At 46.3% G+C, this 144179-nt stretch overlaps 2 protein-coding genes across 6 annotated transcripts; one reads left to right on the top strand and one right to left on the bottom strand.

Moving 5' to 3' along the window:
- Positions 1-35012: 35012 nt before the first annotated feature.
- On the bottom strand, positions 35013-94640 carry FAM120B (family with sequence similarity 120 member B). 5 transcript variants are annotated; one of them, XM_075412005.1, is made up of 12 exons: positions 94616-94640; positions 91751-91925; positions 90221-91266; positions 86664-86844; positions 80361-80456; positions 74190-74362; positions 69104-69196; positions 49584-49790; positions 45552-45660; positions 44161-44274; positions 39466-39523; positions 35013-36933 (listed from the first exon to the last, which is right to left on the bottom strand). In XM_075412005.1, exons 3-12 carry the CDS (start codon positions 91238-91240, stop codon positions 36921-36923), a joined length of 2064 nt encoding a protein of 687 aa, XP_075268120.1. In that variant the 5' UTR covers positions 91241-91266; positions 91751-91925; positions 94616-94640; the 3' UTR covers positions 35013-36920. The 5 variants fall into 5 exon arrangements, with proteins under 5 accessions (XP_075268120.1, XP_075268121.1, XP_075268122.1 ...); XM_075412006.1 differs by lacking the exon at positions 94616-94640 and adding an exon at positions 93174-94269 and having other exon boundaries at positions 39432-39523; XM_075412007.1 differs by lacking the exon at positions 94616-94640 and adding an exon at positions 93174-94269 and having other exon boundaries at positions 39445-39523.
- An 8987-nt stretch (positions 94641-103627) lies between these two features.
- Positions 103628-112702, top strand: DLL1 (delta like canonical Notch ligand 1). The gene is made up of 11 exons (XM_075445425.1): positions 103628-103774; positions 103943-104254; positions 105327-105387; positions 105639-105896; positions 108385-108445; positions 108937-109067; positions 109215-109384; positions 109525-109741; positions 110739-111531; positions 111651-111765; positions 112136-112702. The coding sequence occupies exons 1-11, from the start codon at positions 103715-103717 to the stop codon at positions 112139-112141; spliced, it is 2184 nt and encodes a 727-aa protein (XP_075301540.1). The 5' UTR covers positions 103628-103714; the 3' UTR covers positions 112142-112702.
- The last annotated feature ends 31477 nt before the right edge of the window (positions 112703-144179 follow it).

The following is a 144179-nucleotide window of genomic DNA, read 5'->3' as shown; positions in this document are numbered from 1 at the left end:
AAAAGCTTTAAATGCTCAGCTCTGGCTTTTGCTGAAACAACAGCAAAATGGTCAGTGGAGTTTAGAATCATAGAATTGTAGAATCACAGAATCATTAAGGTTGGAAAAGACCTCTAAGATCATCAAGTCCAACCGTCAACCCAAGACCACTAGGCCTGCTAAACCATGTCCCCAAGTGCCACATCTACACGATTTTTGAACCCCTCCAGGGATGGGGACTCCCCCACTGCCCTGGGCAGCCTGGTCCAATGCTTCATAACTCTTTCAATAAAGAAATTTTTCCTAATATGCAAACCTCCCCTGATGAAGCTTGCGGCTATTGCCTCTCGTCCTACCGCTGGTTACTTGGGAGAAGATATCAACCCCCACCTCACTACACCCTCCTTTCAGGTAGCTGTAGAGAGTGATAAGGTCTCCCCTCAGCCTCCTCTTCTCCAGACTGAACAGCCCCAGCTCCCTCAGCCGCTCCCCATCAGCCTTGTTCTCCAGACCCTTCAAGAGCCTTGTTGCCCTTCTCTGGACATGCTCCAGCCCCTCAATGTCCTTCTTGGAGTTAGGGACCCAAAACCGAACACAGCACTCAAGGTGCACACAGTATCCGAGGTTTGAAGGACGCAGGCCCAAGCCCTTCAGCAGTGCCCTCACCCACCTACCAACCCTGCCTCCTCCATTTTCTTTGCAGCCCCTTGGCTGCACAAAGCTCTCCCCTCAACCGCTGGTACACTGAAGGTCATAATTTCCTAACCTGCCCTGTTGGCTTCGCGGTGGGATTTACAAGCTCGGCTCCTTCTGGTGATCTGATTTCCATGTGTATGAGATGAGGTGAGAGCAAGGCCATTTCAAAGCCTCGGAAGTGGACCTCCAGCCCTGGGATGCTGAAGGAGGGCAGAGGAATCAGCATGAGAATGTTATCCTAACACCTTGGCAAGAATGGGAGCCCTCACACAAATGTTTATTCAGAGGCAGAGGGATGGCCTGGCTGGGCGGCATTTTATTTTTCACTCCTAGGAGTGTGAAAGGAGGACACGTAAAGAAATTTATGACTTGTAATCCCACTCCTGAGACCTAAAAGGTGCTACAAGGTTGTAGCAAAGCAAAAGGCTTTTAAGATGAGGGAGGGAATTTGCTGCCCACAGTGAGCTTAAACCTGCAGCTTGTTCTTCCATGTTCAGACAAAATTCAAAGAAAAAGTTGATGTCAGTAGGAGATGTATCAGAAAAGAACAGTGGGATTTTACCCAGGCCGTGGCTTTCAAAATCAAACAGGATCCTTCTTGTTTGTGGCTGGCAAGGCTCGGCAGCCTGATGCAGTACGGCCACGGAGCTGTGCAACGGGTGAGACCTCTAACAGGAGATGAACAAATCTGGTCAAGTAATGAGAGTCACCATCTGCCTAGCAAAAGCTGTGAGTGCTTCTCTGGTGCTCTTGAAAGAGCGCGTGGCGTATTAATTAGTGTCAGCCGCTAATGAAAGGTGATCACTGCCCAACCAGAGCAGTGGCTGGTCCTGCTGCCGCTCAGCATGTGGTCCAGGAGAATGTGGAGATGGGTCTTGTGTTCAGGTCCAGCCTGACCTGGTCTTGGCTCTGCCCTGGGGAGCTGCCCATAGTTTCCAAGAGCCCCTCTCCCCAGTGTCTTCCCTCCATAAGAAGAGCAGGGCACATGGCTTTTCATGTTAACTTATCACACCTTTCTCCTGGATGAGTACGCATATGGGATAACTCTAAACATTTTGTGCAACTTTAGGAGAGTTTTTCAAAAAAGCAAACCTCTTCTGCCCCCACAACATCCCTTAGGAGACCATCCTGTAAATACATTTGGCATCTATAGAATGACAGCCAAATACAACCAGCACAAACGGCAGCTAGACGGGCGTATTTCAAACCCAGAAAGCACATTGGAGTTTTCTGACCTGTGTGTCCTGAGCGTCCTGGGCCGTAGAACTTCAGCCCATTCCTCTGTACTGAGCAGGGCTTTCGCTTTGGAAAGATGATAAATGGCTGTGTCCTGGTGGAGATTAAAAGCAGGTAAACAGACAGCATGGCCTTGACCTGTTTCTCATGCATTTCACACAGGTGAGTTCACCTAGCTTCTAAAGTTTGCCTACCTGTCAATGATAAGCAGTTTACATTAGTTTCCTGTTTTAACCACCAGCCTCTGGCTACCTTGTGTTACCGGGTCACGCTTCTCTGCTCCAGACCAGCAAGGCCATCCCACGAGTGTGCTTCTGGCCAAAGCTGGACCAGCTGAGGAGGAGCTGGAGTAACAGACCTAGCTCCGCAGCTTGATCTTCTTGCCCAACCTTTTAGGACAACTGAATAAGATGAACATATTCATCTGTACATCACAAGACAGTAGCACATACTTCTAACTTAGGTCAATGTGACTAGGACTAACACGAGCAAGGCCACTTTTATGGAGCAATGTGTTGGCAAGTGACAATTTATTATTATATTTAGTTTTCAAAATAAAAGCAGCTCACTTCGTTAAGTCTACAGGCATGAGTGTCCATATTCAGATGTCACAGCAGACTATTTTCCAATCAATATAGAATATATTTTCATTTAGTGAAGAAAACCAGTCTGGGAAGTCAAAAGCTTTTGGTAAAGCATTTGTGTCCCATAGATGGTAACGCTTACAGACTTCCTTATTCGGAAGAGCAACAGGTCCCAGAGAGAGATTTCCAGCGAACCGGCAGAGCTCTGGGGCTCTGCAACAAGTCCTCTCTCCCTCTCCTCCAGAAGAAGACTGCAGGAAGACAGTCCAGTTTCATCCTGACACTATCTGGGCTGCCCATTTCTGAGAGCTAAAGATAAAACAGCACTTCCCAAGGGCAGATTCGGGTCTGAAGTGAACGGAATAACCCTCTGAAGAGACTGTCTTTCCTCTACCTTGAGCAGAAGCGAAGGGAACAACGAAGCTAACTGGGGTAACACTCACCTCAGGTAGCCAAGCCACCCCAAATCAGGTTTCTAGCTGGTGTCAGCAGTTTCAGCTCCCTTTACAGTCAGAGGCAAACCAGGCACCTGCGGGAGACAATTTTCCCACCTATTTTCGGAGAGGCTGATCTGCCCTCTGGAAGTCCCCGTTGCGTCCTGATGGGCAAGAGAAGGAAGGCAGTCGGCGAGTCTGGAGCTGCAGCAGCCCGGCTTTCGGACAGCTGATGCTGGGCGCCCGCCCTTGGGCGTCGTAGGTTAGATGCCTCCGGTTAGTCGGCAGGAATCCGGGCCAAACACCTCTGCCAGCTTACAGAGGAGCTTCTCATTTTCAGTATCAAAACCTTTTTAAAAAGAATCAGAAAAAAAAAAATAGCTGAAGAGATTAGACCATATCACAAGGTATTTATCAGACACATTTTAAAATTGAATCACCTTCAGCTATGTGACGGCAAAACAAGGGCAATCAGAAACAGCTGCACTGATTTTAGCTGAAAGACTAAACCTTTCAGCCTGGGCTAAGGTCTTGCGTACACGCTGGTCACTGGCTAGAGCTACGCTCGCCGGCATCTTGGAAGATCAGACGATGAGCTTGCACATCCACATGGAATTTTCCGCAACAGCCACAGGCAAAACTTCTTTCAGTGATCCAACCTCAAACTTCCTATCAAGGCATTTCCATTCCCGTGCTACTGAAGACAGAGCACAGCCAGCTACTGCTTTTGGGGGCAGTAAAACTGCATGGAAAATTCAAGTTGTAGGTTTAAAATACTCAAACAATTACAATTAGAAGCCCCAAGACCCTCTGAGTTCCATGCCTGACTAGCAAGAATCAGGTGCAGACAACCGAGAGTGAACCCAAGAAGCGTTATATATTCTTCACAATGTTATAAGAAGCATTCCTGATTTCTTTATAAACTATCAAGGTATCTTTATAAACTATCAAGCTATAAACTATCTGAAGATAGTGTCAGGCAGCCTGAACTGATAGCCCGATCTGGCGCAGCAAATCCCGCTTTGTTTTGATTTCAGCCTCCTTTTTTCCACCACCAATGGTTAATGTTTGATATGCAGGGCACCGGGATAATTATCACTGCATCTGTTTTCTCTATTACAGACGGTGTTTTTAGCCATATAATCACTTACAATTGGATGGAGGATTCTCAGAGTATGTTTACAAAAGAAGCGCGTTGAGAGGCATCTGTTTCAGTTAGTCTGCAAGGAAAAAAATAAAAAGTCAAAATTGAATACTTACCCTTGAGCAATGCTGAAATGATGCTACATACTAAAGTCCAGGCTACTACTCTATTAAATCAATTTTTAATGCCTCCTCGTTAAATCTACTAACCTTGCCTGCACCAGACATGCCCAGATTTTGTAAGCATCCTTGCCAATACTAGCAAGCAACTGATGCTAACCAAGAAGAGATTGCAGCAAAATTTAATTCCCAGAGTAAAACCAGCTTGTATTTTGCACTGTTATAATAAGCAAACTCTAACTAAGTGTACTAAGCAGAGCCCTGGCTTGCAGAAGCTCTGCACAGACTGCAAAAGCTCTGAAGGGCAGGAGAAACTTTTATTTGACAGCTTCTGCTAAAGAAAATAAAAATAAATATGGAACATTCACATAACCCCTTGCTCATTTCAGAGTCTGTGGTTTGCAGATCACTGCAGAAGAACTAAAATTGCAGTACTCGGCTAAGTGAATTCCCACATATCTGTCTCGAAGTCTTGTTGTTCTTTGAAGATGGAGGAAGTTTCAACTATTAAAACCATCTTTAATGTCTTTATGAGACAGTGTGACAAGGTACTCTGCGCTTGTAGGGAGATGGAAATCCAAAGATCTGTAATTTTCTTCTGCTACTAGTAAGACATCCTTGCACATGGAGGTCCTCTCCTCCCCATCTACACTCCATTCAGCTCTCATCTCCCTCGCAGTTCCTGGCAGAGTAGCTGGTAGAGCAGGACCTTGGGCTGCCGAGCAGAGACATCCTCTGAGAGATGACACTTTGTGGGGCTTGGGCATGTCTCGGCTGTGCCCCACGCTATGCCGTTGAGCCTGCTTGTAGAGGGGTAGAACTCCTCAGATCCAAAACCTGAAGATCCAGAGGACTAAGTCAAAAATGTCTCTTCCACTGGGGACACTCAGCCCTTACATACATGCATGTGTCTTGTTGCACTTCTTTGATACTGTGATAAATGGCCTCGAGCTGCATCAGGGGAGGTTTAGATTGGATATTTGGAAAAATTTCTTTACTGCAAGAGTGATCAGACATCGGAACAGGCTGCCCAGGGAAGCGGTGGAGTCCCCATCCCTGGAGGGGTTCAAAAAACCGTGTAGATGTGGCACTTGGGGACATGGTTTAGCAGGGTTGGTGGTGTTGGGGTGACGGTTGGACTTGATGATCTTAGAGGTTTTTTCCACCCTTAATGATTCTATGATTCTATAAACTCATCTTTTCTAGAGCTGCCTCCCAGAAGCAAACTACCAAACAGGTTTCTGATTGCTAATGTTTAATTATACAGTCCAGAGGTTTCTTTGCACAGGTTTTGCATTTGCTCCAGAATGTATGGTGACTTTCTACAGGGTCTGGAACGATTTACCTGTCTGTCTGTCTGTCTAACTATCTGTCTATCCATCCAGCGCTACCAGTGTTAACTGGTGTTAATAAAGTACTGCGTAGTATTTCCGGCACAGCTTCGTTGCTCAGTTAATGCTATTCAGAAAACCCAACAGCACGAGGTGAGATTTAAATAAAAGCACATGTTTCAAAGTCACAGGAATGACCATCAAAGACTGACTTCTCGTTACTCTCTCCGCTGGCTGCTGTCAGTGCGAAGAACCAAGCAATTCCATTTTTTAATGCCATGGAAATTATAGCGCTGTGTTGGGATACATCAATTAAGTTCTTTGAATAAATTAATCAGAAAATTCTGTAAGGATGCTGCTTTGCTTTATAAAGGGAAAAAAATAATAAACCCAAACACAAACCCAGGCTTTGTGTTTATCTGGTGGTTTGTTTTCCTCTGGAGTTAATTCATGGGTTGAAATCTCCATGTGTATATATTCACACATGTAAATAAGGAATGAAAAGCTCCACATTCTGTGTGAAAGGCCTCAAAACACTTCTCATAATTTAACTTAATAGATGTTAGCAACATGCCAACGAAATAAAGTGCCTTCCACACATTTAGATGAAGCACCAGTTTTGCAGCTGACTGACTACTGCTCCATTATTTCTACTAATTACATATTTATCTGCCTTAAGGAGCAGTTTGACTATTGATTCAACCAGAAACAGCTTGCACAAAGCCAAAAATAAATCAGCATTATGAAGTCAGGCTTTTGCATGCAAATACAGGACCCAGTGAGCAGGGTGGGTCGTGTAACTTCGCTAAGAGTTAAGTTAGCAGCACGTCATGTAACTTCACTAAGAGCTGCACCACCTCACCACACATCCAAAATTGTATCACCTCAGGTTTTACCATGAAAGTGGACAAGCTGGTTAAAATCAGACGAACTTATGAATAATATGGGACACGTGAACATCCTCTGGTTAGTGCAAACACCTCAGCGCCGCACAGAAGAACAAGAGCCAGATTCACAAATGCTGAGTATCGTTGAAGCCCTCATCATGGCGTGAAGAGCTCAGGTCCTTTGCAAGGGAGTAATGCTGTGTTGCGACCAGAACCTAATTTCTCGAAAGCGAATAGACTCTTCTCTCTGCTTTAGCGCACGCAGAATGATCAAATCTTGGTTATGCCTGAGTTTTGCTGTAGCACGACCTGTGTTAAAACATTATAAGATTCAACAGCCTTCCTACCTAATCCTTGATTGCTGCATCAGAATTAGACCCTGATTTTTAATTTACATCGTGAATTTTATTTATTTAAATTACATCATGATTTGTAATGCTTACAGCCTCTCAGGAGTGGCTCTGGCTGTGTGAGGAAACGGAGCCCTGGAACAGGCTGCCCAGGGAGGTTGTGGAGTCTCCTTCTCTGGAGATATTCAAGACCCGCCTGGACAAGGTCCTCTACAACCTACTGTAGGTGACCCTGCTTTGGCAGGAGGGTTGCACTAGATGACCCACAGAGGTCCCTTCCAACCCCGAACATTCTGTGATTCTGTGTGCCGTGTTTCTCTGTGGCACAGAACCCACCGATGCTGGTTTTGCTCAACCTTCTCCAGGTACAATGTGCTTTCACTGACTAACAGAAGGTGCAGCTTATCCCTTCTCTCCCCCAAACCACCATACAGAGCAAAAAAAGTTGAAACATGGAAGCATCAGCAAATGTCATGGATCCAAATCCAAATCTCACCTGGCGTGGGCCAAAACGCTGATGCTGAAAGTCTCTGGAGTTGCGCTGATTTAGGCTAACGAAGAGCCTCGAAGCTGAGTAGCCGTCCCTCTAATGTTCTCCAGAACTCCAGGCCCATGAGGAAACATCGCAGTCAGGTCAGGCTGCCATAGTCGAGGTCTTGCCGGTGACGAGACAGTGGGAGGCTACCTTATAGTATGGTTTACTTTCTTCCCTTTTTTTTTTTTTAATTAATCTGTGCATTTAGAGATTTTGACCTGAAAGGTATGCATGTGATTACTATATGCAGAAACAGAAAAGTTATATATTGTACACTTCTAGTGTAGGTGCGGAAAGTATATGCATGCACGTGTGACTAAATGTATAATACACGTTATCTGTTTTTCAAGGGAACACACGAGTGTTTCTTTTGGAATAAAGACCTAGTTGGTGGGGGGAACTGAAAAATCCCCCCCACCCCTCTGCAAAACCAAGCGTCGTCTGTACCGCATTCTGGCAAATAATGAGCATTAATGCCCTGAAACAATGCGTGCTTGAAGAGAAAGGATGGATGGACTGAGGGAGGGGAGGTTTGTAAATATTGCCCACAAATCATTCAGTGCTTCTTTCACAGTGCAGTCTTCAAGCCAGACTAAATTAGCAGTCCACTTCCCCCGCTCTCCTTCCCACTCCAGTCATGTCTGTTTACCCTCAGTAATGACAAAATGTAGACAACTGTCTGCTGGGGCTGCGGTGACATTGGCACACACATACCAGACAAGCAGAATGTTGTGGGAAACAGAGATTGAAGCATCTTGATATACGAGAAACAATTATCATGGGAATTGTTGTTTCTCAATGCAACAGCTATAATAAATAGTTGCCATATGCTAAGCACAGATGCCTTCTTGAAAAGCAGCCCTGGGATGGCACAGCCCACGTTCTCCGGAGTCTGGGGCTTTGAGGAAATGATCGGCTTTTCGCGAGCAGAACTGCTGCCCCAAGGAAAGGGATCTCCACCCACCGAAGAGCTTAGGGGGGGCAAAAAGGCTCAGCAGCAGCTTTGTGTTTCGCTCATGGGTTTTGCAGGGGAACCTGAAGCCGAACTGGGACGCCTCTTGGCAACACGGATTTCACCTCTGCTTGCTTCTCAAACAACAGATAAATGGAGAGGCACAGAAAGGCTTTTTGGGGAAGAAGTACTGGTTGCCTGCTCTACACACATATCAGAACAGCACTGCAGGGGTTTCAGGCTTTGTTCGAGTTCGGGACTTACTGGTGGAATGGTTCATACACATCTTTAAGGTCCCTTCCAACCCTTACCATTCTACAATTCTATATATGCACGCACACATGCACATGCACATAAGCATTTATCTTCACCCACGTATCACGAGGTTGTTCTGTCCATTCATTCAGACAGGGAAAAGTTATTTTTGTAGCCAGGGAAGATAACGAAGCGAGTGGCAGACTGTGTGGTTTTTCCACCTATTTCTCTGGCACATCACGGGAGGCTTGTGCTGTTCAGCCCAGAAAGCAAAACAAAACCCAAAACCTCACAGGTCAGAAGGAAGCAGGCAAACCGACTCGCGCAGTATTGCGGCACTGACGCTATTGGATCACCACTCCGGGATTTGCCTCCGCCTAGATCCCAAGTTCTTTAAAATCCTGCCTTCTGTGCACGCACAACACCCCGCAAGCACATCGCCAGCCTTTCCCCCTGCACGGGGCAAAGGCTACACTGCCAAAGTTCAGCGCCTAAAAAGGCAGAGAGACCCCAGACTGTTAAATGTCTGAAGGCATCTAACTACCGGATTTCAGCAGGAGTTAGAAGGGGAGATGCTTATGGGGGGGGAAAAATAGTAGGAAAAAAAAATCTTGTCTGTATCATAGGCATTAAAACTTTAAAAAACCCCTGCCTGTCTATTCTTCAAGGTTTTACAGCCCTCAGCAGTCTCAACCCTTGCACTATGCTAGAAGCAACTATTAATATCTACTTCTTCGCTTGTACTAAAATGGGATTACAGTCTCCGTTGTGGGCATCTAGGTGTTGTTCTCCCAGAAACATCTGCTCAGCACTCCGGGCCTCCCAGCCCAGCGCACGCGAGAGCTGACGCTCTGGCGGACTCCGCTGAGCGAGAAAGCTGGATGAAAACCTGCACCCACCAGCGACCGAGCGCTGTGCGGGTGCGTGTCGCTGTCAGAAGGCGGCAGGGCGTGGGTTTGGACAGCCAGCTGTGAAGCCATCGAAGGGCTTTGGAGAAAGCCAAGCCATCACACACAGCAGATGCCAGCTTCAGAAACGTCGCAGAAGGCAATGATGTAACCTGCCGTACTCTTTGGCTGAGATCGTTTATGTGTGTTATCACACAGAGCCTTCATAGATTTTAAAATACATTTTTTTAGAAGTGTTGACCAAATTAATAAAACATGTGACACAAAAGTCTTGGCTGGCTTTTCATTTCTCGAATGATTAGCATATGACAGTAATTAACAACTAAGAGAAATTTCCAATGACTTTTCAAATTTTTCATCCATACAGTCCCTTTTCATTGGAAGCTTTCTTGTATCTGAATTCACTTGTATGCTTTGTTAAGAACTGTAACATCAACAACACCGGGAACTTCCTTATTATTATCCTATTTACGCCAAGGATTCTTATTGCTACCCCCCACTCCCACCCCAAATTTAAAGGAAAATGGAAAACTGTTCAGGAAAATTAAACCCTGCCGAGTGGTTGCTATGCACGTTGAATAGCCCTTTTGTGCGTGTATTATACATACATACACACCACATGAACCTTTTATTGGCTAAATTTGTATCTAGTATATGTTTATTAAACAGCCCCCCCCAAAAATGCCACTGTTGGGAGGCTGCCTGCTTTCAGCTCTCGCTGCGTCTGCAGCAACGCTCACAAGGCAGCTGAATAAAGGACAAATGCCCAAGTGTCAAAGATTCTTTTTTTAGCATAGGAAGACTTTACGGCTTCACACTTCGAGTTCTCAGAAGTTCCCGTTTCCAGGATCTCTTTGAGCTCTTACTGAAACCTTTGAAACTCTTTTTTTTTTTTATAAGCTGACCTATTGGTCATTAAAAAGAAAGCCGAAGGGATTTTTCTCACCAGCCTTGCTCTCAGCCTATTCAAGATATTGTACGATGATGGCAATAACAATATCCAAACTATTTTAACTCTGTGAATTCCCCAGCTCTGTTTTCTCCGAGGGCCGCAGAGCCCCAGACCCCGCTGCTGCACCCGGCTGCTGCCAGTGTCTGTTCAGCCTCTTGGTGCTGACGAGAAGGAATGAAATCCAACCCTGGCACCAGAGTCTGCTTTAATTCAGACCTCGGATTGGAGGCCAGTGGGACACAAGGAAGGAGTTCGGCCCACCAAGGGCTACCCAATGGCTCAGGTCAACACGTGCAGCAGAGAACTGAAACCCTACGAGGATGACAGAGCTGTGAAGCCCAGTTACTTCAAACTGGAATTTAGCTGCGATGCGCAAGCTGGCACTTGACAGCTGTGAAAAGTACCAGGAGACATTGAGTAAGAAGTCAGGACCCTCACTTTATGATTTATTTGAAGGAGAAGTTCAGGCGCATCAGACAGCACCTGTGATGGACCTGAACGGTGCTCGCAGAGGGCAGGAGGCTTTCCTGCTCTTCCAGCCCACGCCCATTAAGGAGGGTAATTTCCTTCTGCTTCCTCTGGATGAGAAGGCTGGTTCTGGAGATATTTGCAAGTGAAAAATCTGACACTCAGACAAAGGGAAGGGTTAGAAAACCAGTAGCTGGTGGAGTTAATGACAAGAGGTATATGCTCCTGGGTGTTAAATCATGGTGTTTCTTAGAGGAGTGACACAAAGCGCTCTGTGGAACAGATAAACTTGAACAGAATGGCATTAATCTCCTGAGTTACACATTTTGTCAACCCCTTCTACCAGGAACCCTGCCCTAGCCTCCTTGTGTAGATCCTCCCATGTGAACACGCCGCTGAACTACCAGCACATCACAGTAAGCTTCAGGAGCTAAGTTAAAGCTTTTAGAAAAAACGCAACTCCAAGCAATTTCCTCATTTTTTTCTTACAAGCTGAGGTTGAAGCGCTTTTACGAGCACTGTTTCGATACATTGCCCTCAAGGAGTTCTCCAGCAATCCCCTGAGCTTGGAGTCTAAACATCAGGCAGTGTCTCCAGCGTTCCCACCACCGGCAGTGACAGGCATGCTTGGAGAATGCCCTGCTCCACGCATCCTTCGAGCTGCGGAGCACGGAGGCAAGACAGCTTTTGCACCCATGTCTCACCAGCCCGCGGCTGCCGTGAAAGGGACAAGTATGTGTGACACCAACATGTCCCACTACGGTCTGAATGCCACCACAGTGGAAACACTGAGGGACCGAAGGGCCAAAAAAAGACAAGTGCAAAATTGCTAGGGGTGTTACTCTTCACTGTTGCCCCAGTGGTTCTTGACAGCCAAATAATTTGAATATTTATTTCCTCATCTGTAAGCACCTCAGTTTATTTCAGGTGTTACATTTGTGTTATCTCGTGGCAGGTAAGATCTTAAATATTGCTGCACACCTGATTGGCAGCAGTTATCTTACGTCTGGAGTGTCAAGAGTTCCCTTAGAGGGATCTTCATCTAATCTCCTCTGGGACAGTCTGAAGTCTTGTTTTCCCTTTCCCTCCTGCTTGGGCTTTGTCCCTTTTGGTTTGCACAGCAGCTGAATTCTCAAGCTGACAGCAGTTACTGGAAATCTGGAGGTAACTTCAAGTATCTTTTCCACAGGAAGAAGTTCCTCCTATTTACCCCAGCTCTGCTTTGCAGAGAGTGAGCAATTGCCTTGGCTAATGACCATAATTGCTCTGCTCAAAGACAGATACGGTGTCTGTGTTTGACTCTCAAGTTTTTCAAGGCACAAAAAAAAAAGGCGAGAATAACCAATGGTTTCAAGCATGTGGTGCATGTTTTCAACAGACAAAAACCTCACATGTGGAAAGCTACGTCCATGTTCCTCTGCAGTAGGATGGACACAGGAACATAGTATCTCACTACATTTTCAAAGAAGATGAGCCGTTACAAAAAGCGACCTTCACATCAGATTCCTAAATCATAGAATCACAGAATCACTAAGGCTGGAAAAGACTTCCAAGATCATCAAGTCCAACCGTCAACCCAACGCCCCCATGCCTGCTAAACCATGTCCTGAAGTGCCACATCCACATGTTTTTGGAACCCCTCCAGGGATGGGGACTCCACCAGTGCCCTGGGCAGCCTGGTCCAATGCCTGACCACTCTTGCAGTAAAGACATTTTTCCTGATATCCAATCTAAACCTCCCCTGATGCAACTCGAGGCCGTGCACACATAAGCAGATAAGGAAGTGCCCAAAGCATCAAGGATTCGTAACTGCAATACAGTCACTGCAAGCTGATGGATGGAATATTACCACACAGAGGTAACAGCCTGATGTTCAACAACACTTTTAAGCCAAGTTTACTGAAAAAAGAAGGTCTGATCAATAAATTCCTGCATGTTTGCCTATCTTGATGTATGCTCATCTCTTTTAATGGCCTTTGAGTTAAATAGCCAGGTTCCACCAAGTTTGATGGAGGTTGAAATTACACTCCAAGATGCTAAATTTCTACAAGTCTCATGATAAATGGACACCTGGTTGAAGAAGGCGGTTCTGACTGTGCCCTTATCAAGACGGAGTCTTCAGTAGAAGCTAAGGTTTACTAGGTGCAAGGAATCCATATGGGAGACATTATGAATGTCTCAGTCATGGGGAAAACCCCCGACTAGAGCCAACACTTTATTAAACACCAGAGCACACAAGCACAAAGCAGAAGTCCTGCAGAGATCACCCTCCTCTAGTTCCTCTGCCCTTGCCACAGAACTTCTCGTCTTAAATTTTTAACCGATTTTCTTAGGTGGATAGTTCTCAGGTTTCCCTGTCTTGGTCACTATGGGCCATTTAAAGCATCCCGAATCAAAGGAGAAATACAAAGTATTATACAGTCAGTCAATCTACCTTCTTCACAGATTATTTAGTCTGTTGCCACTTGTTTGCCTGCTGCTTCCACTTACCATCTAAACGCAGGTAATCAAAGAAAGATGGGTGGGAGAACTGTGCTGACAGTGTTCTGCACGGGCAATTGCTTTCTGAGGGTAGTATTATTTCATTTATGGCACTACCAAATGCTACTGGCCAGGGCTGATGGGGGCACTTGCAACCACATGAAATATAGCCAAATATATTGTTTTGCTAAGGATGAATCATAGAATCATAGGTTGGAAAAGACCTCAAAGATCATCAAGTCCAGTCGTCCCAGAAACACACCCATTTCAACAATGTGCTGGTCCAGATCCCTCTCGTCGTTTCTTATTACAGAGAGAGTGGAAAACAAACTGAAAGGTCTGAGTTTTCAAGGCTGTACCTGTGAAGACCCGGTAACAAAGGAGTTACTCATCTGATTCTGAAGGGCAGCCAGCAAAATGCTAGCAATATCAGAAATTTCTGTGAGTTGAATAACACAAAGCGCTGAATGAAAGCAATTTGTTCTGAAGGGAACCCATCTTTGCACTGTTTTGCTGTTGTATCTGACCCAGCTGTTGAATTCTGCCCTTTTGCTAAAATTTCACACCCTCTGCTTAGTGAAGGAAAGTCAGGGATAGCGTGAAGAATATCTGTCTTCCTCCTCCTACGACTGTTCAAGTGCTTGCTGAAGTGGAGATAACAGCACTTTCCCTCTTCATCAGTGACCCTGGGTAGTTAAGTGGTACCATCTGAAGGGGCAAATTTTGAGTTAGGTTGGATTTATCTGTATGAATCAGCAGTATTTTCATTATCTCTACGGTTTGGCTGTTGTTACAGAGCTTATCTATGTGGTTTAGCAGTGTGACGACAAATTCCAACTGTCAGTCTGGTGTTAGCTATTCCAAGATGGTCACCCATTGAAAACCGAATGCGACAATATCAGGTTTTGATACATATGCTCATTCTGTTTATGTCTGCATGATGATGAGCTTTGCTGCTGCCTCCAATCCATGCAGATTTGAAATATTAGTGTCACATCAATGAAAGTAAGCAGTAAAGAGAGGAGGAGTGAACATCTTTGAAGCAGCACAGAAAACGCACAAAATTCACACAATTTCAGAAGATCGAGCTCTAACCTAAAGCCACATCTGAGCATGCATTTGAAAATACTCTTCTGAAAGCTGCCTCAATCTGCAACCAGATTCTGTTTCAGGCCATTACCAAATGCTTGAACAAAAACCCAAAGCATCACATATTCAGGATTATGAGAACTGTGAATAACCATGGCCAAAACCAGGTCTTTTGGGATGTCGTTGGGTCAAAGGAGTAAGGCAACAATGGCTGAGAAGGGAGAAACTTCTAGGAAAACAAAGCAACAGGATCCAAGGAGTGCAAATGTGTCTTCCACCAGAAAAAAACCCCAAAACTTAAAAAACGCAGCCCCCCAGACAAACTCCTCCAAAGACAAAGGACTGGTAACCATCTGTAAAATGCAATACACCGCGCGCTGGTGTGCAAGTGAGGAAGATCGCGAAGAACCAGGAACCGTGCCATTTTCAACAACAGAAGCTGCGGCTGCAACAGTTTGTTAGTTACTGGTGGTGTTGCTATTTGTGCTTGAAAGCAAAGGCAGACAAAATAACAGCGCTGAAAAATAGCAGATGGATAACCCAAATTCTGATTATTTTGCAGGAAAAAGCCCTTTGTACACCAAGTGACCTTCGTAGTTTTGATAGTCTTCGTTAATCCAGATATGATAACAACTTTTATCTCAAAGCAATAGTGGTTCTAGTGAAAGAGAAAAAAATTTAAAACAATAAGTAGTATTTCAACTGAAGAACAAAACCTTTGGAACCCAAAAGACCAGGTCTGAAGGAGACACTAGGTGCGGATCAGCCAGGGTGACAAAGGGAAACAGATCGCGTGTCCAGACAACTTGATGATGGATATGCTTGCCAAAGATAATTTAGTGCTGAACACAGAGCTCAAAGCAACCAAGCAAAAATCAATAGGCATCCAAGTGGTGCTGTGTAGAGGAGTTTTACAGAGGAGGGCAGACATCAAAGTATGCAGCGAGAGTGAGCTGTGGCCTTTTCAGCCCCCAGAACTGAATTAAGCCAAACGCACATGGCTTCTTCATACAATGCTAACAGGATAGAAGGAAGACTTAAGCCCATCAGCAAGAACAGAGCAATGGATAAACCTCTTTGACTAAGACTTAGTTTATTTAGTCAGATGGGGAAAAAAAAAAACGATCCTCCAAAGCCCCCCTGAACCCATCACTGTCCCATCTGTCTGTGTTACGGACAAAGACTCGCCCAAAGGCTGAGCGGTGTTAACAAGGCATCTCTGCTCATTTGAACTATGCGAAGGTGCGGAAAGTCATAAAGTTAATACATTGTTAAACATTTCCCAGACAAGAACAACAAAAGGTGGTGAGAAATCCGGGAGGATCCTCCACCAGCATGTATTTCAAGGACACAACCGCAGGCCATGAAATCCAAATAAGAGATGATTTTTCCTCTTGTCCCATCAGCAAGTCAAGCGGCATCAAATTCTTGCTTAAAAGATGGTGCGTGCGTGTGTCTAAAGCACACCACATCTCTATTCAGCTGCGATCCTCTCTTTCTTCCTAACCAGAGACCTCCACAAGAAAACAGAACTTCTCAAAGTACCATGAAAGAAGGGAGATGTGTGTTCTGCTGCATGCTCAAACGAGGGGAAAAATCCAGCAGTAGAAGAGGTCTTGGCTAACGGGTGAGAAAGTCAGGAATCAGACACAGAGCATCGCTCGCTGGCAGCCATGTAACAGCTTGCTCCCCTGGGACGGACGCGTGCAGAGCGCTGATCGGTCTGCCTGTCTTCTGGGGACACAACGCTGTTGGTGCTTTATTTTCTCAGACAAAGGAGAACTGGGAGCCCTAGAACTCATACAAAGAAAACGCCTTTATCAATATGACTTTTCAGTGTTTGGACAACCCTGGGAGCTTTCACCAGGCTTCTTTCAGCAATTACAAGAATTCACATGCCATCTGTTTGTCCCTAAAAGTGCAACAACTGATGCCATTATGGAGCCTCCCCTGCCAAAAGGGATGCAATCGACTCCAGCCAGCTTCCCCCATGCAAAGACTGCTCATTCCAGCATGAACTGCATGCAGACTATTAACCAGGAATTTGGAGATGATTCCTGCAACGTGAACCCGCTCTGCTGGATCCAACAAGCTATGGCTGGACAGCTGATGCCAAAGGGAACTTGGACATTCAGTGGATGCCTGAAGCATCATCACCCAAAACTGTCTTGAAGCTGATGAATTGCAGATGTGTCATGTCTGTTCCTGCCAAACTGATGAATGCTTATGCATTAGTAATGGATTCAAACGCACAAAGATATGTAAGTTCCAAGCCATACAAACTCAGTGACTGGTGGTGGAAAGGGACAGAGTTTGTAAGATCACTCCACTGAGGATTTGGCAGAGAAAGATGGAAAAGACAATAATCACTTTATCTGAAATACCGTGTTCAAGAAGTGTAGTGTCATACAAGACCTGTGAAATAAATATCTGGCATGTTTCCACAGGGGGAAAATATGTTTCTGATGGTATATTTAAACTTGTCAGTCCCATACTTGTGTTCAGAGTCTCTTTTTCACCCGCGAACTATGTAATCAGGTAAAGTGAGGATCATCATCAAAATCATGCTTTGCAGCATTGAACTATGCCACCGAGAAAGCTATCGCACCCGAACAAAGTCTAGAGGTAGAAACACCTGCAAGGAGGAATTCTGACGGCAGGAACCATCAGCAAGAGGAACTCCTGACCTTGGCTCACCGGCTGTTGGCTGGACCCGACACTCGCTTGTGCTTTGTAAGATCTCCTCAGGTGGTTTCTTTTGGCAGACAATCCAGCTGCTAAAAATGGGCAAACTGTCCTTACTAAATGGGAAAACAGACTTCAATGGAGACAATAAACTAGTGCTAACAGAAAAAAAAGTGGTCCTGCTCTGTGGACCAGGCTGCCCAGGGAGGTTGTGGAGTCTCCTTCTCTGGAGATATTCAAGACACGCCTGGACAAGGTCCTCTGCAGCCTGCTGTAGGTGACCCTGCTTCGGCAGGGGGTTGGACTAGGTGACCCACAGAGGTCCCTTCCAACCCCTACCATTCTGTGATTCTGTGATTCTGTGATTCTCTCTCTCTGCCCTGGCTGCTCAATTCCATCCTTGGTGGTACCACGAGTATCTACCGACACAAGGATTTGTGTAGTCACACGGTGACCTAGACTGGGGAAAATGGGTGCAGCTACATCCCCCCCACCTCTCCAACCCAGACTCTGAAGTCATCTGAAAAGGTGATTTCCAGCTGAATCTGCTCCAGTGCACCATTAGGCTGCGAGAAGAAAAGCACAGTAAAAGGAAGACAATAATACAAGGGCGAGAACAAGCAAGGGAAGCGTGGAGCTACTGCTTTTATCAACACTGACAACTTATGCCGGCTTAAAGTATTTGTCTGACTGCAACCCTAGGATCCTCCGAACAGCATCTTATTTCAGTTTATATATCACCACTCCATGACCCTGTCATCGCTGCCTGAAGCTGGTCAAAGCACTGCAAGAGAAGAGTTCTCTGGAAAAGAGAGCTTCTTTATGAAAAACTAAACTGAAGCCTTTTTCCAGGTGCAAAAAGGACTGAATACCTGAAGACTACTCCTGCCTAATTAGGTGCAACGTGATCCCTCACCCCAAAATAGGTCTTGTGTCCTCGCCCTGGACAAGCACTGCTTCCCACTTTCCAATCACCAAAAGTCTAAATCAGAGAACACCCTACTGGGAAGGCGACTGAAGAGACGTGAGAAGGAAAACCCAGAATAAACTTGCAAAGGCCAAAACTAAGTCGACCACGCGTATTCAGAGACCGCCGTGGCTGATTAACCTGGCTTCAGCGCTCCTCTCCCAGGCGATGGAAGACACAACCGTTCCCCGCTCCTCTCTTTCCTGGCACGCAGAAAGTTTCTTCTGCAGGTCGGACAGCGTCCAAAGCCTGTGCAGGTCTCTCACCTCCAGCGGGAAGAGCAAGCAGTCTTCATGCGGCTCTGGGCCACTCCTTTCCGCTCACCGGCAGTGGCAGCAAGATGTGTCAGCTCAAAAGCTTTAGGTCAGGGTTTTATAATAAATGTTTTTCTCTCCATCAGACCCCATCCCCAGGTTGCCTCCATTTTTTGCATTGCTATGAAAAAAACCCTCCGACATCTATCTTCTGCTTTTCATTTTGTTCGTTTTGGCTCAAGTTCTTAGTTCCAATTCGCTTGTTATTAAAGTTAATTGACTTTTGATATTAAAATATTTTAAACACATTATACTAAATATCTAATTTCAAAATTTACCGTAATCTGCCATATTTCATCATGATTCAATATGCATTTTAAGAGCACATTTTTGTGTATTTTAATATTAAAAGCATAAAGAAACTGACGTGACTGAAATAAGAATTTCAACCTGACAGAAATAAAAATACGTAATCAATCTGCAGGAATAAAAAAGTGACATATCTTTTCTATGGCCAATATAAACATCCACACTGATTTGGAAAATCAGCATCCTTGACTGCGGAGCAGCTGCGGCGGGCACCCCAGACCCGCGTCTGCTGACTCAGCAGCGGCGGGTGCTGCTCCTTCCGACAGAGCCCGCAGCCCCCAGTGCTCACCCCACACTGCGGCTCACTGGTAACAATTTTGGTTGTACTTTTCTGCGAAACTGATTGTGGGGCCAAAACTTTTACCTTTGGCACCAGTCCTCTGGCATCTGGACATTCATTTACTTCACCTGAATCCAAAGTTTCTCTGGATTCTTCTTTTTTTTAACGCGTGAAACAAACTCAGGGTGATTCGGACGATGATGTCGACCTCCTCAGTGTTCAGGTGATGAAAGAGGTCTCATTTCCATCTAAACACTCAAACTCCCCTCTGCTGTAAAAGCCTCCTATCCCAGGCCCGTCTGAAAAAATCTCGGAGCTCCGAGAGCCATTCTCTTTCCCTCCTCCTCCTCCCCAGGCACTTGCATCAGGGCTGAAAATAATACCAGAAACCACAAGAAAATTCCTGCTCGAGGGAGGGATGCACAGCCAGGAGGGAGGCAGGTAATGCCGCTGCCGCATCCTCCTCCTCCTCCTCCTCCTCCTCCTCTCCAGCAGACCCTCCCCACGACGGCAGCGCCCATGGAAAGTTTTTATGAGCGTGACATATGTCTAATTGGCTGAAAGGTAATATTCAAAGGCCCGCCGCTCCTCTCTGAGCTCAGGGACTGCAGCTGGCGGAGTGTTAAATCAGTTAACAGTTGGGCCCATTACCGCGCTGCACCGCTGCCGCTGTTACCGGGGCTGCCGCCCAGTTTGGCCCATTGAGCTCCCCAGTCAATGGAGAAGGCATCTCTATTGTGCACCTCAAAGCACGCTCACAGCCCCTGAAAGAGAAACAGGCCCCAAACTACTGGGGCAGATCGTATGACAGGATTACTTGCTTGTTGTTCCTCTTTCTTTCTTTCTTTCTTTTTTTTTTAATTCTTTAAAGGAATTCTATTGGACTACAGGAAGGAATTACGCGAGGGGGAGACCGTATTACACAGCGACAGCTGGAAAACTGGGGACTGCAGGCTAGTAACAGAGCTGGGTCCCTTCTGTGCCGGCTGGACACCTACCTAAGGCATCTTTTAATTAATCTGCACGGAGAGCGATCTCCGGGACCCGGGCAGTGTCGAGCAAATCCGCGTGCAACCGACGTTCGTGGCAGCGTGGCCCCCGCGCTGCGGCCGGGACAGGGTTTTTCCACAAAAACACAGACAACGGCCGGGCTTTGCCAACCTGAGAGCCCAGCAGCAAGGACCGGGCAAGTATTTATTGTTCTGGAGGGTTCCAACCACCCAAATTCAGGAGACGGGTCAGAGCGGTGATTAAGCAGAGCTCTGAATGCCCAACACTCCAGCCACAGCAGAGATCAGGGTCTCGGCTTGTGGAAATCAGTTTTCCTCTAATGGTGGGCTCTAAGCTCTTTTCAGTGGTGCCCAGTGACAGGACAAGGGGCAATGAGCACAAACTGAGGCACAGGAAGTTCCAGCTGAACATGAGGAAGAACTTCTTCACTCTGAGGGTGATGGAGCCCTGGCCCAGGCTGCCCAGGGAGGTTGTGGAGTCTCCTTCTCTGGAGATATTCAAGACCCGCCTGGACGTGGTCCTGTGCAGCCTGATGTAGGTGACCCTGCTTCGGCAGGAGGGTTGGACTAGATGACCCACAGAGGTCCCTTCCAACCCCTACTATTCTGTGATTCTGTGATTCTGTGTTCATAGATATCAACCAGTGGAGGAACTCCCCTAGCAGCCCAGTGGTTCTTCTGTCCCTCAACCCGATACCCCTGCCTAAGCAACATCAAACGGGCAATTTATATCCATTTCTCCGCCTTCTGCAAGCCAAGGCTGTGTGTGCACATCTCAGAAGTTGGTATATGTGCTGACCATTCATCTTCCAGTGCTGTAAACGGGCACAGCGCCAGGGACCTCCACCACCACTCAAGGTGAGGACAGTGACTGTTGCTTAGCTACCAGTGAAGGCAGCAAGGGTATCGCTGCCTGGAACCTCAGCACGGCCCTTGGCTGCTACACTCTCCTAGAACGACTCAAACCCACCCATTTCTCCCCTAGAAACGCGCAGACATCACAAATTGCTGGTAAAGTATGTGCATACGCCTCGTCTCACCTTGTTAGTAGCATCTCGAGGCTTTGAAACTCTTCAGCTTACCATGCTTGTCATTCAAATATTGCTCAGTAAAGCCATGCTGTAATCCACCTTCTCAGCCACACGTGGAGATCAGGGCAACCATTTAATCTGAGTCTAAACGCTGCACAAAACATGCAGTCCCATCCTGCGCAAAAATAAAATCATAGAAGGGTGAGGGTTGGAAGGGACCTTAAAGATCATCTGGTTCCAACCCCCAAATAGCACTTTGAGTCGGGAACTGCAAACCTTGCTGGAGGCTGGGCAGATGGTGGCTCACGCTACTGCTTTTCCTTCACATTTTTTGACTGAGGGAAAACCAAGTTGTCAAATCTTAAAGCAAAGTGTTACATTCTGTATTGTTCTGATTCAAAATAGCAGTCCAAGCCCGTAAAGCCAGCAAAACCCCCAAGCTCTATGAAATTCTTGGAGGGGAGAAAAGATTGGCCCAATTTTCATTTATGTTCTGGCACGTTCGCACTGTTCTGGCAACAACCAAGGACACCGAAGTGGGCTTAGAAGCCGACTGGCACCAAACGAGTTGCCACAAGAGAGGGTGCTCAGGCTCCATCGTGGTAATTGTGATCAACTGCAGATAAATGCTTTTCTCATAAGCCCAAGGAAGGCGAGGTGAGAGAGCCGCTTGCCGCTCGACAGAAGCAGAGCTCGCTACCTCACACGCGCCGCGGAAGGAGACCCAGCGCACTGGCACGCGCCACGAAGCGGATGAGGCAATGCAAATCCCCAGCCCTGGGGTGGAGAAAACCAGCCTGTTGTGCCAGAATGCCCCGAAACAGCAACGCAGGCTGAAGTTGCATGTTGTTATTATTAATATACACCTAGGATTATGTCAGCGTGTGTCATACCCAGCTCTGCCTCGCGCGTCGTCTCTGAGCACACGGCGTTATTGTGCTACCCAGTCGTTTTTGATTAAAACAATAATTGATGTATAGGGTGAAAAATAAACAGCCCTTTTTCTGAAGGGCTGGCAACTTAGCCTGATGAAAAGATGGTACAGATATCTGACACGATGCATTAAAAAACAGGAAGAGGATTTTCATGCTAGGAACAGAAGAAAAGAGAATTTTAGCAACATGAGAAGCAAGGGGAGCTGGCAGAAAGGCCAGCCAGAGTGCGACTGGCCGGCCAGGCTGCGGGTACGACTGACAGAGGGCTGTGGTAGGAGGCAGAAAGGACAGGCTGGAGGACAGGAAGGCTGAAAGGTTCTCTTTTGCTAGGTATGTGCTGCAAAGGGTCAACATGTCTGAGGAAAGATTTGGGGAAAACAGGAAAGCAGCAAGGCTGGAGAGAAATGCCCTCCCTTGCCCGGGGAGGTGGTGGAGTCCCCACCCCTGGAGGGGTTTAAAAAAAGTGTAGATGGGGCACTTCAGGACATGGTTTAGTAGGAATGGTGGTGTTGGGTGGATGGTTGGACTCCATGATCTTAGAGGTCTTTTCCAACCTTTGATTCTATGTAAAGGAAGGACGATGGGAGAGCCTTTGGCCCCAAGGCTGGGGCGGAGAGATCATGTAAGTGTCTGCTGTCATCCAGGGACCAAAACCCCAGGGCCAGCAGGGTAAGGAACAAGGAATACCAACACAGAAAACCAGAGACCAAGACATTTCACAAACTCAGAGCACTTAACATGACCGAGCAACCAGGCCTTCTGCATCGTGGGTGTCAGGAGGATGGGGCCAAACTCTTTGCAGTGGTGCCCAGCAACAGGACAAGGGGCAATGGGCACAAACTGAGGCACAGGAAGTTCCAGCTGAAGATGAGGAAGAACTTCTTCCCTCTGAACGTGACAGAGCCCTGGCCCAGGCTGCCCAGGGAGGCTGTGGAGTCTCCTTCTCTGGAGATATTCAAAACCCACCTGGACGTGGTTCTGTGCAGCCTGCTGTGGGTGATCCTGCTTCAGCAGGGGGTTGAACTGGGTGACCCACAGAGGTCCCTTCCAACCTCGACCATTCTGTGATTCTGTGATCCTAAAGGCCATCCCTCACTTTTTACCCCAGCTATCGTGGTCAGCTTCACCAACAGCGTCCATTTATCAGACCCTGCCCTATTCCCTTCACGTATAAGATGGAGAGAACTACAGGTCGCAGCCTACGAGCCCCTTGCGCCTGGTCCCGTGGGCACCGCGGCCGGGCTGGGGCTCTCGGGGCTTGACGAGGGGCTGCGTGGTCTGGTGGTCTCAGCAGGCAAGATGGGCACGCCACGCTCCTCCTGCCAGCTCTCACGCTTCGCTTCTCCCTCCCTGGAACGGGAATACCACCTGCCAGCCCCACCGGCTTGTCGTGAGGATTGATGAGCGTTGGTCGGCATTTTGCAGAGGGGGGGAACGCTCACCAGACAGAGCTGCAAAAAGGCTGCGCAAACGGCTTTGTTGTCGCTGCTACGGCTTTAGCATCGCTCTCACTCCACAAACCGAGCCCTGCGCCGCGAAGGAACGGTTGCGTTCGGATTCAGTTGTGTCTGGAAGATTGGCGGCTGTCAGGCACAACCACGACGCGCAGCGACTACAGAACAAGTGACTCCTCACCAAGCGAAAAGTTGCCCATCTCTCGCCTTTCGCTCGGCTCCAGAAAATCCCTCCGTGGCCTTGCACGTCTCCAGGGCTACGGGCATTGCTGTGTGATGCCGGGCACGGTTTATTTTTATTAAATAAACTTCCTAGCCACCACCAGATGTGCTCCCTCGACTCTGGGCTCCCATCGAGAAGCGTGCCTGACTTTATCTCTGAGCATGTAACGCCAACAGTTTATCACGGGCATGGGAGCCCTTTACATTCGCCCTAAAACGCGTAATTTAAATTTTGACCGCGCAATTTACATTTAAAACGCGTAATTTAAATTTTGACCGCGCAATTTAAATTTAAAACGCATAATTTAAATTTTGACCGCGCTTCGGAGGGGAAAGGCAGGGAAGGGGTAACCCGTACGGCGGCGGGGCTGCCATTCCAGAGCACAGATAAAAGCGAAACCTGAGCGGAAAATGTTTGCGGTGCCAGTGGCAATCAAGGGCCGGGTTGTCCCAGCAACGGGGAACACTTCATCAGCTCGGCTAACAGATGGTCAGTGAGCAACAGGCAGCATATGTTCCAATAAGCACTGACATCAGCACAGATGGAGGGTGGGCAGGAGGCTGGCCCCGAAACATAACCTGACATTTCCTTCTCATTTGGTGCTGCATTGTTGTAGCTCACGCGGGAAGATTAGCAGGGAAAAGTGAATGGCATTAGGGAATCTGCTCAGGAACCGATTACTAACACTTCACTGCAGTTTTAGATTTTTACTTAACCAGAGTGCAACATTGTTAACAACATTCGGGGGCAGAAAGGGAAAACGCCGTGGGTTTTAACGACGGGGCTTGATTGCCATCGCAGGCAGGTTTTCCCCAAGAACGCTAATTAACAGATCGCCACCTTCTAGGACTCTAGATCTCCAGTTCCACTGATTTCCACAGCTTTTTTCTTTCCCTCCTGCCACCCCTCCCCCCGACAGAATGCACCCAAATACCCCACCGGATTAAACAAAGCCCCGCAACGCATTGTCACAAAGGGTATAACTTTCCCCAGCCCACAAATAAACTTCAACGGTTGCTAGAAAAGACGGAAAAACAGCCGCAGAAGGAGGAGAAAAATTAAATAAAAAAAAAATATCCCTGCTGATGAGCATTCGATAAAAACTGGGAATCAAAGGAGACTGTCGTGCTTGGAATTCAGCCACAGACTGATCCGGGACGCAGGGCATCAGGATGCAAACAGGTTACTCACAAGTTGCGTATTTACAGGCTTGCGCTGAGGCTAATGGGGAAGCGCGCGGGACGGCTCCAAAGGCCTCTCTGCGACAGACAGCGAGGCGTCAAGCAGATACAGCCCAATAATGTAAGCCTACAGCTGTATCACAGGCAAATATTGAAGAAACGCAGCATGTGCAGCACCAACCTTCTGTTACCTCGTCAGACAGACACCTTTCGAAGTCTTCGCCGCCGCCAACTCGTGGGAAAGTTCAGCAGGCACCTCCCTTCAGCGCCAACGGGACGTGCGTGCGCATCCACCTCTGGTGTCAGCAGAAGAGCAGAGCCTCCAGCGAAGCCCGTCCGCGGGTCGGGGGCACTGCCAAGCTATTCCGGGGACGGCAAACCTTTGCGTTCCTCGTGCCTTTCTTTGGAGAGCAGGGATTTAATCAGAGCTGCGCAGTCTGGATACCCCCCTGTACACCCCCCTTATTTATTCACGCATTTTCTTCTCTGAAGCTTTACCCAGGTGCTGTGTGGTCCTATAGCCCACTCAGATAAGGATCTCCTGTCCTGCCTCCAGCTATAATCTCTCTGAGAGGTGAATATCGTCACAGAATCACAGAATGGTAGGGTTGGAAGGGATCTCTGTGGGTCAGCCCTCTTTAGCAGGGCAGCACAGCGAGTCAATCGCTGATATTTTCAAGTGGCTTCTTGTACTGGTACAACCTCCCCAGGGACGTGGTGGAGTCCTTATCAGCGGAGGTTTTCATGATGTGATGGGACAGGGTGCTAGATACTCTCACCTAGGCTCCCTTTCCCATGAAAGACTGGGCCAGATCATCTCTGGAGATCCGTTCCAGCCTGGGCTGTTCTGTGTTTCTGTACCTCCCACTGCTTAATAAAAAAAGATAAAGTTTTACGAAAAGCTTTTGGGAGGAGAGGATTCAGCTTAACGTGGAGCAAGTCCTTCCACTGAAGGGAAGGTCCTGTGTCCCCTCACCTGCTCCCAGCTACCAGTTTCTGCCCGTCCTTTGTGCTGGCACTAGCTTCTGTGCAGCCACAGCAGATGGATCGAGTAACTGATCAAAATCTAGTATTTATTTTTAGTTTCTTGAGCAGGTGAGCTTCCAGTCAAGCCAGCTCCCTGACTTTGTAAACAAGGCCTGAGCAAAGCAAGGCTGAGGACAGTGGTTTTCAATCTGCTGTAAAGCAGTCCACTGGAAACTTTCAGGACAGACGACAGCAGCATCAGTTGACTTTAACTGCTGTGGATATAGCCACAAAGTGCCCAAGAATTAAGTGGCAGACACTGGGCAACGTGGGTCTTGCCTTGAATTTCAACCATCAGTGCTGCAAAGCAGAGGCAGGACTGACAGCAAACGCGCTGCACCGACAAGTAAAGTCTCTGACGGGGGTGAGAAACGAAACCAGGGCATGAAAAATCAGCTCACTGGGAGCTTCCTGAACATTTGCCCTCAGGACGCGGGAAGCAGGGGCCATAAAATGCAGAAGAATCCTTAAGGACAGCAGACCCTGGAGCCTACGAAAGAGCGTGGCAAACGGTGTGGTCGCTTTGCCCAGCGTCCCCATCAACAGGAGGGCTTCTGTGACACCTCAAAGCGTTGCAAACGGAGAGACCTCAGCAAAATATCACAGAATCACAGAATGTTCAGGGTTGGAAGGGACCTCTGTGGGTCACCCAGTCCAACCCCCTGCCGAAGCAGGGTCACCCACAGCAGGCTGCACAGGACCGCGTCCAGGTGGGTCTTGAATATCTCCAGAGAAGGAGACTCCACAGCCCCTCTGGGCAGCCTGGGCCAGGGCTCCGTCACCCTCAGAGGGAAGAAGTTCTTCCTCCTGTTCAGCTGGAACTTCCTCTGCTGCAGTTTGTGCCCATTGCCCCTTGTCCTGTCTCTGGGCACCACTGGAAAGAGTCTGGCCCCATCCTCCTGACACCCACCCTGCAGATATTTATAGGCATTTCTAAGGTCCCCTCTCAGCCTTCTCTTCTCCAGGCTGAACAAGCCCAGCTCCCTCAGCCTTTCCTCGCAGGAGAGATGCTCCAGTCCCCTCATCATCCTCGCAGCCCTAAGTCCTCTGAGGAAGCACAAACAGAGCGGTTCTGACCAGGGTCTGAGCGTGTTTGTGTCGGGACCGGCCGTGTTTTCCAAGCGAGTGCAGGTGCCTGGTCCTCACGCTAGCACCCGCTCCTTTTTGTCTGCGCTGCAGCCAGGGCTTGCGAGCGTGCGGGAGATTGAAGGCTCCGTAATGAAGGTATATTGTAACATTTCTCTCCAGGTGGCACTTTGTTAACGACAATTAGATCCTGATTGATCTTTGAAGGGCTAATTCTTCTGTGGTTCGCAAGGGTCCTACGAGGAGCAAGTGTTGAGTGGGGGCACTTTAAAAGTATTAGTGAGAAAAAAAAAAAAAGGAGAATAGTGCCATAAGAAATTTGCAATACAATGCCCAAGCCTCCTTTGCACCCTGCAGTAATTTGTTCTTATTCCTGTTATTATCCCCTCGGGCACTAATGGTCACTTTATTAATTAGTTGAAAATTGCATTCTAGGTCAAATGGCAGCTTTTTTCCCCCTCCCATTGTTGCAAATTGCTAGTGCCATGGCCCAGTAAATGGCAGCGCTGCTGCAAAATGGGAAAGATCCTTTGCTTTTCAGCATAAAGCCCACCGACCAGCTGCACTTTTCCATGACATTTCTAAGCAGAGCGTTTCCCCAGGCCTGCTTTTAAGCGGTTAGAAATTCAACAGAGCTCGCTGTCATTGTTCAGATTCCTAATCATAGGCTGTTACTGTATCTGCTCTCACCCTGCTCACCCTGCCTCCCCCCTCCCCTCCATTTTAGTTCCATTTTCGAGGGTGCATCTCTGCGGCGTTAGCCCCGTCCTTGAGGAAAGCAGGCAGTGTGCTGAGGTGCCTTCGTTTCTGGGGCTCGAATGGGAATACCGGAGGGACATCTGCCTGAGCAGCAGAGGACAGATGCTCAGCAGTTTCTGAGGGATCAGGTCCCGCCCGTGGCATCCGAAGTCAGAGGCTCGCAAATTACAAATCGCGCTTGGAAATCTTCGCTGGCTGCCGAACGCGGAAACAGAGCAAAACCGCAGCCTCAGAAAACAAACTGGGAAATTACAGATTTTGTGAAAGTTCTTCATAAAGCAAACTCCTGCTGAGGACAATAGACATTTAGCCTTTAAACCAGAGGATCAGCCCACCAGAAGTGAACATCAAAGCAGCCTATTTCCCATTGACTGCTTTCTGCAGCCTACTGTGCTGGCTGCAATCTGTCAGGCGAGTTTGCAGCCCCGCAGTCAAGAAAGCTACCAGAAGTCAGAAGGCCGGGGCTGATTTCCCAGCACCGCCAGCCTAACACATCTAAAAGGGTCCAGTTCATCCGAAATCTGTCACACAAGCCATATAAGACATAACATAGCTCTCCATTTCTATTTTTCAAGCGATTCTGGCCAGTTCAAGAAAGATGAGGAGCTACTGGAGAGAGTCCAGCGGAGGGCTATGAGGATGATGAGGGGACTGGAGCATCTCTCCTACGAGGAGAGGCTGAGGGAGCTGGGCTTGTTCAGCCTGGAGAAGAGAAGGCTGAGAGGGGACCTTAGAAATGCCTCTAAATATCTGCAGGGTGGGTGTCAGGAGGACGGGGCCAGACTCTTTCCAGTGGCGCCCAGCGACAGGACAAGGGGCAACGGGCACAAACTGGAGCAGAGGAAGTTCCAGCTGAACAGGAGGAAGAACTTCTTGACTTTGAGGGTGATGGAGCCCTGGCCCAGGCTGCCCAGAGGGGCTGTGTAGTCTCCTTCTCTGGAGATATTCAAGGCCCGCCTGGACGCGGTCCTGTGCAGCCTGCTCTGGGTGACCCTGCTTCGGCAGGGGGTTGGGCTGGGTGACCCACAGAGGTCCCTTCCAGCCCCTACCATTCTGTGATTCTGTATCCTCTTAATCTTCTTCTGCAAAGTCACCTTTAAACTGATTTATCTCCTTTTCTGGTGGGCCCAATTTGAAACCAACAGAATTCAGGGGAAAAAAAAACCCCTCTCCTTGTGGAGATTTAACTCCCTCTCCCTTCAGAGATTAAACTGGAGCCATCAAAAGAGCGAGGAAACTTTCTGTGTGGGAGAAAAATGCTACGGAGTCTCTTACAGAACCTTCACAGGCGCTGCCCTCACGTACCTGAAGCCCAGCTGTCCTGGGGTTGAAGCTGTTCCCTCTGGAAGGACAGGTCGCAGCCAGCCCACGGAGAGGCAAACGCACCTCCTGCGGCAGGCTGGGCGCTCGCCCGTGCCAAACCCCAGCGCTGCGGGCTGGCACCAGCTGTGCTGAGCACCACGCCGGGTAGCCAACAGCCCCCGACATCACCGCACTCCCGGAAACAGCAGAAGAGATGCTTTTTTTTAATACTTTTTTCCCCCCCTAGATTCTAATTTCTAAAGCAAGAAGCCATCAGCCTCGCGAGGCCGGGCTCCCTTTAGGGACCTGCGAGGGTGCTCCCAGGGGAGAGCGATGGGGAATTCATGAAGCAGTGACACATCAGTGTAAACAAACGCACGGGGACAAATTTGGGATTTTTTTCCCCGCTCCCAACAGGGAAGTGTTGGGACGCACAAACCGGCTCCTGTTAGCACTTCCCATTTTTTTTTTCTTTGATGCTATTTTTCAGCTTGCTTGGAGAAAAAGTTTCTTGCAGCACTATTTGCTGCCAAGAATTAACATAGTTATCAGCAATGCAAAGAGGTAGAAGAATTCCATCCTTAGAATAAAAGAAGGATGAATTTGCAGGTTATGAATCAACTCTTTTGTTTGACCATTTCAGGAAATCATTCAAAATGCAACCTTTATGTGAACCACAAACCACAATCAGCCTAGCCTTGCCGAGGCGTCACACACAGCTGCAAAATGAGCCTGGATGGGCAGACAGTCAATAAAAAAATATATATACATACATATAACTGTACTATATATATTTATATATAAAAATATGTATACACTTATATGTATAACTGCACTATATATATTTTTATATATAAAAATATATACACATATATATACATATAACTGCATTATATACATATACAGATTTTTCTATATATATTTATATATATATAAAAATATATATACATATATATACATGTCCTCAGAGGCGCAGAGTCTAGTTGGAGGCTGGTAACTAGTGGTGTCCCCCAGGGGTCAGTACTGGGCCCAGCCTTATTCAACTTCTTCATCAACGAGCTGGATGAAGAGTTAAGAGTGTACCCTCAGCAAGTTTGCTGATGACACCAAACCGGGAGGTGTGCTGCCATTCAGCGTGACCTGGACAGGCTGGAGAGTTGGGCAGAGAGGAACCTGATGAGGTTCAACAAAGGCAAGTGCAGGGTCCTGCACCTGGCGAGGAACAACCCCATGCATCAGTACAGGCTTGGGGCGGACCTGCTGGAGAGCAGCTCTGTGGAGAGGGACCTGGGTGTCCTGGTGGACGACAGGTTAACCATGAGCCAGCAGTGTGCCCTGGCTGCCAAGAAGGCCAATAGCATCCTGGGGTGCATTAGGAGGAGTGTGGCCAGCAGGTCAAGAGAGGTTCTCCTTCCCCTCTACTCTGCTCTAGTGAGGCCCCATCTGGAGTGCTGTGTCCAGTTCTGGGCTCCCCAGTTCAAGAAAGATGAGGAGCTACTGGAGAGAGTCCAGTGGAGGGCTACGAGGATGGTGAGGGGACTGGAGCATCTCTACGATGAGGAAAGGCTGAGGGAGCTGGGCTTGTTCAGCCTGGAGAAGAGAAGGCTGCGAGGGGACCTAATAAATGCTTACAAATATCTGCAGGGTGGGTGTCAGGAGGACGGGGCCAGACCCTTTTCAGTGGTGCCCAGCGACAGGACAAGGGGCAACGGGCACAAACCGAAGCAGAGGACGTTCCATCTGAACATGAGGAAGAACTTCTTCCCTCTGAGGGTGACGGAGCCCTGGAACAGGCTGCCCAGGGAGGTTGTGGAGTCTCCTTCTCTGGAGATATTCAAGACCCACCTGGACAAGGTCCTGTGCAGCCTGCTGTGGGTGACCCTGCTTCGGCAGGGGGCTGGGCTGGGTGATCCACAGAGGTCCCTTCCAACCCCTACCATTCTGTGATTCTGTGATAACTGCACTAAGTGTATTGCAGCCGTGATGGAAATACAGTGTGCCCTAAGTTTCTGAATTGCTGTTAAAACCTAGCAGTTTTGGTCTGGATGCACCAGCCACCTTCCTAACGCTCTGTGCTGCCGCGCATCAGCTGTGTAGCTGCTCCCCCTCTTTCCTTCGGAAACGCAACGTCGCCGGTGGATTTTTCCGAACCTCTCCCATTTGCTCCTTTGTGGAGTCTCCCCTCTGCGCAGGGAAGGTGGAGCAGAAATTCAGTCATCACACCCGAAGGCTTTGTTCAAGAGAGAAGTATTGCAATTTGCCCAAAGGTGGTGAAGACTCTGAGCCAGCCTTATCACCGCATTTAAATGCGGCGATCTTTCATATGCGCACGACATAACAAGAGGTCTAGCTTTATCACCAGCACGACTCCAACCTGGAGGAACCTCACTCACACTGAAACCCCTCCAGCAGTATGTAGATCAGCAGGACTAAAGGATCCGAGGGGTAATTAAACCAGAGGGCGAAGATGATTATCAGCAGGCAGCATAGTTCTACGCTTACATCCTTTTGGATGAGCTACATCATCATCACAAATGAAAATTAAAGTATTTGTGGAAAGTAAATACCGAGCCTGCTGGGCCTCTGCTACTAACAAACCAACCAACCAACCCTTCACTAAAACAAAGCAGGATCTGATAAAGCCGACCCCTGAACGGTTACCTTGACTTAAACCTTCCAAATGTCATAAACGACATGCAAGTTTCTCAGCGCTTTTCTAAAAATTATGGTTGCTTTCACTGAACGATGACTTTCTGAGCTTCCTACAGCGTGTTTAGAAATCACATCTGAAATCACAGAATCACAGAATCACAGAATGTTCGGGGTTGGAAGGGACCTCTGTGGGTCATCTAGTCCAACCCTCCTGCTGAAGCAGGGTCACCCAGAGCAGGCTGCACAGGACCGCGTCCAGGTGTGGTTGGAATATCTCCAGAGAAGGAGACTCCACAGCCTCCCTGGGCAGCCTGGGCCAGGGCTCCGTCACCCTCAGAGGGAAGAAGTTCTTCCTCATGTTCAGACAGAACTTCCTCTGCTTCAGTTTGTGCCCGTTGCCCCTTGTGCTGTCGCTGGGCACCACTGGAAAGAGTCTGGCCCCATCCTCCTGACACCCCCCCTTGAGATATTTGTAAGTATATATTAGGTCCCCTCGTAGCCTTCTCTTCTCCAGGCTGAACATCCCAGCTCCCTCAGCTCTGCGGGCTTGCACTGCTTCTGAAGACCTAGGTAGGACATTAGGTGTTGAGTTTAACCTGCGGTGCCTTGGGTAGGATTTTTTACCTGGCAACAAGGTTCACGCACCAGACTGGATGAGTCTGTGGTGACAAGGCATGTCCCAGGTCAAACTGGGAATCCCAATTAGCAAGGCAAGGGCAGAATCGGGGAGCTGCCAGGCTGGACATGGGCATACCTTCAGAGAAGATTTGGCAAGGACCAAGGGCAAATATCTGGGCTTAAACGCAGCTCTGCAGGCTCCCATGAGACTTTTCACGGCTGTCTCACACAGGTCCTTCTCACACCCCAGCGGGATCCAAGGCCACCCAGCCGCAGGCAGCCGAAGCCCTTGGGGCCAGGAGGAGAGCCTGGCAGAGCACTCCGGGTGCAGCCAGCCATGGGGCCGTCGGGCACTTCTGCAGCTGGGACATTTGGAAACACCGCAGCTTGCATACTCACTGAGATCCGTCCTCAGCAACCTCACCAAATCTGGGTGACCTACACTCAGGAGCAACCTTACCAGGTCATCAAAATGGAGCTGAGAGCAGCCTCACCAGGCTCGCAGAACGCCACGCTATCCCTACGCCCTCACGCATAACGTGCCTATGTGGCAAAACCAAGCCAAGGCTCCTGCTTACTCACTCCTGACCACGCTTCTCTACCACCAGAAGACACTCTCCAAGGAGACTCCGCATCACAGAGGAACCATCAACCTTCAGCCTTCCTCCGGAAGGAGCATATACGAGCCTGCCTCCCAGCTTAGCTGACAAGAGGGAGTCAATGTTTACATATGAACACGTAAAGTTCTGATCTTCTTCCCCAACACTTAATTAAAGACCACCTTTGCAAAATAATACCACGTGTCTGACCATCCTTAGAACTTTGCGCAGACAGCACGGCACAAAAAGATTCGTAGAGCTTTAGCACCGCTGTTCCCCTCTGCCTCAGCGCAGTGCTTGCTAAGGTAGCAAAGCAATGAAAACTGCAGCTTCCAGCTTTACAAAACAGGCATAATCTGTATGTTTTGGTACTTACACTGCCACCGCATCGTCAGATTAACTCCGCGTTTCAGTGTTTCCTGCGGTCCAGATTCAGGTTCCCAGTGCGATGGTGGCACAAATGAGCAACGTAATGTAAGACGAAGGACACAGAACAGATTGCACTGGGTTTGCGTGGCAAGGTTTTGGTAGCGGGGTGCTGCAGGGGTGGCTTCTGTGAGAAGCTGCTGGAAGCTTCCCTATGTCTGACAAAGCTGATGCCAGCCGGCTCCAAGACAGACCCGCCGCTGGCCAAGGCCAAGCCCATCAGTGATGGTGGTAGCACCTCTGGGATAATGTACTTAAGGAGGTGAAAAAAAAAACTGAAGCAGGAGAGAGGAATAAGAATTTGTGAGAGCAACAACTCTGCAGACCCCCAGGTCAGTGCAGAAGGAGGGCAGGAGGTGCTCCAGGTGCCGGAGCAGAGGTTCCCCTGCAGCCATGGAGCAGACCGTGGTGGGGCAGGCTGTCCATGCAGAAACATGGAGCACACCGTGGGGGAGCAGATCCCCACCTGCAGCCCAGGGAGGACCCCACACCGGAGCAGGTGATGCCCGAAGGGGGCTGTGATGCCACAGGGAGCCCACGCTGGAGCAGGTTTGCTGGCAGGGCTTGTGACCCCGTGGGGGACCCACACTGGAGCAGTTCGAGGAGAGCCGTCTCCCATGGTAGGGACCCCACACTGGGGCAGTTCATGGAGAGCTGTCTCCTGTGGGAAGGACCCCACGCTGGGGCAGGGGCAGAGCGTGAGGAGGAAGGAGTGGCAGAGCCAACACGTGATGGACTGACCGCAGCCCCCACTCCCCGTCCCCCTGCGCCGCTCAGGGGGAGGAGGTGGAGAAACCAGGAGTGAAGTTGAGCCTGGAAAGCAGGAAGGGGTGGGGGGAAGGTGTCATTTTAATATTTGGTTTTGTTTCTCATTATCCTATTCTGATTTGGTTGGTGATAAATTAAACTAAATTCCCCAAGTTCAGTCTGTTCTGCCCGTGATGGTAACTGCCGAGTGCTCTCTCCCTGCCCTTCTCCCAACCCACGAGCCTTTCACCGTGTTTTCTGTCCCCTGTCCAGCCGAGGAGGGCAGTGACAGAGCAGCCTGGTGGGCACCCGGCCTCCAGCCAGACTAAACCACCACACAGATAAAACGAGGAAAGCTGACAAATGTCTTCCTGTCAGTCACTCCTCCTCTCACATCGACCACGTCACCATTTCTGTTGAGCCCCTGCTGATGCTAAGGAATGTTCTCTGAATCCCCTTCCAGAAGGGGAAGCAGTAAAGCTAATAAATAAACTCTTGATGAAAGGCAGGTACCCAGTGCACAGGCTAGAGAAGACAGTAAGCAATGTAGTCAAACCAGAAATAAGAATGCTTTTCTTCACAAACGTAGGTTCCTTCACTCCAAATCCACGTCCGTTTTGCCTCTGTCCTGCACCCATCCAAAGTAACCCTGTAGTCCACATGTCAAGGAAAAGCTACTGGAATGGAATATTTAAGGTCATGTTCTTGTATATTATTTCCTCCTACAGTTCATGAGCTTTCTGGGACTCCGAGCAATTTAAAGCTCAGCGAGGCAGGAAAGTAGCACCTCTGTGTTTCAACTTCACGGTTCTGCTTTCACCCTATGATTCCTGGTGGGAAAAAAACAGTCTTCCGGCTTGGAAATAATAATAAGCAGCTTCTGCTTATGGTCTAACACCAGGAGAAAAAAAAAAACGTCCCAGAGAAGCTAACAATTCTTCAGTAGCCAGGGTAATTATTACCAACAATTCATAACATACCACAAAGAACACAGCAAAACTCCCACTCTAACTGTATTTAACTTTGTTTATTGAGGCCAACAGAAATCTTTTCTCATATCAAAGTCTGAAGGGGGAATTACCAACAAATTCTGGCGCAGTTACATTCTTTTCAAAGGCACTGTTATACATCATGAGATTCCTGAAACTAAAGAACTTTCCATAAAACTCAGACCACGTTATTCCAAAAGATTTAAGCGGGGGGGGGAGAAAAAAAAAAAGAAAAATATGGTAGCACAATTACAGTCAGTGGCCAAGCAATTGAAAAAGGAAGCAGGGATGCCCCTATCACGACAGGATCCCTGGAACGTAGATCAGGCACTGTGTTGTGTAAAAATGGTGTCCAAACTTTTAACAGCACTAGAAATCCTGTCTTGCTGCCAATGTATTTGTTCAGCTGGACTGTTGCTATAGGCAGAGTATGAAAGAATGTGTTTATGGGGTTACAAACAGAAAAATGCACGTGAGGAAATGAGAGTATTGAGTTACGTATGTCTGACAACAATATTCACAACACTATAACGCATACACTAAATAGGAACTAAGTTCCACTGACAGTTGACTCAAAGGAGTTACCTGCATGAGGCCCAAAAACCAACATAAACTGAGCAATAACGGACTAAAACCAACAGAGTTTAAATTTGCGATCATTGTGCCATAAAGATAAGAGCAAGCTGTACGATAGCTACAGTACTTCTGCTGAAAATAGATTTGAAAATTAGAGTTACATTTTCTCTTTGGAATATAAAAATAATGCTTTTTCCTCACGCGAAACACTTCTAAAGATATTTAATTTCAAGTGTACGTACGTACTATTCTAAAAATACACATACTTCCAAAGTAGTAATAAAGTAATAAAATTGGCACAGGAGACACCTGATTGCCCTACCTGTGCTCTGTCCGTCTGCTCTGCTCTCTTGGGACTACTCTGTCAGCAGGGAGCGAAATCATGGTGCTGCGAAGCTCTGCAAAAGATGCACCAGCCATGGCCACAGGGAAAAGATTCTACCCCGTGTGCTTCACACTACCGCTGCTTAGGAAAACAAAAGGAATGCGTTCAAAACGTCTGCTAGTTCCTCCTTGATTTAGAATTTCCTCCAAAATTAAACCAGCCAGAGGCTCACACTGACACCTTCACTTTGAGGCTAAAGACAGATGTAAGGTTTGGCACAAACCTTCAATGTTTCACAAATGACTCGCTACATACGGAGTAAAATTCTAGGTATTTCAGCAGAGGACTACGCATCTGACTCAGCACTGGAAGGCCCCAAAACAACAGGACATTCAAGCCGCAGCAGTTTTGTACCTAGAAACTGATTTTATAACTTTCTGGAATGTCTTAGCTACCCTTTCCTCATCCTGTGAGGCTGAGGAACTATGAAATCAAGCCACATGACAGAAAAGTAACATCTTGAAACTGTGATCTGACTGCCAGCACTTCAGAAGTACCCTTTTTCGTCCCAGCCTGGGCACTTTCAGCCTCACACAGTGTAAAGGTTTAACGGAAGAGGCACAATAGTCTTCACAACAGCACAAGATGAGTTAATGAAATTTTCGCAGCCTTCTTCGACGTCGAGAACTGGCCTCTACTTTTTAGACATGACTTTTTAAAGAACATTTTTCATAACTGTGTCAACAAGGTTTTTGTATAGTGCTCCAAACGATGCGATCTGCAACCTAAATTATACAATTGTTTCACCACATTCCGTAATTTACTTCTCTAAGCTATAGGCTAGACAAAAAAGTATACAAAATGAAATGGAACTAAAAATGAGGCATGATGAATTTCTGGTTAGAGCCTTCCCACCATCATTTTTAAAATACTGACGAAGCTTTTACGATCTTCAGCATACAGCATTTCACAAAATCGTGTCTTGTTCTCTTGTCCATTTTCATCCGCTTCCAGCAATGAGCAGGGTCACCTGAGCGATCTAAAAGACAGACGGCTGTGAGGAGCCAAACAAGACACATGAACATCAACACTGGAACAATTTTAGAAGTTACGGCCTGTTGCAGGGTAGGGTTTGGTGATCTGTATCACGCAGGTGATTAACGTGCTCTGGGTTTAGCTATCTGTGTATTAATTATCCAGCACTTCTGTTTTGAACCTTAAGTTCTGCAAGTCTTAACGCCAGCATGAAGTTTTACAGCGTCTGCTACTTCTGTTAGTATGGCTCATGAGATAGTTTGCAGATCTAAATTTAATTTTCAAATGCTTATAAAAATAAATTATCCTGGCAGTAATAGAATAAGAAGCCTGACTGAGACACAGTTGCTGAATCAGTAAAATCTAGGACGATGATTATGAGAATGACAATAACAAAATACTAATCAATATGACTCAAAACAAAACAGAAAACTAATCCAAAAGAATGGATTTCCCAACATGATAAACTTTAAGGCCACAGTTCTCTGTGTAAATACAAAGTTTTGTCCATGTGCAACACCGCTGACTTCACCGTTGGGAATAGTCAGCATCCTCCGTAACTAAAGATGCTCCTATGAAAATCTGCAAACTGCTCAGTTCTGGGCCCCTCACCACAAGGAGGACATTGAGGGGCTGGAGCGTGCCCAGAGAAGGGCAGCGAGGCTGGGGAGGGGTCTGGAGAACAAGTCTGCTGAGGAGCGGCTGAGGGAGCTGGGGCTGTTCAGTCTGGAGAAGAGGAGGCTGAGGGGGGACCTCATCGCTCTCTACAGCTCCGTGAAAGGAGGGTGTTGTGGGGTGGGGCTTGGTCTCTCCTCCCAGGTAACCGGCGATAGGACGAGAGGCAATGGCCTCAAGTTGCGTCAGAGGAGGTTCAGATTGGACATCAGGAACAATGTCTTCACTGAAAGAGTGGTCAGGCATTGGACCAGGCTGCCCAGGGCAGTGGTGGAGTCCCCATCCCTGGAGGGGTTCGAAAAACGTGTGGATGTGGCACTTGGGGACATGGTTTAGCAGGCATGGGGGTGTTGGGGTGATGGTTGGACTTGATGATCTTAGAGGTCTCTTCCAACCTTAATGATTCTATGATTCTATGAACCTGTATCAGATTTCAAAACTTGATCTTAACATTTTGCCTCTGTCTTTGGAAATCCTCTTTTTCTGCTGCTCAGTGTTTTTGAGGGCAGGACATGACATCAGGCTTCCATTTTTCTTTCACCATATACCTCCCATACAAGAAGCAGGGAATTTACAACTTCATGTGCTGAAAACGCTAAAGTACTAAACTAAAGATGCTGTGATTCCAAAGCACGTAAACAGACAAAACCCCATGGGTTCCATAAACATCCACTTGAGCCAACCCCATTCAAAAATTGCTAGAAACTGAAAAAAAGCATGGAGTCGTTGAAGATTACCTAGATGAAGACCATTCTCAATTTGGTGGAGATGCAGATCAGTAAAGAGATAAACATGGTTCCAAGTGTGTCACCCACTTTCTAAGTGACTAAAGTGCTGTTGACACTTTTTTCCCCTGGTACAATTTTTACACTACGTGATTTAAAATGGGATGTCTACATCACTGCCTAATTTTTTTTGCCTGAAGACAGTAATTAAGTAAAGTGCCTCCAATTATTTTTAACTGAATGGGTATGCAAATGGAAGACATAAGGACGTTGTTGCAATGTTTAAAACAGTTTCTTAAAAAACACAAGTAATGACTTGAAGAGAGGCTTTTGTGGTACCGATTCACCAATCTATGACCCTATGGTGCTGCTAAAAATCACATGTGCTCTGTTATTTTACATTTCTTTAGCATTATTTATATTAACTCTATTTAAAATGAATTAATTTTATAATTAAATACATACATCACTGAGATTGAATAAAAAAATGAAATATCAATTTTTAAGAAATAATTCTGAAGATAAGTGCTTAAATTAGAATTCTGGACAGGAACAAATACTTTGTTCTCACAAGTATTCTTTATTACAGAAGTAAAGCATGTCAGCTTCTTTCTCTGCTCAGCAGTGATGCGGTTCACTCCGCACAGACAGCTGAGATAGAGAAAGTTGCTTAAGTAGAAGTGCCAAAAGCAATAGCAATTTTTGGCTTTTGTAAGAAAGCGCTGCATTTTACAGGAAGCTCATTTTGTTTCACTGGCAGATGACGTTTACATCAGTGATGTCACCTTTCAAACTCTTCAGCAGGTTTCAGTGACAATGGCACAATCCTTAAAATAAAGATATAATCCATAATGAAGACACAAACCACAGTTCAGCATGGATGTGCCACATTATTCATGGTGAGCAAACTCCTCTAATATACACGACTATAACGAAAATACGCAAAACTCACAGCTTAAATCTTAAGACTTCTAGCCACGAATATCTAACGATAATCACTGCGGTGATTTCCTCCGCAGTCACATGGTTCAGTTACTCTGTAAGGTTCATGAAAAGAGGCTCTCATAGACAAAAATTATCTCAATGGTAACTATCCCATCACCTCAGCTTGCTACCTGTACACAGGTATTCTTTACCGAGGAGGAAGGTGGAATCTTCTCCTCCGGTCCGGATGTCCCGATTCATATTGTCTACCTGGAGGTAGTAGGAGAAGAATTAAAAATTTTTTAATTAACATTAAAGCAAGAAAACAAGAGCTTATTCGGACAGTCTGCAAGAAAAATTACATTTATACATACTCTGAAAAAAGAACATATCCCCTCCTGTTGGCGTATAATTATGGACAGTATTTGGTATAATTATGGACAGTATTTGGAGATGTTGGAGGACAAAAGTCCATGGTGGCATGGCTGCTCTTGGGCCACTGAATTTTTAAATCTAATCCAATCCATGGGCTGGGAGAGTGAATCAGACAGGTTGTACACTGTGGCTGGTAGATCAGGCTGTGTGAATTCAGGAAAGGAAAATACACTATTTAGAACCAGACATCAGCTATATTAACAAACATTTCCACACTGGTTTATGTGTGCCTGTGTACAATACTGCTTTAGTTATAGATTCCTCTAAGCAGAGTAGTATTCAAACTGCAAATGCAGTCTTTTTTTTCAGCACCGAAGTTCTCCCAAGTCCCACCTACATGACAGTTCTGTCAAAATCCTCCTCATCAGAAATATGCTTGAACACAGAGTACGCAACACGAGTGTGGAAGCCTTGATCAAATACCTAGTAAATTAAAACTTGCTACAAACTCAGATCCCTCAGTACAGTTGTATTACGCTCAGCTACATGGTTTAGAGAGTGCTAAGACTGAAGCGAATGTACCCTTTTGACCCAACTACATTCCAGGAAGAAATGGGATTCTGGACAATTCCCTTTTGTCTTGGACAAAAGAGTTTCTCTTGAGTGAATCACAGAATCACAGAATGGTCGGGGTTGGAAGGGACCTCTGTGGGTCACCCAGTCCAACCCCCTGCCGAAGCAGGGTCACCCAGAGCAGGCTGCACAGGACCTTGTCCAGGCAGGTCTGGAATATCTCCAGAGAAGGAGACTCCACAACCTCCCTGGGCAGCCTGGGCCAGGGCTCCGTCACCCTCAGAGGGAAGAAGTTCTTCCTCGTGTTCAGACGGAACTTCCTGTGCCTCAGTTTGTGCCCGTTGCCCCTTGTCCTGTCGCTGGGCACCACTGAAAAGAGCTTGGCCCCATCGTCCTGACACCCACCCTGCAGATATTTACAGGCATTTCTAAGGTGCCCTCTCAGCCTTCTCTTCTTCAGGCTGAACAAGCCCAGCTCCCTCAGCCTCTCCTCATAGCAGAGATGTTCCAGTCCCCTCACCTTCCTTGTAGCCTTAAGTGAAACATACCTCCAACAATTCTACTTTTTCCCTGTCTTTCCTTGACACTCATCTTCCCTTTCCCCTGAAAAACTGCTTTTGATTTTCCATAAAAGCGTTTCTCCAAGCTCCTGTTTTTAAAGAAAAATAAATCACTTTCAAAGAGGTGATATTTTCAAAGTAGAATTTAAAAAAAAAACAAAACTGCCCATTTCCCTTTTTCTCTTCTTTTCCTATAGAGAGATGGAAGAAAAACAAGGCAAATGTGGATGGAAACAAAGAAAGCAGAACTATTTTTTTGGAGAGAACATCATTTTCTTAGGCAGAACGTAGCTGAACCCCAAATCCAACAACTTCCAAATGCAAGTATGAAATTGCCAGCACGCTTTGCTGTCTCCCCACCTCACTGGTTAGGATTCTGGTAGCAGATGACTGGTAGCTGAAGTTACCATCCATTACTTCCAGCTCTCCGACAGCTCTTCCTCATCCCTCCCCCGGGTCCATCATACAGAGAGTTCCGATGTTTCCCTTATCACCGGCCGAAATTCTATATCCTCGCCAATACCAGTCACTAATTCTAATGCCTTGGGGTATCCTTGATTTCAGGCATTCCCGCAGTTGTTACAACCAGTCCCACCAACCAGTCCCACCGACACTGTCTCCCCTCTCTCCTTCCCTTCTCCCCAGCTCACTTTTCAGACAGGTTTTCGAATGTTAGTATGAGAACCACTGTCCAAATCACTGATATTTTAAAATATACTACAGAAATATATAGGACAATGCATAGATAAGGTGAGACTTACTTCTTTACTTTCTTTTTTTGCTACCTTTTGTACACTGCTTTAGAGCTAGGTGGTCATTTATATGCTGTGACAAGCAATCTCAGTGTTTATCAGTTGGACTGCTGAAGGGACTGACAAAGACACACTCAGTAATGATTTCCATAGTTCTCAGTGCTCACCTTATTTTCAGCTGTTTGTAGAATGAGGGAACAATGTGATTCAAAACAACGTATAAGTGGTCTTAACTGCTAATTAATGAAGTTTTGTCCACCAATAGCCTGTGTGGCGTGTGGTGTGCTGTTTCAGCCACGAATACGGAAAGCCACGCGTTACTACAGACACCTATGCTACCTCAGGCAAGACTCTGAAACTCCAAGCACACAGATTATGAAACTCCAAGCACACAGATTATGAAGCGCTGCAACGCAAAGTTTTGTATCTCAATAACAGAAGCCTAACCTTAGTTTTAAATTAGATACCTACCTCATTTAACAAGTTGCAGAATGGAAAGACGCTCAGAATGGGATACAAAGTCAGCGCGCTAAATAGGAAGTCTTCTAAATTACCAAATAAGAAACGCCAAGGGAAAATCTACCTCTCTGTGAGGCTCAGATGCCCTGCTCTGAGTTACACGGGTGCATTCTCCTTTTCTGACACACAGCCAAGAAATTGATGAAGAGAACTTAAATAAATTAAACCAAAACAAAACAAAAAACCCCCAAATCCCCTAAAAAACCCCAAACCCCACAGCTGAATTCTTTCCTCTCAAAATGCAGCTAGAGGATAAGATGTTAATTACAACAGATCAGTGGTTAGTATTCACCATCTAACGAGGGATGCCTAAATTCAATTCCTGTTCTGCCTGAGGGAATTCAAACCATCATCTCGGAGAAATCCCAGTGCTGCTTAGGTTCATGCTTTCTGGGTGGAGGCACTCTTTTCTCCTCTGTTGAAGCTGAGCCATTGTCATGGCATTCTTAAACATTAACTGATAAGGGAGAGCAAAGGCTGCCTAATCATTAGGTACACTCCTGACACAGAAGAGATGGGTCCTGTGGTTACTGCTCCATTACTTTTTAATGCATTTAATCCAGTGATTTATATATAATATGCAACAGCAGGAACCATAACGGTATACCATGAGAATGTATATGAAGGATGGGATAGATAAACATATATCAATAATATTACCAGGAAGTTTTACCATGTAAGCTATTATGGAACACAAAATCACTACTTTTTTGTTCTTTTTTTCTCTCTTTGGTGCGACACACACATAGAGCAGAAACAGCAGCTACATAATGCTGCAACCCAAATACCTGCCTTAATAATGGCAAACTTAGGAAAAAAAGCATTGTCAAAATGAGTCATCTTGGCAGATCGGTTTAAAAGGAGCTCTAAAACATTGCAGGGCTCTTTCGTAAGGACAGATGTGTTTTTCCAATAAATCTATTTTACTTACAACAGAGGCAATTTAACTGCCCTTATGAGATCATGTTTTAAGAGCGTCCCGAGGGTAGTAAAAAGGGATAGTGTAGAAGAAGCCAAGATGTTTTAATAATGCTACTGAAACACACTTACTACACAGCTCCTCACAGTTACTGTGGAACATACTTTGTGGAATACACCCAGTCACACAGTCTCTGGAGCTGGTCAGAGAGGACCTGGCCGATGAACAGCAGGCTTCTGGAGATGGTCACAGTACCAATCACCAGTTCTGGATCTGCTCACTGTCAGCATAGACACTCCACATTTTAGCTTTACATTTTATGTACATGCTTAAACAGTTTTATCTGTGAATCAAATGATATCTCACTCTCAAGCATGCAACAGTGGCAGCTGAAACACATTAAAGACTTTGCGGCATTTATTTATTATTTATCCTCCCTAATCACATCATCAATCTTTGAAAACCTCACCTGGAAACACAGAAGAAATTTAGGGTCTGCAGACTTCACAGAATAATTGCTCTTTCTTAGACACTTCTCCTTTTGCTTATTTTCTTTAATCTGTGTGTGTATGCTTTAACTGATAGTAACGAGGAAGTAAAACTGAATTATGTCAGCCCAACAGTGTTATCCACAGCGATGCTTCATTGAAATGCCTGTTCTGTTCAAGCAGTTAGATAGGTGAATGCCTTGAGATTAATGCCAAGACAAGGCAGAACTTGCATTTGTATTACTTAGACAACAATCTGGAAGCTGAGACCCTGAACTAGAAAACCACTTAAGAACGTGTTTAACTTTATCCTCATGCTTAAGTGTTTTTTTTGAAGTAGGGTATGAACCAAGGTCTGCAGCTAAGGACTTCAGACAGACATTTCTGCGCAGCTGTGCCAATTTGCTTTAGAACTATTACAATTTTAAACACAGTTCAGCTGAGACCAAGCACGGAAAGTTTAAATACCACATGAAAGCTTTTTTCCCGGAACACTGTGGGTAAAAGATGACTGCAGATCCTAACGCTACGCTCTACTTCACCTCGCAGAGTTAGCTTTTGCTAATGGTAGTACACAACTATAATTGACACCGGTTTTGTTACTGACTGCTGTAGCCACAGGGTAACTGCATACATACAAACCAAGCTGCATAAAGACACAGAGATGTTATCTTGTGGATAGGGATAAATCTAAATACAGACACGTGCACACGCTTTGTACCTTGTGGCTGAGGATTTCTCCACAGGAACCCCCTCATCTGGTTATGATATGGAGGAACAAAAGAACTTCTGTGTGTTTGCTGGAACCTGGGATTAAATTCTCTTTGTTGTGTCCCTGAAAAACAGTATTTGCTAAGCAACTCTGACTGTATGTAAGATTCAATGAAAAAAAAAAAAAGAGAGACAGCATATTCTTTTTCAAGAAACAACATTTGTTAGTTTTATGCCAAAATACTTATGCACAACGACGGTTTTTCCAAACTGAAGTCAGCCTAGTAAGCACGGTTCTTGTCCTCGTTTCCATCTCTGCACATTCCCATTACAAGCTGTTAACAAGTGTATTTAGAAACCAGATCAAAATTTTACGACACAGATTCGGAGACTGCAGCCATTAAAACAAAACAGAAATCTCTGTCCAAATTGGAATCACAAATCATAATTAAAATGGTTAAGTACAGCTCTCCAGCAACAGCAGCAGATGCTAACGAGGTCTGGTATCATAAATCCCCAGCGGATACCCTTAGTTTTGAACATCCAGCACCACTATGGTGTAGTACCACATCACAAGTACTGCTGTCACACAACGCAAAGCACTGAACTAGCAGAAAACCATTTTGTCTGTTGTAATTTGCTTAAGGAATTGTGAAGGGGTAATTTTTATCCTCACAGACATTAGAACTGATCAGCTATTAAGCAGGTAATCAACGTAATGCCAGCACAAACACTGAGATTCAGCATCAATTATTTCAAAGCCTCAAAAGCCTCAACATCCAGGCTGATCTGTGAATGATGCTGAAAACCATTTAGCTGTTTTCTTCCCCTGGAAGTCAGGCAGATCTGGTGGGGAAAACAAATGTCTTCACTAAACTGAGCCATAAAGTTGGGGAAAAAAAGCACAAGGTCTTAGGCAAAGAAAGCTGTTCTCCGGGTTGCCCAAAAGCTTTCTTATATTTTGAACGATATCAGTCGGTTCAATAAGGACTGCTCTCTCTTCAGTGCCTCACTCAGACCTTCAACTGTCAATGTCAAAATAGCTCACCTGAGGGAAAGGAAAAAAAAAACCCTGAGTCACCTAATTCCTCCTATAAAAATAACTTTAGTCACTGAGCAAATAGCAGCGATGTTTCTGTCAGGGATATTTTATTTACTACATATATCTCAATAACGATGTAGCTAGATGGGAATATTATTTTAGCCAAACCTGGGTAATTAAATTCACACAAATTCCTAAAAACAGGAAATATTTTTTTATATCTCTCCTTTGGTTTCTTGGAGAAAGACCTTACAATTTACTCAGCTTCATGGGACGCCTATGTAAATGCTGCTGCTGCTGGAGGATAACCGAGCTCATCGCTGTAATGACTTTATTGAGAAAATGAACACAACGCCAACCTGTGAAAAATCCACTCCCTCTTGGTCTGCTCTGTATTGTTCTCTTCTTCGCCATGCAAGCCTTGCAAATGAGAGACTTCAGATTCTGGAAGGGCGCGTACAGAGACTCCTGCGGACAACGGGGTTAGAAATCACTGCCTGCTCTGCTTTTCCCTCTTCAGGAGTAGCACCAATCAATCACACATACAACCACAAAAAGACGCGTCTTCGCCACGCTCACGCGTGTATGAAGACGGTAGATCTGGTTCGCTTTTTTTCAGGAAACAAAGTTCAAACATTTCATATTAAAAGTGGATCCCAGGAGGGATGAGTAGGGAGGCAGAAGGAACGTTTTCCCGTTTCTCAGCAAATTTTACTTTTCTTCTCTGCTCATATCTGTAAATCACTTGCTTTTCCATTCTACTGCCTTGCACCTGTAGATGCACTTCACTAAACTTCTACCGGCAACACCTCCGGCAGAGATGCTTAAAGCCTCCAGGTAAGGACTGATGAACTCACGGAAAACAAACCAGTGAAAATCAAAGTCTCTTAATCTCATCACAAAACTTAACACAATAGCAACAGATCAGCCCCAAAGCCTGGCTGATAACATATAACCAAGTCTAAAGAAATTGAATAAAAATATTTACCTTGTGGTGTGGTGGGAAGTTCTACTGTGAAAAGCTGAAGCTATTTAAAGACGCAGCACTAAGAGATGCGATATGTCCTTAACTTTCACTGATTTCAGTGAGCTCTGATGGAGTGCCAGATCTTAAGAATCTTTTTCTTTTTTCTTGATTTTTCCTGGGCATGGGGGCAGTAGTACACATTGAAAAGGACTATGAAAAGCCAGATTTTTAGAGAAATAGCATAATTTGTGATTTTCATAAAACCGAACTGACTTTTCAGGGTGACAATTTCTTTTTGTAACCACCAAGGCTGGGGGGGGGGCAGGAAGGAGGGGAGAGGATTACAGGCTAAGGTAAAAACCCAATAGGTGGCAAGACCGCAGCAACTAGAGAGGCTTCTTAAACGAGAGGCAGAGTCTGCATCCCTGAGCCTTCCTGCGAACTCTCCTAGCACGTTTTTTGAGTTAACAAACCTCTTTACAGAGCCTTAAGCAAAACCCACAGATTTTTTTCCTAACAGAAACAGGGTACAGTCTGTGAAGAATACCCACTAATGGGAAAAACCTTTCATTGCATTCTTGGGAGAATAAATTCAGGGTGCATTTATGAAGGTTGAATGAAAGGCATGATCAAAAAAGGACAAAACATACCACGCTGACCTCATTAGGTAATTTGGTTTTAATTTAAAAAAATTGATCACGAACATTCCCATTAGTGAGAAGCACGATAAAAAGGCTAATAAAGTGATAATACCATTGCCTCTCTGCTTTATGAGACTATTAAATCCTATTTTCCGTGTGGATAAACAAACTAATATGATTACTGCTATGAACAACAGAGAACTAGCATAATATGAGCTTAGCATATTTTTTTAAAAAGCAAAATGGCTCTATTTTTGATCCTTATCAGAAGCTTACCATTTTTTATCTTTAACAGCTGCTAGGGCTACGAAGAGTTGAGCTGCACGAAACCTTGCCCACAAATGCATCAACTGCATTTCATTTCTACAATTCCTTCTTTTGGTACAAGAATCTGTGGGAAGCAAACCCTAAAATGTTCAAAATTTCTGGAATACATGTAAATATTTAACCATGATGGTATTTCTACTGTAATTTTCATAAAGCTATTAACTATATTTAAGCCCATCATAATCAAAACAACACTGATGCTGAGATCTCCTGAACTCCCTGTAGTAATGTAACTGTCCACATCACAGAGCAGGGACCTTCGGAGTTAGGAGACAAGCACTGAACATCAAAAGGAGTAACTTTTTCCTGTTACTTATCTTTTCTGTAACAAAACATCCCACGCAGAATAACTTTTTCTCTGAATACAACGCTGTCGCTATCATCGGATTAGATTTATGGCGCTCAAGGGTAGGTTGTTAACAAGTGCTGAAAGATCTTGGCTTCCAGCAGCACATTAAGCCCTGCCAGGAACTAAGGACCAGTTTTATTTATTAAAGTTGAACTTACAATAATCGGAAAAACCAACCACATATGCTTGTTGCCTTGCCAGTGTCCCCAGCTAAACTGGCATCTCTTGGCAATTCTCCCCAAAACAGATTCTTGCCTCAAACTGATAAGCTGGAAAGCTATTTTATTAGTCTGGGAGCTATCTCTGCCATATACGTACCATAAAATAGCACCTAAGAAAGAAAAAGATATTTAAACAACTCTAAAAATTCACAGGGTGAGACTATTTTTCCCCACAACAGAACTGTTTATTTGAGAGTTGTTTAAACTAGATTACCAGGCTTTTCAAAACCCTAACTTAGGTGTTTTAGCTGATCAAGCACATTTCCAACTCTGTTCTAGGGTTTTCCTTCACCTGCCTTCTAGGACAGGTTAAAATATAACTTTAACCTGACCACATCAAGATTTTCAAATGTTAGCTAAAACATACTACCTAACGCATTTAAAACTACCTCTCAGCCAATATAAATTTTGTACAGATTTAGATACATATTGTAAAAGTTATTCATTAACGTGAATTCTACCCAAATGGAAAAGGAGTATCAATTTTACACAGATCTGTATAGTTTTACATTTTTCCATTTATTCTTTAGATCCTTTATTGTTTTGCAAAAGTCCTACATAAAAAACTGCATGAACCACTGGCCCAATCCAAAATCTACTGAAATCAGTGGACCAATTAATGGGAACCACAGGATTTGGACAGAAGCTCTAGTCCTCGCCATATGATTGATTCCATATGGAAAGGATTATCCTCCTCCTCCATGCTGAAAACACGTACATTCCACCCACCCACCCGCGTTCCACTCATCACTCCAGACCAGGATGGTATGTAATTGGACACAAAATTACAAAAAGAAAATGAATTATACAACAGCTGATATTGAATGCATGAGATTAAAATCATTCAAAACTGAAAACATATTTCTCTGTAATCACTTTTATTCATTTCAACCTCAATTTAACAGCAGGTAAAAACATTTCAAAGGTAAAATTTTCCAAAGTAATTAAATGATACAGGATTTGCAGTTCCACACTGAAAAGAGACACATTAAGCAAAGGTCTTAAGAGCCATCGAGACAGATGTGTACAGATCTACCCAAGCATCTCTCCGCGTCTTCTGAGCTGGCAGGGCACGAGCCAGGTCTGCTCTGAGGCCGCACCAGTGCATTAACACAGCCGTGCGCCCGGTCTGGCAGACGCTGCCTCTGAGCCTGGGCACGATGCCACCCCAACGCACCCGATACGCCTCACACCCAGCAAGACTCTGCTGGTACCTCCCTACCCTTGCCTGGGCAGACATGTTTCAAGTCATACTGGGTTTTTTTTGGTAACAGAGCATGCAAATTGTACAAATCCCCAGCTTCTGAAAAGTGGGATTGAGAAGTAAGTACTTAGAGGTACAGGAATGTACTTTGCGAGGTTCTAAGAAAATCCCTAGATGTTCTACCTTCCTCTGATTCCCAGTCCCTCTCTGAATTCACCAAACCTTCATCTCAAACTTTAGGTTCCTTAATACTTCTAAAAACCACGCTTTAACACTTTAAAAATTATATCCAGTATGCTTATTTAACGACATTCTTAATATGTTGCCCAAAATCTTATATGAAAAAGATCTCCTTAATATTTTAGTGCTAGAAAACCATTACAGGCGTTTTCATTTCTTGAAATTGACAACCATTTTGACACTTCCTTACACTATTTTCTGAGTAATGGAATAAAGTAAATAAAAGTAAGATAAAAGTAAAATTATAGCTTCCTTCATAGTCTCAGTATTTCTACCTTCTTAGGTTTTTTGGGGGGGAGAGGATGAAAAAAGGAATAAGGAAGAAAGGAAAAATACAAAGAAAGGGGACCGGTGTAAACATGAATATTAAAACAACGAACAAACATGGACAGGTAAGTTTTTCACAGAATACAGAACTGTCTAAGCGGACATGTTTACTCACATTGCCTTCCAAAAGCTCTTCCAGAGAGCAACCTTGGTGCGACTGCTGGTATTTTTCTTGAAAAAGTTTTCCATCAAACACTTCCCAAGGCATCAGATCCTCCATTCTGAATGGAAAGCCACAGGCACTATTGGCCATGAGCAAAGTCGTAAGGCCACGAACAAAGACAGCGCCAAGATGCACAGCTCTGGAGTCCACTTGAGCAAGCTGTTAAGGCATTAAAAAGAGAAAAAAAGGTAGGCCTCACAAATCAGGAAAAATAGGTAATCTTACCACTCGGTGTAACTGTGCGAACAGCAGAGCGAATGATAAACAGAATCACAGAATCAGAGTGGTCGGAGTCGGAAGGGACCTCTGTGGGTCACCCAGTCCAACCCTCCTGCCGAAGCAGGGTCACCCAGAGCAGGCTGCACAAGACCTTGTCCAGGTGGGTCTTGAATATCTCCAGAGAAGGAGACTCCACAACCTCCCTGAGCAGCCTGTGCCAGTGCTCCATCACCCTCAGAGGGAAGAAGTTCTTCCTCATGTTCAGACGGAACTTCCTGTGCTTCAGTTTGTGCCCGCTGCCCCTTGTCCTGTTGCTGGGCACCACTGGAAAGATTTTGGCCCTGTCCTCCTGACACCCACCCTTAAGGTATTTATAAGCATTTATAAGGTCCCCAGTTCCAAAGCTGTGACAATGACGGTCCTCTACCGCACAGTAGAACTCATCAAAGGATTCTGTATCTCGTTTTATTCAACAAAGTGAAAGATGTGAAGTTGGTTTTAACAAATATGGCATCTCACTCAAGTTTCTAAGACAGATACATTCAAAAAGAAAACTGGAAAGGCAAAATAAATGGCTATTCTCCATAGTATCTCTCAAGCATTACCAGTTTCCCGGAAAGAATTCTGTTAGTGGAATGTAAAATATGAACTGGGAGTATACAGCGATGTGTACAGTGATCCACTGACCTTCCACAGTGTGACCAACCGGGAAATGTTACAGCATTTAGAGATCATTTAAATTATAAGGTTTGACAGAACAAAGCTTGTTGTTGCCCAGGCTTTTACTTTAAACACTCTAAAATTTCCTCTGACTGTAGTCTGAAAGTCAAATTATTTTACTTCAACATTCCAAAATAGTCCAGAACAGAAAGGACAAAAATGTGGCTCAAATTGGACTTAGCCCTAACTCCTGACGAGCTGTGAATTGTTTGTTTGAAACACATTGGAAAGGGTTGGCCCATTATTACTAACAGTAACACCATCTCCCATCTGGAAAGATCCCAAACGGACTTCAAGGGATGCACAGACACCATCAGTGCCCTATTAAAAAAAATGACAAGTAATAGCAGACAACGTGAACTGTTGTGCTAACAGATCAGAACTTTTTCCCTGCCTAAGGTCTACAAGTAACAACATCAGGAAACCTTTGCTAGCAACACGGAGCTACAAAGCTTCTTCCGAAAAACACAACAAAGCATTAGGTTTTCTGCATTATTATGCAATGAGCTGAAGTCTGTTGCATCATTTTACAGAATCACAGAATGGTCGGGGTTGGAAGGGACCTCTGGGGATCATCTAGTCCAACCCCCTCTCTGTCACTCAGAGCAGGCTGCACAGGACCACGTCCAGGCAGGTGCTGAATATCTCCAGAGAAGCAGAACCCACAGCCTCTCTGGGCAACCTGTTCCAGGGCTCCATCACCCTCAGAGTGAAGAAGTTCTTCCTCACTTGACTATGTGAAACTGGCTTCCGTGATAGGATTCCCTCTAACCAGAAGCAAGGGGCAGCAGGGTTCGGTTGTGCCAACGTGAAGATATGAGGTGTACCTCTTCTGGCTGAGTTATCTACAGTGCAAAAGCACAAGAGGACCTAGAGATGATGATACCATGCAGGGTGGTCCAGAGCCCTCTGGGAAGAACTTCTTCCGCCTCTAGTGACTCCTGGAAAGGGATCAAGCTGGCCGTCAGGGCACTGACCCAACACGACCCTCGGCACTTGAAATTCACCCAGCACAGACAGCGGAAGCCAACCACTGACATCCAGAGAAACGCAGACAACGCAAGCTAATTCGAGCAGTCATTCAGAAAACGAAAGGCCCATCCTTTTCTGACTGTGACACTTCATACTTGAGTAAGGGAGACCTTCTTCTCCTCTCCCTTTAAAATAAAAGTATTTTCAGTGTGGGATCAGGCTATTGAGTTTCAGCAGTTATTGCCTCCAGATGTAAGCTATCGTTTCGCCAGCTGGGACTAGAAACTACACGCACACTCATAACTCTCTTGCTCTGGCAAGCGAAGCAGGTTTCTGCAAACCCTTTAAGAATGCTGAGAGGTACTTGCAAGAGGAACGTGGTTTAAGGGAACGAGTATTAATCTGTACTGAAGTGCACGGTAAGAGCGCACACGGGCAGTTACCGTGTTGCAGCTGGGAGATTCTTACACGGCACTGCCCGGATGGTTTCTGATCACCCGATCCGATCTGAAGACCTGCCAAGGAAACGAGTCCACATCATTACAAGCTTTAAAGCGGAATCTGCTTGGTTTGCGATCACACAGTAAGACTTTACCAGCGGGGTACAAAGAGTAAGAACTGCTGGGAATCTCAGAACTACCTTTTTTTTGTAAACTTATCCAGCTAGGGAATTCTTTCGGAATTTATGCACCCTGGTCTCGTCCTCCATGCAACAATAAATTGAACTTTAAATAACTTCAGTAAAATACTTTAGAGCACTTTGACACGTGGTAAATTTTTGCTTTGAAGCTATCAGGCAAATGAACACGTGAAGCTACAATTAGTAGTAGAGGCCGAGTGCCAGCAGCGCACCAACCAGCTGAATCAAACTTGGCCAAATTTAGAGCAACATGATTTATACCACCGATCGGCTCTTTATCACAGACCACTACAAAACCAGACTGAAATTCCCTGTCATACAAATCAGTATATTCTGTCACTGAATTATCAGTAAGTACTGATAAAATTGCAAAATTTAATTGCTGAAAACAAACTTGCACGAAAAATAATGAAAACAGGTATTTAAACTGCTGAAAAGAGTAAATGCTGTCATCTGCAGCAAGCAATTTCCCATCTTCTAATTTAACAGCTGTGTACTAGATGACTATTAATTCATACCTTTTTGTCGTTTATCGACAAAGAAGCTTTTACTGTCCTTTTTAATACCACTGGTACCACGGATGTAAAACAGCTGTTAGAAAAGATGACTAATACTACATGTGGATGCTGGATGCCATCTGGGCCATAAATATTAAAATAAAGCTTGTATATCTTTATTTTATTCCAAAAACTCTAAGCATATACCCAACACAAATCTGTGATAAACTCAACTTTCTTCAGTGGCGTTATTCAATTAGTGCAAAAGACACGCACATGTGTTTGCAGAACAAGTGTCTAAACGAGAATTTGAAAAAATTTTGCTTTTGATGGTAATGCACAAAATAGTAAAATCTAGAAGAGGGCTTTGGGTGCTGTGTCAAGCTGGAGACCAGTGCAGTACTGTCACTGATGCTAATGGTTACTTCTGCCTCAGCGAGTATGAAGTCCGAGCCACCAGCACAACCCCAGCTGTGCTCTTTGCAGCTACACTTGAGATATATCGGTGAAAAAGATAAAATAATGTTGCTGGTGACAGGTTTTACAGGTAGAAGGCTGCACTGTCTAGGGATATCAATCCAGAACTTCCCTAAAGCACTGAAGTATCGGGAGGTGGGGGGGAGGGAATGGATATCAGGTAAGGCTTGTTTTTTTAATGGAAATCAGTATTGGCAAGACCAAAGCAAGAACTATCAACAGTCACTTATTTATTTTAATAACACAGGAAATACATTTGCTAAAGGGTAGTTTCTACTTTCCATGCCTGGCAGTGAAAAACAAAGCAAATGAAAGCACAGCGAGCCTCTGTTAACAATGAGCCTGTGCACACGGCAAACCACAGACTCGCTCTGCCATGGGAATGCTCCCAACTGCTCGGTGTCCGCAATGCAAAGACGTCACGATGAGGAGAAGTGGAAAATTCCAAAAGAAAAGCAGCCTTGCCTTCCAGGGCATTACACCCTAGAGATTACTTCTTATTGGAAATTGTGTCTGTTCTTTTTACTATTTTTATAAACTCGGGACCCCAGTGAATCATGTGAGATACACCCCGGTGATCCCGCCGCTGCTACTCCCACCGCGAGCTGATGACATTTGCGCGAGAGAGAGAGACGGGGAGTGCGTGAGAACCGCTTCTCCCGCCCCAGCTGCCCGCGCCGTGCCCCGGCTGCGGCTCCGACCAGCCGCAGCTCCTCACCCTCCCAGCCTTCGGGGAAACAGACCGCTTCGCCTGTTTGCCAGCACTGACCGAACACCAAGAACTCCAAGTTCACAGCCCTCTAGTATCACTGCAGCAGTTACTGAGACCGCGCTCAGAAGGCCTGAGCTGAACTGGGTAAGCCCAGCTGAAAAGAGTGAGAGCAACGCTACCGCATCCACATCGCTGATGTATAATGGTTTTTTCTAACAATTTGAGAAATGTCTTTGCTAGAAGGGCAACCATCACAGACTTATTTCATACCATGCTGCTTTCTGCTCTAGAAACACAGAGCTTTAGCCTGTGGACCACAAGTTCAGGCTGATCTCTGTGCTCGGGTGCATCCTCATTGACCCCAGCAAGAGGCTTTGCAAGAAGGAAAGTGTTTGCTCACAGGAGCAGTTTGCAAATCCACACCCAGAGACTGTACATCCTGCTGAAGAGTCTTTACTTGTAGGAAGAAAAATACATGGATATGCAGATTGTGGATTCTCCTTCTCTGGAGATATTCAAACCCTGCCTGGATGTGGTCCTCTGCAGCCTGCTGTAGGTGACCCTGCTTCAGCAGGGGGTTGGACTAGATGACCCACAGAGGTCCCTTCTAACCCCTAACATTCTGTGATTCTGTGATTCTATGGATCTTGTATATGAAAAGCAAATTTCCAGTTCAAAGTACATGTCATTGAATAATAAGAAAAAATAATCAGGATGTAAAAATACCTTTATGTTCTAAGGAAATGCCGCTTGTCCTCTGCGTTGTCTTTGTGAATTCACAAGTGGTTTTTTGACAGAGGTGTAAACTTTATCCTACGCACTTTGAAAGCTGCACAACCTATTTTCCAGAACATGCTACAAAACCCCACAACTCCTTCACCACTCTACTCTATGGAGTTTAGAGGGTTCAAATTCTCTTAAAAGGATGAACGGGTTCTACCGCGTTGGAAATGTGAGGACAAGTCTCTGAATATGCCAGACACAAACGCAGGCCAGAGCTGCACCCATTGGCAAAGCCATCTCCCTACCTTCATTTCTAGAAACCCAGGAGAAACAGGAAGATACGATAATAATTTTACAGTTCTTTACTTGCACTACTTTACACGTCATCTGTATCTCAATGCACTAAATACTACATTTCACTTAAGAACTGTTTCCTTCACTAGGATTTTCAACAACATTGTGGAGACACACTTTTTCAATGAAAAAAATGTCTATTAATAATTGCTACTTAGGTTAAAGTTGTTCTTATGCATTTAGTTTTTTTCCTAATCTGCCTCCTTCTTCCTGTGGTTGAGCTGAATTCAGAATATATGACTATGGCTAACATTTTGAAATAACTTCAAAATTACACAAGGCACCTTCCCCCCTCCCTCACACCCTTCCTCCCCCCAAAAAAGAACATATCTGTTTCTGCTATACAAAGGAAAACACAACACTCAAGGACAGGTTAGTATTTGCTAATTTCCAGTTGAAATTAATCAATTGAGGAATAAAAATTAAAAATCAATGAAAATTGACCCAAGCAATAAACTGCTGGAATTCAAGTGATGATGACCAAAATCTGAGTACTCTCCTAGTTTAACTGGTTCTTTTTAGATCTGCTTGAACTCAGTCAGTATATTATCATTATGCTACTTGTGACATTACCTCTCTCCAATCCACCTGTACCTCAAATGACCAAATATTTAATCACAGGCAATCTGTGCTTGAGCAATAAGGGTAGCAGGTAGATACTATCTCAGGAACTTGTCATTAAAAGAGGAAGGCTTAGCTTTGCCTGGGAGAGGTAAGGCACACTGTGTTCCAAATATCAAGAGATGGACTGTCAGCTGATGACAACCTCACTACCATTAACATCTCTGCAGTGGAAAAGATCACTAAGCAAACTCTTTCAACCAAAAGACAGAGTCTCTTCTTGGATTCCAGATCTTCCTGCCTTCAGCCATTACAATCATTGAATCATTAAGGTTGGACAAGACCTCTAAGATCATCAAGCCACAGAATCACAAAATGGTAGGGGTTGGAAGGGACCTCTGTGGGTCACCCAGCCCAACCCCCTGCCGAAGCAGGGTCACCCAGAGCAGGCTGCACAGCACCGCATCCAGGCAAGGTTTGAATATCTCCAGAGAAGGAGACTCCACAGTCCCTCTGGGCAGCCTGTTCCAGGGCTCCATCACCCTCAGAGGGAAGAATTTCTTCCTCCTGTTCAGCTGGAACTTCCTCCGCTTCAGTTTGTGCCCGTTGCCCCTTGTCCTGTCGCTGGACACCACTGAAAAGAGTCTGGCCCCGTCCTCCTGACACCCACCCTTAAGGTATTTGTAGGCATTTGTAAGGTCCCCTCTCAGCCTTCTCTTCTCCAGGCTGAACAAGCCCAGCTCCCTCAGCCTCTCCTTGTAGCAGAGATGCTCCAGTCCCCTCATCATCCTCGTAGCCCTCCACTGGACTCTCTCCAGTAGCTCCTCATCTTTCTTGAACTGGGGAGCCCAGCACAGGACACAGCACTGCACATGGGGCCTCAAAGTCCAACCGTATGTTAGTAGCAATTCCCAGTGTGAGCTGTCAAAAGCTGCTAAAACCCCTGTGCACTGGACCTATACGCTCTATTCTTGAGCAAAGAAACCTGAACTGGTGCAATGGTGGTAAATCTCAGGGGTGCTACCCTACAGAGATGGGCTGGTGGAACACTACAGTTCACCTCCGAGCAACGGGCTGCCGGGAGTGTAGCACATCCCCTGCTTCCTCGACCCGGCCCACTGAGGGGGGAGAGGAGCACCAGGATTTTGAAAACACGACTAAAGTTTATTCTGATAAAAGATTACGGCTTAAATTAAGCTCTTCCGGCTTAAACAAGGTGTGTGCAAAGGAAAACGGGGACTGAAAACAGATCCTACTAGGGCATCTGCTGCAACAGAAACGAGAAAAACCCGTTTTTAAACACTTCTAAGGCTTGGAAGCAAATATTTAGCAGTAAACAACCCAATTGTTTAGTGTTTATGTGTTTAGCAAAGTTTATTTACTGGGTTTTATCAGGAGTTTGATGTAAAATGATACCTCTCTGTGGAACAACACTCTTATTTACATTACGCCAAAAACTCCAAAGAAGTCAATCTTAAAAAAAGCTGAAAAATTGCTTTTACCTGTAAGCACCCCATAAAATAATAACACAGAAGTACTACTGCTAACCCATCTGCAACCAGACAAAAATCTCCTTCAGTTCCAGAAAGATTGCTTCTCACTTCTTGTTTAATTTTCAAAAATATCGGCCTTTATCAGAGCTCTTAATCATACCTACCACAAAACCCAGCACAAGTGACATTTCTGTGATGATGAACATCACCAGTTAAAAAGTTTAGCCCCTTCATCTTACTTGTACACAGTTATGTAAAGGAGAGCACACTAGCACTTGCAAAAAAAAAAAAAATTAAAATAACATTATTTTTCTTATTTTAGTCACAACTGCTTGACTCTGATCTAAATGATTAGAGGGCTAATGACAGTCCGTAACACATGAGACATTTACAGAACACTTGTATGGATTTTGAGTTACAGTCCTCAGGTTCACCATCTGACTGTAGCCCAGCCAGCAGCCACAGCCTTTTGATAAAACTGAAGGATTCATTAGGATTGTAATTTTTATTGTCTTTAACACGTGCTTGTGTTTTTGGTGACACACTTATCTTTGAACCTCCTCACCTTTCCCTTATATAGATCATATTAAATTTATTTCGTAGTAAAATATACTTTGTCTGTTTGGGACTCTGAAAACTCTTATGGTCACATTTAATTTCTTTTTTTTTCCCCATATGTTAGTTTAATGTGGAATTATGAGAAGAGGAAGTGTTGGTAGCTCCATCTGCCCTGCAACTAACAAAGTTTGCCCCTGATGATGGACAGACTGCTGACAGACTCCTGGTAAGCCTGCACCAGGAACTGCTGGGCTCCTGGATGTGCTAGGTCACCGGCATCCGAAATCCCTCAGTAATTATCTGAAATATCTTCCCGTGACGTAGCAACGTCTCCCTCTCCCATGGACGCCCCAATAACGTGATGTCGCGTTAAAGCTTCCTCCTGCTGGGCAACGGGGAGTGCCTTCCCCTTCTCCCCAGCTGGCTGTTTAAAACAACCGGCAGTAACTTCGCTCTCTCGGAGACTCCTACCTCTCTGTCAAACGTGGCTGAGATCAGCCAACGCGGTCACAGAGAAAAATCTAAAAAACATACAAAAGGTCACTCCCCTCTGTTTGTTCCAGTAACTACCCATTGGCCTTCAAAGGCCAAACTTCTTCCACTCCCTTACTGTCTGACACTCACTACATATTTCTGGATTCTACTCTACGCTGACTAGCTCCTTTACCACAACCTTTACAATGAGGGGTTTCGTTTGCCACTACCCGTACCTTGACCACGCTCCTGATCCTGATCATGGTTAACCATGAGCCAGCAGTGTGCCCTGGCTGCCAAGAAAGCCAATGGAATCCTGGGGTGCATCAAGAAGAGTGTGGCCAGCAGGACGAGGGAGGTTCTCCTTCCCCTCTACACTGCCCTGGTGAGGCCCCATCTGCAGTACTGTGTCCAGTTCTGGGCTCCCCAGTTCAAGAAAGATGAGGAGCTACTGGAGAGAGTCCAGCGGAGGGCTACAAGGACGGTGAGGGGACTGGAACGTCTCCCCTACGAGGAGAGGCTGAGGGAGCTGGGCTTGTTCAGCCTGGAGAAGAGAAGGCTGAGAGGGGACCTTATAAATGCTTATAAATATCTTCAGGGTGGGTGTCAGCAGGATGGGGCCAAGTTCTTTTCAGTGGTGCCCAGCGACAGGACAAGGGGCAATGGGCACAAACTGAGGCACAGGAAGTTCCGTCTGAACAGGAGGAAGAACTTCTTCCCTCTGAGGGTGACGGAGCCCTGGCCCAGGCTGCCCAGGGAGGTTGTGGAGTCTCCTTCTCTGGAGATATTCAAGACCCGCCTGGACGCGGTCCTGTGCAGCCTGCTGTAGGTGACACTGCTTTGGGAGGAGGGTTGGACTAGATGACCCACAGAGGTCCCTTCCAACCCCTACTATTCTGTGATTCTGTGATCCAAAGTCCTCATCCACACCTTATCCCAGCCCTTCCCCTTTGCTTAATCACAGGACTGGTCCACAGAACAAAGTTTCAGGAGTAAAAATTCGGCCACGAACACAACTACTCGGCAGAGCGCGCTTGGCTCCCTTTGCTAGCGCAGCCACAGGCGGCATCGCCAAACGATCGCTGGTTTGGCACGCGACTGCTCAGCGTGCTGCTGGCTGGTGGCCTCTCTGGGGAACATTTTTGACAGCATACTCCCAAACCACTGCTGTGGATTAAATCATCATCGTGACTACAAGGACATTTCGACAGGTGGGAGTTCGCTGCTAAAACTGTCCAAGGCTTAATTAGCCAAGATTAAAAATCAGTTTGGGTTTTTTCCTCCCCGTAGTCACAGTAGATGTTCAAGATCTATGTAGTTGTCCTAATGTACGACCATTCCCTCTCTTAAGCTGTTTTGCATATACACTTTCTAAGGGCCTGATCTATTTCCCACTGAAACCATCAGAAAGATCAGTGAACTTCAGCAGAATTAGATTAGGAAAAATTTAGTGCGTCTGAAGCTCTGTAGCTTCCAGAAACATTCTGACAACTGCTACTAATGTCATGCCTGGTACATGCCCTCTTCAAATAAAACTGTCATGGAATCAAAATGGTTAGTACAGAGAATTCCATGAGAACAAACACTGCTTGCCAGTGTGACATAGGTTTTGTTGGGTTTTTTTCCTCCGAGGGTTTCTTTGTATTGCAAAGCAGCTGCACAGTAAGATTGTTGATACTATGGTTCACCTTTTGAAGTGACACGTCCAAGGTAAAGAGTTCTGGCGCAGGAATTTTCCAGGTGTTAAGTCTGCAAGGTGAGGAAAAACAGAAGAACCGGTCCGCTTCTACTTCACGATAATCCCGAGGTCCGAGACAAATTGAACCATGAATGAACGCAGAAGTATCTCAGATGACCTATGAAAGGAACTACCAACCTGCAAGCCATGATCAGGTATCCTCCAAGATACCAGGAATTGATTTGTAATTAAGCTGCAATCCACTTCCAGAACCCTTACTACTTTTGGAATGGACAACTGCCACACACAGCTTGAAAGCTGCTACCTTTTGGGACAAGAACGTCAACCCCATGCTGTAGTTTAGATGAACGCGTACAGTGAAATTAGAGAATCCTTGCTTGGTGCACACAGCTGTTGCACAACGATGGTCTGGAGTACTCTGTCCAGTTCTGGGCTCCCCACTTCAAGAAAGATGAGGAGCTACTGGAGAGAGTCCAGCGGAGGGCTACAAGGATGGTGAGGGGACTGGAACATCTCTGCTACGAGGAGAGGCTGAGGGAGCTGGGCTTGTTCAGCCTGGAGAAGAGAAGGCTGAGAGGGGACCTTACAAATGCCTCTAAATATCTGCAGGGTGGGTGTCAGGAGGATGGGGCCAGATTCTTTTCAGTGGTGCCCAGCGACAGGACAAGGGGCAACGGGCACAAACTGAAGCACAGGAAGTTCCAGCTGAACAGGAGGAAGAACTTCTTCCCTCTGAGGGTGACGGAGCCCTGGCCCAGGCTGCCCAGGGAGGCTGTGGAGTCTCCTTCTCTGGAGATATTCAATACCCGCCTGGACAAGGTCCTGTGCAGCCTGCTGTAGGTGACCCTGCTTGGGCAGGGGGGTTGGACTAGATGACCCACAGAGGTCCCTTCCAACCCCGACCATTCTGTGATTCTGAGCCATTCAAGAACTGACTACAAATACAGGCTTTAAAGAAAATAACATTACTTGCTTGTAATATTCTACATTTTCTTCTACCAGCACTACGTCAGAGCAACAACAGGGAAACAGTTTATGTGGGAGCACCTTGGCCATTTTTAAAGGTGTATTTAACATGGAGAAGGCGGCTGTTTAAAAGCAAACGCATGCTCTGTAATAAGCCAATCTTTGGGATCTCGGCACTTCAGCCAGCATCGGACTCTGCAGGCGCTCTGCTGGTGAAACAAGTGTTCACTGGCATTCCAGCCTCAGGAACTGATCCACAGCCATTTGAAAACAAATGGTAACTTTTTTTTTTTGTTGGCACAAGGTGCTGTGCCAACATAAACTTCCTGCAGAACCACTTTGCTTTCAGCCTCCTCTAATTGAAAAGTATTGCTTGCCATTGTTGCTAGCCTGCAGTACGCCTCTGTTGTACTGAAGCCTCCGTGTACAAACACAACACACAATCGTATAATTTCGCTAAAAATTAAATAACACTGAGCAGACAGAGAGGCGGTTTTTCAAAAGCGTACTGGCATAGCTCTGCTTTTATTACGTGCAGTAGTAAAGCTCTCCTTGACTTTAGTAGGAACTTATGGTACTTAAGTCCTAGCATAGAAATATTTTCTGCCAAGATATATTTCTGTATCCTATACACAGAAAGTAAAGAGAAAACCAGTGCTAAATAGGAAACGATATTTAGGTACGCATGAACTGCCCTTGCTAAAACCAACACAAACATGATTTCGTGTCTGGCAAGGAACTGAGCGTCTCTTCTTTTAAACCTACCAGAGGAATATACAGGAGCCCAGGTGAATGTAAGATACTTTTGTAGTTAATGTGTATATGCTTCCTACTAGGGCTGGTGTGACACTAGACATGCTCATTAGATTCCTAAACAGTTAAGTAAATTCTCCTCATAAATCACTAATTTTGTTTGAAGGTAACACACAACCAACTTTAGACATCTGGTGTTTATTGGCCCTCACTTACAGCACTAGGATAGAACTGTCTTAACGAGCGATGATGTCTTGAGGTGCCAAAATGTAACACTGGTAAGGGATGTTATAATGCACATGTATCACTTTCCCTCTTAAAACGGCTCCACTTCTTCATAAAAAGCTCCTTTACCACATCTCAGCTGTGGTTCAGTGAACGTCAAATGCAACCATCTCAAAAAAATGGTGAAGGGGAAGAGAATATAAGCACGACACCAATATTAATGTCAAGAATAGATTAAAAATTCACATTTACACATCACTTTTGGCTAAAGAACTTCTATTATGGAGACTACTGGTGCATGAGTGTTACAAGTAAGAACTAAAATATGAGAAAGAATGGAACAGTTTAACCAAAGTCATAGAGGAAGCAACAGATAGGAACGGGGTACTGTCTTGACCTTTAACCCCTGGACAACGACAATGTCAATCAAGAATACACTTGAAAAGAAAGGGAACAAATCAGTTCTTGGTTAGCCTCGCTGTTTCTTCAAGACGAACACTGCTACTATAGTAATTTGAAAAATTCCAGTACATCCTACGACGCACTGTAACCATGTGCCTAAAGGCTTGCTTTAGGTTCTTTCTCCATCCACCTATCAAAGGCTCATCAGGCCGTTTCAGCAAACATTTTTGCTTCTCCAAAGGCACACGCAGCCATCTGCTTTCGCAGGGAAAGCCAAGACAGACGCACAGCTCGCTCAGGCACGGCGGGGGGAATGCAGGCAGTTTGCTTAATATTTTGGGAGAGGTTTATTACTCTCTAGTTACATTATCTATAGCTACATTTCACCTTCTGCAGTGTTACCAAGCCTGGATTAAAATTTAACAGTAATTTTATTATCTGAAATTCCAGAGTGTCTGTTACCTTCAACATCATGAAAAATTCTTTATGCTATATAAAGCCTAAAAGCAATTTGTAACCTAAACACTGCTGCTATTTCCTTGCTGTTGAAAACTTGCTCATGAGCTACACGGCAGCAAAGGGGAAAACGAAAACTCACGGAAAAGCAGAGCAAACTCAGGCATTTATGGAGAAAAATGCAAGATCGTCTTCCACAAAAAGGAATACGAATCCTCTAGCTTAAGGCCCTTACTCAAAATTTTGGTCAAGATTTTCGCCGCAAGCAAACCGCGCCCAGCTAAATGAATGCATTTTTCTCAGAAGGTAGAAGAGCTGATCTAGCCATGCTGGGGTTTGTATCCGTGCCAGTGACACATAACAGAATTCACAGAGTTATGCGAATTCTGATACTTCAGCTTATGTCAAATGTAAAAAATGTTCAGGCAAACAGACTCTAGTAATACTAATAAATATACCCAATTTGGTAAAGAAGAAAATGGGGGAGAGCAGGGCAGAACAGCAATCTTGTCTGGAAGTTGAATGCGTTAGCCTAAGAAAGCTTTTTTTATATGTTTATGAACCAACAGCAGCAAAGAATGGTCGGGCCGGTTGTCCACGCGACAGGACCAAGAATACCTGAACTTCTTCAGAATTTCAAAAGACGATTATGAAAAGAGCATCAGGTTTAGAGACGGGACTTTCAAAAAATACTGTAAACAGTGACTAACTTCCACTCCTGAGATATAATTATATCGGCACTAATGCTTGATCCGCACAAATGCAATACTTTGCTCTCAGTAACAGAATGCGGGAGCCATACCCACCACGTCAAAGTCATCAGAGAAGATAAAACTAGGTTCTGCGGTACTGAACTAGGCATGGTTATTAAGAGTTAATAACTAATAATACTCGTTAAGAGAAAAGCAGCATATGAAAGCCTGAATACATTCAGCCTTAATATACAGATTTAACACAAGCAGGTTCATTTGATGCAACTGTCTCTTGCTTAATCATGAAATTTTTTTTTTAGTTTTTTAAACAAAACTAATTCAGCTGCTGGAAGACTTGAACCATTTCTATTTGGATTAGTTCATTGAAGACTATCTCAATGAAATGAGAAGAACGTTGTATTTCTAAGGCCAGACAGGGAGCGAACCAATCTCTGCCTGCAGTCACACTCCATACTGCTGACTCTTGTTCCAGATTAGCCCAGAACCCAGAGAACACCTGAAGACTGCAGATGAAAGAACGGGCTGGGAAGCAATGCCAGGGTCAGCAAACCACCTCAATCCCCCTCACTCCCCAACCCCTGCCAGTTACAATCTCACCTACCGGTTTACAAACACTTTTGACAGATGCAAATTTTGTGGGAACATAAAGCCCCAATTCAGCACAGCATTTGCGAATGCACTCAGATTTTGCTTTAGTTAACGCCATCGTACATCACAGAAGCAGGTCTTCAGGATGTAGGAGAGGTTTATCTTTGAGATCTTTACCATATTCTTACTTGTATTTTATGTTTTCCTCAATCCAGTTAGACTTCAAGCAAATATTTATTAAGAAACAGTCACACGGGCACAATAAACATACACTCCCTGAGGGAAAACGGATATTTTAAAAACAATTACATTTTGAAAAACTTAGATAGCTCAGAAAGCCTGGCTGGAGTCTGTCTGAAAAGTATCACACGTAATGGTGCTGACAAACGTCGCTTGGCTTGCCAAATAGGTCAGAAGATTGAAATTCTGGAATGTTCAGAATCTGGGTATTATTTATGCTTTTCTGTCTGCATGGCAAGGGAGTAAGAATACTGAGCTTAAAAATACACAACAGATTTAGCAACACTCTTCTGAAATTTGCAGGACCCTAACCAAGACACCTACATGCTACTCTAAAACATACCTTGTGTAAAATTGGTGTAATACTATCACCAAGCTAATTCTGGTTCCACGAAACCATAACAAAGGAAAATATTTGAAGGTTCCATGCAATTATAATTCTTGCTAAAGCTACTTTTACCTGTCCAACTAGTTAACTAGTTTGCTGAGTACTTTTTTTATTATTCCAAAAGCTAATTACATAATACTTAATATGTGTTTTGTGAAAGTTCATTTGCAATCAAATTGCAAAGCCTCTCTGGAGCTTATAATTTAAGACCTGAAATGACTGTGCTCATTTGATGTCAGTAATACTTTAAAAATAACTGAAAGCATTTGAAAAGTTGAAGGAAAATGCTTCAGTGCTTGAGCTTCTTCTACCTCATACACAGCCAAACTCTTCTTTTCACAAGCAGCAAAAAAGATGTAATTACTCCAAAGCAGATATTCTGGCATAACTGGACATTTTATTGCGAAGCTATAACGAGCTGGCAAATGCCACAAATTCCAGCAGTAAGTGATGTGTGTGTCCATCCACGCATCTGCTACTAACTTTGAGTTCGTATTTTCTGACATATATTTCATTTTTAAAAGCATTTAACAGGACCCACATTTCATCTGCCAGTTTCCTGGTGTATTTCCTTTTTAAACCATATGTTGCTATCTCATCTTTGGCTACAATGTTCAGAAAAGATACGACTCACAAGTTTCCACCTCTAATACAATTTTTTCATATATTCCCATATTCAGCGAAATCTTAGAAGACGTATTTCTGTTCATAATTCACAACGGCCTCTCCTGTTTGGACAGCATATTACGTGCATTTACAGGTGAAAGATGATCTATAATTGCACTTGTGAGCACCCAGGGCCAGCACAACATCAGAAACACGACTGCAAGCGCGACTGCTGGTGCCTCTTTTTCTCGACAATGGCCTCAGAGTGAAGACTGATGGCTCTCTGGGCTTTTTGCCAAAGCCACACACCAGATTAAAATAGAAAGAAGGGAAACAGGCAACCTGGGGTCCAAAATTTAATTCTGACCTTATGTATAAGCTCTATGGGAGGCTTGGGCAAAGCAGAATGTTAAGCTACCATATAAGGGGGGTAACAAGGAAACTAGAGAAAAACTTAAGAGAAAAAAAATGTATAAAATCTCTTTGCTATCGTGTGCACATTTTGGTATTTTGAAACCATCGATCTTGAAAAATAATCAAACCTTCATGTATAAACATTGTGTTATTCTCAAAAAGTAACTATTTCATGTGCATTTTAGTTATATGTCCACAGCCTGCTTGCTTTCAGCACAAGACAAATCATATTTTTTTATGGCTTTAACCCACTTTATTCAAACCATGGACATGTCTGTTCTGTAAATTTGTGGTCTATGGATCTTACTAACTATGAAATATGGACAGAATATCAGAAAGCAGACTTGAAAGTGAAGGCTGAAAAGACCTCTTCATCCCATGAGAAGAACGGGCTCTATTTACATTTTCTCTCACACTTCGCAGTGGGAGTTCAGTTTTCTCCTGATGAAACATATTTGCTAATGGACTCTCTTGCAGAAACAGAGCAATTTTTTGTTATCAAACCAAAGTTTTTCACAAAGTTGTTGACAAGGAGTAAACAATTTTTCTACATTTAAAATAATATAATGTTTAAAGTCCAAAACTGCAAATAAGCAAACATTTTCATAAAATTTTGCAGATGCTAGGATTAACATAACTTCCTTGAAAGCTCTGTTATTGTTTCTAGGGATCATATTTGACTTCTCAGTGGAGAAGAACAAGTACGGGAAACAAATTAAACTCCATTCCTGTGTTTTCCTACTATAAACCCCATATGTTCATTAGTTATGTACTAGTGTAATCCATTGCACTTGGCTCCTCCATTGATTTTAAACTCAAATACCTAGAAAATTAAGCTATTAAATATCTATTGATAACTTATTTTCTACCTATTAAAATAAATTAACAGCATAACTCAATTTTGTCAAACTATTAAATAAATATAGTAATGAGTAAAAACAGTTCAAGCTATTCTGAAATGGAATCTTGAAAAAGAGACACCTGAATTACGATGCTCAGAATGCTTGCTTCAATGATCACTATTTTAGAATATTAATATAAGATATTCTATTAGTTTAGTCTCCTGCCCTTCCAAGAGAAAATTCACAGGACGTTATTAAGTTTGTCTACACACCGCATTTCAGCAGCACCAAAATGAGAAACAGACCATTTTTTACTCTTCCTGTGAAGTGAGATTAACCTCATACGAATCTTCAGATTGATGCTGGTGCTGCCACAAAAGGACAGGTGGCTTGTATACGAAGAAAAAAAAAATTTAATGGCAATAAATACAACATAACATCCTCTCTTGATATAGCTTGACAAGTTTAAGATATACAAGAAACTGAGAAACAGCAACTATTTTCCCCTGGGAGATCCAAGTCATTAAGCCACAGGAAGGGAGGTTGACTGGAAGGTAACGGGAAAGTTCTGAAGCTGTTACTCACCTATTCACAACCTCAGAAGAGAAAGAGGCCACAATCTTTCCTCACTATTCTCTTCAGAAGGACTTATTCTGGCTCGAACCACTACCAAAGGCGCTGCTGTGAATTTCAACAGAATAAGACAAGGAAGTGCTCTACAAAATAGCCTGACAGAAAAATGGCAACTGCGCTATGTGAATCTTTCAGTGGTTTTTTAGCACAGCAGAAGGCATTACGCAGAGAGCGCACAAAGTGCCTGCATAAGCAGCAGAGTGATGTAACTTTGAAAAGTACCTGCCAACAGCACGTGTAAGTCCATTCTGACAACGTACTGTCCGCTTCACAGAGCGATACACGATACAGTGTAAGGCCAGCTCCAGGTTTCACGCACTTTTATGCCAACAGTGGAAAAGCAGACAACATCTGATCATAGAATCATAGAATGCTTTGGGTTGGGAGGCACCTTAAAGACCATCTGGTTCCAACCCCCTGCTATGAGCAGGGACATCTTCCACCAGCCCAGGGTGCTCAGAGCTCCATCCAACCTGGCCTTGAACACTGCCAGGGAGGGGGCAGCCACAGCTTCTCTGGGCAACCTGGGCCAGTGTTTCACCACCCTCATGGGGAAGAATTTCTTCCTAATATCTCATCTAAATCTGCCCTCTTTTAGTTTACAGCCATTCCCCCTTGTCCTATCACTACACACCCTTGTGAAAAGCCCCCTGCCCCCTTTGCGGGAAAGTTACAAAATTTTGTGAACAACTTTGAATTAGTAGAATGACTGCTGATAAGGATTGACGAATATTATGTGTTCAGATGCAACGCTCATTTATAATTTCACAGAACCACAGCACAAATGAATCACACAGATTCAAACAGAATAAACTTCCAAGCACTTTCGAAATTTATACATACTAGTACCTGTAAATGCACCTATAAACAGTTTCAAGGCTTCCTGCTTATGCTTGGCTTCCTTTATGCTTTTACTGAATGACTGCCACAACAGACTTCATAAAGTAATGATGCTCTCAATGTTAAGTGCAACGCTACATGCAATAATATCTTCAACAGAAATAAATCCTACATTTTTGCTGTTTTCCATATTGCCTTCATCTCACTGCTTACTTTCTGTTACACGGGTCTAACATTTGCTCAGCTGCAGAACAAATTTGTGATGAATTTGGGAAAAAATTATAGAAGGCTGGACTTATCTGCTGTAATAAATCAAATAATGAAGCTGGAATCACACTGGTTTTGTGATTCTGGTCCCTGTGCACTAGAAACCAATGGAGAGTAACCGGAGTGGTTGATTTACCTTGCTACCAGAAAAAAATACTTTTAAAACTCCAGCAGGGACTGTTGAAAGTAACAGACAATTTACTGGAAATACAAGCAAGATTTTCAGAGTGACGATACGTTGAGGTTCCATTTCTAAGGCTTTCCCCCATTTAAGTAAACCCACAACCCAAACCGCCATTGACGTGTGCAGTCTGTGCTCTACACTGCTCATACTTTGCGTACAATCTCAAGCTATGAGACTGAAAACACTCTTGGATAAGCAGATAGGCAAGAAGAACTATTTAGATGGTTCTACTGCAACAACGATCTACTAATGTGCTTTTCCACATGTGGGTTCAAGAAGATAGGAAATGAAAAATACAGATTTGCACAGAGTATATAAAAATTTTAAAAAGAGCTCCCAAGTAATTACAGAATAATGCAATCCAAAAGGTCTTCACTACAGTGGGCCACATTAGGAAACGAGACTTTTTTTTGGTTAGCTTTATGTTCTGTTTAGGTTCTCCCGCAAGTAGTAATACGAAACTTTATTTAAGGCAGTGATCTTCTTACAACTTCTGTCCCAAAACACCACCCTCCTCCAGAAAAAAGAATGAAGCAACGTTGCAAGACAGGATCCACCACTACATATTTTCCATCAGCTGGAAGTCTGGAAGCCAAGTCAGGAAGAATCTGAGACATTCGCTCACCCTAGGACTGCAACCACTAGAAAACATCCTTTCTATTTTTTCTGCCTCTACGTTGATTAACAAATGTTACAACAAATTCACATGAACTATAGCACACTGAAAGCCCATACACTTACCATGACTCTCAGTTACAGTATCCGAAAAAACCTGGCATAGAAGAATTTTCCCCCCAAATATTTATCCCAGAGTTACCAAGAACATTTTACGTTACTCAGTTATTCCAGTCCATACCTGCAAACCTGCCAGCTGAGCAGCTGACTTCCCTCTGAGGCAAAGAATGACTGCCACAAACGCATTTAAGTCCTCCAGAGAGAGGGTACTGACCTAAAACAGATGAAAAAATAACACATCACCTGAAGGCTCTGAAGAGGAACTCTCTGAAGACTGGCTCCTCTTGCTCAAGCACATCAGACTTCAAGCAACGACCTCATGAAGTTAGGACTACCATGAATGCATTGTCTAGGAAAAGACACTTCAAGGGAATAAAATACTGTCACAATTTGAATGAAGTGCATACCCCAACACCCATGTACAGTGTATATACATGGATTTCCACAGACCAAACACAATGCCCACCCTTTATGTACTACCTTCTCCTCTTCCCTTAGAGTTTCTTAATAACAGGAAATTTCTTCATCTCCATACAACTAAGCATAGTAAAAAAAAGATTTTAAAAAAATATAAATAGCTTTTTAATCGAGACCCAGAATAAAAACCACCTCAGCGAGCCACAGATGTGATGACCATTAGGACTTCTTTCAAATGCTTACACGGTTATCTATTGGAAACTTTAAAAATAATCTAAAATATTTCAATTATATATTTTAAGTCAAATTTCAGGATTTAGCAAAACATATTTGTATTCTTTTCATCTTTTAGGTTACATATTGAAGTGGGAAGAACTCAAAACTATAAGAAAACGAAACCTAAAATGTTGAAGTGGGACAACATGAAGGACAATTCTAAATTCATGTAATGGTTCACTCTAATACTTCTACCGGAAAAGGGAGAAGGGGCGCATTCACTGCTGTGAAAAAGAATTCTGATATTCTATGGAGGCACATGGTCACCCCAGGAGAAAGCCAGCGCCTCTAAACCAGATTCGCTGACAGTACCAGTCCAGTTCTGACCACTTAGAGTTAGAGTGTACCCACAGCAAGTTTGCTGATGACACAAAACTGGGAGGAGTGGTGGATACACCGGCAGGCTGTGCTGCCATTCAGGGAGACCTGGATAGGCTGGAAAGTTGGGCAGAGAGGAATCTGGTGAAGTTCAACAAGGGCAAGTGCAGGGTCCTGCACCTGGGGAGGAACAACCCCATGCACCAGTACAGGCTCTGTGGAGTGGGACCTGGGCGTCCTGGTGGATGACAAGTTGACTATGAGCCAGCAGCATGCCCTTACTGCCAAGAAGGCCAATGGTCTCCCGGGGTGCATTAAGAGGAGTGTGGCCAGCAGGTCGAGGGAGGTTCTCCTCCTCCTATACTCTGCCCTAGTTTGGCCCCATCTGCAGTGCTGTGTCCAGTGCTGGGCTCCCCAGTTCAAGAAAGATGAGGAGCTACTGGAGAGAGTCCAGCGGAGGGCTACAAGGATGGTGAGGGGACTGGAACATCTCTCCTATGAGGAAAGGCTGAGGGAGCTGGGCTTGTTCAGCCTGGAGAAGAAAGGGCTGAGAGGGGACCTTATAAATGTCTGTAAATATCTGCAGGGTGGGTGCAGGAGGATGGGGCCAGACTCTTTCCAGTGGTGCCCAGCGACAGGACAAGGGGCAATGGGCACAAACTGAAGCAGAGGAAGTTCCAGCTGAACAGGAGGAAGAACTTCTTCCCTCTGAGGGTGACGGAGCACTGGAACAGGCTGCCCAGAGGGGATGTGGAGTCTCCTTCTCTGGAGATATTCAAGACCTGCCTGGACGCGGTCCTGTGCAGCCTGCTCTGGGTGACCCTGCTTCGGCAGGGGGTTGGACTGGGTGATCCCCAGAGGTCCCTTCCAATCTCGACCATTTTGTGATTCTGTGACCTGCTTCCTCTTCTAAGAACACTATAAATTATACACGTTCAGCAAGATCAAATATCTGTTACAAATGTTGAGGCTATAAAGAGGGGTCCAAGTGAGATCCATCATGCATTACAATTCTTTATCAGCTGGAACTCGAGAGAAGGTTTCTCTTGCAAAGTGTAGAAATGTGGACTCTGGGCTTACAGTGCAATTAAAAGGCTGCCTAAAACTCTGCATTGCCTTTCTTTTAACAGCTTCATTTTCAGGGAATGTTCTGTACATTCCATTTCAATCCACTGAGAATTTCTATTAAGGCTATTAAAGATCAAAAAGTGACAGGAAAAATGAAGAAGAGAAAAATTAACAAAAAAGTATTGATGTAAATGAATAGGAAAAGAAAAAAAAACATTAAGAAGCCATCTGTAATTACTTCATTCATTTATTTGCTTAGAAGGAGTAACTCATTCTTTCCTCCTCAAGACAAAAATTAGTCAACCACTACTGAGAATGTCTTCTTTTTTTTTTTCTTTGGGTGGGTTTTTTGGTTTTTTTTAATTTTTTTTTTCCTCAAATCAGGCCTTGCTGCTTATCCCACTGTAAAATACTTTACCCTCTATGACTCTGTCAAACCTTGCAAAAAGCACAAGAATACGAGGGGCATCATAAAAGTTTTAAGCTTTCAAAATGCTCCTTGCTATTCATTACCTCCACCTGGCTGCTAAGAGCTGATCATGTCCCTGCTTTACCCTGGGTTTCAAGTCAGGTGTCACCTTTGTGTAGATGGCAACAAGAGAGGGTTACAAAGCCTGCACATTTTATACATTGCAGTAACAGAAAAAGTGACTTTCGTCTACAAAACATTTCTTAATACTCGCACAGTTTTGGCCTAAGAAAAGCAAGCCAAAGATTGCTTGCAAGCCCAACAGCAAGGAAACACCCCCAACAAGCAGAGCAGCCAAAATGCTTACAAATGTCCAAACGCTTCCTTAGAGAAATATTTCATTCATTAATCAAACTTGGTGAGTTATCACACTTCCATTCTCAGATTTCTTCCAAAACTGTAAGCGCTTGAAAGAGAAATTTCCCCTTTCTTTGGAGGCTCCACATTTTGATATTTGACTCATTCAATCCTTTCTCTAACTTTAAAAACAGACCTATTATTCTGGGTTCTTTTCACTATTTTTGTTCTTAATTTGGAGGATATTTGAAAAGCACCCTCACTGAAAAGATTACTCTTCAAAGCGATACTTTCTTTATATAGTTAAGATTTGCTTATTAGAAATTTTTTCTCCCTTTAAAAAAAAATGCATCTGAAGTTTTCAATAAATACTTGCACGTAAATTCTGAGGGAGCCAAGCAGGTTGGTCAGTATGCTGGTTCCTGCAAAAACCTAAGTTTTAGGTTAGAATAAATGGTAAGTAATGAAATTTTTAAGAAGTTTCTTTCTCCCTCCTGTGAGCTGAAGGAAATGATGTTAGCCTGCTTTAAGGTAACCGACAATTGCTCAACATAAATCACCTTTGGGGTAAGAATCCACCTTCCCTCTCTAATACAAACGTAAGACTAAAACGTAAAAGGACAAGAATAAGGCCACATTGCAAGCATTGTTTTCTCAGCTATGAAACAGATGGAAGCCGTATGGCCAGCCCAAAGCACGCCTGCTGACACTCCTGCTCTCACGTTTTCCTCGCCAACACCCCAAGAAAGCAAATGGACTAGAGAACTAACCAAAGTTTAAAACAACTCGGCAACGAAAAACATTTTAATCCACATCAGCTCCCTACCGTGGTTCACAGGGTAGATGGTATGAGTGCAACTCAGAGGGCAGAAGCAACTGGCACTGCCATGAAAAACCTCCCATCAAACCAAGCCCTTGGCATGATCTCTCTGCTATTATTCTCGTTGAAAACACAAGCTGCAAACCTGTTTTCATCTCTGTTTTTAACTTTAGCCATTGGATAATAAGTTGTGAAAACCATACCCCTAATAAGCATTTTTTTTCCATTTTATTAATATGCTGTGATCAAGGCTCAGTGAATCCACGTTTCTGTGGGTGTTTGGCCCTGTTACTCCTCTTCTTAACCCCACTGAGGAAACCCATCTCAGATAATTTAGTAATCATGCTATGAAAGGGTGTACAGGATAGAACAATAAATAAATGTTACAGCAAAAAGAGATTATGTAAACAAAATGGTGATTTCATATCCAAATACAAAAAAGACTCAAATTATGTTAAAGGCTAACTATATGATATGTAACTTGCTGAATTGAAACCACAAGGCATGAAATGATGTTTAATGAGTTTCACCTTCAAAAAACTTTCCAATTATATTCTGCTATACAAAAATTAAAGAAAAAAAAAGCGCTATATGGATCATTTGTATACTCCCCATATGTGCTTCCTCAATGCATCATCTAAGTTTGAACAAACACATATGAAGGAAAAAGAAAGGAAAAGTCACAGAGAACTTGCTTTCATGTATCACACACCAGTATAAAACTGTTACTGAGGAAACTGAAGCCTGAAAAAGCAAAACAAAAGACAAAATGCAGTTCAATGTAAGTAAAAGTGCAACAGACCTTAGATTAGATAAAGGCATTATAATTTTCTTATCCTCAGAGAGGAAAATCTGCTTGTGAGATCAGCATTTGAAAGGTGGCAAGTACAGACAACAGATTCAGAACCCAAGAGAAATGTAAATAATGAAGCAATATTGTATTTAATCTTGTGTTCCTTTTTATTACAATTAAGGTAGTCTGCAGGCTGCCAAATATTTGGAATTATAACAGAACTTCAACCTAATGGTCACCTACTACTCAGAATTTAATGAGAAGAGCCATATCCTCAGTTCTGCCTTGAAACCGAGAAGATTGACAAGATAGTGCGAAAAATGACTAAATATGAAAGATGACTAAATATTTATAATGTCTGTTTGCACAGCCTGCACAGTCACCTGAGGGAATGTCTTATTTTGCCGACACAAAGGAAACACAAAAAGAGAAGCTTTAATTTGCAAACCAGTCCCAAAAAGCGGGGCAAATCCCTCAGTTTATACTCTGCTGAACTTTCCAAGAGGCTTTGTCACGGGCACGTGAGAGTTATGATTAACTACCAAAAAACTCCAAGTATTTCTTGAACAGGATGATGCACGTTAAATGGTGTAATTAAAAACACTGTAATGCGGTACTATTATATTTGATCAACTATGCCTACGGTAAAGATTAAGAGAGAAAGCCAGCACAGGCTAGCAGGAAACAGTTTATTAATCAATCACATCTACCAGGGCTGACAGCTGAAGAGAAGCAACTGTCCCAGTTACCTGCATCATAAGATAGGCCAGCAAGCAGCAGAACGCTGCAACAGGTGCTTCTAGAGCTTGGAGCTCTTCCATCCCGTCCTCGAGGTGAAAGCATGCCAGAAACGTACTATACCGTTGCTTTTCCACATCAGGTCCTTTGGCAAACCACAGCGTTTTCAAATTAGGTGTTCCACCTACAACAGAAATCCATTATTTTATCTTGGCAGCAACAAGATAAAACATGCCTCATCACAATCTGAAAGGAAACAACTGATCTGCTCTTGGCACTTGCAAGGACCACAGAGCTGAAAATAAAATGTATGTGAGAAAACTTGGCATTTGAAAAAAAAGAATGAACAAAAAAAATTAAGGCCTGTAATTTAAACAAATTGTGTTGAATACAGGCATGTTTAAGCAGAGTGGACTGAATTCAACTGTTACAGCAACACAGACAACTTTGAGACATCAAGCTTTTACCCTTTGCAAGAACAAAGTTTGCCTACAAGTGTGTCCTTTCCTTTGGGGTTCCACAACATTAAATGAGGTCAGCTTCATCATAAAATAGTGATTCAGCAGCAGACAGCCGTATCTGTTTCTGACAGGGCATCAGGGGTCTTTGCAGGATCCTCATGTTGCCTCCCTTAGAATCGCCCGGTTTAATGAACAAACTGGCCACGTGTGCCATTTGCTGGCAAACATCTATTCCCCACAAACCACTGTGCCAGTACGACTCCTCTGCAGAAGGCTCCAGCTTGGGAACAAAAAATCAAGGCTGTCTGGTATTTTGCACTCCCTAGGCTACTGTATGAAACACTGCTGCAAACACACACACAAAAGAACTGTCATCAGTTACGTATAAAGTAGCTTTCCAGGCTTCCTACAGCATCATTCACCCTGGTCTCAAAATTCTTAATATTTACCCCATGTTGCCACCTCTCAGCTTGTGACACGTGTGAACTAATGTAAAATTTGCTCCCCGCTTAAATTACATTTAATCCACTATCAAAATAAACACTCATGCACGTGAAATAACAGAAGAGCTAATGGGTTATGCCTAAGAACCCCAATTAAAGACAGAATCCTCCCATAAAATACTGCTGCTTCTGTAGTTAAATAAAATGAGGTGTGAATTTTAAATGTGGACTAATTAAGCTACATTTGGTAACACCTCTTCTTTCTTGTGTGACACGCAGCAGCTGTAGTCCAGTTCGGAACACTTGGTGATAATAAATGGTTAAAGTGACAAGGTGCTGAAATCTACACAGACAATGTTTATTTAACCAAGAAAGCCCATTAACCAAATGGTACTGATTCTTTGGAGAGGGGAAAACTAGAAGAGAAGTTATTATTTTCTTTCTTCGTCTCCCTGATGGATGTTTCTTTTACTATTTTTAAGACTAACTCTCCGGTCAAAAGTTTTAACCATGTAAAGAACTACCATCATACAATCTGTAAGTTTCTACTCTTATTATTTTAGGGAAATATATGTATTAAGAAAAAATAGCAGTTGCTTGATTGCAGTTAGAAATGCAGGTTAGTGATGATACAAATACTGGCAGTGAGCGGGCCAGTACAGACAGCACAGTAAGATCCAGATTACTCGTTTTTGTACCGGTAATTGATGCCTTAAGAAAAAAACAAAACAAACCAAAACACACCAGCAGACACTGACTTCCAGGAAGAAAAGCGAATATAACATGTCTAAAACCAAAACAAAGCTAACTTTTCCTACCAAGGCTAAGCAACTTTAACATTAAAGCACACATCTCACACATGAGACAGTTTTTACATGGGTATACTAAATAGTTTTGATGGTTTCTGCTCTCCAGAAGATTCCCAGTCGGTTGCATATGAAGAGATACGCCAAGAATCAGTTAAAGGAACGTACGCTTTCCATCTGCACAGGGTTTTTTTAAAGTGAATTGCATTCAGGGGTATACCTAATAATAGAAATCCTTCTTTCTTCTGAGTAAAACCATGAACTCCATCAATAATCAAGACTACATATCTATATTGAGAGAGCTCAACAAAAAATTCAAGACATCTCTTCCATAAACAGTTTCTTATACTTTCAGAAACAACATCTACTTGCGCCTGGGAAAAACGAGGTACCGATGAATTATGAGTTATTTACTCTGGGAAAGAAAACTTGACGCTATCTCCTTGTGGAACATACCAACCAAAAGTGTTATTTTTCTGAAAAGATCTCTTCTACAACTTGTTAAATTCCATGTAATACTCAAGAGCGAGCCATTGTATTAACCCTTCAACGAAAGAAGGGTAAAAAGTAAAACAAAGAAACTAATACATTGAAGTTTAATGACTCCCATCACGCATACAGTCAACAGCAGACCCAAAATTCATACACAGTAGACACCCCAAACTGTTCTCTGCTCTAGTTACATCCTCATTACACACTTTACAGCAATTGGAAAACATTCCTGGAAGAGAGAAATTCACTTGGATAGGGAGGAGAAATATTTTACTTTTTGAAACCATCTAAATATTTACTAAATTAACCCCAAAAAAGCCTCAAAACTGACTAACAAAAGGGAAATAGAAGAAAACATACTTAGATATATGTAATTGATACATCTTTACTGTAAAGATTAGTCGTGAGAAAATGATCTATCCTACCAAGGTCGTAGGAATCACAAGTTCTTAAGCATTACAGAGAGATACTCAAACACTGCATACGCTTATGGTTACTCTCAACACAGACGAAACTGTGTGACAAGCGTATTCAGTGCCACGTAAACCGCAGGCCTTGGGAGCTCCCAGAAAAGGAGCATCACAAGGACCCCCACGGAGGCCAAGAGGTACTACTTGCCTAAACACAAAAATGGACAACCAACAAGTTGAGCAAAAAAGCATTGACTGAATTATTTTTTTCCTTTTTCCTTTTCACTCACACATTTAAATATTCTGTCATATAGAAAGCACGATAAACAAGAGCACTTTGAGGGAATTCGTAAGTATTTATTTCATTTGTCAGAACTTCAGTAACTGATTTACAAACACGCAATGCATGCAGCAGTTGCAGAACGCCCTAATACTACGATGTTGTTGAACTCCAGGCTTATACAAAGGTGATCCTCACATTCATACCAGCTTAAAACACGTCATCATTATGTCTATAGATATTAACACATAATATTAACTTTTCATGTATATTTGAAGTAATGACTATAGAACTTTCATTTTATAACCCCAGTAATAGAACTTCAACACTTCAATGTTTTACATGCTCCTGCAAATACTGAGCAATAAAAATAAATTTATAAAAATGTACTTTCTAGGAACACTCGACACTAACTTGTCAGCAACTGTGGCCACTTTTAAAGATGCCATAAACCCAAATGCCAGTTAAATCTGACCATTAAAGAAGCACTCCAGAGACACCATTTTGAACATAAGCGTACTCAGGAGACATTCCTGTAAGATGCAATGACTAGAATACTGAAAGTACAATCAAAGTACAATCAAACTCCCGACAATATCCTACACATTTTCAGAAATAAAACACAAAGCAGAATCCATAAATTTGCAGTAAAGACTTTAAAACTTCCTCTGTTCCATATAAACTGCACGCGTACCAGACAGATTGGCTATGTTCACAAGATACGGCTGTTAAGCAGTATTTTCTTGGATTGCAGATCTTCTAACAACATTCATTTCTCAGAGATATGTTTTATCAGTTTAAGTGCTGCTCTGTCAATGTGTGGGAAACATATTCAACCAAAAGAAAACGTTCCCAACAAGAGAGAGACAGAGAATGCGAGCAATCACAGATGCTAATACAGAAGATTGTCTCTCAAGAAAAATACAGGTACATAATACACACTATACTTTAAGTATATTTTAAGCTATCATTTTACAGCCTTGAGGATTGGATATTTCATTAAAAAAAAACCCCTAACGTTCAATCTATCACCTGCAAGCTCTTCAGATGCAAGATGTACATTCTCAGTATACTTCCAAAGTAGTTGTGATAATGTGGTTATAATTTTTTCCAAAAAAGACAAACCAAAGAACCTTCCCAGATTAATTGCACCTGTGATTTTTCAAATGGTTTCTGGTAAGGGATTTTCTCTTTTTTGAGTAACCTGATCTTGATTGACAGATTTGAACTCTAACTTCCTGCAACAACTTCTTTAAATTTAGCTCTAAATATGATCCCTGTCTGAAAAATGTGATGCGCCGTAGAGAACCTTATTTGGTGAATTAGACAGTCACGCTGTGGAAAATAAAAGATGCATGAGCGAATGTAAGGCATACAAATATGGACTGCAAAAATTTTAGAAAAATATTTGTTCGCTGAAGGAATGACAACATAGCACTAAAAATAAACACTAGAAGTCCTCCCCTTTTTTTAATAGTCTGCTTGAACAGCCTCCCATTACTGAGTTAGTAAAGATTATGGCTGAGAAGATAAACTCATGGTTGTTTTTATAAACTCCTCTTATGTGGTTGCTGTATACACACACAGACAGTGATTTTAAATCCTGTTTATTGTCAACATGAAGGTGGGTTCTATGTGTAGCATGTTTGCAGAGCAACAGAACCAGAGCACATGAGATTAAGTGGATTCCTCTCCAGAAAGGGAGGAAGGTACTACACTACTTGGGAAGGAAAATTTCACAATAAATACAGTATATTCGCCTGCAAACTGAAATGTAACTACACAGGTATGGTTTATACTCGTTGGGTTTTGTTTGCTTGTTTTACAAATGCATGTTCCCAGACCATTGTACGCTGAAATAAAACAGGACAGACCGATCAATTTTCACCCTGTATATTCATATCCAATTGGAAAATTTCACAGTAATTTCATGCCGTCATCAAGTCAAATGGATAATCACCCTGCTAATATTGTATCAGGGGTACTGGACAGTGAAACTACTGTATATGAAATGAAACCTTGATGGTATTTTGTTTATATCTTTCCAAACAGTTCCTTTCAAAAAGATTTTGAAAGGGCTGATATCTAAAGAGCAACTCTTTTTCCTTCATCCTTGAATTTGAAGAGTCTTTAAATAAACAAGATTCAAATACGAAGATAAACATGCAATCTTAGGACACCATAAAAGAAAATTACTATAACCTTAGAAAATTAAAAACAAGTAGGTTCTAAAGTAATCCCTAACAAAAAAAAAAAAAAGCACATGCATTTCATCTCCTTTTGAATCTGGATTTACACCAGATCAGAACAAGGACTGCTACAGAAAGCTCTGGGTACTGAGGGAAGAAGCGCTGGTCAATACTCCAAAGAGTCAAGCAGACAATTTTTTCTTAACGACCTATCAATGGTATTGTATATATCAGTGGAACCAACTCAATTCATATGGAAGACTAAAAAAAACCTCTGAGCTCCTGATCCACATGACAGCAGATGCTAGACAGAGAGAAAGAGTTGTGAGAGTACAGATAGAGGGGTTGTGACTACAACAGCAGGGACAAATGCACAATTAGAACAATTTTCCCTCTGAAATAACAAAAATGATACAGTACTGCTCACTTCCTATCTTCAGCTGGTACTGCACGATGCAATTTAGTGATAAAGAGATGAGTGACATATGCAGTGCCCAACCTTTTCACTAAAGTGTACGATACTTCCTCGTACATGTAACACATTCCTCCTAACACTAACTTCACTAAGAGCGCTCCTGAAAGTGTCCTTTACCAAAGGAAAGAAGATGAAAACACACAAAACACTTGAGGCTTAAGACAACAGAAACCACTTTGCAGAAACAGCCTAATTATCAAAAGCTGGATTCTCTTTTACGGTTGTCACAGGTAGTCTAAAAATGGCTCTTTTCTATATTCTCCACCAGTCTCATTAACACTTTCTCTCACAAAGCTTAACAGAAGAATTTTACAATGACCCTACATACCACTTATCCTAGCCTCAGAGCAGTATTTAGAACTCCTAAGAAACTGCATTTTGGAACTGATATTTGAATTAGCACTGGATTTAACAAGACATAGTAATAACATGCAGCTCAAAGCTGAATCCTATTATAATTACACAGGGCAATTAAAAACAATTACAGGCATGCAGCACTTCTGCTTTAGCTCCTTGCCCTCCACAGTCATTCTGGAGTCTGTATCAATCATGTGATGATGAATTGTCTAACCCGATTTTAGTGATGTCATTATTTCAGTTCCGATTTAAACACATTTTTATTCTACCTGGAACAGAAGGTTGGACAGGTTGTATCAGCTCCGGCTGCTGGAGAGGATTTCCAAAATAGACAAACCACTCTTTTACCAAAGGATAGGCTCCACCTAAAAAAAGACAGAATTGGATCAGTGAGTCAAACTCAAGTAGTGACACTAGCGTAAAAATTGGAAGCAGCAGTGATCAGGATTCTAAAGTAATAGAAGGCACCTCATAATGACTTGTTTGCTCAGCTTCATTAAAAAAAAAAAACAAACAAGAAAAAGTAGTTTTAGTATCTTTATGACAAATCATCAGAACAAATGAAGAGGGTTTGAATTATGAATTATTACAAACACGAGTTTGGAGTTGGGAATTGCAGCCAAAAAAATGTAAGTACAAGAGTCTGTGGAAAGCATTCCAAAACAGCTTCCAGCCAATTTTAGACCTTCCCATTCCAAGGCAGTTCAGGAAGCTGTGGAGGCATCTGGCAGAGCTTAGGGACCTACATGAGCTGCCTCGGTCCCTCAGGGCTGCCACACTGCCACATATGCAGGCAGTCCTTCATATGATTCGCCTCCCAACTTGCCCTGACATCTCCTGTGTCAGGGTTTGAGACGAAATCTTGATAAGGAGGCCTTGATGGCTATTTGAAAGCTGACAGCAAAGGAGCCATCCCACCATCGTCAGATGCAAAACTTTTACAGCCCATTGTTCCAGACCCTTTATCTCATATAAAGGGATTGCTTATGCGTAATAGCTCAAGCAGCTTCCTACCCCCTAACCCCAACTCTGCCCCACCCCCCAGTAAAGAGTAGGAGGCCTCTTTAATTAAAAATTTCACTACTCGAGTTGTACATCTAACTACTTAATGCTTTAGAAAAAAAAGCAAAACCCACAAATGAAAATACCCTCAGAAAAAACTCAAGCATTTAAGAATTTTTGAAATGCAGGCTATCCAATTTCCAATAGTCAGCTCATAATCATTCAGATGCATTGGCACCTCTTCACAAAAAAAAAAAAACAACCTAGAATCATTATCCTTGTTGTAAATGGTGCTTCTGCATTCTGTCCAGACTTTACTTATGGTAACCATGTCACAGTGCCCTACATTTCCGCTCTCTGTAGTCTGGCAAACAGCACAAAGTAAACAGATTTAGCCAGTCCTAGGCACTTGGAATACTGTTTTCAAATCTTTTCCAGCCAAATCTCAAAGTTGTTTTTTTTCTTCCTTCCCTCGTCCCTTTCCAAATTCACAGAATTGCATCTCTAATTCTTTCCAGCCCTCACCCAGTGCTGAAGCCACTGTTCTTAATCTTGCCTTTTATCATCAATTCCAATCACCCTGCACTTTATAGCACAAATATTTCTGATGCCACATTATGAACCCTAATCAAAAACCTCACCTAGCTTAAAATAAACCAAACAAATCATTTCAATGCAAAAACTTTGGTCACATTAATTTCCTGATGCCGTTCGTAGCTCAATGCTTAAAATGACTGTTGGCATGAACGAACGAGTAGTGTGCTGTGGTGCAAGGGCAGAAATTCCTCAGATGGAGTTCTACTGTCAGGGGTAAGAGAGGAAGAAAAGAACACAACAAAATCTGTTTTACAGCCCTGCTTCTTCTTCCTTCCTCACCCACGGACCTGCAGCACAAACTCCCAATAAAGGTGAGGGACTGAAGAACCAACAGCTGGACTACGAGGGACAGCATTACACCTGGCTTGCCATGCTTCACTGTTCAAAAACTGATGACACTAAGAATAAAATGAAAAATGCCTACACTAGGAAAAAAAAAAAAAGCCTTAAATTGCACATTCCAGTAGCTGAATAGTCTCACATCTTGATGATGAATCATTGCCTACGATAATGCTATTTAATGAACAAACCCCTCCAATTTAATACCCCAAAGTCACTTTCAGAAACATTCTGATGTTTTAGCATTCTGGTTTAAGATTTATTATGTAAATTACTCTGCTTTAATCAATCTATTCAGCTCACTCAGCTGCCCAGATTTCAGCAGTTTCTTAAGGAAGCAAGCCTAATACAATTAAGACATCTGCCTTATAATTAATTCATGGATGCACTGCTCTGTTTCAACCAAATCTAACAGAGGAGATTTCAAATGTATTAAATTCCCAAACATGTTGCGAAACCGGTGATTCAGCTGACAGAGGGATCCTATTGGGGCACCAGCTGAAAGAAAGGCAGGGAAGTCAAATCACCCGTCGTATCGGAATGTGCTGGACGGCCAATGAATACACAGGCAGCTATGGAACACTTAGAGCCGAATACGACGGTAGATGTGATTTGGGGAGAGCAGAAGGCAGTAGGGAATGCACTTGAGAACACCATATATTACAGGAGGAAGCTGTTGAGGACACGGGGAGCAGTTAAGAGCATGGAAATACAAAAGCTTTGCTGAGGGGAAGCTGGTGTTCAAAGTTCCACAACTCACAGAACAACTTCTCAAAATGTCACTTCATTCCAAATGCCAGTGAAATACTATTTTTACATCACCCATCGAGCTCAAGCCCAGTAAAAAGAGAAGTCAACAGGAAACCTCTTGTTTTGTTCTTTTACTCTATGTGAATGTTGGTACGGGACGCAGCACCACATCAGCTGAGTGCTTGTCACTATTATAATCCGTTAGTCACAGAAGTAAATGACCATTCACGTAACCAGCCACACAAAACCAGCTGAAAGCTAGCTCCTGCAAAGTGACAGCACGTTGACATACCAAGAACAAAATGGAGACATGTTGACTAAATGCCAGCCCTCCTTGCATGGAAATATCTCTGGAAAAAAAAAAACAGTAATTTTTCAAGATTTTTTTCCCCACAATGCACATACAGAATATTACCTGCAACAATGCCAGCCCTCCTGCGTGGTCACTGCTGGTAACTGGCAAAAAGTCCGCTAACGAACTGTTTTTCACAGTGTCAGAGCAAGGGTCAGTCTAGCCTGCTAATGTTAGAACCAGGAGTGACGCCAGGACTTCCAGGAGCTGGCCACGGGCTCGGGCTACACTGTGTAACCTCCTAATTGGCACCAGTCACGCGGCTGCAGGTACTTCCACCGACTGCGCTACTGCCAAAACCTGTTGGCTGTGTTCCGAACTCTCCGCACACAAAAGAAAGAGCTCGGCTGGCCTGTCAAGGTGCATTATTTACTGCTATTTCCACTCCTTCTTGAATTTTTCCAATCATAGAATCATTAAGGTTGGAAAAGACCTCTAAGATCATCAAGTCCAACCGTCAACCCAACACCACCATGTCTGTTAAACCATGTCCCCAAGTGCCACATCCACACATTTTTTGAACCCCTCCAGGGATGGGGACTCCACCACTGCCCTGGGCAGCCTGGTCCAAGGCCTGACCACTCTTCCAGTGAAGACATTTTTCCTAACATCCAATCTAAACCTCCTCTAATACAACTTGAGTCCATTGCCTCTCGTCCTATCAATAGTACTGGGTTTATAAGAAAGATGCTAAAAGTTGACAATTTATATATTACTATATGCAATATTCCACTTAACGATCAGAAATAGCTCAACTAATTATGTCTTGAAAAAAAACAGGTAACAAATAGCCACACCATCAGGATCACTATCAACCCCCTATTTATTTTGGTAGGGTTAAAAATAAGGCTGTGATTCTAGCAACATTTCTGCGAGTAAAGGTACGCGCGTGCTTACCCTGTACCAAACCGTGCCAAGGGCACAGACAGTGTCACGAGCAATTCTTTCAGTGCCACTGCTAACCTTTTCAGGCAGCTACCGATTTGCTCACTCCCACTCCCTGCTGTTCCCTCGGGCTGTTTCACCACAGCTGTTTGTGGCTACACAAAGCATCAGATGGGGAAGCAGAACCAGGTTAGCTACCTGACTGCAAGGAGGGGAGGGGAGACAGAGAGAGAAAGGGGCTATTTTCAGTTTTTCAAACTAGGCCACCACACAGCTGCACAAACAGCTGCACCAGCACAACTGAGACATGGCACAGGGACTGAAGGGAGTGGCTGTGCAGGAGAATTAGTTAAACTGGCACTGAAAGCAAAAGAAACGCTTATCACGCTATGGCTTCAGGCAAAGTGGCATGGTCCAGGCGGGTGATTCCAAAGGATGTGACAACAACCAGCTCCTATGGATTCTTGGCCTTCTCAGGCACCCTTGGAAATCTCAGCATAGACATTCAAAACTAACAGGTTCATGTTTCAGGGTAGAGGAAATGGTTTACATTATTTTTAACCTGCTCTTACTAAAACTGTAACTGCTGCTTTTACTAAATTTTGGCTGCTTTGCCATCCCGATTTACCAGTAAACAAGCAGATTTGCAAACTGCAAAGAGGTCCGTTTCCAACACAGAGGAACCTTGTAATTGAGGGATCTGAATAAAAGGACCACTAACACATACATCTCCACTGCAAACTGGGACATTGTGTAGAGTTAGCCAAGTTAGCTTCAAACAAACTCCATCAGCAGCTGTATCGCAATGGCAGCAGACTCCACAAGGACTAATTCAACTGGCTGACTCCTTCCAATAAGCTCCTTTTTAACTACAACCTACATGCAGGGTAGGTCACTTCTTCTCATCCTACTCCTCACTGAATTTTGAAAAAGACAACTTGACCTCATACGAAGGAAACTGGCAAAGGGTTCTTCTTACTTTGTAAAGAACAAAGCTTCCTTGTAGGTCTAGCAGCAAATTCATAAAAAATAATGCTTACATTTAGTTACGAATTCCCATACAGACTCTGATTAATGATCTACACTCTTGACTCAGAAGCAACTACACACTGGAATAAAAAAAAAATCCATGAACTATTAAGAAGTGACATGGTCAAACCAGTTAGAGGCAGATATTTGCACTAAAAATGCAGATTTAATAGGGATGCCCAGGTAGACACAGTCTACCTACCTTTCTGGACGTGTAAAGGATTGAGGGTGCACTATGATTTACTTCAGAAAATTGTCTCTGGAATTTGAAGCATGAACTGAGAACAAATAATACATGTTATCCATGGTTTTATTCAAAAATCACTTTCTTAAAAAAGAGCTCTTTCATGTTCAAATTTCATTTTCAGTAAGATTCTAAATTAATGGTTTTGTATTTCATTTCTAATCTTCTTCATCTGAGTACTACCAACACTGTAACAGAAACGCAGATCTGCCTACCACCCTGCTCTCGCACCAGCAATTGTTAATTAGAAGTTTTAGTCTGGGTGTTTCTGAAAACATCAATGAGCATCCTGCTGCTCAGAGGAAGAAACAAAACCCAGCCAAGTTATAATTGTCTACAAAATTTAAAGGCGGTAGGCCGAAAAATGAATAATGACAGACACGCATGATTACTGCTGAGATTTTTGTTACTCTCTCCAAATGGCTATGTAAACTCTGATTCAGTTTTTCCTTTTTTTTTTTTTTCCCTATTATGGCACAACTTTAACCTCTATTTGCTGAAGGAATCAGGTACTTAATTAGCTTTCTGTGCCTTTTAAGCACATAGTTTGAATATTAGGTTTGATCGTGGTGCACTTTCATCAATAAAACGTAAAGTGATTACCAAGGAGAAAACAACATATTAAAAAGAATAAAAGTCCAGTACATTTTTAATATTCAACTGACCGCCTAAAAGACACTGTAAAGAGACCATTAAACTAATGGAAGTCTTAAGAACATAAAATTTGTCAAAGGATATGAATAAAGAATTCTCTGTCTTAAAGCAGAAGAATGGAAGCAGAGATCTATTACCTGCTACAGAATCTGTTTATACCACTGGATAAAGAAATCATGTTTTCTTGCACTTTGATGAGAGAACTAATAATCACTGGCATGACTACTTGCATTTGTATTGCTACAGTAACTATATTTGACTATCCACTGTTCTTAAAATTGCAGACTTCAAATCAACAGAAGGTGAAACAGTGCCTTACCGTTTCGCAGAAGTGTAGTACAACTCCATAATTACTCAGGAGCTACACTTACCAAAGCAACATAACATTTCACATCCTCCCAAACTTTAAAATCTTCTAAATGTCATTGTTTAGCTCAATCTTTTGATCATGAACAACTTTCACAGCTTCCCATGTAACAAGGAAAAAAAACCTCCAATTTTAAAAAACCTCTTTAAAAGCACTGAAATTGAACAGCAAGTAGAAAAACTGCAGTTTCATTGTCACATTTTCTCTTGATTCTTTAAGCAGCACACTTCAGCTGCCCACAGTTTATATCCTAAACGCCATGCTGAGGTAGCCGCTGAAATAATGAATTCAAGGTTTCGTATTCCAAAACTGGAAGTATGCTTGAACAATGGTGTAAGCAGTTCGATCCTTACCTTTCCCAGACTCCAACAAGACAGCATAAATATGCTGACGAGCAGGGCGGTAGATCAGTGCCTGCCCAGGAATCTCTCTGTCACATTCATCTTCCAAAGAGTTGCTGCATTCGGTCCCTCCATTACACAGGATATTGAAGATTGAATAATTTTCAGACTGGATATGCTGTTCTTTCGCTAACTGTATTTTCAAAGAAGGAAGAAGGCATTAGCTCCAAAATTAACAAGGATCTTGAAGTAACAAAATACATTCACTGTTTGAGGAAATAGTGCTTTGTCTATCAGTGGAAATAGAGGGAATGGCCAGGGAGGGAACAAATGCTTTTTCAAATAACAACAGTATAGGATATTTTCAGACCACTGTCTTCTTGTGGACAGGAATCCCCAGGAAACCCATCACTGCCTTTCTTAGCCCCTTCTTGAATTCTTAAAAATTGGGGTTTTCAATTACAGTTTTTTAGAGCGTAGTTATTACTAAAATTAATTCTGAATTCAGACCTAGAAAAATGAGCTGCCCCCCTTTAGTCACCTGAAAACGTATCTTTCCTCTTTAAATAGTGAGTGAAGGCATGACAAAACCCAAAATTTTAATTTTCTTGCAAGATAAACTACCTAAGACAGCTCCATTTCTTCCCTGAGCTTGCTTTGCATAGTTTACATCGTGGTGAAATTAGAATACTTAACATCACCACGCTTTTACTTTGCGATAGCTCTTCCCCATGAAAAGAAATACAATCTACTCTAGTAAGGCAAACCAGGTCTGCAGGCCGGTGCTGAACAGCAGAATCACAGCATCAGCCAGGCTGCCTATTAACCAGGCGCTGGATGCAGCTACATCTGGCTGCAGCAGCTGGCTACAAGCAGCCTTGGTACCAACAGGGACCACTGGTCTGGAGCAGCTGAGATGCAGAAGCAACAAAGCTGCTCTCAGGCAGCGCAGAATTTCAACCAGCAGCACCTGTAACGTGGACTGGCCAAGCGCAGAGCCGGACAGACTTTCTCCTTCACAACCTCGGACCAGAACTATGGGGGTGTTCAAACAGCTGAGCAGAGCCCATTATTTCCATGGGGTGCCACTAATAAATTCTCCTGGACCCAGGCCTTATGGTGAGCAGGCACTGAAGTTTCTCTGCTCGGTGCTCCCTGCCTGTGTCACGTTATCTCTGTTAGTTGGGTTGTGCCATCCACGCAGCCATCTCAGCCTCTGCCACTGGGAATTACCGGATCACTGGGCACAGCCAAATTCACCATTTCTGCAGAATTCCAGTATTTGCAAACCTGGGAACTCAGCAGGTCAAAGCTGCAGTCAATCACTGGGTCATTACCACTCAAAACTAATTCCACTGAAAAGTCATATTTCCAGAAGAAATTCTCACATGAGCATAAAACCATTGACAGGCTTCTGTGTGCAATGCCAACCAGCAGAGCATTTTCTTACAGCAATAAATTCATGGTTGCCCTGGAAGAAATACTTCAGTATTCCTAATACGCATAAACAATGTAATCCCCCAAATCTACTTTTGTGTAAAACAAAGAGTTAAGTATTTCTAAGCATGATTCGAATGAAGCATCGAACTATTTCATACAAACCACTGTCACAGATATGAGATGATATGAAAATATTAGTTTCTTGCAATTTGCCAATAACCTACACATTCTTACATATCAAAAAAAACAGAATCGTAGAATCATAGGCTGGAAAAGACCTCTAAGATCATCAGGTCCAACGTATCTGATTGCAAAAGTACTGCTATATTCAATGCTGTATCTTGAAAAATATTTCTAATTTACACCTACAGTCAGCTAGAAAGTTACAATCTTCTTTTCTGAGAGAAGTGGCAGCATGAGGCTATGTCCCCCAGGCTGGAACTGAGCTGTGCCATTTATGTGCAGTTCAGATTATGTGCTAGGTACACAGAACTACGTATGGGTTTCAAAATATGACACAAAGCACACACATTGCATACACAAATATTTAAACACCTGTAACAAAAACAAAAGACAAGTTAACATGTCTACAGATTTGACTGTAATTTCCTTGGCTCAGGGACTGGCTTACCATAGGATTTATACAGCAACAGGGAGGCACTCTTCAATGGAGTCTCTGAACATTACTATTTTATTACAGAAGGAGCTCAGCGTGACGCTAGAGAACTGCAACCCTTCAAGTGAAAGATGAAGCCAAGAAATAATGACCACTTGTCATAAAGACCGCATGGTACATTCTCTTAAGGAATAAGGATATAACCACTATTGTCCTGGCCATAATCCAACCTACATAATTACAGGCTGGCTAATTTTTCCCTTGCACCGCAAGCATAAACAGTATTTTTCAACACTTCATTAGGATGTAGGGTTGTTGGTTTTTTTAAATCATGCCATCTATTTAACTCCTACAGTCAAAAGTGACATGTATCGTATCTATGTGTGGTTAATAAAAAAACTCAAATGTATCTGCAGTTTAGCTGAAAACTAATGAACATTTCATAGGTTACAATGTATATTTTAAATGTTTTAGAGTCTTTTTAGTAAAGGAAAATATAATTTATAAGATTATTCTACAATAATACGAGGAAAGAGAAAAATAGTTGTAAAGAAAATGCTCAAGATAAGTAAGAGACAGACAAAAAAAAAGAAAAAAAAGACTATTTGAAGTCTACAGGTACCTAACAAAATAGGGAGTAGCAGATGGCTAACACAGGGTCTAAAATACACCACCCCGTATAGATTTTTTTTTTTTTTTTACTAAGTCTCAGTATGTTATCTGAATTGCCATGAACTTACAGAATTGTACCCTAGACTTACTACTATTGCATAAACTCTGAAGCAAGGCAGCTCAGTTCTCCATTAGCCAGGTAGGCTACCCTAGCTAATACATCCAGTCTCCCAGTGTGACCCACCCTGACTGCACCGTTTCCCACTCCAACACCAGCGCAGCTCTGCCCATGTGGGAAGCCGTAAGTGAAGCCTGCTGAGGTGCAGCCCTGCCCTTTAAGGATGAATAGGCCACTCGAAGTGCTTCTGGTTCATTCAGGGACAATGAAGCTGAAGGATACTTAACCTGATAAAAAAATCACGAAATACAGATTTATATGAAGTTTCCCCATCTCCAACAAAGGCAATTTCAACTTCTGCATTCTCTTAAGAGATGATCTTAAGAGGTCTTTTCCAACCTTAACGGTTCTACGATTCTAGGCACAGCCAAGCAGACCACTAACCAGATGTGGCTGACCTGTGGGTTCTCAAAGCAAAACGCAAGTCACTGCATCGTGCAACAGCTGGGAAGCACATCCCTACGCCCGGCTAGAGGCCTGCATAGGAGCTGGTCCCTATTATTTCACCTACCTGACGCTTCAAAAAGAGAGGAACCACTTTTCATTGTGTGCTGCATCTGCCCTCATCCTGATGCACGCAACAGTCCTAACCATGGCTGTACTGAGCAGACGAAAGATTTTGCTCAAGGAAATCTAAACCAGTAGGTTCAGTGCACTCATTACCGACTTCCACTAAGTGGTCATAACAATAAAATGAACATTAAGCTTTAAAAAACAAGTCACCTGAAAGATTTCCTTATCTTGACACAGGGTGCTTTGTTGTTGAAGGGAAACCATTTGGCAACTTCTCATGTCGGGAGGAATCCATGGAGACTGCTGCCCAGGCAAAAGATACGACTCCACTCCTCTGCACAGTAATGTCTTGTCTGATCCCAAAGGCAGCATCTCTTCCAAGCGTTTCAGGCTGCTGTACGAGCATGGAACTTTTGAGATGTAATCTGCTACAGCCAGAAGTATGTTTGCTCTTCTGCTGTAGCTGTTCTTCTTGTGGGGACTGGTGACTAAACATTTATGCCAAAAGCCTTCCAACAAGCTTTCTGGAACAACATCATTGCCAAGCAAGCAAGCAAAGAGAGGGAGGTGTGTCAAACTAAGACCCAACGCACGGCAAAGATCTTCTCGAGAGTACATAACAGTGACCAGTGTGTCCAAACGGAGCTTCTCGATGGAGAAGTAGGGGCACGTATTATAGATGAGGTAGTCGCTGTCTTGCCCGAGAATTCCTACGCAGTTATGTTGCAAACCATACGCAGCCACCTCAAAGTCCGCCTCCTGCAACGTGCACACTGTTTTTTGACCAAGCGACTTCAGGGCAAAACGTGTAAAAGTAGGCAAAGCTGAAGGAACAACGAACATTTCTCTCCCTGGTTGTTTCCTGTGAGTCTTGATAAACTGGAATATTCTGGCTATTTCCTTGTTATTCTGCAACCTCCGTTTGATCCACTCATTCCGCTTTTTCTCTTCCACCACTCCGTCAAAGTAAAACACCAACTTGATACCAGCCGCCATAAAAACTTTAATAAAATTCTCTAAACTGGCAAGGTACTCCCGCCACTGGCCACCGCACACCCAGGTTTCTGGCGTGTACCAGTGCCTAACACAGCTCATGGCATCTACGACGATAACAGGCGGGAAATCAGGATGCTCGACGCGATGTTTTTCTGCCATCTCTCTCAGGTCTACCGTTCTGCATGCATCAGGGCAAACTCCTGCCACAAATCCCTGCAAACCTTTAATGCCCATGGCTGATCCCTGAAACTCACCGCAGTCTGAAAGAAGAAAAATAAAAGCAACATTCTAAAGTGCAATACTGAGAAACGTACTGAAAATCTACAATAAACAAAACAGACAGCTTGCAAATGGAACAGTTATTTTTCTGCTTTTGCTAATAGCTTGTTGTGTTGTCCTGGCCTTTAAACAGTTTGAATCAGTTTTCTTCTCGTCAAAAAACTGGACACAAGTGCTCATTCCCTTTGCCTTCCACTTCTGCTTTTTATGTCAGTGAAAACTGTAAACATGAAAAGGTTTTCATAAATACAACTTTAAAAAATTCAGATTAATAGTGTAAAATACAGAAAAGTGTGCATTGCTAGAAAACCAAGCATTGCTGTAATTCAAAGCTTTATAACTTCTCAGCTGACAGGGTACAACACAGGAATCAACGACTTGATTTTCACACTAAAAGTATACAAACAGCTTTAATTAAAGTCAGTGGAAAATAATACTGAATAACTTTGGAAATCAGTCTTGTACCTTGATTGTGCAAATGCCTCAGTTACCACATGAGTTTATAAACAGTTGTCTGTTGATGTGGCACCAGCTGCAACACCTCTACTCCTGAAGCGGTTTTGGTAGTATCAGCTCCGCTTTGAAGCAGAAATTCAATCCATTTTACCATCCTGTCATTTGAAGACATAATTTTCAAGACCTGTTTAAAGAATTAGAGGTTTACCTATACTTTGTGAATCTACAAATCTGACTATCATTAACGGTGAAGTTTATACATTAAATGGGATTTCTAACACAAACAGCAATTTTGAACCAATCTATTTTAGAAGACACCGGTAGAAACATTAGCTAGAAATTAAATAACTAAAATTGGAATAAGCCTATTTTCAGTTTAGGAAATACCAAAAGACTGAAGAAGAGAGTCTCCAAATTCTGTGACAGAACTTAATAGCATGCCAAATGAATCAATTTACATGTTCCATAAAGAAAGTTGTGGGATAAAATTAAAACTGTTGATGACCTCCATTTTTCTGTCTAGAAATCGCAATGCAAAGAAGCCTGGCAGAGCTTCTGCGTCAGATGTGCTCTTTCCTCTACTACAGCACCAATTTCCTCTACCACAGCACCATTTTATTTTAAAGGACCTTCCAATGAAAAATGGAGGTAACAAGCTCCATCAAGCTTTGTTTTCTTCTTTATTCTCGGCCAATCAGTTTTGGTTTTATTTTTATTTTACTCAAAACTCAAATCCCTCCGCAGTTAAACAGTGAAGAAATTCACTATGTTTTAATTAAACAGGTACAATTTTTCCTGTTTTTCACACTGCTGATTCCGACATTTCAATCATAGGCTGTCTCAGGAGTGTTACATTACAATACACATGCTCATGGTACACAAAAATAAAAAAAAAAAGAAGTGGAATTCACAAAATTATTGTGAATTGACAGCTTTTAAAGGTATTTGTGAGTCTTCAGAGTTTAAATATCTAATACCCTCCAGATACAGTTTTTGCATACCACCCTCTTTAATCACAGAATGCTTTGGGTTGGGAGGGACCTTCAGAGGCCATCCAGCCCAACCGCCTGCAGGGAGCAGGGACATCTTCACCTGGGTCAGGCTGCTCAGAGCCCCGTCCAACCTGGCCTGGAATGTTTCCAGGGATGGGGCATCGACCGCCTCTCTGGGCAACCTGGGCCAGTGCTTCACCACCCTCAGTGTAAAAAATTTCTTCCTTATATAATGCAATACAAAATATAATACATACAAAATAAAGCTGAGAGCATACAGTAGACCTCATTGCTACAAAACCAGAATTAAATGTGTATTAATCTGCTTCATTGCTGCACACTGATACAAGGCAGGGCACTGAACTTGATGATCTTAGAGGTCTTTTCCAGCCTTAATGAGTCTACAATCGCTTTCTCTACGATGCTGCTTCCAGTGTTACCTGGGTGCCCTTAAGACTCCAGCCATCTGCCTTTCCCAGAAAGCTGCACCTCTGATTCCAAACCGTTTGAGCACTGGTAGGTTACCGGTTTTCACTACTTTCCATGGAGACCTAGCAACGGCTGCGAAGGTCTTCATCTTTCCATCACCAGCACATGCGGTCAGACCAAATCATCTGAGGTCTCTACACAGGCGCAGTACGCCTTGGCAGCTCTTATGTCTGCAAAAACACGCTGTGTCCAAGTAGGTGTTAGTTAGGATTTACTACAGACTCTGTCTTCAGTGGCCACACTCCTAGAGCAAGAAGTGTGATAAACAACTTCCCAGCTACACTGTACCGTGAGCAATGGAAAGAAACAGTTTCCCACCTCCTCGCACCCGCATCAAAGCGCTCCTCTTGCCCAACAATTTAAGCAAATCACGCATGAATTATCAGAAAAATTTCCACTACCAGTACTAGTTTAGCTCAATCAATAGAAAGTTCACAACCAAACACGTAAGCAAGCACTTTGGCATTTTAATATTATTAGCGTCACATTCACTGAAAGCTTATAAAAAATATAGAATTTATATTTGTCAACCATCCTGCTTCACAGAGGGGCTGGGCTAGATGACCTCTGAAGGTCTCTTCCAACCCAAAGCATTCTGTGATTCTGTGTTAAGGAAATCACTCCCCATCACAGTGGCAGAAAAGAGAATGAGTAAAATCTACCGACTTGAGACGTGCTTCCATCGGAGGCACCTCAGTAAAGCTGGCAGAATCAAGACTAAGGTGCTTTATGTTGTAACGCTAAGTTTCCCAAGAGTGGAAAACCTACACACTCTGTGCAACCACCAAACAGCTTAGGGCTGGATGCTTATTTCTAATGTTACTTGTGTGAAGCAGAGAACCCGGGTTACCACAGGACCTCAATCACACCACTACGAAGTGCATGAATCCGCAGGGGGGGAAAGAGTTTTCTCCACAAACTGAAATAACCAAAAACCTTTTCGCCTCCCAGTTTTATACAAACATAAAAAAAATGAGAGACGACCCCTGTGAGAGCTGACGCTACCAGGAAATTCACCAGGTCAGCAGCTGCCACGCTGCCAACCCCACCCCGCCCCTGGCAAGGCGGCAGGAACGCTCACAACCCCCGCCCCGGCCCTCAGGGGAGCCGTCCAGCCGTGGCACAAGGGACCGGGAGCACCGTCCATCCACCCGCCGGAGCCCGTCCCGGGGGCGGCAGAGCGGGAGGCGGCGGGCGGGCTGAAGGGAGGGCCGGGGCCTCCCCCGGGCGAGCCGCCGCGCCCACCCCCAGCAGGGCCGAGCCCCTCCCGGAGCAGGCCACGCGGGCTCCCCGGGCGAGCGAGAACCGGGGCTGCGGCCGCTCTCACCCCCGGCGAGCCCCCCCCCGGCGCGGCCCGGCCGTTAACCAGCCGCCCGCCCGCCCCTCACGGCACCTCAGCACTGACCCCAGCCGGCGCTTCCGCTTCCGGCCGGGGCGGGGCCACGCATGCGCACGGCGGCGAGGGCCGGCCCGCGCCTGAGGGGACGGGGTGGCGCCATGGCGCTCCCCGCCCTGAGGGTCCGGCCGGAGGCAGCGGGTCCCAGCGCAGGGCTGCGAGCGGGAACCGGGCCGCGGCCTGGTGGCCCTCGGCGTTGCGGGGCCGCAGAGGGGGCTGTTGTGCCCGTGAGCCGTGTCCGGGGGGGTGGCTGTCGCCCCTAGGGCAGGCCCCGGCCTGGCTTGGCTCGGCTCGGTGGCGGGGATCCCCCGTTCCCCCGGGCTTCGGGCCTGGCGGGGAGCGCGGGCCGCTCCCACCCGGCCAGCAACAGGTGGGGACCCGAATAACTTCACGTCTTGACACGGGGGGGGGGAGGGAGGATTAGGTCAGTTGTGAAAAATGACCCAGAGCGGTGCTCCGGGGAGCGCAGATTAATATATTTGGTGACTCCGCGCGCACAAAGCCTCGCCATTGTAGCCGCCGCTGAATGCCTGTGAATAGGACGGAGCATATGTGGCCTGTCACCGCAGGTGCCCACATCTGTTCGTCTCCAGGCAGATGCTCGCGGAAAAGGGGAGAGCGTTTCCAAAAGCTCGGGCCCGCCCCAGCCGTGTCCATCCTCTTCCTCGTAATCACCTTCTGCGGGAGGACTTTCTGCCCCCCCCCATCTTCTCCCCGCCTTGCCTTCCCCGCACGTGGAGAGGTGCGGGAAGAACGATGCTGTTTGCAGACTTCCAGATCCGCCTGCGGATCCCAGACTCTTTCCAGTGGTGCCCAGCGACAGGATGAGGGGCAACGGGCACAAACTGAATCAGAGGAAGTTCCGTCTGAACATGAGGAAGAACTTCTTCACTCTGAGGGTGACAGAGCCCTGGCCCAGGCTGTCCAGAGGGGCTGTGGAGTCTCCTTCTCTGGAGATATTCAAGACCCGCCTGGACAAGGTCCTGTGCAGCCTGCTCTGGGTGACCCTGCTTCGGCAGGGGGTTGGACTGGGTGACCCACAGAGGTCCCTTCCAACCCCGAACATTCTGTGATTCTGTGAAAACGACACAAACTGGACGTGGCTCGGGAAGCCCTGGAAGCATATGATCAGACTGCTCTTCCCCCCCTCCCCGCCTCACCGATGAAGTTTGTTAGCAGCCGGTGCGCGGTGCGCAGGCTGTGCCCGCCGCGTGACGGGGGCTGCAGGCCGCGGGGGAACAGAACACCCCGTCGAGCGCGAAACGCGGTACCGTGCGGCGGCATGCCGCGCTGGCTGTCACCGGGGAAGAGCGGGCTGCTGTCTGGAGCGGTGGTTTGCAGCCGCCGCTCAGAGCTCTGGCTCGAGACGATGATTAAGAAAACTGGGGAAAAGAGGAGAGGGGCTTTCCCTACGAGAGCTGGCGAACGCAGCGAATATCGAAGTCGGTAGTGGAAGGGGATCTTTCCAGCCATCCGGTGAAATCTCATAGCCGGAATGCAGGACTTTTTTCTGAAGAGTGTCGTGACGGGTTTTTTTGTCCCACGCACAAGATGTGAGCCCGATCGCTCGCCCTGTGACACCCCGCTGAGACGAGACAGGCCTCGGGTTGCCTGACAGGGTGCCGGGGTGCCGGGCAAACCCCAGGACTGTGGGATGTTCTGGGCTGGAAGCATCCTTGGAAGGCCATCGAGTAGAATCGTAGAATCACTAAGATTGGAGAAGACCTCTAAGATCATCAAGTCCAACCATCACCCCGACACCCCCATGCCTGCTAAACCATGTCCCGAAGTGCCACATCCACACGGTTTTTGAACCCCTCCAGGGATGGGGACTCCACCGCCGCCCTGTTAATGTCCACACGCGATCCGTGGGGGAGATCGTGAGGGTCCCTGGAGCGCGAGGGGGGCCGAGAGGCCGCTTCTCCCAACGGGGAGGCCGAGCTGCCGCTGGAGTTGCCGGGTGCCGGAGCAGGCAGCGGGCGAGGCGGTGAGCACCCGCGGGGAGTTTCGCCGGACGGTGCCGTCCCGGGGCGGAGGGATGCCCACTCCCGCCGGACCCTGGGTGTCCCCCCATCCCCGGGTGTCCCTGCCGCGAAGCCCTGCGCCCCTTTTTGGCAGCTCACTCGCACGAGTGACCGACTTTATCCCTCCTCGTTTTTTCCCACAAACCAAACCCCGTCGGGAGCGGGCCCGAACAAACAAGCGGCGCAGGGGGAGCGGGGTGAAGGGGGGCTCGCTTTCCCCTCTCGTGCAGCCAGTAAAACACATATCGGGGCCACCTCGAGGTTTGCCCGGGGAAGGGCTGGGGAGCAGCTGGCTGCGGTAATCTCCTCGGGAAACAAAAGGAATGCCCCGCCGGTCCCGGGATCACAGGTAAACACGCAGCCCATAGTCATGGAAATGAGGGGCTGGGGTAGGGCCGGAGCAGATGATTTGCGGTTTGAAAAAGGGGGTTGGGGAGGGGGTGGGGGGTGCGGGGAGGGGGGGGGAGGGCAGGCGCGGAGCCGCTTATCTATCATCTGGCCTCGCTGTGTGCCAGCTGAGCCACGCGACTGCCCTTTCTCATTCTAATCAGCACATGCCTTTGCAACTTCGGGCTAACCTACGCGCCGGGCTCCCTAATCCCCCGTCCCGCTCCCGGTGGCTGCGGGGCCCGCACCCCGCTCACTCCGCCGAGCCTGGGGCTGCGGGGCAGCCGGAGCCCTCCCGTACCCTCCATACCCCCCATCTCCTGCATCCCCCCCCCTCCATCCCATCCTCTCCATCCCATCCCATCCCCTCCATCCCATACTCCCCATCCCATCCTCTCAATCCCCCCCATCCCCTCCCACCCTATCCCATCCCACCCCATCCCATCCCACCCCATCCTCTCCAGCCCATTCCACTCCATCCCCTCCATCTCATCCCCTCCCATCCCATCCCCCCATCCCATCTTCTCCATCCCATCGCATCCCATCCCATCCTCTCCATCCCATCCCCTCACCCCTTCCCCTCCCATCCCATCCCCTCCATCCCCTCCATCCCATCCCCCCCATCCCATCCTCTCCATCCCATCCCATCCCATCCCACCCCCACCATCCCCTCCATCCCATCCCCCTCATCCCACCCCATTTCCCTCCCACCCTATCCCCTCCATCCCATCCCACCCCATCCCATCCCACCCCATCCTCTCCATCCCATCCCATCCCATCCCATCCTACCCCCACCATCCCCTCCATCCCATCCCCCTCATCCCACCCCATTTCCCTCCCACCCTATCCCCTCCATCCCATCCCACCCCATCCTCTCCATCCCATTCCACCCCATCCCCTCCATCTCATCCCCTCCCATCCTATTCCCCCCATCCCATCCTCTCTATCCCATCGCATCCCATCCCATCCCCTCCATCTCCTCCATCCTCTCCATCCCCTCCATCCCACCCCATCCTCTCCCATCCCATCCCCTCCATCCCATCCTCTCCATCCCATTCCCTCTCACCCCCTCCATCCGATCTCATCCCGGCCCGGGGGGACAGGGCGTGCGGGGAGGGCCGGGGCGGAGGGCCAGCCGCGCACACATACCTCCGTAGGGACTAGAAACCTAATTAAAATATTATGCACACTCGAGTACACATAGCTCCACACGTACGCGTCCCTCCGCCGGCGCACCGCTCGCCATATGCCCGCAGCCCTCCGTCCCGGGAAAAAACGGGGGCTGCCCTAATTAACAGCCCCCTCGTCGTCCCCCCTCCCCATTTTGAAGTGACCTTTCCCAGAATCTGGCTGGTTTAGAAATAAAACGCGGCGGCTGATGGGGAGCTCTCAGACCGCAAATCCTCGCCGGGGAGGGAGAGGGGGGCCCGGCGTTGCGGGAAGGGAGCAATTAGGGACAGGGGGGTGTGTGGGGGGGAGCACAAAGCTCCCCCCTAGCCCCAGCGAGCCGGACCCGCAGCGTCCTGCCCGTGCGGGGTCACCGCGACCCGGTGGGACACCGGCACCGGAGCGGGGGGGGTTCGCGGGGTTCGGGGAGGGGGGTCTCAGGGGTCGGGGGGGTTTCTGGGGGGGGGAGCTCGGTGCGGAGACACGCGGTTGGGAGCGAAAAAAGCGCCATGTGGTGGGGAGCAGATGGCTGGCTGGGGGGCTGATGGCGTCTGAAGGCGTGTCATCCCCCTTCAGCGAGGATCCCTGAGGGCTCCCCTTGTCTGCGGCATCAATGAAAATTAAAGCGCGGAGAATGGGTGAATAGCCGGGCCTCGAGTCCCGCTTTTGTTCGCCCCAGCTACTGGTGGGCAGGAGTTAAACTACAACAGCCTCCTATAGAAACACTTAAGTTAAACAGTCTCCCCGTTAGCCCGGCATCTGAAAGGGAGAGGGGGGGGGGGATGGGGGGGGGGGGGATGGGGAGGGAAAAAGCAGAAAAAGGAGCTTTCTGCTTGATTTCCCCAATACAGAATCGCGTGGCATAAATTAAGCCGGGGAAGAATGAGGGCGGTGGGCAGGATCCCGCCGGCTCTCCCGGCGCCCTCCGGTCACGCCCGGCAGCGGGAATCGGGAAATCTGCGCCGCGGCGGGTTAACAAACACCCGGCACCCAAGGGGGGGGGGGGGGGGGGGGATGTTAAGGATTTGGGGGCAAGTTTTTTTCGGGTCTTCACCCCCCTCCATCGCTAGGTTAAAGCCCTCGCGCGTGTAACTTTGGATTTCCAGCGTTTTAAGCGGTGATGGACGGGCGTTCTGCCTCTCGCAGGTGAAAAGCCCCGCGGCCATGGCTCGCTTCTCGCCTCCGCCGACGAGACCCCCCCAGATTTCAACACAGATATTGTGTGTGTGCCCCCACCCCCCGCTCCATTAGCAAACACGATCCGAAGTGGGTTTGTTTGGGCTTTTATTTTTCTCCCCGGGGATAACGCCGCAGCCAAGTTCGCAAAGCAGCGGCAAAGCCTCTCGAAAGAGCTGCTGACGCTAGGTGGCAAAAGGAGCGTGCGGGGAAAGCGGGCGGTGCGGGGGGCCGGGCCCGGGCAGCGGGGACGGGGGGACGGGGAGCGGGGACTGGGGAGCGGGGAGCAGGGGACGGGGAGCAGGGACTGGGAACAGGGGACTGGGGAGCGGGGAGTACGGACTGGGGACAGGGGACCGAGGAACGGGGGCGGGGAGCCGGGAACGGGGACAGGGAAGCGGGGTGCAGGGACTGGTGCAGGGGACTGGGGAGTAGGGGAGTAAGGACTGGGGACCGGGGAACAGGGACCGGGGAGCGGGGACTGGGGATCGGGGAGCAGGGACTGGTGCAGGGGACTGGGGAGCAGGGACTGGGGATCGGGGAGCAGGGACTGGTGCAGGGGACTGGGGAGCGGGGAGCAGACACAGGGGAGCGGGGAGCGGGGACAGGGGACCGGGGAGCGGGGAGCAGGGACTGGGGGGGACTGGGGAGCGGGAAGCAGGAACTGGGGACTGGGCAGCGGGGACCGGGAAGCAGTGAGCAACTGCTCGCTGGGGACAGGGGAGCAGGGTCCAGGGAGCGGGGAGCAGGGACCGGGGAGCGGGGACTGGGGAGCGGGGACCCGCCGCCTGCCCCGCTCCGCTCCGCTCCGCACCCCCCGCGCCGCCCTCCCGGTGCCTGCGGGGGGGCTGCTCCCCTCTCCGCCCAGGTTACCCCCCCCCGCACCCCAAGCATTCCCGTACACTCAAACTTTCGCCGAGGAGCGGGGAGGGGGGAGCAGCGGGGTCCCCGGGTGCAGCTGGCCGGTTCCGCCGAGGTTGGATGTACCGGACCCACGCGTGGGGCGGCGACCGGTTGCCCAGGGCTGGGGGGTTGTCGGGGCACCGGGGGGTGTGGGTGCCACAAGCTCCCCCCGTAAGCAAACGTGGGCAGGCACAGTCCTGGAACAGCCAAGCAGAGCTGAACGAACTCATTAGCGATTTTCTTTTAATTGGTACTCCCCAATGCTTTTACTTTCTGAAGTCTGTAAGATCCCCCCCCCCCCGAGCATTGTAAGATAATTTGTGCCCGAGACATCTGCTTCAATGAAAGTCACATTTTGCCGTGCAAACGCACGTTTCAGCCCAATGAAGTCGCCACCACCGGGCTCTCGGGCCGGCATACCTGCGGTGCGGTTACTGCAGGCAAACGCGCTCCTCCCGCGCACCGGCTCCATCTGCGCCGGAGCGATCCGGTACAGTGCGGCCGGCGGGTACCGGGACGGCAGCACCTCGCGTCCCGGCGACCCCCAGCGTGTTCGGCGGCGGGCCCGGCCCCAGCGGAAAGCCCCGCTCCGGGGGGACGCGCCGGGCTCCTGTCCCCGCTCCCACCCGCCGGGGGGGACCGCTGGAGCGGCGACCACCGCTACCCCCCTCCCGCCAGCGAGCCCTGCCGCGTCTGGGAGACCGAAAGTGCCAGGGTCCGACGGGGGGTAAAAAAAATGAGAAGGTGACGGTTGGTGTAAAGTTGGGTTGTTGCGGGTGGTTTGGGTTTTTCTTTTTTTTTTTTTCTTTTTTTCCTTTTAAAAATTATTTTCCTTTTTAATTTTTTTCCTTTTTTTATTCTGTCTATTTTTCATTTTCTTTTTATTTTTCCCTTTTTTTTACTTTTTCCTTTTTATTTTTTCCTTTTTGATTTTTTCCTTTTTTCCGTTTTTTATTTTTCCTTTTTTTTTTTTTCCTTTTTATTTTTTCCTTTTCTACTTTTCCCCTTTTTATTTTTCCTTTTTAAAATTTTTTTCCTTTTTTATTTTCTCCTTTTAAATTTTTTCCTCTTTTTCCGTTTTTTATTTTTCCTTTTTTATTTTTCTTTTTTCTTTTTTCCTTTTTATTTTTTCTTTTTTATTTTTTTTTCCTTTTCATTTTTTCCTTTTCTACTTTTTTCCTTTTTATTTTTTCCCTTTTTTATTTTTCTCTTTTTTATTTTTCCTTTCTTATTTTTTCCTTTTTTATTTTTATTTTTTCCTTTTATTTATTTTTTTTTTTTTTTACGGAGGGGGGAAGTGCTGGAAGGGATTTCTTTACAAAAAAAAAAAAAAAAAACAACCAACCACCCAACCCCTGGCGGACATTGTTGCAGGGGCGGCAGCGTGCGCCGAGGGGAGCTCTTTCTCTCCCGCGCATTGTGCGGGGAGCAGGTGCTGCCCGCATTACCATACAGCTGAGAGCACAAAGAGCCAACTGATTCAGCCCTCGCACAATAACAAACGGCCCTAATGACAGCCACGCGAGCGACACACACCGAACTCACTTTTTTACCAAGCTGAAGGAGGGGAAAAAAAAAAAAAGGAGAGGGAGAGGACGAGGTTGCCGGTGCCGGTGCCCGCAGAGGGGTGCGGGACCCGGGCGGAGAGGGCGGCTCTCCCCGGCAGCGGTGGTGGCGGGGATGGGACCACCGCACCCGGTTAGACGGGGTCCCCTCCGCGACCCTCACTTCCCCCCCGGGACCCCCTCCTCCGTTCCCTTCCTCTGGCGGGATGAGCGCTGCGAGGATGGGGGGGGGGGGAGCCCCGTCTCGGTGCGCCCAAATCCCCCCCCTCCCCAAATATCCCCCCCCCCCAATATCCCGGGGGAATCGCGGCGTGGATTTCAGAGGATCGACCTCCCCTCGTTGCGGGTCGCTGCCCCCCCCCCCCCCGAAGGTGCCCCTCGGACGCGGTCGTGCCCACCGAGCGGCTTTCGAGGGGGGGTAGGGGGGTGTGGGGGGGGGGCACGGCGGTGGCTCTGCGCGGTGCGGGGTTGGGGGGGGGCGATGACAGCCCCCAGCCCCGGGGCCGTGTCCCCAGCGGAGCTCCCCCCGGGGCCGAGGGGGTGTTCCCCGCTCCCCGGAGCAGAAGCAAGGGGTGGGGGGGGGGGGGATTCTTGCGCTTACCAAATTTGCAGGAATGTAAATGAGCGCGTTTTGTGAGCGCGGAGGGGGGGGGGCGGGGGGGGGGGGAGGAGGGTTGCACATTTTACAGCTCACTGACCATTTGGCGATCCTTTGAGAGGAGGGTTTGGAAAAGTGGCTCCTTTGTGACAGCTCCAGCCAGATTGGGGGGCTGCTCATTTGCATCTCATTAGGCATGCGGGCGGCCGGCGGGATATAAGGGAGGCAGGCGCCCGAGGAGAGGCAGATCCTTCGCGCTTCGCCCTGGGAGAGAGCCGCAGAGCAGGGCAGAGCCGGGCAGAGCCGAGCCGGGCAGGCACCCCCCCCCCCCCCCTCATCCCCCCCGCAGCAGCGCACCCGGCCCCGCTCCGAGCCCCGCTCTTCAGACGCAATCTGCTTATTTTCGTTGGCCGGGATTCCTCGAAAAACAAAAAGTGAGCCCGCAGCGAGGAGAGAGAGCTTCGCTTCCATCGCAAAAAAAAAAAAAAACCGAAAAAAAGGAAAAAACAACAACAACAAAAAAAAGGGGGGGATCAAGGCTCCGACGTGACCCACCCGACACCCGCCGGCCCCGACGTGCGCAGGGCCGCGCAGAGCCCTCCCGCACCGCACCGCACCGCACCGCGCCGGGGATTACCGCCGCTGCCTCCGCAGGGACTGCCGGACCGCCGCCTGCCTCGGGAAGCCTGTCCTCTGCCTCCGCTGGGAATTAAGTTGCTTTTATTTTATTTTATTTTTTAATTTTTACTATTTTTAAATTTTTTTAAATTTTTATTTTTTCTGATTTTTATTTTTTAAAATTTTTTCCGATTTTTATTTTTTCCGATTTTTATTTTTTCCGATTTTTATATTTTCCGATTTTTGTTTTTTTCCGATTTTTGTTTTTTTCTAATTTTTTCTTTAATTTTTTATTTTTTCTTTTTCTTCCTGGAGAAAAGGAGGAGCGCCGTGGATTGGGACAGAACAAGAGTTTAGCAGACCGATCTCCACTTTCTTTTTTCCCCCCCTCCCTTTTTCCTCCGCCGCCCGAAAGAGCTGTCAGCCGCCGGCAGCCTGCACCGAGAGGTATCGCCGCAGAGGAAAAAAAAAGCCAGAGACGCTCCTGAAAGCAGGAAACCGGGACACGAACTCTTCCAGCTCTGCTGGGGCCGGCGGCTTTGCCCGCTGTGGTTCCCCCCCCCCCCCCCCCCCCGCCCCGTTCCCCCGAGAGACTTTTTCCCCTCCGAGGAGCAGAAAAAGGGGAGGAAAACGAGGGGACCGGCGCTGCCCCTCCAAAATGGGAGCTCGGTTCCTGCTGGCGCTCGCCCTCCTCTCCGCTCTGCTGAGCCGCTGCCAGGTAAGAGCCCGCGGGGTGGGGGGCGGAACCCCCCCCTTACCCCCTCCGGGGGGTCCAGCGGGGGGCCGGGGTCCGCCGCTGCCGGGAGAAGCGGGGAGGGGGGGGGGTGTCGGTCGCGGTGATGCCCGGCGGGGCTGACGGGCTCTGTCTCCTCCCCACCCCCCCCAGGTTGGTTGCTCCGGGGTCTTCGAGCTGAAGCTGCAGGAGTTTGTCAATAAGAAGGGGCTGCTCAGCAACCGTAACTGCTGCCGGGGGGGCGGCCCCGGAGGAGGTGGGCTGCAGCAGTGCGACTGCAAGACCTTCTTCCGCGTCTGCCTCAAGCACTACCAGGCCAGCGTGTCCCCCGAGCCGCCCTGCACCTACGGCAGTGCCATCACCCCCGTCCTGGGGGCCAACTCCTTCAGCGTCCCCGACGGCGCGGGCGGCGCTGATCCTGCCTTCAGCAACCCCATCCGCTTCCCCTTCGGCTTCACCTGGCCCGTGAGTGGTGGGGCGGTGCAGGGTGGGCAGGGGGGACACCCCACAACACCACATCCCATCTCATCCCCATCCCATCTCATCCCCATCCCATCTCATCTCCATCCTACCACATCCCATCTCATCCCCATCCCATCTCATCTCCATCCTACCCCATCCCATCCCATCTCATCTCTATCCTACCCCAGCCCATCCCATCTCTATCCTACCCCAGCCCATCCCATCTCATCCCCATCCTACCACATCGCATCTCATCTCCATCCTACCACATCCCATCTCATCTCCATCCTACCCCATCCCATCCCATCTCATCTCTATCCTACCCCAGCCCATCCCATCTCATCCCCATCCTACCCCATCCCATCTCATCTCCATCCTACCCCATCCCATCTCATCTCCATCCTACCCCAGCCTATCCCATCTCATCCCCATCCTACCCCATCCCATCTCATCCCCATCCTACCCCATCCCATCTCATCTCCATCCTACCCCGTCCCATCCCATCTCATCCCCATCCTACCCCATCACATCTCATCTCCATCCTACCCCATCCTACCGTATCCCATCTCATCTCCATCCTACCCCATCCCATCCCATCTCATCTCCATCCTACCACACCCCATCTCATCCCCATCCTACCCCATCCCATCTCATCCCCATCCTACCATATCCCATCCCATCTCCATCCTACCACATCCCATCCCATCCCATCCCCATGTCATGCCCTTCCTACCACATCCCATCCCATCCTATCTCATCCCCATCCCATCTCATCTCCATCCTACCACATCCCATCCCCATCCTACCACATTCCACCCCCATCCCATCCTACCCCCATCTCAACCACATCCTACCACATCCCATCCCACCCCCATCCTCATCCCATCCCCGTCCTACCACAACCCATCCCAGCCCACCCCATCCCACACCTCCTGGCTGCCCCAGTCGGGCGAGCGCCCATCCGAGGGATTGCCAGTCCCCTGGGGGTGTCTGGGGGGACCTGGGGGAGCTGCCTCCCGGCCCTGCCCTCTCTCACTCTCTCCTGGTGGATTGTCTCTTCTCCTTCTTTCCCCAGGGCACCTTCTCGCTTATCATTGAGGCTCTGCACACGGACTCGCCTGATGACCTCACCACAGGTAACTGTCCCAAAACGGACCCTTCCCCAGAACAATCCCAGCCCCTCTCTCCGCGGTGTGCAGCGCGTTCCCCCCATCCCATCCCTGCTCCTCTTCTGGAGACCATCACGAGAGAGACCAACCTGTTGGCACGCAGCCCTACCACACCTCTGCAGTTCCCCTCCCACCGCAGCCCCCCCGTTTGGCATCTTCCTACTCCCCACCTGCTTTGGGCCCCCCTGATTGCGCCTCTCCCCTCCCCCATCGCACAGAAAACCCCGAGCGTCTCATCAGCCGCCTGGCCACCCAACGGCACTTGGCGGTGGGCGAAGAGTGGTCCCAGGACCTGCACAGCAGCGGCCGCACTGACCTCAAGTACTCCTACCGCTTCGTGTGCGACGAGCACTACTACGGGGAGGGCTGCTCCGTCTTCTGCCGCCCCCGCGACGACGCCTTTGGGCACTTCACCTGCGGAGAGCGCGGCGAGAAGGTCTGCAACCCGGGGTGGAAAGGCCAGTACTGCACCGAGCGTGAGTACCCACCTCCTCGTCTGCCCGGGCGCCGGCGGGGCTCGTGGGGGGACCTTTCTCTGACAGCAGGTCCTGGGGGAGCGGGGGAACCAAGCTACTGCACGTGGAGGTCTGGGGCTGCATGCGGGGGACGGGGGGTCCTCAGCGTTACTACAGGGAGTTAACACAGACAGCCCCTACTCCAGCTAGTAAACATCAGTGCTGACATTACACTCTTGCTCGTTTGCTGTGGACAGCAAATCTGATAGCGAAATGCTCAGTGGTGGCCTCAGTGGTGGCTTGGCGATTTATCAGAATATCTCAGGACTACATTTTACACCTCGCCAGCCCTCCAACTCGGGCACGCCGATGCCACCATCCGTGGGGTAGATGGCTTCGGGAGAGGGAGCTGGGCTTTGGCAGCATCCGGCTGGCTGTGGTCTGGTGTGGTTGAGAAAAGCGTTGGGAGGTCCAGGACACTCTCTGGAGGCTCTAGGCCCTCCACTTCTCATCTGGGGCACTCCTAAACGGAGAGATGCTCAGAGGCCGTAGCGCCTGGAGCCACGAGAGCGTCCAGCTTCTTCCCCATCCTCCCTCTGTGCCATTGCCATGATGATTACTACCAAAGAAGTAGTGAGGGACGGGAGTTTTCAAGTTGTTTGGAAGTTGTTGAGGAATGTGGTGCGCTGATCCAGCAGGAGAAGCTGGGACGGTAAGCAGGGGAGCTGGGGATGTCAGGTCACCTCCAGCTTCGTGCAAGATTACTACTGGTTGTAGATCACAGAATCACAGAATGGTCGGGGTTGGAAGGGACCTCTGTGGGTCATCCAGTCCAACCCCCTGGCCGAAGCAGGGTCACCCAGAGCAGGCTGCACAGGACAGACACAGCAGCGCGCACCCAACCGCGCGCGCGGAGCATCAAGCGTGTGACGACCTTCTCCGCGCACACGCGGGCCTGAGGCACGCCGGCGGGTGATGTAGCGGGCGAGCGCTCCTCTCCCGTCCTCGAAGGGCCAGGCAGGCAGGGAGGAAGCGGTCGCTGGCCGTAAAGCAGCCTCATGGTTTGTTTCTTGTCGCGTTTTTGTCTTGCTTCGAGCCCACCTAGGCTGCGGTCTCAGCTGAGCCGCTCGCAAACGAGCCCGGATGGATCGCTGGCGCCGTTAGCAGCCACAGGGATGCTTTCCAGCAGCCCGTGGGCCGATGTTGGGCGATGAACGGCGGGCAGAGGGGCTGGCGTTTCCTCAGGTGGTGTTTTATATAGAAACTGCAGCCTTTCCCGTGACCAGAAGCGCCCGGCCCGGTTGTGGGGTGGGGAAGAAGGAAGCGTCTCGATAACGAGCTCTTTCGGGGCCGTCAGCGCTTTCAGATGCCCGCGCGTCGCTGCTCTTCCCATCGCGGAGCAGCAGGCTGTCCGCCTCTCTTGACTCTAAAAAAAGACAAAAAAGAAGAAAAAGCAGCTTATAACGGCGCCGAAAACCTACCGGGCAGGGGAGAAGTGTCCGCGTCCGCGTGCGAAAAGCGTGTTTTGCCGTTAGCGCGCGGCGCTGCCGGTCGCGCATTGCTCCCCGCCGCCTCGCCCCCCGGCTCCATTCTTTCCAACTCGGAGGCGATCTGATTATCAGCGCCGCTCCGTTCTTTCTTTCCCTTCTTTCTTTCCCTTTCCTCCCCCTTCCCCTCGCACGCCATTGTCTCCGGCTGGCTTTGTTGAATTAAAACTTCGCAGTGCCTGCTTAATGAGTTCCATAACCAGGCGAAGTAATGAGCAGAAGTCCCTTTTTTTTTTTTCCCCCCTCATCCTCCCTCCCGCTGGCCCGCTTCCCCAGCGCTCGCGCCCACCCCTTTTCGGAGCAGGGGGGGAAGGAGGGAGGAAGAACTTTAGACTTACTTGAACGAGATAATAATTAAAAAAAAAAAAGGTGGTTTTTTGTTGTTTTTTGGGGCGAAATCACGCGCGTGCCGTAGATTAGCGGCGGGCAGGGATAGGCTGCGCGGCCGCCGGCCCCGTCGGCTCCGGGGCCGGGGTATTGTTGCAGCGGGGCAGCTGCTGGGACAGAATAGACAATAGAGCAGCTGTCCTGCGCTGGCACCCTGCACGCCAGCTGTCCACCCTTATCGGCGCGCACACTCTTTCGGGGGGATATTAAGAGGTGGAGCTGCGTGTATAGAATCTAGGGGTGGAGGGGGTGGGGGGGGGGAGAAGGGACTTCTGACCCTCACTGGGAAGGGAAGGGGAGGTGGGGGGTGAGGGGACGGGATTGTGAGCCCGCTTTTGTCTGTGTGCAACTGTATTAAGAAGAATGCTCGTCCCCGGCGATAAGTAAAGCGGCCGGTTACGGGGCGAGATCAATGCTCCCGCGGGCTCCGGAGATTAACTCAGCCGCGTTTCACCGCCCCGACCCAGTAAAAGGGGCTCGCCCCCCACCCGCGAGGCGCTCTGGGGAGCGGGCTGGGACGAGGGAGGCGTTCGGCCCCCGGCGCTGACCTCTCCCCCTGCTTGGTTTGCTTACAGCGATCTGTTTGCCTGGGTGCGATGAGCAGCACGGCTTCTGCGACAAACCTGGGGAGTGCAAGTAAGTTTTCCACACCCCCCTCCACCCTCCTGTTCCCTTCTCTGCCTCTAACGCTGCTGGTCCGGTGTTGGGGAAGCCATCGGTCACGCGAAGGGTGGGTTTAAACGCCTGCCTTCATCCTAGGCGGTAATTTGAGAAATCCAGGTGATACCAGATCAAAGTATTCATCTACAAGTCAAACATCGGTGCCATTAATATTCACCTAACGAGTTTACGGCGCTGTGTGTAAGGCTTAGCTGTTATGAGAGCAAACAAATTAACTACCTGGAACCGTGGCTCTCCCCAAGGAAGTGGGAGAAATAGCTGGGACCGATGAAAGCTGCGGTCGGACTCGGTGACTTTCTCACATGAGGGATCGCTGAAGGCTTTCAGGACACTTGATCCCTGGCATCAGCGTGTTTGCAGAGGCTGCGATGGGGTTTCCGACTGCGAGCAGCCAAAATCTGATGAGACTTTGTTGTTGTTTTGGGGTTTTTTTCTTCTTTTTCCAGATGCAGAGTGGGTTGGCAGGGGCGATACTGCGACGAGTGCATCCGATACCCGGGCTGCCTTCACGGCACCTGCCAGCAGCCTTGGCAGTGCAACTGCCAGGAGGGCTGGGGTGGCCTTTTCTGCAACCAAGGTGAGTTCTCCATCCTTGCCTGAGTGTGAGCTTTAAAACGCAGAATGCGAGCGGCGATTTCCAGCTCACCCGCCCTGTGCTAGCCTGGCGAAGGAGCAAGTATCTTCACAGCTCTCTTTTTAAAAAACAAAAAAAATTCTTTTGCAGACCTGAACTACTGCACCCACCACAAGCCCTGCAAGAACGGTGCCACGTGCACCAACACCGGCCAGGGGAGCTACACTTGCTCTTGCCGACCGGGGTACACAGGCTCCAACTGTGAGATTGAAATCAATGAGTGCGACGCCAACCCTTGCAAGAACGGTGGAAGCTGCACTGTAAGTCTGAGTTGCCTGTGCCGTCTGAGACCCCAAGGGCAGAGCTAGCGTCACTTTTACAGAGCTTGAAAACCCCTCTTTGGATTTCTAAGCAACTTCAGATAAATATTTTGAACAGGTCTCTTTCCTTCCCCCTCCAGGATCTCGAGAACAGCTATTCTTGCACCTGCCCCCCGGGCTTCTACGGCAAAAACTGTGAGCTGAGCGCAATGACTTGCGCCGACGGACCATGCTTCAACGGTGGGCGATGCACTGACAACCCTGACGGGGGGTACAGCTGCCGCTGCCCGCTGGGTTACTCCGGCTTCAACTGTGAAAAGAAAATCGATTACTGCAGCTCCAGCCCTTGCGCTAACGGTAAGACCAAACATGCTACGGTAACCTTCTGAAAGGTCCTTCTAGAAGGACACCATCCAGGAGAACACTCCTTCTGGTGTCCTGGAGGATTCTGGTCTGGAGTTCATAACTCCTGGTCTGGAGTTCATAACTTGTGGTCTGGAGTTCAGAACAAGGCCCGCTGATCAATCACGGTCCACGTCGCGTCAATAGTTGACTCAGCGGAGGAACCGTACTTTAAGAAGTACCGGTGTGGTTTGGGCCGCTGCTGCAGACAGCATTTGCTCAAGGGGTGACTGTGGCCAGGTAACTTGGCCTGAAGCTTCATGCATAATAATGTGGAGGATTATACTTGCAAATATTTTGCAAAGACTCTTTGAGGTCTGTGGATGCAAAATGCCACGCAAGTGCTAAATATTATTTCCTGTAATCTGGTAACAGTAAGCTTCCCGTTTTCAATAAAGCAGTGGAGACTTTCCTTACCACAGTCCTCCTCATTCATTGCCAGTCAAACTCTGCAGCCTGAGACGGTGATCTTCACCTGATCTGGACTAACTTTGTTGTCCAAGCTGAGTAAAATGTCAAGAAGGGAATGGGATGGTGAATAAAAAGCACATCTTACAAAAAAAAATTCTTCCTTAAAATACCCCACACTTTTTGTGGTGGGTCAGACTTGGTTGGCGACCATCACCCCGAGAGCTGCAGGCGGGAGGCTGTCAGGTCTGGCTGCCCACCACTCACTCCTCGCTCCCTTGGATGAAGAAATTTTTGCTGTGAGGGTGGTGAAAGACTGGAAAGGGGTTGCCCAGAGAGGTGGCCGATGCCCCATCCCTGGGAACATTCCAGTCCAGGTTGGACGGGGCTCTGAGCAGCCTGACCCAGGTGAAGATGTCCCAGCTTGCTGCAGGGGTTTGGGCTAGGTGGCCTCTGAAGCTAGGTGGCCTCTGAAGCTAGGTGGCCTCTGAAGGTTCCTCCCAACCCAAACCATTCTGTAATTCTACGATTCCATGTCTTGCAGGAGCCCAGTGCGTCGACCTGGGGAACTCCTACATATGCCAGTGCCAGGCTGGCTTCACGGGGAGACACTGTGACGATAACGTGGACGACTGCGCCTCCTTTCCCTGCGTCAACGGCGGGACCTGCCAGGACGGCGTCAACGACTACTCCTGCACCTGCCCGCCAGGATACAACGGGAAGAACTGCAGCACGCCGGTGAGCCGATGCGAACACAACCCCTGCCACAACGGGGCCACGTGCCACGAAAGGAACAACCGCTACGTCTGCGAGTGCGCCCGCGGCTACGGCGGCCTCAACTGCCAGTTTCTGCTCCCCGAGCCGCCTCAGGGACCGGTCATCGTTGACTTCACTGAGAAGTACACGGAAGGCCAGAACGCCCAGTTCCCCTGGATCGCCGTCTGCGCCGGGATTATTCTGGTCCTCATGCTGTTGCTGGGTTGCGCCGCTGTGGTCGTCTGCGTCAGGCTCAGGGTGCAGAAGAGGCACCACCAGCCGGACGCCTGCCGGAGCGAGACCGAGACCATGAACAACCTGGCGAACTGTCAGCGCGAGAAGGACATTTCCATAAGTGTCATCGGTGCCACTCAGATTAAAAACACAAATAAGAAGGTAGACTTTCACAGCGACAACTCCGATAAAAATGGCTACAAAGCCAGATACCCATCAGTGGATTACAATTTGGTGCACGAACTCAAGAACGAGGACTCCGTTAAAGAGGAGCACAGCAAATGTGAAGCCAAGTGTGAAACGTACGACGCGGAGGCGGAGGAGAAAAGTGCAGTACAACTCAAGAGGTACCGCTCACAGCGGAGTGCGGGGGGCAGCTTGACCCTGGAGGGGGTTGTGTGTGTGTCATAGGTAGACTTTGAGCAACAGCCATCTGACCTGTGTTGTCTCTTTTTGCCTTCCATAGTGATACTTCTGAAAGAAAGCGACCGGATTCAGTATATTCCGCTTCAAAGGACACGAAGTACCAGTCGGTGTATGTCATATCAGAAGAGAAAGACGAGTGCATCATAGCAACTGAGGTTAGTATCGCGGCTGGCAGATGGGGCAGCGGGGAGAAGTCTCACGTAGCACACGTCCGGGCGGCTAAACATGGTGGCATGGCGATTCGTGCCTGTTGACATCCAGCCAGCTCGAGTCTGGTGTGCTGCGGGCGTCGTCAAGACGAGCTCAGTGACTGGCTGCCGTGGCCGTTATGGGCGCGACCACTTTCGCGGACAAGGGGACAACGCCAGTGTGGCTGTGGGCTGGTGACCTGCCCCACCGTGTGCTTCGTGCAGAGTCCACTCTTGCCTGGAGTGAAGGCAGCATCCCAACCCTCTACAACCTTACAGCCCTCTTCTTGCTTGCTGTCAACCTCTCCTCATCCCTGCTCGTGTTTTCTCTCACCAGGTGTAGACCAGAGGCGAGATGGCAAGGTGCTTGTTCCGAACAATTTCAGAGGAGACGTGCCCCGATGAATGCTGCTGAAAGAGGAATGGGAGATAGATTCCTTCACTGACTGCTGCTGAGAAACTAAATTCAGGCTTGAGCTGGTTCTCTACTGAAGTTAGCAAAGTGACTGCAAAATAAAGAAACCAGATGGACACCAGGCAAGGGTCTGTGTTCAAGGATTACTGTTGCACTGCCTTTTACGAATTTTATCATTGCACTATGGTCAGTTGCTTTTCTATATATATTTAAATGAATGGACTTAATTACTACATAAGAAGCATGCACTGCCTGAAGTGTATATTTTGGATTCTTATGAGCCAGTCTTTTCTTGAATTAGAGACACAAACACTGCCTTTATTGTCTTTTTTTGATACTAAAATGTGTTTTTACTAGGTGAGAAAAAGTGTGTTATTTTTTTGAATCTGTAAAAATATTTTCATGATAATTGTAAAGCTTGAGTATTTTGTGATGTTCATTTTTTTATAATTTAAATTTTTTGGTAAATATGTACAAAGGCACTTCGGGTCTATGTGACTATATTTTTTTGTATATAAATGTATTTATGGAATATTGTGCAAATGTTATTTGAGTTTTTTTACCGTTTTGTTAATGAAGAAATTCATTTTTAAAATATTTTTCCAAAATAAATATTATTAATGATAACCAGAGTGCTATGTTTATTCCATAACTGATGATAAACTCACCGAACCTTGCGACCGGGCACCCGACAGGCTTCTGTGGACTCGTGGGTGGATGGGGTACAACCGAGACCTATCACAAAGGGTGGGGAACAACTTGTTCTGTATAGACCCCCCTCTCTTTCCCCTCCTAACCTTCTGAACTGTTGACCCCACGGTTGTTCTCACTCTTACCCCAAATGTATCTCAAAACCTCGAGTAATGTTTGTTCAGTCACGCTGGGCTGCGTATACATCAACGCGTTCGGCATCCCTTCCCGAGGAAGAGCAACGCGAGAGCGCTCTGTCGCGATCGAGACGTGGGGCTTGTTGTGACTCGGCTCTTCCTTTTGCACAGCCTGGAGCCCAGGAGAGTTTGGGACACCCAGGGCACATCGGCGAGGCCCCTGATGCTCACCCATGGGAAGTGAGCTCACCCGGTCTCACGGTGGCCCTTCCCTCCCCGGGACAGGGTGACACTGAGTTGACTGGTGGCCACAATTCTCCAGGCTGTGATACCTGCCTAAAATATTCGTTGCACCTTTGGTTTCTACTCTGCCCCAGGTGCCTTCTGCCTTCACGTGGGGCAGGGTGTGATCCCATCCCCTGGCTTGGCCCCAAAACACTCAGGCAATTTTCCCAGCTTCGTTTGCCCTAACGAGCTCTCCTTCAGGTTGTGCTGCGTGTTCAGACAGAAACAGGCAAAGCGTTCTTCCACCTTGGGAAGAAAAGGGAAATCTAGGAAAGAATTTGGATTTTGATCCATTAAAGCCGCACTCACCCCAGTCATCATGGGCCACTTCCTGCGTCTTCTGGGAGCCGACGAAATCGCTCCGTTCCCATTCCCTTCAGGGGAGGGGGATGCTGTCCTGAACGCAGAGAATGGGTTAGCAGATATCATCAAGCAATTGTTGCAGCTGGCGATCTACAACTCTAAAGCGTGTACGTGCTCCCCATGTTTTAGCGTGCGTAAGGAAGTGAACCACTGGAACTGTGGTTTGGTGCGAGGTCAGTGGAACCATCACCCGGACTTTAAGGGCTTCTCCATCTAGAAGGGCTTCTCCGTCTAGAAGGGCTCCTCGCTAAGCCAAACTTCAGACAGGATGTACCTACTCACTACTCATGAAGGGACTCAACAAGGTAATCCTCTTCATTTAGCCCAAAATGTCTTTTTAGGGAAAGTTTTCATGAGGAGAACGATGTGAAGTGCTAAATCCAGCCCGCCGGTGATGGTCTGAACAGCGTTTTCGATCTGAGCAGCAACGTAACGACCTGCCAATAACCAGTCAATGCATCACACATTAAACGAGGCACGACGGTGTGAGTGGCAGCAGGTGTTCAGAGCACCATAATCTCACAGGTTGGACAAACAGGTCAGCTTTGTTAGGTTTTATTGCCGTCTCTGTTGCCGACTAGCTCTGCAACCTTGGGCAAATCACTTTGTCTGTCTCTGTTTCCTCTTCTCCCCAAGATCTCTGGAGCAGGCTTGTCTCTTAGCACCTACTGCGCTTTGCACAGGCCATGTCATGGTCTCAGCTGGGCCCTCTTAATGCCACTTCTGTAGAACCAGTGATCACAAACGGAAGGTCATCGATGGCTGAGCACCTCTGCAACATCAGATCTTTAGTGCTACAGCATGGAAAGGTCTGGAGAAGCATACAGCTCCTTGCTCTTCTAAAGAGACACAGCATCGGCATCTACCAAGTTTCACTTAAAAATAAAACAGCTTTGGGAAGCTCAGTCTGTCCAAGTGTGCTCGGCACTGGCAGTGCTGAGCTTCACGAGCAACAGAAAACGCGTTGTGGGCAAAGAGCAGGGCACGGCCTTGTCCTTCTGAAGCACCTTCTGAAATGGTGGTTGGGCGGGTGAGGCCAACGGCTTCTTCCATTTCCGTCTTGAGCAGGGTTGGGGCTACTGCCACACACAGGGTTTATTTCTTGTCCAGGCTTGCTGAGCCCCCCAAACCCACGCGTGTGCGTGGGCAGAAGCTCTTGGTGACTGCAGCAGGTTGAGGCGTGCACTGTGGAGCCCTGCCTCTGAGCCCATCACTCTTCAAACCAGGGCCTTTCTGGGGAAAAAAAAATCAAAAATGATGATCTGGGCAGGGGGTGAAAATGGTGCATGTGTTTGCTTTAGAGAGAGTGGGAGAGAGAGCTCCTCACTCGAGGACGGGAGTTCTGCTGCTGGAAAGAACCTCCCCGTCAGCAGGGTATTCAAAAGGCCTCCTCAGTTTAGAATGAGAGGGCAGCCTTCCCGGGGAGGACCATTTAACCAGGACAGCTGAGAATTCAGGCCTCATCCAAAGCCCGCTAAAATTAATGGAAAAGCTCCAACGAGCAGCAGGGACCCACAGCACCGTGCGCCTCCTGACACAGCACACCTCCGGGTCTTCACGTACCGATGCCACGTGTGTCCCTGCAGAGGGGACAGGAGAGCCCGTGGCCACTCTGGCCAGGTCTGCCCACCCTTTGCCATGCCCACGGGGGCCTGGCGTCCCTCCTCAGGCTGCCCCTGTGGCACCATCCCTTCGTGCCCTTACTTTACACACACGGCATGTCACAGAATCACAGAATGTTTGGGGTTGGAAGGGACCTCTGTGGATCATCTAGTCCAACCCTCCCGCTGAAGCAGGGTCACCCAGAGCAGGCTGCACAAGACCGTGTCCAGACGGGTCTTGAATATCTCCAGAGAAGGAGACTCCAGAGAAGGAGACTCCACAACGTCCATGCCATGTCTCAGTGTGGTAGCTGAAGAGGACACCCTCAGACCACGCATATGCCAGCAAACCAGCTTCTCTGCGGCAAAGTAGGGAGGGGATCGTGCCTCTGTACTCGGCACTGGTGAGGCCGCACTTTGAGTGCTGAGTTCAGTTCTGGGCCCCTCACCACAAGAAGGACATTGAGGGGCTGGAGCGTGTCCAGAGAAGGGCATCGAGGCTGGGGAGGGGTCTGGAGAACAAGTCTGCTGAGAAGCAGCTGAGGGAGTTGGGGCTGCTCAGTCTGGAGAAGAGGAGGCTGAGGGGAGACCTTATCACTCTCTACAACTACCTGAAAGGAGGATGTAGTGAGGTGGGCATTGGTCTCTTCTCCCAGGTAACCAGCGATAGGACGAGAGACAATGGCCTCAAGATGCGTCAGGGGAGGTTCAGACTGGATATTAGGAACAATGTGCTTACTGCAAGAGTGGTCAGGCCTTGGACCAGGCTGCCCAGGGCAGTGGTGGAGTCCCCATCCCTGGAGGTGTTAAAAAAATGTATAGATGTGTGCTAAACCAGGATATGGTTTAGTAGGCATGGTGGTGTTGGGTTGAAGGTTGGACTCGATGATCTTAACGGTCTCTTCCAACCTATGATTCTATTATTCTCTGATTCTATGATAAAGTGTTTTGTAGGGTGGGCACGGACAGGAAATGTCAGGGACATGGAGACACTGCGATGGCTGGGGAGGCTTAGCTGCGGGGAGGCATTAGCCACCCTCGTTTGTGGAAGGGACTTTTAAAAAGAGGTGTGTCACAGCTTTCGAAAAGTAGGAAGCTTTGGGTTCAACCAGCACATCTTAGGTTTGATTGCAAGAGACGGGTCTGTAAATTGCTTTAACTTGGTCTTTGTCCTTACTCTGCTCACAGTGTGGGAGGGTGGCTCGGGCGTCAGGAAACTTGGGTACTATTCCTGGCTCCACCACAGACCTGGTGTGTAACCTTGGGAGAGGAAGGATGGTCTCGTGGCCGCGGCGGAGGGACTCGGGAGGGCCCCCTTCTATTTCCAGTGCTCCCTCCAGACTTCCTGCGCAACCTCGGACCTGTGTCACTTAATCTTTCCAGGGCCTTAGGAAAGTGGGGGCCTCCTGGTTGTGCGAAGAGGGAGAAGGTCATTTGTGCTTGTGAGAGGATACTGCGGTGGTAGGGAAGGCTGAAATGCCCTCCAAGGCAAGTGAGGCTGTTTCCTATCTCTTCACGTCAGAGTGCTTGTCTGCGAGGAGGAGAGCTATTTTTGTCAAGCGCTCGGAGATGCTTGCATGGAGTGAAGACCCCTGTCACAATCGAAACATCCATCATCTGAGAGAGGATATGCAACCGCTGGACTGGCAGCAAGGAGACGAACTGGCGGGGGGAAGGATGCAGCTGTGGTGGCCTAAGGGTGTGCTCAGTGCCCATGGCCCCTTAGGAGGGACGCCAAGCACGGCAGTGTCATCCTGGGGGCCACGGTGCCATCAGCCTCCTCGCACAGCTCAGTGCCTGCGATGGAGGTCTGTAGCTAGCTGGCTTTCTGCTGTCGCAGCCCCTCTGCCAGCAAAACCGTTTCGTAGAGTAAACTTGGTTTGGGACTGTAGAGGACAAGGAGGAAAGCTGCAGAAATTGTACAGGTGGCACTTCTCTGCTGATGGACCCTGGGAAACCTCCCTGTTGTTACAGCCTGACGTCCACGATCATATATTTCAAAGAAAACGACCCGAGAACTGCTTCTCCTAGGCCAAATCCCAAACCGAGTAGAGATCTCTCACGATGCCTGAGATCTGCTTGAGCCAGACGAATGGGGAGCCTCTCCGTTCCCTTCTCCCTCCTCGGGAACCAATGTTTTCACCCAGCTGTTAGGACCTGGCTTTCCGCCTGTGTCTCTGTTATCGACTCCACAAGTCAGAGAAATCCAGAGCTTGGCTGGACAAGACCTGCTGTGCACCACGGGGCAGAGTTTTGCATGAAACAAGGGTTGTGAAGACGTGGTGGCTGACCCTGCTGCTCGCGGTGAGGCGGAGGTGGACAACAGCCCTGCTGCTGCCCAGTTGGTGGGGCAGGGAGGTACGGGAGACAGCGCTGGAGGTCACAGCGTCCTTGTGGCATGGTAGTGTGTTTTCTTAGGAAGAAGCATCCCCGGTCTTTTCTCCTGCTGCTGGGGCTTCATCTCCTGTGCCAATAAATTCAGCACCGCCAGGGCTGCTCTCTGGCCCTGCAGCCAGTTGGAGTGGAGCGGTCTCCATGCATTGCGTTGAACGGCCTTACTCTCCCGCACCAACTGCTTACATCCGCACCGGCTGAGGAGGATGGCTCCTGCTCAGTGCCTGGGAACAGCTGGGGACACTGCTAACTGTGGGGGCAAAAGCATGACTGGGACCACTGTGGCAATGCAACGGTACAGGCGATTGCGCTCCAGAGACCAGGAGCTGCTTCATTTCCCAGCACAGATGTGTCCAGAGCATCTCAGTTAGTGCCGTGTTCAGGAATGCTTTACTCCTCGGCACAGACGAGGAGCACTGTGTGTCAGTTGTGGGGGTGACAGTGAGGGTCAGCGCAGACTCATGTCACCTCTAGGGGCAACTGTATAGAATCACAGAATCATCACGGTTGGAAAAGACCTCTAAGATCATCAAGTCCAACCGTCACCCCAAAACCACCATGCCTGCTAAACCATGTCCTCAAGTGCCACATCTACACTTTTTTTAAACCCCTCGAGGGATGGGGACTCCACCACTGCCCTGGGCAGCCTGGTCTAATGCCTGACCACTCTTGCAGTGAAGAAATTTTTCCTAATATCCAGTCTGAACCTCCCCTGATGCAACCTGAGGCCATTGCCTCTCGTCCTATCGCTGGTTACCTGGGAGAAGAGACCAATGCCCACCTCACCACACCCTCCTTTCAGGTAGTTGTAGAGAGCGATAAGGTCCCCCCTCAGCCTCCTCTTCTCCAGACTGAACAGCCCCAGCTCCCTCAGCCGCTCCTCACCAACCTTGTTCTCCAGAGCCCTCCCCAGCCTCGCTGCCCTTCTCTGGACACACTCCAGCCCCTCAGTGTCCTTCTTGTGGTGAGGGGCCCAGAACTGGACACAGCACTTGACGTGCGGCCTCACCAGTGCCGAGTACAGGGGCATGATCCCCTCCCTGCTCCTGCTGGCCACACCATTCCTGACCTGATCCAAGCCAGGATGCCGTTGGCCTTCTTGGCCACCTGGGCACACTGCTGGCTCATGTTCAGCCGGCTGTCGACCAGCACCCCCAGGTCCTTCTCCGCCGGGCAGCTCTCCAGCCACTCCTCCCCAAGCCTGCAGCATTGCATGGGGTTGTCGTGACCGAAGTGCAGGACCCAGCAATTGGCCTTGTAGAACCTCACACAGTTGGCCTCGGCCCATCGATACCGTCTGTCCAGATCCCTCTGCAGAGCCTTACGACCCTGGAGCAGATTGACACTCCTGCCCTACTTGGTGTCATCTGCAACTGGCAGTGCTTACTTTAAAGTCTGATCTGTGCATGGGTTATAAACAACAAGGGCGATTTTTTTCATGGTGTTTAACTATACTGGCTGAATGGCCAGTGTGAATGCAGCTACACTGAAAGAAAGGTCACATACGTCGGTGTAGATACCTTCTCTTCCCTTGTTTATTTACCTAAACCCTGCTAGTAAAAGCAATTTTACGCCACCGTGTTCTCCAGAGCATGGATGTGCGGCTATAAATATAATATAATAAACACAAATAAATGTAAGTATTATATAATCCAGAAAATGCGTGGCTGTTCAGACAAGGCTCAAGCTCTTGCAGTTGTGTGAGCTCAGGACTGCTGGTTAGCGCACATATCTCCACAGTGTAATTTTCCAGGGTGCCGAAGGCTGAGCAGGAGAAAGGATCAGGATGGGGTGGTGGGGTCCTGTGTTCTCTTTGGTAGCATGAAACTGGAACTTTGTGAGGACAGCACTTTCCGTGGGGGAGCACAGAGCAGAGACAGCCCTGACCGGCCCCCAGCAGAGCCATTTCTGCACCCAGCTCCCACCATTGCCAGGGCCTTCACGCTGGAGGCGGTTGACCATCATTTCTAATCAGAATTTTTACCCAGCAGAGAATTATGCTTTTCCACAACACTTCAAAATCAATATTTTCGCGAAGGACATTTTCAGTGGGAATACTGTTTTTCAGCTATGGTAAACTGAAATACTCTCACGAAAAGCTCTTCTGAGTTTCACTTTCTTCGTGAGGCAAGATAGCAAAATGCCAAGTAAGTTCTTCCTGGCAGACAGCAAATTAGCTGAAAACTTCCTTTCTTTCTTTTTTTCCTCCTCCCAAAAATAGACTTGATCTGGGAATTTTATCCCATTAAAAATTTGTATATTTTACTTTTGATTTGGCTTTAGAACAGGAACGTCTTTAAAGATAAGTTCTCCCTCTCATCCCCTTTGCTGGCCCTAAGTAGCCCTTCAGGGGTCTGAGGAAAGTCGTATTTAACATGAGCAAACTGCAGGGCTTGGCCGTATGTCAGAAACTACTTTTAATGATAATCTGCACAAGGAAAAACTGGTATCCTCAAGAACAACTCATTACACGAGGCACAAAGCATTATGAGACACAAACTCCTAGCATAAGGGGCTGATATTTTAACTGTTAATATAAATAAATTAAACCTCTTCACAATGTTTTCTACAGGCATAGACTCAAAATACCTCATCTGCATTTAAAATAACAAGTGTATAGAGGAGAATCAGGCCTCCAACACTTTCATCCAAGTTCTGCATCCAAGATAATTTGACTATCACTTCCACACTTTCCTTTTCAAGGCACGAAGAGATTTTCCTTTACGAGGTTTTCCATAGATGCAAACATGGGTGTTTTCAGAGGCCACCTGTCCGAAATATGTAAGCCCCTTGCGTCGGTCTGGTTTTACCTTGTTTTGAATCAAAGGGCCCGTGGAATTCTCCGTTGCCCGGCGGTGGTGATGGTTTGGCACAGCTGCCACTGCCACGATTGCAGGCGTCTTTGGAAAAGTCGGATGGCCGGCGCTCTCGCACAAAGCGAGCGGGGCTGTTCAGAGCAAAAAATAACTTGGAACAACTACATATCGCAAGTGGCACAGCCTGTATCTTAATTTTCTTTCTTTCTTTCTGTATCAGTTTAAAGAAAGGGACCATGAGAAATGTATGAAGTTGTGTAAGTTCTTGTGATTGACTTCAGGAAGCGTTATCTGGAATGGCAGTTGTGAGCACACAAACTCAGCAGACTTATCTCCGTTATCTCATTACCAGACTATGAAGTTCTGCTGACATTTCCTTTTGATAAATACAATACACTGCTTTCTTTATCTATCTGTATTAAAGAAACAATGTTCTCCTAAATCCAAACCCATGCATGCTTTTTACTAAAACAATGTTATAAACCCCAAGACTAACAGAAATGTTGCCACGACTTCAACAGTCCTAAATGAAAACAGCGGCTTTCAGATGAAAAACATTATCTAACAGTGGTAGGAAACCAATACAAATCTCAATGTTTGAGCTGTGAATAAGCATGAAACAGATTTGGCTGATATTTATTAAGCAAAAAGAGAGCTGGAGAAAGAAAAAAGGAAACAAAGAGCAGCAATGTTACAGGTATGTTTGTGTTTCTTCACAGCCGCTGGTGTGTTGAACTATGTGCAGAAATGCAGGATCACTGAATCGTAGAATCATTGAGGTTGGAAAAGACCCTTAAGACCATCGAGTCCAACCGTAAACCTAACACTGCCAAGCCCATCACTAAACAGTGTCCCTAAGAACCAAATCTACACTTCTTTTGTATTAGATATTATTTATAAGTTAGTATTTGCCATAAGGTTTTCAAACTAGGATTGCCAGAGCCGGCTGGACTTTGAGAGCTCACTTCTGCACGTGCACAGGAGGGTTTTAGGTGACTGTGGAAAGCAAGACTTCCCACTCCAAGTTTTGGCACTGGAGGAAATAATGGGTATAAAGGAAAGGTGCCTCTAAACCATGCTTGTTGCTGTTTGGTCTCCCCTGTTATCTTCTGCTACGTGAGAAGAGGATTGGGTGCCTCTGTGAAGGGAAGGGAAGAAGGGGCAAGGTCCTTTGGCACCTGTACACACCTCACAGGCCCTGCGTGCCCCTGCGGCCAGTTATCCAGGGCATACTGAAGGTTAGAGCCTGCACGAGTGCTCAGCAAAAGATATGGGGTGTCCAGGGCTTTTAAATCACACGTTTAGAATAAAGAAAGAACCTACAAGGGAAAAACAAAAGCTGCGACACCACGTTGGGGTAAGCCGTATACACACCCTGTCGAGCAAACATAGCCACCGAGTTCTGGGGATGTTCCACCGAGCGCAGGGTGTTCGGGTGGAAAAGATACCCGTTTCTGTCAGAAATGCTCAAGGAAGTGTTAATGACGGGAATAAATAACAGGTGCTGGGAGCAGCTGTTACTGATTAATGACTTGTCTTTTTTTAAATCGGTTTTCTGTTGGGGGAATCAGAAGTTTTCAGTAACGCTCCATTGTCAGATATGCAAGGAATGTTTTTTTCTTTTCCTAATAAAGGGCTCCCCCATTATTTCTAAGGCCAAACAGATCCAAGAATCAAGCTAAATTAATATTCGCATTTCAGGCCATCAATAGTTGAGGAAAATCTAAGCAATAATGCTTCTCAATTGCACAAATACTCCTTCCTTTCTTTTCTTTCTTTCTTTCTTTCTTTCTTTCTTTCTTTCTTTCTTTCTTTCTTTCTTTCTTTCTTTCTTTCTTTCTTTCTTTCTTTCTTTCTTTCTTTCTTTCTTTCTTTCTTTCTTTCTTTCTTTCTTTCTTTCTTTCTTTCTTTTTTTCTTTCTTTTCTTTCTTTTCTTTCTTTTCTTTTCTTTCTTTTCTTTCTTTCTTTTCTTTCTTTCTTTTCTTTCTTTTCTTTCTTTTCTTTCTTTTCTTTTCTTTCCATTTCCATCTTCTTCTCTCTCAGTCTTCCCGTTGTTTTTTTTCTCTCTTTACCTCTCCATCTCTCTCTTGCTGTTTACCTGAGCTACCTGGAGACGGCGGTTCCAATGCCATGAGTCTTTAGCCCTGAAGTTGCCTTCTTGTAAGTGTATAAGGGATGGTGAGATTGAATGCTACAAGAAAGACTGGTGCTGTTGCTGTTTTTCAATGACGAAGTAATTTTGAAGTCATTGAGGACAGGTCAGTGAAAACATCTGCTGTGTGCCTTGGGGCCGTCAGCGACGCAAACAATCTAGTGTGATGGAAAACAATGTGGAAAATACAGTAATAATGATAATTATTTTTTATTTAATAATTTGATTTTTATATGCATCTAAAACCACTTCAGAAACAATGGCAAGGACCATAATATCCCATTTTTCAGCACAAAAAAGAAGGCACAGGGGTCACTACCCTGGCCCCTTTGAAGTCGATGGCAGTGCTGGTATTGGCTCAGATGGAGCTAGAATTTCTTACAAAAATCTGAGTCACCCAAGCCTGCCTTTACAGTCGTCTAGAGCCCCACCTCCCTGCAGCCTAAAATGAACAGAAAGCCGCAGTCAGTCCCCATCTCTGCATTTCGAAAAGGGTAGGCGCAAAACTGAATGCACTGCAGAGATTGTCAGCAGTGAGGAGGTGGTGAGGTCTATGGAAAGGCTTCCACCTCATGCTATAATGCTAGGGTTTCCGTAGTAAAGGGTAGGTAAAGACGGAGCATAACAGTACATGGAACGCTGAACTGGCCTCTCCTGCTTGCTTGCTGGAAAAGGCTGAAACAAGAGGACTCGAAACTACAACATGTAGTTCACCAGCGGAATTTGGTACCTATGAACAACTCTGATGTCATTTCAAGAGCTTAGCATGCTTTAGAAAAGCGTTGTGGTTTTTGTCAATTGTGAGGATCTCTACAGCTACGTTAGAGATGAGAAGTAATAGAACACAAGCCTTAATCTGCGGAAGCATAACATTGCCATACCTGGGGCATGCCATGTGTTACCTACTCTTCCAAGGCCAGTTGCTGTCCTTGCTGTTCATTGAGAATCTTTGCCTCTTTCTTTTAAACTGACTATTTAAAAGCAGCACCAAAGACAAGACGCAGAATTAAATAAACACAGTGATTCTTTCTGGTTTAGGCACAGAGCTGAAGTGAAGAGCTGAGATTTGCTTCCTCAATGTCTGGGAGTTTTCGGAAACTCTGAGTTATCTTTCTCTGATCTTGGTTTTTCATTCATCTGAAGATAATGTTAAAAATAATGCTATCGTGCTGTGACTTCCGTGTACTGAGGTCCTTAATTATCTTTGCTCATATAAGCAAAACACACTTATTTTGCAATGGAGCCATAACTGGGGAAGAGCACAGCACTATTCTGTACAGTACCAGTTACCTACAACAGTTTTGAAGATAAACGCAGTTGTAACTCTTAAAATGAGGGGAAGACAAGAAGGTTTTTGCTAGGCAGGAAGTAAGGGTCCTCACTGACCAGGGTGACAAGGGCCATTCGCTCATGGGCTGTGCGGATGAACAGCCCCGTTCTACACCGTGCACAGCGGTATCCGTCGAGGTGGAGCAGTGCCACTCACCGCATCGCCACGGCCGTCCCCCCGAGCCCTGCCACCCAGGGCTGCATGCGGGGCCGTCCCACTGCAAACCGAGCCCTGTCTTGTGCCCTCAGCCCACTGGCAAGATGTAGGGATTGTAGCTCAAGGTAGCTCATACACATGGCTGTGGTCCCAAGCAATTCTAGAGCATCCATGCCCAGCAGCCCCATTCTATCATCCACCCACTCTATTTCTCAGCTGTAACCACATCTAAGAATTTTTCTTTCAGCTGACATGACTGAAAGTGTCTCTACGTTTAGATTTGCTGCTTGTTATGAACAAGCCACTTCACAGTGATTCCAAGCAAACATCCTTGGTTAAAACAGTTTCTGAGAACATGAAGTGCCCACCTTAGTGGATCCATTTGGTTTTGCATGCTAGTCGTGACCATCCCCGCGTGGTTTAAAGATCTTCAAGAAGTATTCCCTCTGCCCAGAGAAATCCATTCCACAATTTTCAGCATCCCTCTCTGACAACCAGGATTTCAAATCCCTTTATCTGGAGACAAACAGAAAGAGTGTGCTTGTGGTGAATAATTTGAGCTGATATTCTTGCCAGCTGTTAAGGGACACATGCAAAAAAAAAAAAAAAAGAGTCAGTGACATCTGGTCAGCACTGATATTTTCTAACAGAAGTATTTGTTTTGAGGTGGGGAAGGGCCGGTGGGGGTAAAGAGAAATACCATCTCCACGCACCCCTTTGCCCCCTTTTGAAAAGTGAAAGCGATAACATTGACCACAGCAACTGGAAGAAAAATTGCCACTTACATCACGGGGAAACAGTGACATTACATTAGCCCGTATTACACGATGGTTGAGCAGTTGCTTTCACACACTAAGCTTTCAACTTTAACTTTTTCCTCCCCCCCTTAAGCTACACAATGGATTTTTTTGCTGAGTTGGAAAATATCAGGAGACAGGCAGAAAGCCTTCCTTTTGTTCCTTCATCCTGCCGAGCACCTCATCATAAAGATTTTTTCCCTTCTGTTCTGCCTTGCTTTCCCAACTTCCTTTCCCCTTTTCACCTCCCCCCACTTTTTTTGTCAAATAAATGTGACTAATTAACAGCACGACTTCTTTCCAGCAAATTGTGAAGCAGCCTCCTTTCACTTCATAGAGGTGATAACACTGCATCCTGGTTTGTTCTTGGGAAGCAGACTTGTAAACTGCCTTCCGAGCGCGTTGCTTCAAGTGGTGCTTTTCTTGGGCCTCAGACTGGAAGAGGAGTTGACTTTAGTTCAGGAGCAGCTTCAGCTCTCTCCTTCTCTTTTGGGCCTTTTCACGGAAGTACACCCAGCTCAAGTCAGTAGATAATAGAAATCCCAGAATGGAAACACATAAAAAAAGTTGTTTCCTGGGGTCAACAAAGGACAGGAAAAGAACCAACAATTACTTAAATAAACAGTATTCAGAGAAACAGAAAAATATAAAAAAATACATGCCTTTACAAATGGAGTTATGTATGAGGGAAGCAATGGTTTAGTGCAACCCCGTGCTCATTCCTCTGAAGTTCAATACTGTTAGGAAAAGGAAATCAAAACCAAATAAAATTCAGAGGGAATTTACTCTCAGAAAAACATCTTCCCCCTTCCCCCTGTAATACTCTGCTCTTGTACAACACTTTTCATCTTAAGAGCAGTGACGGCCGTAGGGTGGGCATTTCCTGGGGATTAATGATTTGCTGAAGGTTAACGATTTTCTGCTGCACCTCCGACCAACAGGTCCTCCTGACTTGTTAGAAACTCTTCCAAAATAATCCATACACCTCAGCTACTGCTGCTTATTAAGATTAGGAATAGAATAGTGGTAGAATAATCGAGGTTTGTACCAGAGAGTTATTTTATAAGAAGTTTTGCAGGAAAGAAAGTAGACAGATGAATACTGTCTTTAAGCTGCAAGAGAAAGACACGACAGGGGGAAATCAGTATTTGCTTACTAACGACTACTCTTTACTGTCAACATAGCAAATATCAGCCATACTAGCAATCACTCCATAGATTTCTGGCTTCTCAGAGAAACCATGGGGAAACTGTAGGGGAGAACATGGAAGCCAAATTGCCCTCCTGGGTAGAAAATGCTTTGCCTTGATATCCAGAAAGCTCAAGGAAAATTCCTGGCCCCTACAAAGGCAGATGATGTGCAGATTCGAAGGGTGGGAAGCCCTTTGGTCTCTAGCACTGGCTCAGGAGGCAGAAGAAGCCGTCCTCTGAGAGTTTCCTGTCTGGTAAAATTTAACGTTCTTGTGCAGAAAGTGGTGTGAAAGCAGGAGACGGGAGTTGGGACTCTGAGAAATGTATGAGAACAGTGGGTCTGGCCCTTCTCAAGTCCCTGTGTGAAAAAGGACACATGAGGACACACTATTCATTTTCTTCATTCCTTTGGGCTGTGCCTCTTACATGTCCCTCTGCGCTTTGGGATTAGAGACTGGCTCACAAGGTGGGTGAGGTGCTCCGAGACAATCCATCTGATACGATAGACTTCGAGTCTCCATTAAAGGAAGGAGCCCTAACGCTCTTGAATAGCTGCTTCCAGAAACACAAAACCTATCGGAATACGTGTCAGGATCAACTGAGCCACTCTATTCTATCTAATCTGCCTCTTCCTAGCTGTAATCTTTTCTCGGAAATGTGAGTTCAACTGGGGAAGACATTTAAGGCCAAGTGAGTTGAGGTACACTTGTGTCTCCAGTTTGCTGTGGTGCCACTTGTTATGTTGCAAAATCTTGTAGGTGAAATTCACGTCTTGCAGAAGATCGGTAATAAGCTGCAGGTTCTTAGCACTTAAGTCCTCAAAACAAGACTTCACTGGCACGCTGGTTTGTTCTGGCTCTGTGTGCAGAGGCTGTCTTTGCTCTATTAGAAAACCCAGTGCACTCTGAATCGACATCAACAGGTCCATGAAAAAGTCCCCCTTGACTCTAGTATTTGGAATGACCTTTTTTTAAAAAAAATTATTTATAAAAACACCTAGAAATAAAGATATGAAGCAGTAAATTGATGACAATTCTTCATCTGGGGAGAGGCAACGTGTCTATACCTCTACCTATCTACAGCTATGTCTACATCTCCAGGCATGCACACATACATCACAAACTTCATCATATTCTGTTTCCTCCTATTAACTCCTCTACGAATGTTTTTATTTAAGGAAACTGAATTGTTTCTTCAAATATTTTTGAGACTGTCTTCTCTCTAACAAATTAATCCCCGAAGCAGCTAGCAGCAGTTAGCATGTTCCTTGCGGGTTCCCCTGCCCAGTGTTTGTTTTCAGTGGGGTGCTCTCACGGTCAGGAGAGGGGTCTGGCACTCCTGGCTGGTACTGCCCATTCTCCCACTGCCTAGAAAGGAGGAGGAGCTTTTGGGCAAACCTCTTTGCTCCAACGTCCCTGTTTCCAAAAAGGGAATCTTCGCAATTCTAGTTCTTGCAGTGTTGTGGACTCATCCGTGAACATTAGCACTGTAATTATCGCCTCCAAAACAGAGTAGGAAATAGCAATGGGATCACTTCTGTCAGGAGGAAAGTGGCAGCCTCACAGAAATGGAAAACCGCCTTTCAGAGAGCACACAGCACTCCAAGTACAGTATAATCAGCACTTCAGGTGCAATGGCTTGGGAAGAAAAGTGTTGCATAATTAGGTGAGCATAAGTGGTGAGGTTCAGCGGTGAGTGGCAGTGAAAGCCTTTTGGATTATGAGTTCTTTGAGAGCAATCAGAACTATTTATTTAAATTGTTGATCTTGTGTGGTTGAATTTCAATGTTATTGTCATTGAAGCAGCACTGAATTATACAGTGTCACAGGTCGACTGAGCGTGAAAGCAGAGTTAGCAGGTGATCTGAAGGACAAGAAACACTTCTGCAGTAGAGCAATGAAAATGAAGCTAGTCACATCAGGAATTGCTCAGAATTGAACTTTACTTTGTAAGGATCAGCCTGAAAGGCATGCTAACAACTAACAAAATATTAATCTTATTTCCATGACTCATTCAGCTAGAACATCTTGAGTCGCCAGTGAAGGATCAGGTACCAACATACAATAAAGGCATCGGGCGGGAATGAAACGACCTCTTTCAGAACCCGATACAAGAGCTAAACAAGACTGAGTCACAAAGAGATTCATCCAGAAACCCACTTCCCCATTGCTGGGCAGGCGCCTACCGTCATCCAGGTTCTGAGCTTCAGATCACGAAGTTCCCACTGCTACAGGAGTTGTAGGCTCCTGGGGCAAGACACCTGCCTGTAGGCCAAGCTCACTGAACGTTGGAGACACTGGTGCTCTGCCTGAGTACCCCGATGGGTCTGATCTCTCGGTGTGTCTGGGCCATGCCTAATGCACCCCAAGAGCATCGAGGTCCTTACATAGGGTGCTAGCTGCGGGTAGAGCGAGCAGCTGCTCACCTCACTGAGTGCACAAAGCTGGATGAAAAAGTGAGAGTAGAAGAATGATGCATATGGTTTGCAGCCATAGTTTGCTGATAAACTGGCGGCAGCAAAAGTGATGCAAATGATCCTCTCGGCTTTTTGCTGGGGAGTTAGGAAATTCTTGGGGGAGAAAGGTAAACGTACTCTTGCATTGTCCCCCTAGAAGAGGGTCCAGCTGAAGATGATGGCCTTCATGCAAGCAGTACATCACAATCTGTGATGGTCAAGCTGACAGCCGAAATTAAGTTGAAAAAATTCTAGTTTAAGGCATGCGAAAACAAAACCTGCTTCGATGGAAGTAAAGCCTGCCTTATCCAACCCAGAAAAGGAAACAAACTCAGATGATTTCTGTGAAATTCAGATGGCAAATTCTTAAGAGTGAGCATGTGCTGAAGAAAAACCTGCTGGGGACGGTTTGCCGGTAAGCTGTGACTATACAACTGCCATGAAAGCTTGGGAACAAACCAGTATTTCTTAAGGAGCAAATTAGTCCTGCGTGGTTACTGACCTTGCAGAACCTCACAAGCAACTGAGGATTAGCACTAACAGAGGCTATTTTGGGTCACAGAGGGTCTTCAGCTATGAGGCATTTCCCATTTTTCTATTCCTCTTTTCCTCTTGATGCTTTCTGATCCTCGGCTGCGGTGTGGAGAGCCTGACACGGCAGTGAGGTCAACTTCGGCAGGTGAGATCAAAGTCTGAAGGCAGACGCAGCCCCACGCTGTGCTCCCTGGGCAACCCTTTTTCGTTAACAGAGCCACAGGCCAACGATTGCTGCAATTCTTGGCACATACTTGGTCTTGGGACTGAATCCCTCTACATCGATTTTTGCAGACACACAACGGGAGTCTCTGCTCCTTGCTCTGGGCTTGTCGTCTTCTCGGTGACTGCAAGTAGCAAAACAGAAAAGCGTGCGTGTGGGGAGAGAATTCTGCATTTTACAGCAGGTGGATGGGGTCACGGCACGTGTGCGTGGCCCGAGTGGCAGTGCGCAGCGTACGCCTGGAGCAAAGTGCATTTACAATTAGTCGAATTTCACTGTGTTGGAGATGGAAGCTGACAGGCCACCACACAAAACCTCCCCGCAGCCAGACTCATGCTGAGATCCAGAGCGGAAAAGGATTTTAAATGAAAGGCTTTGAAGGCTTTAAATATGGAGGCAGTGAATTCATGCACTGTTTACCTTTGCAGGCCTGCCTTTGACTCTGTCTTTCCTTTTGTTTTAATGAACTAGGTGGTCTCGTGTAATTCCCAGTTATTGCAAAACTCCAATTCCCTAAACCCCATAGCTTAAAAACGATGAATATTCACTGACGCTTACCCAAATTCTGAGGAGTTAACAATATTGACATATTCTTAATACAATAACAATATTGAAGTATTTAGACAGAAACAGCTCAAAACAGGCATATCCTCACAGAACTGCCTATTATGGGGGCTTAACAGCTTGTGAACAGGCATGTGCTGGTGGCTCCACAGCAGTACTCGATTAAATAGACCAGAGGTCTGAGCCACCACCACCACCACCACCAGTTTCAATGTTTCTGACTGAAACTGGGTTCTTCCTTTTGCGGCCTATTTATTCCAGTATTGGTCTTGTCTCTGAAAAGGCCAAATTCTTCAGAGGAAGATCTGGCACCTCACAGGTGCAATTCACCTCTGGAATATGTTTCTACCTGCTCCCTGAACATTTTGTTCTGGCTTGTAGTCTGAGAGATGAGGACTATCATATAACATACATGCACATTTTAGTTTAACTATTAATGCTATATGAAATACATTCCTCTTAATGTAATTCCTCACCCTTCTGTGAATCACAAACCTTGTATCCCACAGCATACTGTGGAAATGGGCTCATCCCACTAGCTCTCCTTCCCAGCTTTGCCCTTTCTCTTCCTTGCCCAAGGCAGGACAGTCACCCCAGCTCTTTATACACGGCATCAGAATTCAGCTTACACCTACTCCACTGGCAAACCTCTCAGAAAAGTGAGTTGAACTTGGATTGAACACAGAAAGGATCCTAGGGAGCAGGCGTCTACCTGAAGCCCAGCTAGCTCCTTTGACACAACACATATCTCCCACCTGCAGTCCTCAAAATGTTTGCTCTTAACCATCCTGCTTGAGGCCTGACTCAGGCTGAGGTGGGACCAGTGCCTGGTAGACCATTACTTCTTCCCGCTGCTTTCCAAATCATTTCATCTAGCAGGAAGGCAACAGCTCCCTTTCAGATTCTGGAGATACCCTGAGTATTCCCACTCTGAGCTACCAGGGATTTCAGTGTGCACAGATAGCTTCGTTAGTGGTCAATGTTCATCGCTAAAAATTTCCACGTGCTTTCTTTTCTTGACAGTAATATGGGGGATCACCAGTGCGAGCTGAAAAGGAATTTCTTCTGTGCAGACACATTACTTATTCTCTCCAGCTCTAGATAAATGGAGTGTACATGTGCTGGTGAGGACCACTGCCAGCCTTTGATGCAGATTGCCCCTGGCCACAGTCTATCTGACAAAGGACAGGGAAAGGCAGCAGCTCGGAAGGGCACCACATGAGAGACCATCATGTCACAGAATCACAGAATCACAGAATAGTAGGGGTTGGAAGGGACCTCTGTGGGTCATCTAGTCCAACCCCCCTGCCGATTTCTTACCCTTACTTTGAGAACTGAGGTGTTACTTTCCCTAGCACCCAGCCTGCCTACTAACAGTGATGCTTGATTTGAGTGCTGGAAAGGGCATTTGTGTGTGTGTGAAAGAAGATCATGTATGGCAAAGGCTTAGTTGAACAAGGCGTGACTTACAAAACCCAGGTTCCTCCTAATTTTTTCTGTCTTCTTTTCTTCCTTGTTCCTATCCCATGCACCTACATTTCACAGTTGTAATATCATACAATCTGATTGTGAAGTGCAGTGCTGGAAGCATCTCGTTCAGTTGTCAGGAAATCCACTTGCAGCACAGGTCCTTCCACCTGGAGAATGCTTGATAGGACGTCGCTTCTTCTACTTCTGTGTGCATCCCTGAAAGGAGAAATGGATGCGCAGAAGGTGGACTTCTGCTTTGCGAGGCTTCATTTCAGAGGTTTGCCAGCAGTTCTGACTACCTTCACCCATTGGGAACACTTTCCCGCTTGTCTGCTGTGGCAGGCACAGATTTACCTTGTAGAAAATGTCACTGGTCAGAACCATTTGGGCAGGCTTTGGAGCACCCGTTGGTGCCCCCCTGTTAGCTAGACCATCCTGGCATCTCTGATCTCCCATGCCAAAGTCACCTTTCCCAGGGGCTGTTCGAGGGAGACAGGGTGGCTGTGGCTTAAAGTGTAGTTGAGAGTCTCCTCATAATATCCTCTTCAAAATACATTATCTCCTCACAATAGGGGAGGTATCAGCTGCTCAGAGAAACACTGATAAAATTCATGATTAAAACTGTCCTCTCTAGGGCATCAGTTTTTATTAACCTCCCGACGTTCATCTTTTATTTCTTCCTTTATTATTTTAACATCTTAGATTCAGCTCACTTTGCCAGGTTCCCCCTCTCATGAGCTTGTTTCACTGACAACCCAAATTCTCTGAAAATGTTATTGAAGTCCTTTGGACGTACCCGTGCGTGAGTGAGCCCAGATGTCCTTCCACTGCCGTCAATGGAAGTTGGACCTAGGCCTCCTTGCTCCTGTTTAGTGGGTGCTGTTGTAGCTATACCACCTGAAGCCCCAGGACGTGGACTCAGTAGCCTGCTGGGTCCCTTTGAAGACCCGTGCTTGGACAGACACCCTCCCATGGGGCCACCAACCATCAACCGTATCCACCTGCAACGCAATGTGGGTCTGGGGCCTTGCTACCCCACATCCCTCACAAGAAATCTGTGTTTGCAAGAGGTCTTTGCCACTTCAGAGGACTCCCCTTTGCCCCGAAGTCTTTTGTTGGTTCGAAAAGCAGATGTGGTGCAGGCAACAGAAGTGCCAACTTCCCCCAGCATCTCCCAGCACTCACCTGGAGGGAGCAGCTGAACAAGAGGAGAAGGTGGTTCAGCCCTAGTGCTTTTTCCATTCTTCAGCCTTTTAGCTGAGCTGGCCTCAAGAAAGTACTAATTACTGCCACTTGTAGCAATGGCCTTGATGATGGGGAGAGCTGTCAGCTGGGAAGTGGACTGACACAACCAGTTCATTTCACATAGGTCAGCAAACAGCCATCAGATTAAAATGATTTTTGTTCGCTATCGACCTGGGCTCGATTGGAACCAGTGACCCGGAGATGAAAGGCTCAGAAAGAAGGGTTTCTATTTTGTGTATGGTCACACATCACTTCTGTCTCCACCTCACTCATTTTCCTGTCCAAAACTCTTTTCTTTTTCTTTTCTCCACCCCAAAAATTATAAATCCGTCCTCTACCCTTTTAATTGCAATGCACCATATGGGGATCTGTTGAGGTTTTGTTAAGGCTTCGGTAATCTATTAGTCATTCTCCCCTTTGTGTTGCAAAAGGTCTATCCTTCAAGAGGCATGTATTGATTTCAGCATTTCTGCAGCCTATTTGAATTTGGAGGGTGCTTTGTGAAGTAAAGCAGAGCCTGGTTTGAAATCAACAATGACAAAAAATGGCATTAAAGTATCAGGAACGATCTTATAGAGAAATGAACGTGCAAACTATACAAGAAAAAGTTAAATGAATGGGCAAGGAGATACACTGATAGCTCAGATCTGCTTCTTTTGGGGACTAAAGTAATGTTCTCTTTGGTCTGGAATTTCTCTATCCATTTTTAAAACATGGACAGCTCTTCAGTTCTATCTTATCACACCCTCCTCTCTCATTTTTCGTTCCTTAGCCTCTCCCTACAACATAGAAATGAAGCTTTTAACCTTTTTTTTTTTTTTTAGAAAAAAAGACATGTATGGGGAAATGAATACCCTTAACAAATTTTTTAGTGCTAAATATTGTTCCAGACATTATCCTTTTGTCCTTTGTTTGTGAGAGCTTCCCTCTCATCTCTGCTTGTGTTTAAGTCCCACTGTAATAACAGGAGTCTTCGCATTCTCCCGAATTAGGATCTTTGTGGCTTATGAATTTCACAAGATGCTCGCAAATCTTTGTTTCTTTTTAGCACAAGGATAGTTTCTTCCTTCTGTGCCAGGGACAAAACACAGATGGTATAAATGGTCCTCGAGTAAAATTTTATCACTTATAAAAACAATACCAATAAACGTGGGACTCTGTAATGGCTCTCCTTACTATGATCATGACATTAACACCCTTTTTTTTAAGGAAGGAAAAGAATATCTACATAAAAGTGTTACATTCTCTCTTCTCCTAAATGAATAGTGCAAATATGGTAGCCCACTACTTAAATCAATGTAATTTAAAGGCATTCAGAACAAGGCATTTTCCTAGGACTATATTCCCCTGTAAAATTCATCATCTGTGATAAACTATTCATTTTGATTAAACCTGTAATCCGTCCCCTAAAACACTGGTTATTATCATCCTTGCTACAGTTGAGCAGTATCATCATCATCATCCTCACCACCATCATTACCATATGAATCGCTGGTAATAACCGATTTTGTCGGGATAATTGCTTCTTTGTCATGTCTGCTGTTGCATTTCCAGCACATGGGTGATGGTTGAAGACCAGGAATGGGGCAGCAGTTGATTCCTCCAGACACTCACATTTTAATCCACAGAAGTCTGCAAGCACCAGCCCTTGTTCTCAAGCTTTTACCACTGACAAGCTGGAGCTGGCGAGCTCTGGTCTTTGGGTCTTCAGAAGGAGAAATCGTGCTCTTTTTTGAGAGTGAGCCCTTTCCACTCAGGCGGTAATACTGAAAACATGGACCCCAGAAAAACAGTCCTGGAAGGTTCCTTTGGAGGTCATCAAGTCCACAGCACAGCACCAAGGCAGGATCAACTTTACCTATGTGATACATCCCCCTTACTGAGAGATATTTTCTAACTGCTTCTGTAAGACCTTCAGGGACACAGATCCTGCAGCCATCTTCAGTGACCCAGCTGGGTGTTTCGTTGTCACAACTGTCAGAAAGCTTTCCTAATGTCTGAATGAGTTCCTGACCTGTGAATAAAAAGAGCAGGTTATTCTCCTCCTCTTTACTGGCAGCCTTTCACGTGTTGTAAGACCCTCTTCCTGGTGTCCCTCAGACTTTTCTGAATGTGGCCACCCCAAATTTCTCAAATTTTCTCTCACCTGCTTTGGGTTTTCTCCAATTTCCATGCATCTTACTTCAACACTGATACTCATATTTGCACAGAGCATCAATGGTGACCCAAGTATAGGACTGTCCTACACTGACAATAACTGCTGTAAATATCTTCATAACATGTAGGATATAATATTACATATATTTATGAAAATAGATAGAATATATTCTTATGCTAGTACAAACCAAATTAATTTTGCAGTGACATCATTCATTAAGAGCACACAATAACAGTGGTCTGGCACAGTCGTGGCATGGGGCTGGCACTTGTGGCTTTACCAGTTGTTTTTCTTAGGAAGAATGCTATTTTGTCCTTGAAAAACTGCTAGGCTAAATCACGTTGCCTCTTTTCCTGGAGAATTCACTTGCAGCATCAGAAGATTTTGACCCCTGTTTTTGTCTAACTAGAATGATTTCTAGAAACAGGATTGTCTCTGATGAATTGTACAGCAATATTTTTTGCTGAGAAGCCTCAGGCAATGGACTTTGGAGTGTTTTTTGCCCATCTCTCATGCACACAGGGTACGCAGAATACATTATTGTACAGCGTGATGGCTCTGTGACACTTCACAGACAGCTCACTCTTCTTGTTCACTGAGGTAGCTGGACCCATAACAGCTCCAAACTGGAAGCTGTGGCTACAGGGATGCTGAGCCTTTGCTAAGGAGTCCTGCTGAGAGGTGCAGGAGAACCCCCCTTGGATCCATGCAGCGCTAATACAGCTGCATGGCTACTGGAACAAAGCTTGCTTGGTTTTGACCAGGGTGGGAAGAGTTTGTGCTTGCCTGAAGTGTGGGCAGAGTGAGCCTGTGTCAGCCTACAAAGCTTTTTGCAGCCAAACCCTAAGACAGTGATGCAGAGTCTAGGTATTTCTTTAATATGTTCTGATTCATTTCAAAAACTCTGGCCCCTGGAGCTTTTCTGAAGTGCTGTCTAACCAGTTGTTTGCCAGCCTGAGCGCGGTACGCCGTTGGCCGTCCGAGGAGCTGGTTTACGGGACAATCTTCCCTTTAGAGTGCATTCAGCTAAAAGGTGAATGTTTGAGGCACCTCGTGACCGACAGAAATGTGAATTGCTGTCGCAAGTGTGTGATCCAGAAAGCCCAACTCCCACATGGAGAAAATCTCCAGACTCTGTATCATTTCTTCTCCAACCAGTAGCTGGTTTGCAAGACCACAAAATCTGGTATTGTTCAACAGAGTGCTGGTGTCTAAACAGAATGGGTCCACAAATAGGACTCTGTAATGCTACAGAAATATGAACAACAGAAGAAGCAGTGTGCAACACAACTAATGGTGGAGTATTTAAAGCTTGGAAAAGTGTTTTGTTGCTAGCTGTTGTGCAAATCTCTGAAAATATTACACATATCAACAAAGTCTCTTTGTTACTGTGTTTAGCTCCTTTGCTGGCTTATTTTTAGGCACAGCTACTGTCTACAAGATATTTCTGGGTAAACCAGGGATTGCATGGTATGTGGACCAAAGCAGATTGTGTGAATGCTGGTAAATGGAAATTGCAGATCTTTGCTCATCTTTCTTGACTATCTGCTGTGAGAGGAAGTTCACTGTCTCTGACTGCAGTATTAGGAATAGAAAATTATGCAATAGTAATAACAATAAAAATACTATAGTGGCAGTTATACCACTTTTGCTCTTTCCTCATTGATTTGCAAGAACAGATGTCTTCAGCCCTTCGTATAGTACTATGCTGGGTTGGAGTTATTGGCTATAAGAGGCTTTAGTGCTGGACAATGTGGTGACTCCTCTTAAAATCTAATATTTTCCTCTCTAAAGGTAGTAGTTCTATTTAAAATTTGGCAATGAGTTCCTGTACAGCATCTTGGCTCCTATATCGCCCAATCCGTATTTTGGCATCATTTCCATGAAGCTCAGACTCAGGGATTTGGCATCAGAGCCCAACATGTTTCTCCTCTCACTTTTCTCCCATTGCTCCCCACCAGCTAAACTGGAACAAGAAATAATGACATCCTACATGTTCCAAGTGAGGGGGGAAATAGTGGCCTACGGTAGGACTGACAGGCCTTGTGCTGTCTAAAGATTAATTCTCACCGAGGAAAATATTTGACGTGCAAGTAGATGTTGAAATCCTGTTTAAAAAAATCATGACTTTAAGGCATATAGGTGAAAACCAGAAATGTTTATCCTGTTTTATTTTTGTTGTTGAGTTCCTGCTTCAGTGAAGGGGAGGATATTTCTCGCAGGAACACTGTTTCTTGAGTGCAGAGTAAGAACTTCTCTCACTAAGTAGGAGGCTCAGAATGCTTGGATTTTTCTCTCTTTAAGAAACAGCTAACACCACATGTGGTCCGATGCTTTTTTCACGCAGAGTTATCCAGGGAAGCCAGGCCTACCTGTAGGTTTACTTGGGGGTGAGAAGAAGGAGTGACAATACCCTAAACCAGCTGTAGGCCCTCTCTCCTTCACACCTTACTGCACTCAAGGTGTTCCCAATGTCCACCAGCCCAAGCAGAGCAGTGCCTCTGGCCGACTGTCGGGCTGTTGTTCACGTGTGGTGTGACTACAGCGTACTGAGAGAGTCCTGCTGGTGACTGCACACCTACCATGGGCCACAACCACCCGTATTTCTGCCCGGGATTTCCTGAACTGGTTTTGATGCCTCCACTGCACGCTCTTACCAACGTGATGTGGTTGTGAGAATGCAGTGGTGCAGACGGCAGCTGTGGACTGGGGCTGCGTTGGAAGTTACAGACATGTTCGTATAGATCTCCTTTCCTCTCGGAAAGTGGACTGCTTTGCACAGAGGAGCAAAGAGGTTGTTTGAGATTTCTTAGATGTCCTTTAGGGAGTTTAGCACAGTGATGATATGCAAAAAATGCAGTATGATTTTATTTTTTTTCTGGATAGAAATGATAACTTTATTGTAACTGTGCACTTCTCATAAGAAGAAACAACAAAGCATTGGCAAAATACTGAAAGCAGCAGTCAGAAATACGAATGTGTAATGAAAAAGATAAAATCGAGAATAAAGTATATAACAAGGGATAAAACGCAGAAAATTGATAAGGGAACCCAAAGACGGGTAAAGCCCTATCTGGAGTTGCTGAACTAACTACGGTTAACTACAGTAGGAACAAAAGAAATCCTAATAATGGGATATAAATATTATCAGATGGAAATTACAAAAAAGAATTCCCTGGATGTGGAAAAACAGATATTCCACAGCCACTTTTTTCTTTTCTTGATGTACTTTTATTTACTTTTATTTTATGAAGATCATACAGGAAAGGAAAGCAAGGCAACGTCTTTTAGTGATAATAATTTGTAAACCATCAGGACTCAGTAACTTCTACCCAGAAGTTCAGAAACCATTGGCTGCGGAAATCTTCAGCTTCTTCACATTCATTTTCAATTCATCTCAGAGTACCAAGAATATTCCAGCTGTACAGAGTACAAATGGCCTGTCAGTATTCAAAGAGGGCAAGTAGGATGATTCGAGTAACATTGGCCCAGTTAGTCTACCATTTATTTGGGTGGAAATAATGCTTAGACTGAAATGGATTTTAAACAATAAATAATTAGAAGATGGAAGTGTCTTTGGATCAATGACACCAAAGAAAGCTAATCTTGTCAAGTAACTGTCAACTGCTTTTTCAGTGAGATTCAAAGTTCGACTTTTAAAAGTAACTACAGACATACAGTATATCTCATACAGCGCTTATGCTATGGAACATTAATTAAGAGTACAGTTCTTTAAAATATCACTAGATCATGTGATAAAAAGATGAATAGCTAGATGCTGGCCTGTATTGAAGAGCTGTCGTCCCTGGGTAATTACCTTTCAATGAGATGATTGTTCCTAGTGGGCTCAGCAGCAGCCAGATGCCAGCCTCATCCGGCTCATCCTGGAGTAAAAAAAATGTCCTTCTAAACATACTTTTACATACAACAATTAGTAGAATGGTTGAGGACACAGCAGTCATATGGAGCAATATGATCCTGTGTCAGACAAACACAATGCTTTAAAAACTGCAAAATGGTGCATGCTCAGAAGCAAAAATGGTGGGCCACCCCTTAAGAAAGTGGGGTTGCCTCCTGGAATATAGCAGTTTTGGAGAGGTTTGGCACTCAGAGTGGACAAGATGCCTGAGCATAGCTATGGCAAAGGGGTCAAAGCTGTTCTTGGGTGCCTGCACAGGATTAGCAAGTGAGAGTAGGCAATCTCCACTTAACAGCAAAGAATGATCAAGAAAGCGGCTTCCACTGAACAACCTAAGGAGTTCAACTAGTTTCTATTGTAAAAAAATGGCATAAAGACTCAGAGATTGCGAAGAAATCTACATACTCTCTCAGGATGAAAATACCAGGTTCAGGAAGGCTCTTTTACTCCAGTAGAGACAAATTGGGCAATAAGCAGCATTGAAGCCAGGCCCACTCAAAGGAGAAAATAAGCACACGTCTTTGAAGAGTGAAGGTCATTAAAATACTGGCACAAACTACTACAGGACATAGTAGTTTCCCACTTTTTTATTTAATCTCATTAGGACAGGATGGGAGATCTGTTTTAATCAAGTACAGGTAATTAGACTCAATATGGCAATAACTGGGCAAAGTAAGATGGCATATGGTATGCAGAGAGTCAGAGCAGATGATCTAACAAACCCTGTGGTCTTTGGTTCTGTGAAATTATGAAATCTGTCCGATCAAATTTAGTGCTAGCAAAGTACTGACCTCCAAATCCAGACTTTGGCCCAGGAGAGTCTGTAACATCTTTGGACTCAGCCGGATCAGCCTGCTGTTACCACAGGCCTCACAAGTGGATCCTGGAAATTTGTTGACCTCATTGAAGTCACTGAAGTAATGGAGCATTGAACTCGGAGGAGTTTACAGTATCAACCAACTGTGAACGGGTCTGGAGAGGCTGAAGGAGGCGGCAGGCAGCAGCAGATGTTTGCCGCTCAGCAATGACTGTATGCAGAGACAGTGAAGGGCCAAACCTAGATCAGCAAACTCAAAGGGAGGAGTCTCACTGACTTAAGATGGTTTAGGACGAGGCAGAACCAGGGCTGTGATGTTTCCACTTATTCATAGAGGAACAATTTGAATCCAGAGGAAGTGATACAGGGTTTAACATAAATGCTGTGTGCATGCTGCACTTGTAAGGTGGTGGTGCATTCATTCCCGTTCAGAGGCTATTACCTGCTGAAAGCTCATTTTTGAGACATCAGACATGTTAGGCTTTTAAATATTTAGCACACCATGAACTCATAGGTTGCAATGTCATCTTTGCTGTTAAGTGCCTAAAAAGCCCCAGTCTTTGACTACTAAAAAACGGGGTGGGGGTGGGTATAGAATAAGAGAAAAACTAAAGAGCGTTTAGGGTCTCACCCCAGCTAACAGGAGGCACAAGCCACCAAGCCCAGACTGACATGCAGGCACCTATCCTGCTCCCTTTGATGACACAGAGCAAACGGCCCCGTGGTGCGTGCTGGCAACAGGACTGTCTCCTTCCTTCTGGAAGGAAGCTTTAGCACGTGGTGTGGTGTCAAGTTGCCCTCTCTGAGACTTGCCAGCAATGCTCCTTTCTCCTTTATTTTTCACCCCAGGAATGTATTAAAACTAATCAAAGCTGTCTCCTTGGCCAGGAAGACTCTGAGTCTGTCCAGGAAAAAAAAAAAAAGAATGAGTTAAAGGCAGGGCATCGGCCACTATGTTGAATTTCCTGTCTTTTGTGGCCAGCCTATCTTACACACCCAGACATTATCTCCAGGCTGTAGCGAAGACCGATCTAGATTTGTATTTATCGATGATTTTAGTGTATGCGGCGGCTAGTCACTTCTGCGTGCAGTTGTCTCTTTTTTTTTTTCATGTTCTGTTGTTCGTGCTGCCCCAAACACTTGTGCCTGGAGAAAAAAAAAAAGAATTAAAACGGGGGAGAAAAATAGATCGGCCTCTATCAATTGGCCTGTTCAGCAAAGAAGGAATAGATTTTACTCTAATCTGTACCATTAGCATAACAAGAGAAATGCTGGAGCAGTTGTTAATAACAGCAAAGAGGTTGTTTAAGTCAAGCATGTGTTTCAGCTCCACGGGCTGATTAATCTTGTCACCATTTTTTTTTTTTTTTGTTCAGAAAACTTTTCACTGGAGGCAGAGAGGAAGGGAGGGGGAGGGAAAAAAAAGCCAAAAAAAAAAAAAAAAAAGAGGCTGCAGAATAGCCACGTCCCCGCCTTCAAACCTGTCTCTGTGCCTACCCTTACTTCTGCCTGGATTAGTCGACATAAAGCTGTTTTCTACAGCCGGGGCCCTCAATGGCGAGTTAAATTCAGACAGATTGTGAGGAGCGGAGAACACGGGCCTGAGAAAAGGGACCCGGCTCCCGCCCTGACCCCGCTTTGTTCCCCCTCCGTGGTCACCTGCCACCCCGCACAAAGGCCCGCGCCCCCGCCGCCGCCCTGACCCGGCCCGGCCCCATTGGCTGCGGCCCCGCTGTTGCCGGGGAAGGAAGGCCGCGGAAGGCCGGGAAGAGGCCGCGGAAGGCCGGGGAAAGCCGGGGGATTGGATCCCAGCAAACCTCGCAGCCGCAGGGCGTTGGTGCAGGGCGGCCGGGCAGAGGCCATGAGCTGGCACCTCGCGGGTGATGGGGATGAAGGCCAGGGAAGGCCGGGAAGAGGCCGCAGAAGGCCAGGGTAGGCCGGAGGAGGCCAGGAAGGCCGGGGAAGGCCGGAGGAGGCCAGGAAGGCCGGGAAAGGCGTCAGGAGGCCAGGGTAGGCCGGAGGAGGCCAGGAAGGCTGAGGGATCGGTTTCCAGCAAACCTCATCACCCCGCCAGCCCAGCCGCAGGACGTCGGTGCGTGGTGGGTGGGCAGAGGCTGTGAGCTGGCCCTTCGTGGGCAATGGGGGAGGAGGTCGCTCACGGCCGTGAGGCCTGGGGCAGGGTTGCTGCTGCGGAGGTTGTGTGGCTGATCTCTGGTGTGCGATCTCCTGCTCCAGTGACACCTTCCCAGTTTAAGCACAGGCCTCTCCTGCCTCTGCTTGACTTTGTTTTAATCTGTGTTTCATACAGTGGGAGCCGTAGCTGCTTGGCTAAATTAAAACCAAACAAACAGCGGATGAGTGAGCGTAGCCGCCGGCTCACCTTTGCTGTCAAAACCTACCTGCACACAGCAAAAGTCTTCTTCTAGTTTGTAACCAGATCTGCTGTCAATAATTGTGGAGGGAGGAGAAGAGACAACAGATCCTAGCCTAAAACCCCTGCTTACCCATAATAAAGGAATTTTGCCCAAACTTGTTCCTGCTGCTGGAACAAACCGGGAAAAAACTATTGCTGCCTCCTCACAGTGTTTCCTGATTCAGGAAAACATTTATACACTCGCTTGTCTGCAAACGTGCCAGTGCTGCTTTTTGTTCAGGGGAGCTCCTGGCAGGGCTGCCATTAGTTCTGGTTTATCACGCTGGCGATGCCTGGGTCCCACACCGGTGCTGGGAGGGCAGGGTGAGCCCGCCGTCTCTCACGGGAGTTGTTTGCTGCCTTCAGCCAGGCCATGAGCAGAGAGGAGTCAAAATGAAGAGCAATAGGGTCCCTGTGACCGGCCTGCAACAGGAAAAAATACCCAGTGAGGCTCGATGAAGCAACATTATGTCATTAGTGTGCAAGCCTCTTTCTGCTGAAAGCAGTGCGTGTGTGCCTCTTACGTCTCACCTGGGATTTGTTGTGTTTCACTGAAGATCTCAGGAAGGTCACAGTGCCCTTCGTAGCTGGTCTTACCTCGGTTCACCTTGTTACAGGAAATAAATCAAGGCACAGCTCCTCCTGCAAAACAGCCATCAGTAAAGGAACCTGTATCCTAAGGGAAATAGCAAAGGATACGGCGGCTCAGGGAGCTACGGGCTCAGAAAAGGTGGTAGGTTTGCAGCAGTCAAGTTTCTGCAGCCAACCTGGGAGGAACCTGTAGTTTGAAATCTGTTGTTCAGAGCATTGGTATATTGTGATCCTGCTCAATGATTCTGTCACAAGTCATGTTATCTGGCCGCTAGGATAGTTTTATTGCTTTCCACCTACACATATTAAATGTTTTCTAAAAACAGGTCACACACAGTTTGTACCTACGGATTCCTTCCCATACATACACTCTCTTCCTTCTTTTTTTGAGAGAAATGATGAATCTTTCCTAGTAAATCTGCCTGTGCAGATTTTGCAGCCATCGTGGAGATCAGGTGCTGTGAGTACAGAGGTCCAGCCCTAGCTACTCTGTTTGCTTCCCCAAGCTCATCTGGTCTCAGCAATAGAAAAGCTGCAGGTGAGTCACCTAGCTGTGGTTTTCCTTCTGCTACCTGCTGCCTCCGGAAAAAGGATTTCAGAGTGCAGAGAGGAACTTGGTCTTGGATTCAGCAGTGTATTTTTAATGGTCTTGACCAACTGCAGCTTGGCAGACCTGTTGTCTAGCATCATACCTAGCTTAGCCTGTAAAGTACCTTGTTCTCCCCACCATTTTATGTGCACACAGAGAATGTAAAAGAGTTTAAAATCAGACTTCCTTATTTAAATTTGTGGTAACACTGAAAATGGACTTTAAATAACTAGCCAAAATGTGAAGGCTAGATGAACTGCTGCCAAAGAGAATAACACATCTGTAGGATACTTGTTCTTTACGTTCCCTCCATGCTGGTACTAGAGTCAGCATTATTAGAGCAGAGAGGGTAAAAAAGAAGTTGAAATAACATGAGTCCCCACTTAAAATGGGAACCACAGAGAAATGAAATAACACAATTTTCGCCTTCCTTAGAAGCCCTCTCCTCCAGAAAATGTAATTTAGCTGATGCAAAATATAACACAAGGGAGGCTAACAGGGGAACTGTAGCCAAAGGTAGTCTTGTAAATGCTGCCCTGATATTTGCGTTGTCACCACGTGCTGTATTGCACTGCCTGACAGTTCCTCAGGACTGGTCAGGAGAGGTGAGGAGTTGGGGGGAGCTTAGTTTTAAAAGCCTTCTTCGCAAGTTCCATGGTTGTTTTTTTCACCCCGTCTCTCCAATATTTTGGTCTGCTCTAAGATGGATTTAAAAAATCAGCTAATTATCTTTATTGCTTCCAGAGTCAGCTACCTTGTTTCCTTTAACTACTACAAAATTGTGAAAGTACCTCTGAGGGGATTTAAGTATGATTCCATACACAGCAAGTAGCTCCAAATTACTGAAAAGTTAAGAAGAAGAGGGGAAAAAAGAGGATGAAAGATGTCTGATTACATTTGGTGAGATAAAACTTCACTCATGTCCTGTGTATTTTGGGAAGAGATATTCACAATTCTTATACAGATATAGAAATTGCTATAAATAGAGCTGTAAGTGATAACTATATTATTCAAAAGTCCACACTGTTACAAAGGGTCTGGGGGGAACGGGAGGGATACAGACACACAAGAGAGGTG

Source organism: Opisthocomus hoazin, chromosome 2 (assembly GCF_030867145.1).
Source record: "Opisthocomus hoazin isolate bOpiHoa1 chromosome 2, bOpiHoa1.hap1, whole genome shotgun sequence".
NCBI lineage: Eukaryota > Metazoa > Chordata > Aves > Opisthocomiformes > Opisthocomidae > Opisthocomus > Opisthocomus hoazin.
Note: the sequence above shows the minus strand (reverse complement) of the source record. Positions and strands in the feature narration are given on the sequence as shown.

What these genes read in the sequence shown, in the direction of transcription:
- DLL1 (XM_075445425.1), top strand. Translation starts at nt 103,715, where the DNA reads ATGGGAGCTCGGTTCCTGCTGGCGCTCGCCCTCCTCTCCGCTCTGCTG. An exon ending in TGGCCTTTTCTGCAACCAAG is followed by an intron (nt 109,068 to 109,214) that starts GTGAGTTCTCCA and finishes ATTCTTTTGCAG; the next exon opens with ACCTGAACTACTGCACCCAC. An exon ending in CTCCAGCCCTTGCGCTAACG is followed by an intron (nt 109,742 to 110,738) that starts GTAAGACCAAAC and finishes CATGTCTTGCAG; the next exon opens with GAGCCCAGTGCGTCGACCTG.
- FAM120B (XM_075412005.1), bottom strand. Translation starts at nt 91,240, where the DNA reads ATGGGCATTAAAGGTTTGCAGGGATTTGTGGCAGGAGTTTGCCCTGAT. An exon ending in CTTGTTGGAGTCTGGGAAAG is followed by an intron (nt 80,457 to 86,663) that starts GTAAGGATCGAA and finishes GTCTTTTTTTAG; the next exon opens with GTGGAGCCTATCCTTTGGTA. An exon ending in TGTCCAACCTTCTGTTCCAG is followed by an intron (nt 74,363 to 80,360) that starts GTAGAATAAAAA and finishes TTTCTGTTGTAG; the next exon opens with GTGGAACACCTAATTTGAAA.